At 43.5% G+C, this 144,179-nt stretch overlaps 1 protein-coding gene across 3 annotated transcripts; it reads right to left on the bottom strand.

The window, feature by feature from the left end:
* Nucleotides 1–33,995: 33,995 nt before the first annotated feature.
* On the bottom strand, nucleotides 33,996–102,073 carry DSEL (dermatan sulfate epimerase like). Of its 3 annotated transcripts, none has more exons than XM_073678967.1 (3): nucleotides 101,465–102,073; nucleotides 41,460–41,697; nucleotides 33,996–38,417 (listed from the first exon to the last, which is right to left on the bottom strand). In XM_073678967.1, exon 3 carries the CDS (start codon nucleotides 37,759–37,761, stop codon nucleotides 34,141–34,143), a length of 3,621 nt encoding a protein of 1,206 aa, XP_073535068.1. In that variant the 5' UTR covers nucleotides 37,762–38,417; nucleotides 41,460–41,697; nucleotides 101,465–102,073; the 3' UTR covers nucleotides 33,996–34,140. The 3 variants fall into 3 exon arrangements, with proteins under 3 accessions (XP_073535068.1, XP_073535069.1, XP_073535067.1); XM_073678968.1 differs by lacking the exon at nucleotides 101,465–102,073 and adding an exon at nucleotides 56,435–56,515; XM_073678966.1 differs by lacking the exon at nucleotides 41,460–41,697.
* Nucleotides 102,074–144,179: the final 42,106 nt, after the last annotated feature.

Below are 144,179 nucleotides of genomic sequence, written 5' to 3'. Positions count from 1 at the left end.
ACAATGCTGCAAACCTGGGTGCGGCCCTTCGCCGGGGCAATGTCACACACGTGCCTTGTATGGCTCACGTGTTGAACCTGGTTGTCCAGCAATTTTTAGCCCACTATCCCAGACTAGATGGCCTTCTGCAGAGGGCACGGTCGCTGTGTGCTCACTTCCGCCGTTCGCATCCCGCAGCTCAGCGACTTACATCTCTACAGAAGTCGTTGGGCCTGCCACTTCACCGGCTAAAATGCGATGTGCCTACCCGGTGGAATTCAACTCTGCACATGTTGCAGCGACTGTGGCAGCACCGACAAGCCCTGGTGCAATACGTTCTGACGTATAGCCTGGGCCAACGAGATTCAGAGGTGGGGCAAATCACGCTGGAGGAGTGGTCTCAGATCAGGGACCTATGCACCCTTCTGCACAGTTTTGAAATGGCGACGAAGATGTTTAGTGCTGACGATGCCATTATCAGCATGACTATTCCGGTGATTTACATGCTGGAGCACATGTTAAACAGAATTCGGAGTCAGGTGGTGGCACAAGAGGAGGTGGAGGAAGTAGAGGAGGAGGAGTTGTATGCGGAAGGGCTAACATCTGCAAGGTCCAGACGGTCGGCAGCACCAAGGCGGCAGGCATGTGAGGGTGGGGGAGATGGTTTAACCAGGGCGCATGGTAGCAGCCAAACTAGTGAGGAAGGTGCAGGAGCCCAGGAAGAAGTGGAGGACGAACTGATGGAAGACTCATCAGATGAGGGAGACCTTGATCACATTTCTGTTGTGCGAGGTTGGGGGGAGAGGACAGAGGAAGGAAGCATGATTGTTACCTCGCCACCAACACAACAGGGACTTGGTGCTCCTGGATGCGCAACACACATGAGTGCCTTCTTGCTGCACTACCTGCAACATGACCCTCGAATTGTGAGAATTAGAAATAATCCTGACTACTGGGTTGCCACACTGTTAGATCCCCGGTACAAAAGTAAATTTGCATAAATTATTCCTGCCATAGAAAGGGATGCACGCATGCAGGAGTATCAGCAGAGACTGTTGCAGAATCTTACATGTGCTTTTCCACAAAATACCAGTGGTGCACGTAGTGAATCTCACAGTTCCAACTTGCCAACCGTGGGACCGTCAAGTGTTCAGCACTCAAACCGTAACAGAACCACAGTATCTGCTGGTAACATCAATTTTGCGGAATCATTTCACCACTTTTTTAGCCCATCCTTTGCAAGGCCACAGGAGACAAGAAGTCTGACACATAGTCAACGCCTAGAGACGATGGTACAGGAGTATCTCCAAGTAAACATTGAAGCCACGACTGTGTCACTGGACCCTTGCTCTTTTTGGGCTTCCAATCTGGATAAATGGCCGGAGCTAGCCACTTACGCCTTGGAGATCTTGTCATGCCCCGCAGCCAGCGTTCTGTCTGAACGTGTGTTCAGCGCTGCTGGTGGTGTGCTGACAGATAAGCGCACGCGGCTCTCCACTGATAATGTAGACAGACTCACGTTCATAAAGATGAACAAATCATGGATCCGAAACGACTTTCTACCCCTGTGTCATCCTGGGGAGAGTAAAAGCTTGATGATTGGTTAAAATCACCCTACCAACCATTTTAAGCTTTCAAATTACTAATCATGTTTATCTGTATCTTGACTGGAAAATAATTTGGGCTTTGTAGCAGTGTGCAGCACTGATCCTATTAGGCCATCTATAATAAGCTTCACCAGATTTAAAATTAAAAATAATTTTTAGCTGCATCTAGCCCGGAAAATAATTTTGGGGCTCCGAGATGCGCAAGACACATAAGTGCCTTCTTGCTGCACTACCTGCAGCATGACCCTCATATTGTCAGAATTCGAAGTAATCATGACTACTGGGTTGCCACACTCTTAGATCCCCCAAACTTTTCGATCAACCTTTTCATTTTAATAAAGACCAAAAAAATGGTCATTTTTGAAATTATAAGCATTAGCAGGTTGTTAGAAACTGAAATCAAACAGTTTTCAACTCAAAACTTTATTCTAGGTGATGTTACATTTTCACATAGGACCCCTTGTTCGAAAGGAGCTTCTGAACTCTCTCGTCCATTGAATTTGTCAGGTTTTGGATGGTTTCTGCTTCAATTGTTTTGCATGAGGACAGAATACCCTCCCAGAGCTGTTGCTTAGATGTGAACTGCCTCCCGCCATCATAGACACTCCTTTTAATGATGCTCCAAAGGTTCTGAATGGGGTAGAGGTCAGGGGAGCATGGGGGTCACACCATAAGTTTGTCCCCTTTTATGCCCATATCAGCCAGAGATGCAGATGTTTTATGTGCAGCATGAGATGGTGCATTATCATGCAGAAAAATGATCTTGCTGTGAAATACACGGTTCTTCTTCTTGAACCATGGCAGGAAGTGCTGTTTGAGAAAATCCACATACATTATGGAGTTCATCTTTAGCGCCTTCAGGGATCCTAAAGGGGCCGACAATCTCTCTCCCCATGATTCCAGCCCAAAACATTACTCCACCTCCTCCTTGTTGGCGCTGTAGCCGTGTTTGCGTGGGGTGTCCATCAACCAGCCATCCTCCACTCCATTCATCTGGACCATCGAGCGCTGCACGGCACTCATCCGTGAACAAAACAGTTTTGAAATCAGTCTTCATGTAATGTTTGGCCCACTGGAGCCGTTTCTGCTTGTGTGAAGTGGATAGAGGAGGTCGACAGGATGGCGTATGCACAGCTGCAAACCTCTGAAGGACCCTGCATCTTGTTGTTCGGGGGACGTTGGAGGCACAAGCAGCTTCAAAAACTTGTCTGCTGCTATGACAAGGCTTTTTTGCCGCTGCTCTTTCAACCTGACGTAATTGCCTGTAGGAAAGAGTCCTCAATTTGCCCTTATCAGCACGCACACGTGTGTACTGTGAATCAGCTACATACTTCTTGATTGCCAAGACACTTCATCCTGATCATTGCACAATGTTGATTGTAGTCATGCCTTGACCTAAACACTCCACAATTTGTTGCTTCTCAGCAGCCGACACATCCTTTTTCTTTCCCATTTTGGCAGAAAATGTAGGCTGCTTAATAATGTGAGAGAGCCTTCTTAAGTAGTCTTGCCTTTCATTGGACACACCTGCCAAACTAATTAGCACAGGTGTCTGCAATTGCTTACAGTGATATAAAGAGCCCTGACACACATCACCATCAATGAGTTTAACTGACAAACAAACAAATTCTTCCCTTATCACTCCTAAACACTTTTTGCATAATAATTTGGAACGCGGTGTACATGTGCTTTTCCACAAAACACCAGTGGTTCACGTAGTGAATCTTACAGTTCTAACTTGCCAACCGTGGTCTGTATGGAATTGTTCAATAAAGGGCCCAAAATTAAGATAACATAGATGGGAGAGGTCTCTATGAATAGGAATTCCTAAGTATTTGATACCCTGTGAGGGCCAGGCAAAGGGAAAGTTGGACTGGATGGAATCCTATATGGATTTAGGGAGGGAGACATCGAGGGCCTCAGACTTCGCTGCATTGATTTTAAAATTTTACCATGTAACAAAGTGATCTATTTCAGCCATAACAGCAGGGATGGATATATGTGATTGAGTGATATATACTAGGACATCATCAGCAAATAGAGAGCACTTGTACTCGGTGCCTCCCACCTCAATCCACCTAATATTGGGGTTATGGCGAATTGATGAGAGCAGGTGCTCCGTCACTAGGATGTATAAGAGAGGGGACAGAGGACATCCCTGCCTTGTCCCATTGGTGATTGTGAAAGGTGATGAAAATGTTCTGACGCACCCCCTGGGCCTTGGGACACCCGGAGCCGGACCCTTTTTGGTGGATGCTGGTGGTTGTAGTCTTCGTGGCGGCGATCCGGTTCCGTGGCTCAGGGCGGTCAAACCAGTGGCGGAACTATTTATGTGGTTTTGATGTTTAAATGTCCGACTACGCCACCCGTGGATTGCGGTCAGAGTGAACCGCCGCTACAGGGCAGACCGCTAAGGCTGGTGTTGTGGGTGCAGCAGAGCGTAGCATAACTCCCCACGGGAGGAGTATAGCCTCAGGGCAGTGTATGCGGAGGATGGGGGTGATGGTGCAGGGCAGCAGCAGTAACGACACGGAGTCAGTGATGCAGTTCAGGGCCTTTACTCACAGTTCTTATTATCCAGACCACGTCTGCAGGTAATGGCTGCCCACGTCGTACTGTGCTCACCAGGTGAGGGGCTCAGACAACTCCCAGATAACTTTGGAGCGCTTCACAGGACCCCCTTTGTGTGTCCTTTGTCTGGCCTTTCTTACCAACACTTCTGTCCGGCTGCCTCGGGCCTCCTCTTGGTAAACTTGGCGCCAGTTTCCCTGACCCTATGTGGTGCCTTCCTAGCGGGTGGAGCAAGGGGCTGCGCCACATAAAATGTCAGAGCCTCCGGTTTCTAGCTGAGGGTCGTTTCCTGCCTCCACTAGTTCGGGGACCGGTCTCCCCCTTTGGCCTGACCCCTCCACGCAGGTGGATTCGGGCGTGCGGTGGCGACTCGCCCGTCCGCACCCCTGGGATCCCTTCATTCCTCGTTCCTGGAGCCTTCTCCGCTCCTCTTCCTTCCTTCTCCCTCTTGCAGGCCTGGGCCTCTGTTACTAGGCCCGCCTCCGGAGCAGAGCTCATGCAGAGCCCCTGCTCCCTGCCACTTCTGCTCAGACTTCTCTGCACTGAACTAAGATGGTGCCCACCTTTTATACTCCCTTCTCAATGCACCCAGGAACTGCTTCCTCCCTGCTCCTGCACTGCAGGGTTCCCCTTCCTCAGTGTTCCCTCCCCCCACTCCAGCCAGGGACAGGGACTGTCGTGCCCATCTCAGGGGCATATTGGTCGCCCTGCCCCACGGCAATGTGGTGTAATGCATGCAGGTGTCGGGTCCTGATCCACACTCCATCCTTATCTGAGAGTGAGATATCACACCTCTGGGTGAGGTGCAATACGTCTGTAGCAACCGAGCCCTCGGTGCTACAGTTCCATTTATCTTCAGCCTAGGTGACGTATTGTGATACAGGGCCGTGATTTTGGCTATAAAAGGGTCCCCTAGACCCCTACCCCAAGCTTTTTAAGAGAATCATATATGGCGTGCCAGGAGACTCTATGGAATGCTTTCTCAGCATCCAACGAGAGTATCTACTTACAAATTTTTAACTGCATCTAGCCCAGGAAATACTTTGTGCCTAGTAGCAGTGTCTGCTAGTCAGCGGATTATCCCGGCTGTTAAGCAAGCTACACCACCTGTAGTTTGGACACTTAATTTTTTCAAAGGAAATGCTTCGGGACCACGGGATACTTAGTGAAGAGCATCAGGAGGCACCCCAAGGCATAGGGGCTGGGACTGGCACTAGGATGCCTTGCGGTGGACAGCCGAGCTCGATCCTTATAAAAGCTTTTTAACTGCAGCAGCTTTAGTGGACGCTACTGGAGCTGGAATTACGCGGCTGCTGGCATGAGACTTGCCCTCCAATAGATCCTTGTAAATGGATTTAAAGTGTATTCATTCAAATTAGAGGGACAATTTAAATTAAAAAGCTTAGAGCTGCCTCCACCACAGGGGGGTTCTCTCGACCCACCAGCGGACAGGCACCAGTATTGGGAGAGGGGGGCTGGCCGTCAGGGTTCACCGCGGCTCTGGCACAAACCCGGCGACACGGAGGTGGCACGGGCAGGAGCGGACTGGCCGTCTCGGCTTCTCACTTTTTGGATTTTAGAAGGGCATGACATGCCTATATCTGTGTCTCCCCCTCCTTTTACTCCTCCACCTCTTTTCTTTTCGCATGACTATATGTACTTGTCACTTTTCCATGTGTTAGTTGTGTCTTCTGAGCAGTTTGTCAGCTTTTGGACACCTTTGAAGGTGTTTTCTATGTGTTTCTATGTGTTTTTGTTTGCCTGCCATTGGTTTTAACGGTGTTCGAAGGTGTTCGACGAACAGTTCGACGAACTGTTCGGCGAACACACGGGTGTTCGACGAACCGAACTCGAACACTACGGGGGTGGCTCAACACTAGTCTCTATGAATATGAATCTCTAAGTATTTGATACCCTGTGAGGGCCAGGCAAAGGGAAAGTTGGACTGGATGGAATCCTGTATGGATTTGGGGAGGGAAACATCGAGGGCCTCAGACTTCGCTGCTTTGATTTTAAAATTTGACCATGTAACAAAGTGATCTATTTCAGCCATAACAGCAGGGATGGATATATGTGATTGAGTGATATATACTAGGACATCATCAGCAAATGCAGAGCACTTGTACTTGGTGCCTCCCACCTCAATCCACCTAATATTGGGGTTATGGCGAATTGATGAGAGCAGGTGCTCCGTCACTAGGATGTATAAGAGAGGGGACAGAGGACATCCCTGCCTTGTCCCATTGGTGATTATGAAAGGTGATGAAAATGTTCTGATGCGCCCCCTGGGCCTTGGGACTCCCAGAGCCGGACCCTTTATGGTGGATGCTGGGGGTTGTAGTCTCCGTGGCGGCGACCTGGTTCCGTGGCTCAGGGCGGTCCAACCAGTGGCGGAACTATTTATGTGGTTTTGATGTTTAATTGTCCGACTACGCCACCCGTGGATTGCGGTCAGAGTGAACCGCCGCTGCACGGCAGACCGCTGAGGCTGGTGTTGTGGGTGCAGCAGAGCATAGTATAACTCCCCACGGGAGGAGTATAGCCTCAGGGCAGTGTATGCGGAGGATGGGGGTGATGGTGCAGGGCAGCAGCAGTAACGACACGGAGTAAGTGATGCAGTCCAGGGCCTTTACTCACAGTTCTTATTATCCAGACCACTTCTGCAGGTAACGGCTGCCCACGTCGTACTGTGCTCACCAGGTGAGGGGCTCGGCCAACTCCCAGATAACTTTGGAGCGCTTCACAGGACCCCTTTTGTGTGTCCTTTCTCTGGCCTTTCTTACCCCACCAGTGACCACGCTTCTGTCCGACTGCCTCGGGCCTCCTCTTGGTAAACTTGGCGCCAGTTTCCCTGACCCTATGTGGTGCCTTCCTAGCGGGTGTAGCGAGGGGCTGCGCCACATAAAATGTCACAGCCTCCGGTTTCTAGCTGAGGGTCGTTTCCTGCCTCCACTTGTTTCGGGGACCGGTCTCCCCCTTTGGCCTGACCTCTCCACGCAGGTGGATTCGGGCGTGCGGTGGTGACTCGCCCGTCCGCACCACTGGGATCCCTTCATTCCTCGTTCCTGGAGCCTTCTCCGCTCCTCTTCCTTCCTTCTCCCTCTTCCAGGCCTGGGCCTCTGTTACTAGGCCCGCCTCCGGAGCAGAGCTCATGCAGAGCCCCTGCTCCCTGTCACTTCTGCTCAGACTTCTCTGTACTGAACTAAGATGGTACCCACCTTTTATATTTCCTTCTCAATGCACCCAGGAACTGCTTCCTCCCTGCTCCTGCACTACAGGGTTCCCCTTCCTCGGTGTTCCCTCCCCCCACTCCAGCCAGGGACAGGGACTGTCGTGCCCATCTCAGGGGCATATTGGTCGCCCTGCCCCACGGCAATGTGGTGTAATGCGTGCAGGTGTCGGGGTCCTGATCAACACTCCATCCTTACCTGAGAGTGAGATATCACACCTCTGGGTGAGGTGCAATACCTCTGTAGCAACCGAGCCCTCGGGGTGCTACAGTTCCATTAATCTTCAGCCAAGCTGACATATTGTGATACAGGGCCATGATTTTGGCTATAAAAGGGTCCCCTAGACCCCTACCCCAAGCTTTTTAAGAGAATAATATATGGCGTGCCAGGAGACTCTATGGAATGCTTTCTCAGCATCCAACGAGAGTATCTAATTACAAATTTTTAACTGCATCTAGCCCAGGAAATACTTTGTGCCTAGTAGCAGTGTCTGCTAGTCAGCGGATTATCCCATCTGTTAAGCAAGCTACACCACCTGTAGTTTGGACACTTAATTTTTTCAAAGGAAATGCTTTGAGCCCCCGGGATACTCAGTGAAGAGCATCGGGAGGCACCCCAAGGCACAGGGGCTGGGACTGGCGGTAGGACGCCTTGCGGTGGACCGCCAAGTTCGATCCTTATAAAAGCTTTTTAACTGCAGCAGCTTTAGTGGACGCTACTGGAGCTGGAATTCCCACAGCTGCTGGCATCAGACTTGCCCTCCAATAGATCCTTGGAAAAGGATTTAAAGTGTACTCATTCAAATTAGAGAGACAATTTAATTGAAATTGCTTAGACCTGCCTCCACCGCTTGGGGGCTCGCTCGACCCACCAGCGGACAGGCACCAGTATTGGTAGAGTGGGGCTGGCCGTCAGGGTCCACCGCAGCTCTGGCACAAACCCGGCGACACGGAGGTCGCACGGGCAGAAACGGACTGGCAATGTCGGCTTCGCACTTTTTTGGTTTTAGAAGGGCATGACATGCCTATATCTGTGTCTCCCCCTCCTTTTACTCCTCCACCTCTTTTCTTTTCGCATGACTATATGTACTTGTCACTTTTCCATGTGTTAGTTGTGTCTTCTGAGCAGTTTGTCAGCTTTTGGACACCTTTGAAGTGTTTTCTATGTGTTTTCTATGTTTTGCTATGTGTTTTTGTTTGCCTGCCATTGGTTTTAACGGTGTTCGAAGGTGTTCGACGAACAGTTCGACGAACAGTTCCTCGAACAAAGGGGTGTTCGACGAACTGAACCGAACTCGAACACTAAGGGGGTGGCTCAACACAAATGGCGACTAGTGTTGAGCGCAAGTGCTCGCTACTTGAGTTTGCATCGGGTGCTCGGGTATGCACTGAGTATCTGATTTAAGAGCATGAAAATTCAAATTTTGACAAATTTCTGATTTTTTCTCAAGTAACGCAAGTCATATTGAATAAATTTTACCACTATCATGAAGTACAATATGTCACAAAAAAAGTCTCAGAATCAGTGCCATTCCAGAGTTATTACCTCATAAAGTGACACTGGTCACAATTATAAATATTGGCCTGGTCATTAACGTGCAAACAACCTTCGGGGGTAAAGGAATTAAGCAGGCTGCCGATCACCAGATGAACGAGTTCATTCATTGGGTGAAAAATCACTTGCGCAGGACTCAAACTGGTGAGAACTATGGCAGCCTATTGTGCCCTAGTGTCCTCAGACAGCCCTTTGGTCTTGGACATGGTGGAGAGGTTGGAGTATGATTGATTGAGTGTGTGAACAGTGTCTTTTATACAGGTAAAGAGTTCAAACAGGTGCAATTAATACTGGTAATGAGTGCAGAGTAGGAGGACTTCTTAAAGAAAAACTAGCAGGTCTGTGAGAGCCAGAACTATTGCTGGTTGGTAGGTCATCTAATAAATACTTATTTCATGCAATAAAATGAAAATTAATTATTTAAAAATCATACAATGTGATTTTCTGAAATTTTTTTAGATTCTGTGTCTCACAGTTGAAGTGTACTTTCGATAAAAATGACAGACCTCTCCATTAATTGTAGATGGGAAAATTTGCAAAATTGGCAGTGTATCAAAAACTTATTTTCCATACTGTATTAAGAGGATAAAAATTATGATGTGATTACTTCTTTAAGGTCCATTTGGCTCCAGTGCTCTGCTAAAATATGAGATTTCTGTTATTTTTTGTCACTGTTCTACTTAGTAAAAGAGTAACGTAGGTTGAATAAAGACCTAGGTCCATCAAGTTCAACCTTTCTTCCCCAATTGTACTCCCTACACTAACACTACATTAACTTACTAACTTATTGGGACTAGGCCTCACAAATGTATTATTACTATTTTTATTATTGCTGCACTATTACAATTAAAAATGAGCCAGCTTATATTTTTTTAATTAGTTTTATATTTTGGATTACTCTTGTGATTCTAATAATGATATTACTAAAATCCCTATGCCTAAATCTGTTGATCCAGAAAAAGGCAAAAACCACAGGACACATTCAGCCAATTTGCATCACAGGGAAAAATTCCTTCTTGACCCCAAGAAAAGACGATCAGTCCTAGAACCCTGGATCAAACCTAATTATGATACTAGTTATGTAAATACTATGACCGTATTAAATGTACTACAATAGATGTAAGATTTTGTCTAATTTACTGTAACCCACAATGTTACCTGTATCGAGGAAATCATCCAGCCCTTTTTTGAAATATGTTATAGTGTTTGCCATTACTGCCTCTTGTTGTAGGGCATTCCACACTCTGACTGCTTAGTATGGTCTCTGGAAGGAATAAGTCATGTGCTAGTCCTTTGTACTGACCACACATATATTTATACATGTACAGTACAGACCAAAAGTTTGGACACACCTTCTCATTTAAAGATTTTTCTGTATTTTCATGACTTTGAAAATTGTACATTCACACTGAAGGCATCAAAACTATGAATTAACACATGTGGAATTATATACTTAACAAAAAAGTGTGAAACAACTGAAAATATGTCGGATATTCTATGTTCTTCAAAGTAGCCACCTTTTGCTTTGATGACTGCTTTGCACACTCTTGGCATTCTCTTGATGAGCTTCAAGAGGTAGTCACCGGAAATGGTTTTCACTTCACAGGTGTGCCCTGTCAGGTTTAATAAGTGGGATTTCTTGGCTTATAAATGGGGTTGGGATCAGTTGTGTTGTGCAAAAGTCAGGTAGATACACAGCTGATAGTCCTACTGAATAGACTGTTAGAATTTGTATTATGGCAAGAAAAAAGCAGCTAAGTAAAGGAAAACGAGTGGCCATCATTACTTTAAGAAATGAAGGTCAGTCAGTCCGAAAAATTGGGCAAACTTTGAAAGTGTCCCTAAGTGCAGTTGCAAAAACCATCAAGCGCTACAAAGAAACTGGCTCACATGAGGAGGACCGCCCCAGGAAAGGAAGACCAAGAGTCACCTCTGTTTCCAATGATAAGTTTATCCGAGTCACCAGCCTCAGAAATTGCAGCTTAACAGTAGCTCAGATTAGAGACCAGGTCCATGCCACACAGAGTTCTAGCAGCAGACACATCTCTACAACAACTGTTAAGAGGAGACTTTGTGCAGCAGGCCTTCATGGTAAAATAGCTGCTAGGAAACCACTGCTAAGGACAGGCAACAAGCAGAAGAGACTTGTTTGGGCTAAAGAACGCAAGGAATGGACATTAGACCAGTGGAAATCTTTGCTTTGGTCTGATGAGTCCAAATTTGAGATTTTTGGTTCCAACCACCGTGTCTTTGTGCGACGCAGAAAAGGTGAACGGATGGACTCTACATGCCTGGTTCCCACCGTGAAGCATGGAGGAGGAGGTGTGATGGTGTGGGGGTGCTTTGCTGGTGACATTGTTGGGGATTTATTCAAAATTGAAGGCATACTGAACCAGCATGGCTACCACAGCATCTTGCAGCGGCATGCGATTCCATCCGGTTTGCGTTTAGTTGGACCATCATTTATTTTTCAACAGGACAATGACCCCAAACACACCTCCAGGCTATGTAAGGGCTATTTGACCAAGAAGGAGAGTGATGGGGTGCTACGCCAGATGACCTGGCCTCCACAGTCACCAGACCTGAACCCAATCAAAATGGTTTGGGGTGACCTGAACCGCAGAGTGAAGGCAAAAGGGCCAACAAGTGCTAAAGTCATTAAAGCAAAAGGTGGCTACTTTGAAGAACCTAGAATATAAGACATATTTTCAGTTGTTTCACACTTTTTTGTTAAGTATATAATTCCACATGTGTTAATTCATAGTTTTGATGCCTTCAGTGTGAATGTACAATTTTCATAGTCATGAAAATACGGAAAAATCTTTAAATGAGAAGGTGTGTCCAAACTTTTGGTCTGTACTGTATATGAGATCCCCTCTGAGGCGTCGTTTTTCTAAGCTAAACAAGCTCTACTTTTTCAACCTCTCATCATATGAGAAGCCTTCCATCCCTTGTAATAATCTATTTGCCGCCATTGAACTGACTCTAGCTTCTGAATATCCTTTTTAAAATGTGGAGCTGAAAACTGGATCCCATATCCTAAATGTGGCCTCCCAGATGTGGCTCTGCAGTGAGATCAGGAGAGCAGAGAGTGGCCATTATACGAGGGTCAGTAAATAAGTAATGCCTCCTATTTTTTTTCTCCTTTTAATTGGCAAGAAATTCAAATGCAATTACATAGGTTGAAAACCACAACATTAACGATTAATTTGTCACTTTTCAATATAATCTCCATCCATTTCCACAGTCTTGGTCCACCGTTTAACAAGGGCATGTATTCCAGCATGGTAAAAAGCATTCTTCGGACCCACCGTGCACAAACTTTTCTGTATCCCAGTTGTCCAATAATTTTCATCACACTGCCTTTACTGAGGCAGATAATGCCACACAATTCATCTGCAGTCACCCGGCGGTCACCACGAATGATGTCATCGACTCGCTGAATGTTGCTTGGAGTCACTGCGGTTACTGGCCTGCCACTCCGCATTTTGTCAGCCAACGGTGATGGCCCTTCAGCTGTGTTACAGCGACGAACCCATCGTCTAACAGTACTGACATCCACTGTTGCATCACCGTACACATTTTTCAGTCTCTCATGAATTTGAATGGGCGTTTCACCTTCTGCATGCAAGAATTCAATCACAGAACGTTGTCTAATACCAACATCGATGTCAGCTATTTTGCAAACGGATATAGTCCTGCCACCTGTTGGTGGAGGAAGTTGCAATTGCTGTGGATTGGAGAAGAAGGTTTGAGGAATTGTGCCAAATTCGAATATTTAACATAACTACCTTATTTAAGGAGAAAAAAAAAAGGAGGCATTACTTATTGACTGACCCTCGTATATCACACTGGTAACACCTCCTTTTTTTAAAGGGAATATGTCACCAAAGTTTTGTTACCTTATCTGAAAGCAGCATAATGTAGGAAAAAAGACTCTGATTCCAATGATGTATCCCTTAGTTTACAGGGTGCAGCAGTTGTGACACAATCATAGGTGTTAGCTGTAGCATCTAACAGAGCTCAGAAATCTAACTCCGCCCACATCAGGCTCTCTATGTACAATTTATAGGGACAGTGAGCTGCTTATCAGAGGAGGGACCATGGTTGGATGACTAAGCAGCTAGTCTGGGGAGTAATAATGACCTGGTGATAAAACCTTCATTGTAAATAATCAACAGCACACAGCCTAACAAATGACAAATCGCTAAATTCAGTATTTTAGCCCCTACCTCATGCTGTCCACAGATTAGCAAAATACTGCTTACATATTCCCTTTAAAATAGGCTCTGAAGGCAGATTCTCATGCAGATCTATGCCAGGTCATTATTGATTGTAAGCTAGCAAGCCGGGCCCTCACTCCTGTAACTGTTGCACTATGTTTTATTTTGCGATATCTTTATTGTTTGTACATGTCCCTGCTTAATTGTAAAGTGCTGAGGAATATGTTGGCGCTATATGAATAAAATTATTATTATTTATTATTAGCCTTTTAAAGCTCATTTACATATAAGAAAAACATGGATTTCTCTGAAATGAAACATCGAAATGCAGATATAAAGGTATCATTTTATTCAGCTTTGTATGACCTGCATGCCCATATAGAGGAGTGTTGATCCTACTGACAGATTTCCTTTAATGCAATATTTTTATCTATTTGGGGGTTAAGTAGAAGGAATCTGTGTGGCATCTGTATTTCCATATTTTAAGTGTGTGACATCCATACTTATGCATCAACATTTTAAAATGTACTACCCATGATTCAAAACAGTTTCCTCAGTTAATAATGTCAATGTATCCATAAAAATCGGATGCGATATGGATGTTTTATAGGGGATCTAATTTTTTTTTTGAACACCCCTAGACTTGAGTGGACGAGTCTCATCTGATACATGGAAGAGAATTATAAGTCAGTGTGAAAACAAATAATAACTGAACAGCCCTACTGAATTACATTGATCAGCGTGATGTCCGATTTTTACTCAATCAGCACAAGTCCGCATAAGACAGTCGTCTGAACAAGTCATATTAGTAGATTACTGTAAAGTCAAATTCATAAGCAACTCAATCTTTACAATGTTTTTTAAATAAAAGGGCTTACATCTGATATTTCTCCATCTGTAGTTTATTGCAAGCTGAACTTTTACATTATTGTGCTATTTTAACCAGCCCAGTGAATACATTAAAAAATTACAGTAATGTATTTTTTACTCACCCTATCTTAAATAAGTGGAATAAAAACTGTTCAAAAAGTCATATGCACCCAAAATGGTACAAAAAAAATCAATTCATGCAGAAAAACAAATCCTCAAAAATCTTTGCGGAAAAATAAAAAGTTAAGTGTTTCTCTCATGTTAGTTCCTTGAATAAAGTATCACACTTACGCTAATAATTGTGGTTTAGAAAGATGACAGTTTATTAAAAAATAAAACATTTAGTGCAACCTGTGACTAGAATTACTTAGAAATCAATTTAATTGATTTTAATGCATACAATGTTGACATTTTATATGGGTTGTATCCTATTTTACAGGTGTTGCATTTCATTTGGGGTCTCTTTGTTTAAGAGTATATCACATAGATAATGTTAGCATTCTTCAATTTGTTGAAGAACAGAAAACTTTTATGTGTTGTATTTCTGTAATTTCAAAAGACAACTTTTTTGTTCCACCAGGAGACTTTTACTTATTTTTACTTTTAAATAATAATGCATAGAAATACTTATGTATGTCAAAATACTATTGCGCCTCAGCAGGACCATATTATGCACTAGGCACCGGAGGTCTGTTGCCTAGGTGGCGGATTTTAGGGGGTGGCACCTGCAAGTCTAAAGTAAAAAAAAAGTCTTAAAACTTCGTCCCTCCCCTGCCCGATCAACAACTGTGTTGTGGGTGGGAGGGAGATCAGCGCATGGGGCAGATCTTGGAAGTGCCAGAACGCAAGCATCTACATTTGTAAACGCGGCTACGCAGACGCGAATACAAATGATACTCTGTGAAGCCACAATTACAAATGTAGATGCTTGTGCCCCGACACTTCTGGGATCAGCCCATTGCCTGAGGTCATCTCATCACGCTGCAGATGTAATCAGACGGCCGCAGAGGTTGGGAGAAAGCGGGAGCTGAAGCCGTAAAAAGGTAGGTGTTCGGTGAGCTGAAGAAATGGGAGCATTATAGACAGAGGGCCTTACTATGGAGACATCTCTCATAGGGGAGGTGATCTCCATAAAGAAATGGGTCATTTTAGCTAGGATTGGGGTGACTCTTTATGAAGAAAGGACAGTAAATAATGGGTTGAGGATCTGTATGGAGATGGGACTGTATAGGGGGACTATGTTGATATGGGGGTTATATAGAGGGACTCTGTGTGGAAATGGAGCAATATAGAGGATCTCTGTATGGAGAGGGGTCAGCATTGAGGGGGGCTTAATATAGATAAGGGGACTTTGTGGAGATGGATTGGTATAGGGGGCTCTTTATGGCAATGGGGCAATATAGGGGGGCTCTGTATAGTGATGGGGCAGCATAGGGGTCTCTGTATGGCAATGAGTTAGTATAGGGGGCTCTCTATGAAGATGGGGCAGAATTGGGGGTTCAATATGGAAATGGTCTAGTATAGGTGAGATCTGTATGGAGATTTGGCTGTATTGAGGGTTCTGTATGTAGATGTGAAAGCATAGGAGGGCTCTATATAGAGATGGGGCAGTGTTAGGGTCTCTATGTGGAGATGTGACAGTATAGAAGGGCTCTCTGTGGAGATGGGACAGAATAGGGGAACTCTACATGAAGAAAGGCCAGAATAGGGGGCTCTATATACTGTATATCCATATATGGATATATGGATATGGAGCAGTGTTGGTCTCTCTTTGTGGAGATGGGGCAGTATGAAAGGACTTGGTGCAGTATGGAGCAGTATACAGGGATTCTATATGGACATGAGTCTGTAAATGGAGAAGGACAGTATGGGGGGGCTGTCTATGAAAAAGGGGCAACATGGGAAGGACAGTGCTCGAGGGGGCTCATTATAAAGTGGTGACATGTTTTGAAGAGGGGCCTCAATATGAAGTGGGGGCATATTGGGGTTCAGCATGGGGATAACTATGTGGAGGTCATAGTTGATAAATGAGGAAGGTGTGGTGGATATAACTCATAAGGGAGAACAGTGTGGAAGTTGTATTTCACCAGGGCATACAGTATAGTGGTGGTCACAGTATAAAAGGGAGGTGGGAACATTTTATAGGAGAAGACAATGTGAATACTATGTAACATAAGAAAGATAAAGTAAGGGATAATTTTAGTGCAGAGAGCACAGTAAGGGACAATTATTTTTTTCTGGAGCACAGTGTAGAGATTATTTAGGGTGCAGCATGGGTGGTTAATTTTATTCAGTAGCATTATAATGACATTGATATTTTTAAGGCAATCATGTCAGGATGTGCTGCAGAAGACCATAGAAGAAGGAAGTCTGCCGAGGCGAGCTATCGCTATGAAAGTCATCATGGCATCAGGACCAGATGAAGAAGGAATGAAAAGAGCCTCAATCAGAGAAAATGTCACCTATAAGGTACCTGGATGTAAGGGTGCATTTACATTGGCCAATTTTTGCCTTTAAAAAAACGCTGATCTGCTATATGTAGCCGATCAGCAGTTGTCTAAAAGCTTGCTTAGACAGGCTTTGACCATACTTTCATGTGCGCAGAACGATCTGTAACTGGATCATCCTGTGCGCATGATAACAACATTGTTCTCAGCACGATATGTTTATTCATGGAAGAAGTGCTCCAAAGAATAATGATGTTTAAGAAAATATAAAAATCCTTTCACTGAACAAACAAATAATTTGCTTGTGCATTGAGTGATTGACAGCCTGTTTAGTGAGGCGGAGGTTCAGTTTCCAATTATCGGCCACAGTGTAAATGCACCTTAAAGAGTAACTCAAATTTTGTGAGATTTTTTATGCTTTAGGCACATTAATTCTGAGCAGATTGGTGGGGGACACAGTCCTTGCACCCCCACCAATCCCTCCACTGACCAGTTTGAAATATGCATTTTGGGAGACATAAGAGCACATAACACAGAGCGGATGCAGTAGAAAGTCATAGTCTTGTCTCCTGAGCTTTGCATTTTTAAAAGGTCTGTTGAGCAATCAATGAGGGACTCATATCTGCACCAATCTGCTCAAAATTAATGGGCCTAAAACAGAGATATCTCCCAAAAGTTACGTTTCTCTTGAATAATGTTTGATAATCTGCTGCCTGCGTCTAATCAGTATTGTGGTTCCTGTATGGTCCGCAGTCTGATAATGACTGGTAACAACTCCCAGTATCCCCTTACCATTGTTAAGGCAATACTGGGAGTTGGTTTCATGTGATACAATTGTATATACTGAGAACTGAACTGACATTGCAGTGGATTGCTGTACTAAGCTTTGTACTGTTGTGCACTGATGATAGTTTTGGTGCTAAATTAATGTACTGATTGTGTTCCTGGTATTGTAATCATGTACTGGCAGTAGTTCTAGTGATGTAGTCATGTACTGATGATGGTTCTGGTGATGTAGTCACGTCCTGACGGTGGTTCTGGTGATGTAGTCATGTATTGTTGGTGGTTCTAGTGATGTAGTCGTGCACTGACAGTGGTTCTAGTGATGTAGTCATGTACTGTTGGTGGTTCTGGTGATGTAGTCATGTAGATGTAGTAATCTTTAAAGCGGTTAACCACTACTTAAACATTGATGACCCATCCTTGAGATAAGCCATCAATGTCTGATCACCCGGGATCTGACACCTGATACCCTGACCAGTCAGCTGTTCTCGGTGCCGACGGCGGCACCAGGAGTCCAGAACTGCTCAGTTTCAGAGCTTCTCCATCTACTGATAGTGGCCATGGTCATGTAGTGGACAACCTCTTTAATTTATTAGACTTTATACTAGATCATTACAGGGTCAGTGTGTCTTGGACTCAAAATACAACTGTCTGAATGAGGCAGCAGATAAAGTTTTTGACTAAAGCCCCCATACATTGTAGACAGCTGTCTGATGTAGCCCAACTCTCCCTCATACAGGTGCATTCCTATGTTCTCTGTGTAAGAGCTTCTGCCAGACACCTCTGGTGGCGGACAGTCAAAGGCACCCATACACATACTTTAAAAGGAATCCATTGATTTTGGCTGGTTTGACCAATTTTAATCTGAGTGTGTATGGGTGTCTTATCTACTATGTAAAGTATATGTGCACATGATACCTTTAGACACCCATGAAGCCAATAAGTTATTCATGCAGAAGACTCTTCAGCATACCCTGGTGACTTTTGTCCCAATATGACTTATTCTGCTTCTTTTCTGTCATTACAGAGAAGAATCACCTGAAAAAAATGTTGTGTGCACATACCCTTACTCTGACTTACCAGTAGAGGGGGGTGATCTCTTAAAGTGCCTAGGGCAACATGTAAGGCACTGCCTCTCAGTAAGACACTGCCAGCAAGCGTTTATCAGAAATCAGATCTGGAAGCCTTGTTAGATAGGAACACAAGGTCGATGCCTGGAACCCAAAATAAATTTACTGACTTTGTTGCTTACACAATATAGCTGCAATAATCTCTATTGCTTGTGACATCTGAGGGTTTAACCCCTTCACAACCTTTAACGTATATTTATGTCAAAGGTCGTGTCCCTAATTTTGATGCTCCCATGCCTGTTAAATTTTGTTGCCAATCACTGACCGCTGGGGCCCTGCAGAAAAGTCCCATGCAAGTCATTATGAATCTGCTGAGAATGCCGGCTCGTGACCCGTCGTTCATTATAAATTGTGATTTTTACTATAGTTAGCAGAGCTGAAGCCCTGCTATGTATAGCACAGGCCATCCCATAATCCCAGCAGCGGGGTTCTAAGTGCCAATGCCAGGCAGGTTCAGAATGCTATTAGCCTGCAGAATAACCCCATGTCTGCAGGTTAATTGCGTTTTTTTATGTGACAGTTTAACTTTAAGCAGTTGGGATCAGAGTTATATCAAGTCACATCAATGTCTATATGGTGTTGGCTGGTAACCACAGCTATTTCCTGCAGATGATGATGCAGTCACTGCTCCTATCCCCATAGTTGATAGCAGGAAGGGTTTAAGGGACAAATGAATAACTGTAAAGAGGATTATGTTCAATAGAGTACGACGGAATGAGGCAATGTTGTATCGATATTTGACCTCACATTGTTTTTTTTTATCATTACAAGGGACAAATAAAAAGTCATATAAGTAATATATACCGCCTTTCAATTAACAGAATCAGGAAGCTCAGAGATAATAAGTTTCTGACAGCAGTTTACTCCCCTCTCTTCCTATTAAAAACACATGTATGCTGGGCAGAGACACTAATGCATGTGTATGGGTGGAAGGGTTAGAAAGAAGAGCTGTCAAAAGTTATTGCCACTTGGCCAACTTTAGACTTATACAGTTAGCTGTTGTCCAAGAATCTTGGGGAAGTATTGCTCACGTAATTGACAAGCTAAGACAGCAAGGACGTTGAACTTCTGGGGTAATGATTTCTGAGCTCAGAACAGCACTGCTTTAGGAAAAAAATGTATGAGTAAGTTAGTGAATGTGATTTAGAAACAATTTCCTCTGCCCGGAAACTCCTTTATCTATGAATATTTGAACTAAATATTTCCACATGATATACTGTAATCTACTGTATATCCAGCCCAAAAGATAACAGAAGTCAGCAAGTTTTCTACGGCATCTTTCAGTAAACCATGTAGATTGAAAAGTAACCAGATAAATGTATGCAGCTTAAAAATCAAAAAGTTTTAGTCCTATTTGACAAAATTTTGAAAAATTTGAATGTGTGATGGTTTGACGACAATAGCACTTTTTTGTGGACATATTTGCAAAATTGGTATTTTGATGTCACATAGGGATGTGATTTAGTAGCTTTTTTAAAGAGTTTTTTTTTTTTTTTAGGTTAAAGTGTAAACAACCTAAACAAAAATATATTTCAGACATTCGGATATGTACAGTGCTTCTCACCATTATTGGCACCCCTTCATTTTTTTCATGGACTGTACAATATCTTCAGAAATAAATGGAAATGTACCAAAGTTATATCCTCAGGATTTTTTAATTAGTGGTCCAAAGTAATACAACAATAAAACATTATTTTTCAACTTTCATGTCTCAATTTCAAAGAAAAAACAGAATAAACAGCATTTGCAGCAATAAAGGCATCCCTAATTAATACGTGGTTGCACACCCTTTGGCATTGTTGGCAGTCTCCAAAAGTTTCTTGTAGCCATCTATAAGCTTCTTGCACTTCTCACCTGTTATTTTCTCCCACTCTTTTTTTGCAGTTTGTTAAAGCTATTGAATGTTTACAGGGTTTTTTTTCCCAATGGCAGATTTCAGCTCATCCCAAAGATTTTCAATGGGATTCAGGTCAGGACTCATTGTTTGCCATTTTAAAAGTCCATTTTTTCCTTTTCAACCATTCCTGTGTACTTTTGGATATGTGCTTTGGGTCATTGTTTTGCGGGAGGACCCATGATCTTCGACTCAAACCAAGTTTTCTTACACTGGGTAAGACATTTTGCTCTAAAATCTCTTGATAATTCTCTGATTTCATGATATCAGTGATATGGTCAAGGCCTGCAGTACCAGACGCATCAAAGCAACTCTACAGCATTATGGATCCTCCACCATGCTTAACTGCTGGTAGGGTGTTATTTTCCTTATAAGCTTCATTGCGCCATCTACGCCCATAAAGCACTGCTTGGTAAAGTGTGTGTCGTATGGTACTTGTTGAAACCATGTCCCCAGACTGTTCCAGGTTGACCTTCAGGTCCTTGGATGTTTGATGTGGTGTTTTTCCACCATTTGCACCAACCTTTGAAGACATCTCTTGTCAATTTTCCCCTTTCCCCCACATCCAGGGAGGTTTTTGACGGTTCAATGCTTGGTAAACTTCTTAATAAGATTGTGAACTATTAAAACTGGGATACCAAGGTCTTTGGAGATGGCCTTATACCCTTTGGAAGTCTTGTGTTTGCTAATAATATCAGTTCTGATGTCCTCAGACAGCCCTTTTGTCTTCACCACTGTGACAAAAGAACATGGCCTACCATGTGGCTTTTTAAATTATTGTTTAGCATGTGCTCTTTCGTATTTAACACAAGTGCTCTATACAAAAAAAAAGTTTCACTTGATTCATTTTTTTTCAGGAGATATTACACATTTTATACTTAAACTTCATGGGTACCAATAACGATGAGCACGACTGTACTGTAAAGAATCTCAGATGAACAGACAAAAATTTTTATTGTTGCGCTCTCCGAGACCTGGCTGCTGTAAACTGAAGTAACTTCATTAAGGTTATCTCAGTTCACAGTGGCCAGTTCTCACATGGGCAGTGCCGCTGTGAACTGAGATAATCTTACTGAGGTCACCGCTCGCAGCGTGAGAAATTTCTCATGCTGCAAGCGTTGACGTCAGTAAGGTTACCTCAGTTAACAGGCGTTTGTTCTCACGAGGGTAGCGCGATTGCTGGACTGATAAGCGATCATCAGTCCAGCACTTGGCACACTCCGGTACTCATCAGTCTGACACTTGGGCTGCCCTTGTGAACTTACCGCTGAGAAATGAGATAACCATAAAGACATCGCCTCAGTGCACAGTCACGCAGAATGCAGCGAGACACCTGGCAATTACTCGATACACTGGATGTAGCAGAGTTGGTGATCATTGTGGGGCCTCATTATTATGGATTATCTGCAGACAGGATTACTTTGATTTTTTATTTTTATGTTAATAAATTGGAAAAAGAGGGGATTTGTTGGGGAGTGTTTTAATTAAAGGACTTTTTTCCGCTACAACCCTGCTACATCTGGTTGCTGTTATGCACACGCCCGGGCTAAGCGGCGTGTGCGTGTGATTGGTAGTGATTCCACTGGACCGTGCCGGAGAGTGAATGCCTGGAGGGGCGTGACTAAGTATTCACCCGATCCGACCAGGGTCGCACGACGGCATACGACGCCAGTGCACCAAGGAGGAACCGAGCAGAGGGACCAGGTGCTACTCCAGGACAGACCCCGGACACGGCTGTTGACCCACACAGGGGAATACAGGAACAGGCTGGTAGGCTGGCACACAGACTGGTGGGTATAGGCAGGCACGACTGGTATGCAGGCAGGCGGGTATGCAGGCAGGGGGGTAAAGGCAAGCACAGCTAGAGTGCAGACAGGGAGGCACTAGCAGGTAGGAACACAGGCGGGATAGGACCCAGTACACACCGGGACTCAGGGACAATACAGGCAGAGGGTTACAGGCAAGCACAGCTAGAGTGCCGACAAGGCTGAGCAGGGAGGACAGGGCTCTGTTCACACGGAACAGACAGGAAGGGAAAGACAGAGCCAGATACTCACACAGTACTTGCAGAGACAATAAGCAGGAGTTAGGTACGAGTTCAGACTCTGCAGAAAAAGGAAGGGAACGGACATAGAGGCAAAACAGGTAAAGGACAGGAGAGTGTTCAGACTGGAACTGAGTGTACGGAGGAGACCGACACTGCAGCGGGATACAGGAGCGGGTCTGGGAATACGGCCCCCAGAGAGGCGGAACGAACAGGCAAGGAGCGTGTTCAGACAGGACAGACCAGAAACAGGAGCGGGTCTAGGAAATCGGCCACTAGAAGGCGGAACGAACAGGCAAGGAGCGTGTTCAGACAGGACAGACAAGAGAACACAGAAAGGACTCAGTTCAGACACGGGAACTAATACCGCAAAGCAGGAGACATACAGGACTCAGTTCAGACACGGGAACTGATACAAAAAGCAGGAGACATACAGGACTCAGTTCAGACACGGGAACTGATACAAAAAGCAGGAGACATACAGGACTTAGTTCAGACACGGGAACTAATACCGCAAAGCAGGAGAAATACAGGACTAAGTTCAGACAGGCCTGGAAATACAACCTCCAGGAAAGGCAGACAAGGAAACAAAGACGGGACCTGGCACCTTCAGAGTGCAAGCACACACTGAAGGAAAACACTATGCTCAGGCAGGGATAGAAGGGAGCTGCTGAGCTATATACCAAGTGACAGACAGCAATAGGCTGAGGACGCACAAGGGGTGTGACCCACAGCAGGTACAAAAGGCAGGAAGTGATCGGGCGCCGCCCTTAAGCAGCAGAAACAGACACAAACAGACAGCATGGAGGGAAGCCAGAGAGACATTCTGGACAGGAGATCAAGTGCGCCCTCTTGCACAGTGGGAGATGGACCACCATGCAAGGACGCCGCCAGGTATGTTACAGTACCTCCCCCCTTACGCCCCCTCTTCTTCAGGCCTGCCAGAATCTTCCGCAGGGAATTCGAGGGCCAGTCGTTCACTGGGTTGGAGGGGGACAGAGACTTAAGGGTAATCTCTGCTTCGAGGTACATCTTGTCAAGCTCACAGGAAGAAATAGACGGGTTATCACGTACATAATGAGGAAAAGTCACTGTCTCTTTGTTATCTGGTGGTAACCCGGAGGATTCAGGAAACAACTGGAGGACCTCCGCCGGGTCAGAAGAGTGCAGAGGCTCAGAGAAAACAACTGCTTCAGAGTACACTAGGTCGGACTCACTGGAGGAAGCAGGCGAGGTATCGGGTACCGAGTATAGGAAAGTCTCTGTCCATTCACCACCAGGTGGCACCCCGAAGGGTTCTGGAGACAGCTGGCGGTCCTCCGCCTGGTCAGAGGGGTGTAGAGACTCACGGGTAACCTCTGCTTCAGAGTACACTAGGTCGGACTCACTGGACGAAGCAAGCGAGGTATCAGATCCAGGATATAGGAAAGTCTCTGTCCATTCACCACCAGGTGGCACCCCGAAGGATTCTGAACACAACTGGAGGTCCTCCGCCTGGTCGGAGGGGTGTAGAGACTCAGGAGTAACCTCTGCTTCGGAGTACACTAAGTTGGACTCACTGGACGAAGCGAGCGAGGTATCAGGTACAGAGTATAGGAAAGTCTCTGTCCTTTCGCTACCAGGTAGCACCCCGAAGGGTTCAGGAGACAACTGGAGATCCTCCGCCTGGTCGGAGGGGTGTAGAGACTCGGAGGTAACTACCACTTTGGGGTACCCATTGTCAGGCTCACAGGACGAAGCGGACAAAGTATTGAGTACCGGGTGTAGAGAAGTCTCTCTCCATTTGTCATCGAGTGGTATCCCGGAGGGTTCAGGAGGCAACAGGGGATCCTCCGCCAGGTAGTAGAGGTGCACAGACTCTGAGGTAACCACAGCTTTGGAGCATCCTTGGACATGCACACCGGTTAAAGAGAAAGAAGCATCTGATGCCGGGTGCAGGAAGTTCTCCTGTGTGGAGTCTGGATGGGCAGAAGTCTCTTCGGCCAGGAGAACTGGTGCACTACCCACGCACATTACCCATTGGGGTTTCTCCGGGATACAGGGAGATGAAGCTTCAGTAGGGACTTCAAGGTTGGGGTCAGGAGGTCTCAGGAAGGACAGACCCTGGCGTGACGGCTTGCCTCTAAGTCTAGCACGTCTGGGCTGCCTCTTGAGGTTGAGAGAAGTATTCCGGAAAGCGTAGTCACCCTGTGAGGATTCTGGGTGGGCAGTAGTCTCATTGGGCTGGAGGACTATTGCGCTACCCACACACATTACCCGTCGGGGCTGCTCCGGGATATTGGGAAGTGAAGCTTCAGCAGGGGCTTCAGAGTTAGGATCATCGAAGACCATTAGAAAGGCCACCAGGAAGGCCATTAGGTCCCGGAGGATCGGATCCTGTGTTTCATATAGGGGGTTGATCCATTCCAAGGCATCACCCGCCAGGTAAGACATCATAAAGGCCACTTTAGCCCAATCGGAAGGAAAATAAAGAGGGTAGGCCTTAAAGTGTAGCATGCATTGCTCCACAAATGCACGACACTGTCTTGGATCCCCATAGTAACGTGGCGGATCCGCAGGAACGAGAGCTGATAGATCCATCTGGACGGTGCGTAATTCGCCTGGAACTCAGCTAAGGGAAAAAAAATTTATTTATTTATTTTAATGCATGTATTCGCTGGAAAAACTTCTCAAAGAGCGAAGGCCGTGGGGCTCAACGGGAACCATGGCCTGAGCATGCTGTTATGCACACGCCCGGGCTAAGCGGCGTGTGCGTGTGATTGGTAGTGATTCCACTGGACCGTGCCGGAGAGTGAATGCCTGGAGGGGCGTGACTAAGTATTCACCCGATCCGACCAGGGTCGCATGACGGCATACGACGCCAGTGCACCAAGGAGGAACCGAGCAGAGGGACCAGGTGCTACTCCAGGACAGACCCCGGACACGGCTGTTGACCCACACAGGGGAATACAGGAACAGGCTGGTAGGCTGGCACACAGACTGGTGGGTATAGGCAGGCACGACTGGTATGCAGGCAGGCGGGTATGCAGGCAGGGGGGTAAAGGCAAGCACAGCTAGAGTGCAGACAGGGAGGCACTAGCAGGTAGGAACACAGGCGGGATAGGACCCAGTACACACCGGGACTCAGGAACAATACAGGCAGAGGGTTACAGGCAAGCACAGCTAGAGTGCCGACAAGGCTGAGCAGGGAGGACAGGGCTCTGTTCACACGGAACAGACAGGAAGGGAAAGACAGAGCCAGATACTCACACAGTACTTGCAGAGACAATAAGCAGGAGTTAGGTACGAGTTCAGACTCTGCAGAAAAAGGAAGGGAACGGACATAGAGGCAAAACAGGTAAAGGACAGGAGAGTGTTCAGACTGGAACTGAGTGTACGGAGGAGACCGACACTGCAGCGGGATACAGGAGCGGGTCTGGGAATACGGCCCCCAGAGAGGCGGAACGAACAGGCAAGGAGCGTGTTCAGACAGGACAGACCAGAAACAGGAGCGGGTCTAGGAAATCGGCCACTAGAAGGCGGAACGAACAGGCAAGGAGCGTGTTCAGACAGGACAGACAAGAGAACACAGAAAGGACTCAGTTCAGACACGGGAACTAATACCGCAAAGCAGGAGACATACAGGACTCAGTTCAGACACGGGAACTGATACAAAAAGCAGGAGACATACAGGACTCAGTTCAGACACGGGAACTGATACAAAAAGCAGGAGACATACAGGACTTAGTTCAGACACGGGAACTAATACCGCAAAGCAGGAGAAATACAGGACTAAGTTCAGACAGGCCTGGAAATACAACCTCCAGGAAAGGCAGACAAGGAAACAAAGACGGGACCTGGCACCTTCAGAGTGCAAGCACACACTGAAGGAAAACACTATGCTCAGGCAGGGATAGAAGGGAGCTGCTGAGCTATATACCAAGTGACAGACAGCAATAGGCTGAGGACGCACAAGGGGTGTGACCCACAGCAGGTACAAAAGGCAGGAAGTGATCGGGCGCCGCCCTTAAGCAGCAGAAACAGACACAAACAGACAGCATGGAGGGAAGCCAGAGAGACATTCTGGACAGGAGATCAAGTGCGCCCTCTTGCACAGTGGGAGATGGACCACCATGCAAGGACGCCGCCAGGTATGTTACAGTTGCATTGCTGAGCAATGACATCAGTAATGACACTGAGCCGACCGTGAGAACGCGGCTGCGTGTAACCGATTGTAACCTTAATGATGTCAGTGCCAGTCACACGCAGCCACATTCTGATGTTCAGTTCAGTGTGATCAGGCTGCCGGACTGAGCGGTAACATTACTGATGTCACCGCTCAGCAATGCAATCTGATGTAGTCGTCGTGTGACATCATAATTATGGATTATTGGCAGAAGGTAAGAATTACTCTGATTTTTTATTTTTATGTTTATAAATGGTAAAAAGAGGGGATTTGTTGGGGAATGTTTTGCTCAACCAAAGGACTTTTTTCTTTGTGTGTCTGTATTAATTTTCACAACAGGGTTAGTAATGGGGGTGTGTTATAGACATTTCTCCGCTACTACCCCTGGGCTTGATGTCAATCAACCCCAAAATATTACCCCACTTTCAAATGCACCAGGGCAAGCGAGAAGAGCCAGGTAAAGCATCAGAATTGGTGCAAGTGATGGATGCACCTTTTCTGAGGTGGCTGAGGGCTGCTATTTTTAGGCTGGGCATTTACTTTGTATTTTAGGCAAAACATACAGTACAGACCAAAAGTTTGGACACACCTTCTCATTTAAAGATTTTTCTGTATTTCCATGACTTTGAAAATTGTACATTCACACTGAAGGCATCAAAACTATGAATTAACACATGTGGAATTATATACTTAACAAAAAAGTGTGAAACAACTGAAAATATGTCTTATATTCTAAGTTCTTCAAAGTAGCCACCTTTTGCTTTGATGACTGCTTTGCACACTCTTGATGAGCTTCAAAAGGCAGTCACCGGAAATGGTTTTCACTTGACAGGTATGCCCTGTCAGGTTTAATAAGTGGGATTTCTTGCCTTTTAAATGGGGTTGGGACCATCAGTTGTGTTGTGCAGAAGTCAGGTGAATACACAGCTGATAGTCCTACTGAATAGACTGTTAAAATTTGTATTATGGCAAGAAAAAAGCAGCTAAGTAAAGAAAAACGAGTGGCCATCATTACTTTAAGAAATGAAGGTCAGTCAGTCCGAAAAATTGGGCAAACTTTGAAAGTGTCCCCAAGTGCAGTTGCAAAAACCATCCAGCGCTACAAAGAAACTGGCTCACATGAGGACCGCCCCAGGAAAGGAAGGACAAGAGTCACCTCTGCTTCTGAGGATAAGTTTATCCGAGTCACCAGCCTCAGAAATCGCAGGTTAACAGCAGCTCAGATTAGAGACCAGGTCAATGCCACACAGAGTTCTAGCAGCAGACACATCTCTACAACAACTGTTAAGAGGAGACTTTGTGCAGCAGGCCTTCATGGTAAAATAGCTGCTAGGAAACCACTGCTAAGGACAGGCAACAAGCAGAAGAGACTTGTTTGGGCTAAAGAACACAAGGAATGGACATTAAACCAGTGGAAACCTGTGCTTTTGTCTGATGATTCCAAATTTGAGATCTTTGGTTCCAACCACTGTGTCTTTGTGCGACGCAGAAAAGGTGAACGGATGGACTCTACATGCCTGGTTCCCACCGTGAAGCATGGAGGAGGAGGTGTGATGGTGTGGGGGTGCTTTGCTGGTGACACTGTTGGGGGTTTATTCAAAATTGAAGGCATACTGAACCAGCATGGCTACCACAGCAACTTGCAGAGGCATGCTATTCCATCCGGTTTGCGTTTAGTTGGACCATCATTTATTTTTCAACAGGACAATGACCCCAAACACACCTCCAGGCTGTGTAAGGGCTATTTGACCAAGGAGGAGAGTGATGGGGTGCTATGCCAGATGACCTGGCCTCCACAGTCACCAGACCTGAACCCAATCGAGATGGTTTGGGGTGAGCTGGACCGCAGAGTGAAGGAAAAAGGGCCAACAAGTGCTAAGCATCTCTAGGAACTCCTTCAAGATTGTTGGAAGACCATTTCCGGTGACTACCTCTTGAAGCTCATCAAGAGAATGCCAAGAGTGTGCAAAGCAGTCATCAAAGCAAAAGGTGGTTACTTTGAAGTACCTAGAATATAAGACATATTTTCAGTTGTTTCACACTTTTTTGTTAAGTATATAATTCCACATGTGTTAATTCATAGTTTTGATGCCTTCAGTGTGAATGTACAATTTTCATAGTCATGAAAATACAGAATAATCTTTAAATGAGAAGGTGTGTCCAAACTTTTGGTCTGTACTGTATATATATATATATATATATATATATATATATATATATATACTAGATGGTGGCCCGATTCTAACGCATCGGGTATTCTAGAATATGTATGCGGCCGACCGGGCGCGACTAATCAGCGAAGAGGTATTTAAATGGGTTGTGCACTACTTTAAATTAACCCCCCAATGTATCCCCCCGGGGCACCTAATGAATTTTGTAATTACGTCATGTTGTCAATACTGCTTGTGACAACATCGCTGACCACGCACAGCCAGCACGTAATTCCCCCGGCTGCAGCCGGCTCTTGCTTCCGCTTACATCACGTCTATTTGCGGCTGCAGCCAGGGGTCTCCTGTTCCACGTACCACGGTGAATGATGGGCTGTGGCCGACGGCAAGTGTAAAGGGAGGACCCGGGAGCGAGGCCGCCGGTCGGGGTACTTCTGCTGTGAGCAGCCGGGAGATGACCGGCTAGCACCGGTCATCTCCCGGCTGCGTCGCCGCTGATCTCCTGATGGTGGCCTGCGTGTTTCAAATCCAGCGCCAATCAGCAGAGCGGTGTTTAAATTTGGCGCCAATATCGCTGATTGGTCGCAGCCGGCAGCCGCGACCAATCGGCGAACCGTGTTAGTGAGGACCGGGGAGCGGCGCTGCCTGTGCGGGTACTTCGGCTGCATCGCCGCTGACCTCCATGCGGCTAGGGCCGCTGATCTCCCGACGGCAAGTGTGAAGGGAGGACCGGGGAGCGGCGCCGCCTAGGCCGCCGGTCGGGGTACTTCTGCTGCAAGCAGCCGGGAGACGACCGGCTAGCGCCGGTCATCTACCGGCTGCATTGCCGCTGACCTCCGTGCTGCATATGAGCCGCTAACTGCCACCATCTTGTTCTGAAATTCCGCATCGCTGATTGGCCACGGCCGGACCAATCAGCGACGCGGGATTTCCTGGATGGACAGACAGACGTGATAAGCCGATTATATAGTAGATTGTCATTTTTTAATTTTAAAAATTAAAAAAAGGAAAATGGGCCCATGCAAAAGTTTGAGCATCCTTGGAGATTTGTGTGTTCAGATAAATTTGACCAAGGTTTCAAACTTTAATTAGCCTGTTAGGGTTATAGCTTGTTCACTATCATTGTTAGGAAAAGCCATGGGATGCAAATTTGCCAGCTTTAAAAAACCCAGCTGCTCTGTCCATGGAGCATGAATGCTGACGTCATGCTGAATGACAGCCGGCTCCCGTGGTTAGTCAACAGAGCAGAGGAAGAGAAGCCACTGCTCTGTCAATGAGATATCAGCAGAAATCACTGAGTCCCCAGCAGGAGCCACAGACCACTCTGTGCAGACAGAGATTGGCACCGATCAAAACAGGCAGGTAATTAGCAACTAACTGCCTGTTAATTCTTAGGCTTGTAGTAAAAAAATAAAATAGTCCTGGATAACACCTTTAAGTTTGTAAATTATTTTTCATATTGTTTTGCTTTAAAATATTGCACTAGAAATGAATGTATTTTTGCAATAATAAATTTGCAACACAAATCCACAGAAATTCTTTAACATCTGAAAATATTTCCAAAGATAAAAATTTACAGTATGATAATTGTTATGCGGAAATCTTGATTTTCAACACAGATTTTATTTATTTCAATGCAGAAGGTTAAACCATCACTTAACCTGAAGCACAATGCAATACAAAAATGATCATGTAAAATGTGCAGATTTTGCTGCAAATTTGCCATTAATACACTGGAAAAATCCACTTTGGGAAATTACCACTATGTGTGACTTTACCCTATTACTCTCATGTGTCAGATTAGAAACATTGGAACCCAATATCCTGCCTTGGGTGGATAGTGGTCCCTTGACTATTTCACTCCACCTTTAATAGTCCTCTCATAAATAAATAAGGGGAAGCTCATCTAGTCAAACTGTGATTTTACTCATGCTGTTCACGGTAGAAAAAGAAATAAGAAAATCCATAAGGTAGTAGGTCAACTTTAAGATTTTCCTTACTCTTCTCTTGTGCACAAAACACCTGCTACTGTTAGCTGCTGACATTTCAGTATCCTGAAGAGCAGCCATGTGGCATTTGATATGACATTTTATATAGAGCTATAAGAAAGGTGAAAGAGAGGTATGCAAACATAAAACCGAAATGTCATAAGTATTATTTAATGGAATTCTAAATGACCATTTTAATCCATAGATATGAATAACAGCTTCAGACCTCTATCCAATAGAAAATTGAGACTGAATGATAATAAAGATTGCAACTTGACCGGGTTTTAATAGCTTTGCACACAACAATCACGTAGTCCAAAATACAAATTATTACTACTGATCTGAGCCGGCAAGAGAGCGCACTGTTATTGTGCACATCACTAGACTTGCCCAGCCCCTGAAACGAAGGCCACCAATGACACATCCTGTCAGCGAGGGGGTAGGGGCTGTAGCAGTAACTGCAGCCTTTGCCACCTGATGGCTCTTCATTTGAGTATCTCAGCATGCACTGGGATTCTAAAATGAAGTGTCATCAAAAATTAATTTGAAAAAGAAAAGAAAAGCAGTTAGATAGTGTAGTTAGGGAAGGAAAGGTAATTTTCAATTAAAATATGTTAGAAAATAGATTAGATTATAACATTAAATAGACAGGCATTTAGGATGGAAATTTGTATTTTTGGACCGCCCCTTTAATCTTGTAAGATACAGAAAATCTGCCAGTTAGGATGCAGGGATTTTTATTGGTTATTGCATACCATTGATAACTTTATCTTTATTTGCAAAGTATACTAGCGCTATCTTTTTTAAGGGCAAGCAATATAATTTAAAAGCACCATTTTCCTGTAAGTATAATCATAAAGAGTAAATGGAGTATCAGATTGTATACTTTAAAGGGGTTGCTCAGAAGCAAAGCCTGCAGTCCCTTTATGTTGAATCATGACGGTGTGTGATTCCCCTATATTCCCCATGCAAATGGGCAGCCACATGACCACATGCGACTTGCATCTTGTGCTTTTTTTTAATACTCTTCTATTGAGAGAAGCAGGATGAGACTAGTCGGCATGCCACCACAAGTCAGCAAATTGCATACATGTGATCATGTGACCACTACTTGCACAGGGAATACAGGGGAATCATTACAGTGTGCGCATCACACATTGTCATGATACGTCAGTCTACAGTCATATAAAGTTTAGTGACTGCAGAGTTTGCAGGTTAGGGTATGAGCACACAATGTCTTTTGGATGCCAGCGCAGCCGCTGAGTTTTTCCAGGTGAATCCACCTCAGATAAATGCCAACAGTTTTGCCGACATGCTCCACAACCAGCGGCCTTCACTCTAGGCGACTAAACATGGAGAGCAGGAGGTTTTCCTGGCAGAAGCTGACTGAAGAACAATCGTGCTTTTTACCACTTCAGGGTTTTGACATTGCTGTGCATTATGTTCATTTTATGGGACATTTTTGCAGCGCTTTTTCAGGCAGATTCTTGGCTTAATCCACCTAAATGAGACACAGTGTGCACATACCCTTAGACCAGACAATCACTTTTATAGGTCTCAGGATTCCTGTTTTAGTGATTGGTGTGGGCTCTCATATATTTGGTTCTTATAAATTTACTACTGTAAAAAGACCAATCAAAATCGCACCATAAAAGGCACATCAACTTTTATACTTTTAACAAATATTACTGTAAGGTTGACCGGTCAGCAGCTTTCTTAGACTGACATTTCTGAAAAATGTACATTTTTTACAATTTTGATACCAGGCTTCTGTTATGATACCCATAAGAACCTAAATAAAAAGGAAAGTTAGAAAAAGCATATTATTTTAACAATCCTTGTTTAATTTTGCAAATCCGCTTTATGTAATTTTAGTCTTCGACTGGCTAAAAGTATTTTTTTTTCTCACCCAGGAAACAAGTTAAACATACAAAAATACACAAAAAAAAGAATGTATGTGTATACAAAAATATCTTTGCTTGCTTACCCATACTTACTTGTCTACTTCTTCAGAATCTTATGTCTAGTTCAATCCAAACCCACTTTTCCCCCCTCCTATAGGGTGTGAATCAAAAGTATGCAAAAAAGGGAAATATACGGGTGGTAGGCCTACTGTGAAAACTGGGATGGAAGTGAGCTGTTTAGACCACTGAGAAAGCGTAGAAATCTGAAGCTGGAGCCCTTGGTGTGAACAATCAGATTTTTGTGTCTGCTGAGAAAAAGTGGGGCTAAACTGTGGTACCTGCCAATAGTACTGTATCCCTGATTATTGGGGAATGAAGTGACATGTGCTGGTTTCTAACTGTTGGAGCTTGCACTTATACATGTCTGAACTGATAGACCTAGTTCATAAGATAGTTATCCCCTAACTCTTTTGTTCATAAATGTAAAACTAGAACTACATAAATTCCAAAAAGTTCAATTAAATATAAACCTCTACATATTTACACGGAGCACTAGGAAAAAGGGAGAGATTAAAGGGAATATGTCAGCAGGTTTTTGTTATATAATTTCAGAGCAGCATGATGTAGGGGCACAGACCCTGATTCCAGTGATTTGTTGCATACTATGATGTGTGTTGCTGTTTTAATAAAATCATTTTTTTTATCAGCAGGAAATTAACTCTACAGGACTAGGTGTCTCATGCCTCCTAGTCAACTGAGTAACCTAACCCACACCACTGATCAGCTGTTGTCAATGCACAGTTTAAACAGAAAACTGACAATCAGTGGTGTGGGCGGGGTTATACAGGGATCAGCATTCTGAGCACTGATAGATCTGCTGCTGAGAAAACAGTGATTGTGCCAAAATTGCAGAATGCAGACTAGCAAATGACACATCACTGGAATCAAGGTATCAGCCCCTACATTAAGCTGCTCTCAGATTACATAGCAAAAACCTGGGGAAAGATTCCGTTTAAGTATAAAATAAACAATAATGCATACTCCACCAGTTCTGATGTTCATGTGTTCATTGTAGATGTTTTCATTGGCAAACAGTGGTCAACATGGCCTCTCTGACAGTTCAGCCTTTACTCAGCCCCATAATCAGTAAGCAATGATGTATTAGGCAATGTGAGCAATAAGACATTTGAGCTATAATGTCTAGACTTTGTTTCCTACATGCATCAACAAGCTTTTGAAGCCCACATCACTGTCTTGAGTCCTCACTCGCTCTTCCAGGAACACCCAACAAGATTTTGGAGAAGTTCTGACTTTAGCAAACAAATTAAAACCTAGAAAATGACAACTTAAAAAAAATCAATGTTTACAAAGTGATATTTTATAATACTTTGACTATGCAAATAGTTTCTTCAGAGCTTATTAAGGCAATATACAAGAATAAACAATATATTTCTTTATTTTGATTGGCGGTCATATGGAATATTAAGATACAGTATCTAGTGCAAATGATTGCTGACCTGCAGCATATAGGGCTATTATTCTCATAATCATAAGTCATAATAATGATAATATTTGGCTTAGTCTTAGTCTCTAAATTTTGCATATCCAAGTTTATCCATTTGTGCCCAGCATATGTCCTCAATCATTGCAATATCTTCTCTAGCCATATTTAACTTCCATATGTTTATATTTGTAGGTGAAATTTCTCCTTCATGGGGGAGATAAAATAAGTTTGTTAAGCTTGCAAACATTATTTGATTTAAATTTGCAGGAGAAAGAGGAATGCCAAAAAAACTATATATTTTCTGAGTAGTTTCTTCAGGGAAATTTACTATGTCCTCAAATTTAATCAAAAGGTAGCTTTTTGCTCGTAAATCATTATTTATTCTAATCGCTGCCGCAGTATTGGCAAACCATAGATGGGAAAGTTTTGTCAGAGCAAGTGATTTAGGATTAGTAAGCTCTTCTTTTAAGGAGTCAAATTCAGGAGCATAGCCGGCAATTGACCTACATTTTTCCTTTTCTTCATCTTTGTACATGGATGTCAAACGCTGGTCAACATTCTTCAAGGAGAACACACTTGGACTGCTTTTATACAACATTGAGTAAATCCAAGCACGAGGGTCTCGTACAATAAATAATGCCCTTAGCTGAGGTCCGATAAGTTTTTCGATGAATGGAAGCTTTAAAGTCCAGCTACCGCTGCTTAAGCCAAGCACTGGCTGGGCTTTGGGAAACAATGCTAGGTGTTTGCGAAGTTGTCTAACGTAGTCAGCATCTCTGTCATAATATCCTTTGTATCTAGTTCTTTGCTCAGAGAATGGGTCTCTTCTCTTATATCGTCTTTTTTTATCCCTGTTAATTGTTAAATGGTGAAATAGCCTAGGCTTTATGGGTTCTTGTAAATCAATATTCTGTAAATGAAGTTTTGTGTTCTGAAGCAATGATTGAAGCCAACCTTGAATAAGTTTAAAATGTCCATGAGCCACATCAGATATAGTCCATTCACATGGATCCACAAATGAATCAATTCTGTATTCTCCATCTGGAATTTCAATGTAAGCCATAGGAACCTTAATATACACAAAATCTGAACTGTTGAAAAAGAGTTGCCTTAAAATGTCGGCTCCCGAACCTGGTAGAGATGTAATTACTACAATAGGCAGGTCAGACTGAATGTCACTTTTCTTAATATCATCTGTATCTTCTCCCTCACTACTCCACTTTGAACAAACAGGTTGAGTACATGCTGTCCACACATCTAATAACTCAAAAACCCATAGTGTTATGATCAATACTAGAATCCAACGCATCAATTTACCAAAAGGAACATAGAATCTCCAATGAAATGCTAAAATTCCCAAGCTTGCACACAATATTAAACCTATAACCAAATTGACTTTGAGGCCAAAGTGAAATACATTAATACTAATTAATTTAGTTGCTTTCTTAATATGTTCAATGCTTAAGCCAAATCTTACTATTTTGTTCAGATCTTCTAACTTCGCGTATCCCCCAAACCCAAGAAAACTGAATCTGACCTCTAGATCATTATAGGCTGTTACTATAGACACTATATTTTCTGTATTATTAACTTTAACAGATATTTTAACACCATGGTTGTTATTGTCTAAAAATTTCAGATCTGACACATTAACATAAGGTCCATTAAATACATAAGCAATCCTGGATATTTTTTGGTTTAATGGAAAGGTAACATTTACAAATTGTGTCCAGCGCTTTTTGAATTCTGCTGTCTGCTCAGCTTCCTGAATCCTGCCTGAGGGACTATTACCATTTTGATCTATCCAGATCATTTTGTAATGTGCATCCCATATATCCATCATAGCACCATTAAATTTATTAAGAAACCTAAATGGAACATACTTAAAATCGATATCTAGATTATGAAAAAAGGCACTAACTAGAGAGAGTGGAGAATCTTCATACTTTTCAATATGATCGACTACAAGTAGTGTCTGCTGATTTATAAGCAGCAAACAACGGTATACACTTTTTAGCTTCATGGAAGACGAGTAGGCAGACACTGCTTCGCCACTTACAAACACTGTCTCCCCTTGCTGACTTGCTGAGATAACCTCACCAGCTGCATCTCCAGATTCATTTGTTGTCCATTTTAGCCACTGTGAGCATTCACCAAGTTGACCTTCCCATGGTTTATTGCACTGACTTGTAGGGGAAGGCGCAAAAACTAAAATATTATTTAAATGACTTAGTTTTGGTCCATACAGAGCCTCTGAAACAAAAACCTGTCCATTAGGAGCAAATGTGAAAGAATTTTGATCAGGATGTTCATGACCAGGATTGAAACTTCTCCACCCATCTATCCAGGAATATGGCTGAAAATGAACAATATCATAGACTGCTCGGCCACCAAGTTTTCCAGACTTGAATGAAAGAAATGTATTAGTTTGAGTATTGGGCAAACCAGCACCATACGTTACAACTCCCCAATTAGGAAAAATGTACATTTTTGGTGAGCCATAATCAACTGGGGGATGAGAGGTAAGTTCAGGATTATACCACAAATATTCCGTGTGAAGTGTGCTCCATCTCTGAGCTGTGGATGGTACCATTGGCCCATCTTTTGGTCTGTGTTTTCGGATTTGACTAGCCAACCAGTTCCCAGCTCCATTCTTCAAAATGAAAGTATCCAAAAACACCAATTGGCTTTCTGGTCCATAAAACCAATTGTAATTAGAATCTGCTATTCCGACAGTTCTCTGATAACCTGGCAACAAAGTAGAAAAGTAAAACCAGAAGTGCATTCTCAACCAGTTGTTGTCATAATGATTCATACCAAAATGGCGTTTTGCTAAAAAAACATATTGTGTAATTGATTTTGCTGTATAACTACCATAAGCAACTCCTTCATCAAGCGATCCATCAACAACGTGATTCAGGAGAAACATTGTTTTTTCCATCACATCAACGACAGTTTGTTTCCACAAATTAGCTTGTTTTAATTTGTGCTCTTCCACTACCAGTGCTCCTGTAAGCAGTGCAAGCATATTAGTGGTTTGGTGGTTGTGGAGGAATTGTTTTCCCCATGCACGTACTTTGGAACATTCATACAATTCATTACTAACAGTCTCAATTTTCTCCAAATACCTTTGTCTTCTATCACTGTCAAGAAACCGGTATAAAAAGTCAAAAGCTGTGGCGAAACCTGACAAAGAATGTGCAAGGGGCACCTCATCACCAGGTGCATTTTGAACCAGCCAGTCTTTGTAATTGACCATTCTGTCCATATATTCCACTGCAAAATTGAATGCAGTTTTATCATCTGGAAACAGCACACAGTATAAAGCCAATGGTGGCAAATTATTCCCATAAATCTCATTCCATTTAGCTGCAAAGTCAGCATGCTTTAGAGGAGGCAAGAAGTAAGATGGATTAGCCAGCATCTTGTTAGCTGCATTTCTAATCGCTCTAAATAGGTGTAGATGAGTGGTGTGGGACTTTTGTCTCAGTCCTGGAACATCTGCACCATCAAAATATAATCTTGGATGTGTAAGAATGTTTTTCTGCTTGAAACTAGCGGTAACCTGAAATAATCTATTGTACGGAGTGATATCTGCTTTCAGAGCCATCCAATCATCAGTAAAATTTCTGCAACAGACGGGTGACAGAAAAATAAGAATAATTGAGAAAATGGAGTGTCCTATAACATTTAAAGCCATGTTCCATTTGGCTATAAATCAATTACACAAGTCTTATTATTTTCTTCTGCTGTTTTAGATAACCTTTGGACTCTTTGGATATTTGCTTTTAAAGTAGATTAGTAAATTCATATCAGAGACGTTTTCACATTTAGGATATATTGATTACAAATTGCAATATCCATTTGATGGCTTTTCTTTGAGAGTAATGAGTATGTTTGCAAAACTGGAATACGATAAGACATATACATTATGCAAGTTATAGTTTTTAGACTGTCTGTGATTGCTATGGATACTTTGCTATACGCCTGAACAGTACAATGGTAACATACTGGGTCTTTGTGAAGTTTATACATATTTGCTCACTTAAATAACTATTGAGCACAACAGCCACTTTACTTGGTGTTTTATGAGTCATGTCTTGAGTGACTGCCAAAAAGCATATGTGAAAAGGGTTTTGTGCTATTAATTCATTTTCCTGTTTTCAGCAATTAAAAAGACTAACACGATGAAGAAAAGCTTTCATTTTGCCTTGTCATATTAGTCAAATATTGTTCTTCTTTGCTGTTTTTCTTTTGTTTCTTTTGCTGCAGAAGTAGAGATAATCTGGGAAATTCAACATCTGCCTTTTCAGTTATTTCAACTTCCTATCTTCAGCTGTGTAAGGCTTGAATACCCTAAGGAAAGAAACAAAATCTCATGAAATAATGCCAAAAATTTGCAAATGTGCATACTTTAAAAGAAAAATATTTTCACTTTAGTTCAATAGATTTCATAATTCATTAATGTCCATACAAAATATACATGTATGTCAATTTCTACTAAATCATTTATTTTTTACTTTTTGTAGAAAAAAAACATTCATTAAAGGGAATCTATCAGAAGTACCAGCCCTCCTAAGCTAACACAGTACAGCAGAGGTGAAGTTTGTTTCATTACAAATACATTTGCAGCAACAGTTTCATTAAAGAGCGTCAGCTTCCATCTCACAAGCAGTCAGTGTTGGGGAAGACAACTGCAAATATGCTTGTTGTGTTTGCAATGAGACAATGTTTAACTCTGCTCTACTGTGTTAGTTATATACCGGCACGGCTCTGCCGCAAAGTTGCCAGCACTAAGAGAGGACAAGTGCAATTGCAAATGTTTGCAATGAGCCAACCTTCACTTCTGCTGTGCTGTGTTAACTTTGCTGTACTAGATTAGTTCTGTTCTCATTGCAGAGTTGTGTATGATTATGAGAGCAGAGTGTCAGTTATTACTTGGTCCACACTGGTAACACCACTTTTATTTTAAACAATTTCAGGAGGCATATTTTCAGAGAGATCTGTATCTGGCCCATAGTCCTGTAACATCTCATGGATTTCTCTGGCATAAGATATCAGATTGCAGATATCAAGGTATCACTTTATTCAAATTTCTATCTATGCCCGTATAGCAGGGTTGATCCTACTGATACGACTCCCTTTAAAAGTAAGTTGAATGTCATAAACAGTTGTGAAATTTGATTTGGTAATATACAGTATCAAAACAAATAATTTGGTTGAGTAAAGAAAGAGACAGAAAGATAAGAAGGAATGAGAAAGCAGGAGGTAGGCTTCCGTATAGTAAAGTAATTTTGTGCGATTAGATTTCTTTTAATAACAATCTTGTTGTTTAGGAGGGATTTATATAATGGTTATACTGAAGTGATATGTGAATGAAAAGTGCAGGTACAAATATGGAAATGTGGGCAAACATTTTGACTATAAGATGTTACGGGAGCACTTTTAGTGGTCACCCGGCAGCTCTATAAAGGGCAACTATGGACATGCTTTGCATTGGCTTTGGCTACTTTGAACTATCAGGTGCTAGGGACGCTCTGGACTTCACCCTTTAACCCCTGTAAAGAGATGTTAACAGACAAAGGGACTGTGGGCTAAGTCCTCGGAGTAGCTGCTGGTTGGTGGAGAAGGATGTCAGTAAGAATGGTCAGGTAGCTGGGACAGAACCAGGAGGTATGGGTAGTAACAAAATCATCAGACAGGAAAGTGGTAAGAAAATGATCAGAGATCAGAATCAGGAATATCCAATGAAAACAAAGAAGCTAAGAGACACAAAAATTTACCAGAGCTAATCAAACTGTAACTAACAGTAGATTTCAGTATTTCAGTAGTTTAAATAGATTGCAGCTCTGCCTTAACTTCTGATCTCCAAGCCTAAATGGTACTATAAGTACTATAGTACAATGTAGAAGAATTATTTTCCCACGTTGCCCGCAACTTTTGCGGTGCCACCAGGAAACAGAAGCAGAGACAGGGAGGATAAGCACTGATATAGATGTCACACAAGGTACTGATCTTTTTAACTGAAATTTCAGAACTTTTCCAGGGTGCCCATGTTTTAAGGCATTTGAAATGTGCATGTGAAGCCCAAAGAGCTCATTTTTTAATATATGAAGGTGATTGCATTTATTGATCCACTTGGTCATCAGCTTGATACCAGTAAAGGGGAATTCAATATCTTGTAGCTGCAAGCATAAATATATAGCAGCTTGCGCATGCCTTAAGACAGCAAGATATCTATAATTAGGTCAACTAAATATATTTTAAGGGTTAAAGGAACTCACTTATGACATACTCAACAAAGTGTTCAGCGTATATCTGGCAACTGCTGGAGTACATTTCAACTAATCACTTGTGGTGCCTCAATCATCTAAATAGGTCATCAATTGATTTTTCTCAGGCAGGATGTTGAGTCAGGCCAGCTAATCAAAGGAGGAGCTGTGGATGCTCACAGATAGGAGGTGGCTTGTAAGGCTCTTATTCAGAAGCCAAGGATTACCTGGCCAATTAATCTGGGTCCTGCAAATTTATTTTATCATTTCTACCAGTGGACACTGGATCTTATTCAGGGCAATGTGTGAATAGAGAAAAATTTTGCCCAAAAATCTATTGATGAATTAAAGATTGCCTTCTAAATACCTTCCCAAACTGTCTAAACCTCATGTAAAATCACTGAACTTAGTGTTATTTATATATACACTCGTGTGTGTATCCTTATCTGAATTTCTGATCATGCTAATCATTTAAAATGTAATTTGAACTGAAGAAAACTATATTTCATACATTTAATATATTTTTATGTTATTATTATACAAAAGTAAATAGCACCTCATTTGCATTACATAATTGGTGAAAAACAGCATATATGTTTCTGTTTGAAACCATTTATTTTTTTCTAAATTACTGCTATCTTGTAAAGTCTTTCATTTGTATAAAATTAGCCAGGGGGTTGGTAATATCCATATACAGTACTGGGCCAAATGTCTTAAATTCTGCACTAAGTCTTTCATAAATAAAACAACCATAAAATGTTCTGCCAAACTTTGCTTGGCAAGATATATCATTACTCTCTAGATGCATGAATATTTCTCTTTTTTTATGAGTTTTAGTAATTACTTTACCAAATGATGGACTCGCACAAATTCATTATCTGATATATTTGGCTGTATAAAATCATGCCATAATAGTCCATGATTTGTTTCATGAACTATATTAATGAGAAAAATGCATGGTTTTAAATATTTAAAGGGCAAAAGCAAAATGCAATGCTATCAAAATTAAATCTAAATAATCATTTCTTCAGGATATTCTTTTGGCTAAAGATGCATTTGTAGAAGACTTAAAGGTATTGGCAAAACAAATACTGGACACATTAAAACGTCTTAGTTTAATACTTACAAGAAATCCTATTAAAGGGTTTGTCCAGTCTTCAGCTAAAGGTTTGCAGTAAGTATATGTGGCTGCAGCACTGCACACTGTCAGGATTGTCCAATGTCGCCAGTGAGAGTCACACTAGATGTGCTCTGCCTATCTCAGTTCACTTGTATTGAGCACATACTTGAAGTTACATGACCGCCTCCTCTTTCTGGTTGCATTATGACAGCTTGTGGTGCGAGCACTGTAAGGATTCAGAAGTCTGCAATCGCATAGAGCAGAAGACCAGACAACCACTTTAATGTGAGTTGAAAGCAAAGGAAATGCAAACATTTGCATTTTACATCAGAAATATTATACTCGTTTGTATTTTCATAAGTGGAGATGAGTAGAGTTAGCACTGCAAGAAACTTTATTTAAAGGGAATCTGTCAGCAGGATTTCACACACAAAACTATATGTGCATGTAGGACTTTCAAACGCAAGTTCACCAATACCTTTCCAAGGACAATCAGTTCTTCCCTTACTGAGAAATCAGCATTTTCATTGATATGCAAATGAGGCTGAAGTACTTTGGTAGATCCGAAGCCTCTGTAACTCCGGCTCTATTCCTCACCCAGTGCCACTTCGTCATGCTTGACTGATGGCTCCTTTGTCTGAAGTCACACACCACAGAGGTTATCAGTCCAGCAGAAGGAGGCAGAGCTGGGTGGGGAATAATTTGGATGGACATAGACTTTAGATTTACCATAGACCTTCAGCCTCCTATACATATCAATTCAACAGCTGATTTTTCAGTAACGGGCGAATGAACTGGCAATGTAATGGTATTGCTGGACTTGTTTTTGTATGAACACATACAAATAGCTTGGGGACTGAAATCCTGCTCACAAATTCCCTTTAAGTAGAAAAGATGTTACGCTAACTACACACATATACATTCTTGAACAAAAGTCATAAGCTATCAATATCCTAAATACAGTTGAAACCAGAAATTTACATACACTATATAAAAAGACACAGATGCATGTTTTTCTCAATATCTGACATGAAATCAGAATAAACTTTTCCCGTATTAGGTCAATTAGAATCGCCATAATTTTTAATATTTGGCAAATGCCAGAATAATGAGAGAGAGAGAATGTTTTAAGGCATTTTTATTACTTACTGCAAAGTCAAAAGTTTACATACACTTAAGGTACAGTCACACTAAGCGACGCTACAGCGATCCCGACAACGATACGACCTGGCAGGGATCATTGCTGCGTCGCTGTGTGGTCGCTGGTGAGATGTCAAATAGTCAGATCCTCCCAACGACGCAGCAATGATACGGCGATCCGTAGCGACCTGTATAACGATGCACGCCTATGTGTTTCAGTTCGGAGTCGCCAACAAGGTCGTTGGTAAGGTGTCAAACACACCGATGCATGCAATCCAGCGGGACCTCAATGATCAAAAAAAGGTCCAGGCCATTCCGACACAACCAGCGATCTCACAGCAGGTGCCTCGTCGCTGCTATGTGTCAAACGTAGCGAGATCGCTGCTGAGGTCGCTGTTGTGTCACAAAACTTGTGACTCAGCAGCGATCTCGCTAGCGATTTCGCTTAGTGTGACGAGGGCTTTAGAGTACTATGCCTTTAAACAATTCTGGACTGCCCATATGATGATGTCATGTGTTTGGAAGCGTTTTTTTGTCAACATCTGAGTTAATTAGATACACACTTGTGGATGTTTTTGAATGTACACCTGAAACACACTGCTTCTTTGTGTAGCATCATACGAAAGTCTAAAGATATCAGGAAGAGAATTGTGGACTTGCACAAGTCTGGCTCATCCTTGGGTAAAAATTTCAAGATACCTGAATGTTCCTCGTTCATCTTTGCAAACAATTATACGCAAGTATAAAAATGATGGAAATATCCAGTCAACATACCGCTCAGGAAGAAGACAGGTTCTGTGTCCCAGAGATGAACATGCTATGGTCCGACATGTACATATCAACCCAAGGACAAAAGCAAACGACCTTGTGAAGATGATGGCGGAAGCTGGTAAGATTGTGTCAATATCCACAGTGAAACGAGTACTGTATTAACATTGGCTGAAAGGTCACTCTGCCAGGAAGAAGCCATTACTCCAAAAGAAACATAAAGCCAAATTAATGTTTGCAAATGCACACTGGAATAAAGACCTTAATTTTTGGAGACATGTCCTGTGGTCTGATGAAACTAAAATTGAACTTTTTGGGTATAATGACCATCGTTACATTTGGAGGAAAAAGGGAGAAGCTTGGAAGCCTAAGAACACCATCCCAACTGTGAAACACAGGGGTGGCAGCATCATGTTGTGGGGTTGTTTTGCTGCAGGAGAGACTGATGCACTTCACAAAATAGATGGCATCATGAGAAAAGAAGATTATGTGGCAATACTGAAGCAACATCTCAAAACATCAGCCAGGAAGTTACAGCTTGGGCAGAAATGGGTCTTCCAAATGGAAAATGACCTGAAGCATACTGCCAAAATGGTACCAAAGTGGCTTAAGGATAACAAAGTCAATGTTTTGGAGTGGTCATCACAAAGCCCTGATCTCAATCCTGTTGAAAATTTATGGGCAATGCTGAAAAAGCAGGTGCGAGCAAGGAGACCTACAAACCTGGATCAGTTACACCAGTTTTGTCAGGAGGAATGGGCCCAACTCCGACCAACTATTGTGAGAAGCTTGTGGAAGGAGATCCCAAAAGTTTGACCAAAGTCATTCAGTTTAAGGGCAATGGTACCAAACACTAATGAATGCTGTCCCTTTTCCCACAGTAATATTCCACATTAACAGAACGTAATGTTAAATGACTAGTGAATAAAGTGACTGGTGATTAAAATATCAACTCAGTGTATGCACAAGAAATATGTTTTATAAATATATTAATCTAATCTACATTTAAAAAACATGCATAACCCAATTTATGACAGCCTGAAAAGGGTAGATTTCTTTCTTTTTCCAGGCTCAAAAAATAGGTCGTTATGTAAGTCATTATATTAATAAGATGGAGAAAATTAATTTCACTGTTTAAAGTAACTTTAATCAGAGGATTTAAAAATATAGATAACTTTTGGTAAAATATGGGGTGAAAATGTTTGTTATAATAGGGACAAACCACACATTTGGGCGCATATGCTCAAGAGCTATACGTCTGACTGTAGCCACAGTTAAAATGGATGCCAAGGCCATTGAGGCATATAGGGACCCATTGTAATAAAACATAGCATTTTGTGATGGCATTCTATATTGTGCTGTGCTTTCTTACACAGCTAAAAATGTATCTTTTCCCTGCAAGAATCATCCCCCTTTTCAATTCCTGACCTAGCGCTCCACTTTTCTACCATGCCTGGGTCTTTGCAGAAATGTAGAATTGAAGTTCTAATGATGGCTCATGCAAGGAAAATAGACTTCCTGTTTCTACATATAACTTAGAAGGATTCAACTGGTGTGTTTTTAATCATATGATGTCATAGACCTCATGGGAAAGAAGAATTAGCTGATGATTGCAATAAATTAAGATGAGTCAAAGAGGGATTATAGAAATGTTATAGAAATGTTAAAGTATACAACAGGAAAAGCTCCAGGCCTATACTTTGGACTTAGTATGCAGATATGCATTTAGTCTAATGTCTTTTTTTAATGGAACTGTCTGAGTTTTGTTCTATATGACCATTGTATTCCATGGTAGCTGGGTGCTGCTAAAGAAAAATATTCTGGTTTCCAAGCGGCTACAGCCAGGAAGAAGGGAGTAGAGGAGAGCAAAACTCATGAAGATGGAGAGATAAATCACTGGTGACTGGCAAATGCCCTAAACGCTAACTCAAGGAAAAATTCTGTAGTAAAAAGTAAAAATGTATTCTCTCCAAGTGAATATGCATGCTTTTATAACACCAGATAGAAAAGTTATACTACAATAACACTGAGAGGTGACAGTTCGTTGGCCAACCAAGGAGTACAGGCGAGAGATCCACAAATGAAATCCAGCAGAGGCAGGGGAACACTGTCAAAGTTCTGGGACAGTTTTCTCAGACCCTCCCATCGCACAGGCCCTGAGGCACAGGGTACTCTCATAAAGAGTGCAAAGTTTCGGAAGATGGTGAGGGAGTACGTTGCCGACCGTACCAACGTCCTCCGTGATTCCTCTGTGCCTTATAATTATTGGATATCCAAGCAGGACACGTGGCATGAACTGGCTCTCTATGCCTTGGAGGTCCTGGCCTGCCCTGCTGCTGTCATTTTGTCAGAGCGGGTTTTTAGTGCCGCCGGTGGAATTATTACCGATAGGCGCATTCGCCTGTCAACTGAAAATGCTGACAGGCTGACTTTTATAAAAATGAACAAAGGCTGGATTGGGACAGACTTCTCTATACCACCAAATGATAGCAGCATAACATAAACTCAAATACAGTGTCTTTTTTGGTAGAGGTCTAACTCTATTCCCATGCACCTCTGTCTTCACACCCAGACATGGGTATACGCTTCCTGATTTTGTCTATTTGCTCTTGTCCTCCTCCTTCTCCGCATCCTCATCCTGCACCACCATATCACCACCATATGTACCATATCAACATATCTACGTCTCTTGCAAAGGACATTGGAGTTCCTCCAAATTTTTGGCAGCCGTTACTTCACTTCATAGGCAAACAGTATGGGAGACCCACTTCCTAATAATGGGAACATTGTTTTTAGGAGGCTCTCTGACATCTACGACTCCTGCAAGGGGCATTGGAGTTCCTTCAAATTTTTGGCAGACGTTGCTTCACTGCGTAGGCAAACACTATGGGATACCCACTTCCAAATAATGGTAGCATTGATTTTAGGAGGCTCTCTGACCTCTACGTCTCTTGCAAGGGGCATAGGAGTGCCTCCAAATTTTTGTATAAACAGTTATACTACAATTACACTTGGAAAATATTTAAATATTTTCTAAGGCTCGGGCTCCGTATTAAATTTTGGTCATGCATTGGAGTAACGCTTGATATTACTGTGTCCACCACCCAACGTCGATATTTACCTTATTTTTCGGACTATAAGACGCATTTTTTTCCTCCAAAATTTTGGAGGAAAATAGGGGGTGCATCTTGTAGTCCGAATGTTGGGGGGTGTGTATATATATATGTGGGGTGTGGGGGGAGCGGTAGCGGTGGAGGAGTGGGGCATATGAGGCAGCAGCCGCCTTCTGCAGCCTACACTGTCCCCGCTGCTAAAGAAAATGAATATTCACTGCTCCCCATGCCCATAGGGCGTGGGGAGCACTGAATATTCATGCTCCTTAATAGCAGCACAGTGTAGCGCTGCGGCTACTGCTGCTGCCGGAATCGCCTGTGCCCGCTGTTAAAAGGCATGAATATTCAACCTCTCTCCACGCCCATGGGTGTGGGGAGGGAGCAAATAATCATGCCCTTTAATAAGCGGGCACACGAGATAGCCCGGCAGCAGCAGGAGCCACACTGCGGCTACACTGTGTGCCAGCTAGGAATGAGCATGAAGTCACTGCACACAGTCTCGGCATGGGGAGCAGTGACTTCCGGCAGCTGATCTCTCCTTGTGAGCCACGCGGCTCACATGTAGAGATCAGTGCAGGCAGACCAGACGCAGCGCTGGAGGAGAGAAGAAAGGTGAGTAGGAGTGTTTATTTTTTTTTATGTACAGCATGATGGGGATTAGGGGGACCATACATACTAGGATAAGGATGAGGGGGCCATACATACCGGGGTAAGGATGAGGGGGCCATACATGCCAGGGTAATGCAGATGGGGGGCATAAATAACAGGATAAAGATGAGGGGCCATGCATCCAAGGATAGGGATTAGGAGTGCCATGCATACCAGGATAGGGATTAGGGGTGCCATGCATACCAGGACAGGGATGAGGGGTGCCATGCATACCAGGACAGGGATGAGGGGTGCCATGCATACCAGGACAGGGATGAGGGGTGCCATGCATATCAGGATAGGGATGAGGGGTGTCATGCATACCAGGATGGGAATTGCTGTGCCATGCATACCAGGATAGGGATTAGGGGTGCCATGCATACCAGGACAGGGATGAGGGGTGCCATGCACACCAGGACAGGGATGAGGGGTGCCATGCATATCAGGATAGGGATGAGGGGTGCCATGCATACCAGGATGGGGATTGCTGTGCCATGCATACCAAGATAAGGATTAGGGGTGCCATGCATACCAGGATAGAGATTAGGGGTGTCATGCATACCAGGATAGGGGTGAGGGGTGCCATGCATACCAGGACAGGGATGAGGGGTGCCATGCATACCAGGACAGGGGTGAGGGGTTCCATGCATACCAGGACAGGGGTGAGGAGTGCCATGCATACCAGGACAGGGATGAGGGGTACCATGCATACCAGGATAAGGATGAGGGGTGCCATGCATACCAGGATGGAGGGATTCCATGCGTACCAGGATGGAGGGATGCCAGGCATACCAGGATGGGGATGGGGAACACGTATAAAAGGAAGGGGGGGCATATATACCAGGATGGGGGATATTGTCAGAATTGGGGGATATTACCCCTATACCAGTGTCAGCAGAAGACCCCCTCCCCCTTAAAAATGCATCATGAACACATTTTTTGCTTACATTTTTTTTTTTATTTTCCTCCTCTAAAACCTAGGTGTGTCTTATGGTCCGGTGCGTCTTATAGTCCGATAAATATGGTATATACAATACACAAATTTACACAAAGCTCAGTTATTGTTATTGTCTTTACCTTTTGATTTCAGTTGAAAAACATTTTTATATTTAAAAGCAAATATAGAGGAGGCACATACAGCTCCTTATGTATGATTTTAAAAAGAAACAGATGAGTTTATGTATGTATCTATCATTATTTATATCTCACCAAAATATCATGAAGATATACAGTATGCACACATTGTGACCATCTGTTCTCTAATGATTTTTTTCTATTGTGTTGCTCTGTAACTGTATAGAATCCGATAGGTGAAGAATAATTGTATATTCTGCCTTTTTAGAAATTACATGGCAAAGGAATTTAATGTATACAGTAAATGGAAAATGGATTCCATCTTGTACTTCAATTAAGAGCATGCTAATGAAAATCAAATTAACAACAACTGTTGTGATGACTAATGTGTGCACCAGGGAGAGCAAAAATGCTCAGTAAATTGTCTCACGATCACAGACCAGATCCATGGATGCTAAAAATCAACTGTTTTTGAAACGTTACTTAATGATTAAAAAATAATTACACACATATTCAGTTCTGAATTAGATATGCAAACTATCTGAAAAAATAAACATAACCTAGAATAAAAACATGGGAGGCAATTAAGCAAAGATTTTATTCCAGAAAATTGGCATGAAAGCTTTAAAAAGTAAAAAAAAAATTGCACAATGAGGAATTGCAAAAAAATTATGACTTTTGGTGTTTTCATTCCAGTTTCAATCTCTTTCTCATCCGTTCAGTCAAGTACAACTTTCAGTCATCCTATCGATCATCGTTCGCCAGGCAGTTCTATCCCATGTTGCTTCTTTCAGTTCATCAATGGTCATTTCCATCTGGGTGTGACCACATATGCCAGTCAAATTTATTAAAACTGCTGACTTTTGTATGCCAGAAATGCTGCTCCAGTCATTAACTGGAGTAGCATTTCTGGCGCAGTGCATGGAGGTGCCCGCCACTCAGAATAGGTGCCAAATTTATTAAGTATCGTGAGCCTTTTAACAAATTTGAAACATTCTAACCCTGCAAGACTGGCATAACGTGATTGTACACTATGCCAGTTTTGATGAATCGGCCCCATTATGCGTAGGCACTTTGTATTAAAAAAATAAATTGTAACACATGTAAAAATTCAAAAAATGCTGGTCGAGTTTATCGTTATTTTAATAAATTTGTTGGGGACATGATTTTGTAGCTCTTGCTAATATATAAGTATTACCAGTTCTCCTCCTGCACTTAGTAGTGCCCCCATACTCACAAACTTCACAGCTAAAATGTGACGCGCCCCATGGGGCCGTGGGGTACTCGGTGCCAGGCTGGTCGGTGCAGGCGATGTCACAGTGGCAGTGACCCGGTTCGTGGTCCCGGGCGGTCAAATAATTGGAAAAGTAAAAAGGGAATAAAGTTTTTGGAGATAATATTTGTGACGCCACCTGTGGTATGCGGCTATATGGGGCCGCCGCTGCGGTGCAGCTCCACTGGAGCTGATGGTGAAGCAGCAGAGTTGGTTCAGCTCTCCACAGGCAGAGCTAAGCTCCAGGGCAGTATATAGTGATTTTGTAGATATTGCAGGTGTAGTGCAAGACAGATGATGGCACAGCAATTATTCAAGGACACAGTGGGGTGCAGTCTTCAGGTTTTACTCACAGTTGTTAAGTTCTCCAGGTTACAGTTACCGGTTTGTAACCGCCCACGCAAGTGATCCAGTCAACTCTCAGATATTTTGGAAGCACTTGATCGGGACCCCCTTCTTGTGTACCTTCCCAGGTCGTCTCCTCTGCGCTGGCTTTCGCCCTCCTGCCCTGCGCCTCACAATCAGTGTCCCAAGCCAGTGGCCTCGGACCTTGTCGGGCGACTTACTCTCAGTCCCCTGGACCCTATGTGGCCATCTTTTCAGCAATGTCATTGTGGAGTGTGGCTACAGCACCTGAAATGCTGCAACCTCCGGTTTGCTAGCTGAGACCTAAAGTACTCCACTAGGCTGGGGCCAGTCCCCTACTGCGGCCTGATCCCTCCACATCAGCGTGACTTCGGGTGCACGGGTGGCATCCTGCTCTCGTCATGCCCCTCGGATCCCTTCTGTCTCTCTGGAGCCCTCCTCACTGCTCCTCTCTTCTTTTCTCACTTTCCTCCTCCTGGGCCTCTCTCACTAGGCCCCACTCCTCTGCTCTCCTGAGCCGAGCTCCTCCTGAGCTCCCAACTCCCAACTGACTGACTCTCTAGAATTTTCTACCCTTCTTTTTATACTCCTACCATCTGTGCTCCACTGAACTTCTTCCTCTACCCACCTCCTCCACTTAGTTCCACCCTCCTGAAAAGGGACAGAGACTGTGCTCTCTCTCAGGAGCAATCTCGCCCTTCCCTCAGGAAGGGAAGTGCTCCCTCCTTACCTGAGAGTGGGGTACGACACCTCTGGCTGAGATGCAGTACCTCTGTGGCAACTGGACCCGCAGGGGTGCCACACTATTCACATTCTCCAACTGAAAAACAGCTTTCTCATGTGCAGTGTTTTCCAGTTAAAGGGCCCTTATGGAAAAGTTTACTTTCTATGTTTTCATAAAACACAGCAGTATATGGTGGCACATCCAATCTAAAGCTTAAGTCCACCACTGCAACTATTCATTTTTTTTTGTTCTAATACATCTGCAATAAAAATGAGATGCTTTAACAAAGAGTCTTGATAAAAAAAATCTCCATTTTGTGTCTGCAGCTCCTTTAAAGGCCTTTGTTATTATAGACTGCCACCATGACGGCAGACTACAAACTAACCCTGTTGGGTCTGATCCTGCAGGCATATTCCATTCCATCTGTTCCCTGCTTCTTGACAACCATCCAAATATATCTTACCAAGAAGGAGGAGACAAATGGAAGTAGGAATCAGAATCTTCCAAACGGGAGCTGCTGCTATTCAATGAAGACATTTAGGCCTACATAGGGACTAAAGGCACAAAAGGAAAAATTATTTTTAAGACTAGTTACAAAGTTCCTTCATTTTGTAACATTAACCCCTTCGTAACCTTGGGATTTTCCTTTTTTGCATTTTTGTTTTTTGCTCCCCTTGTTCCCAGAGCCATAGCGTTTTTATTTTTTAGTCAATATGGCCGTGTGAGGGATTATTTTTTGTGGGATGAGTTGTACTTTTGAACAACATAACTGGTTTTACCATATCGTGCATGGGAAAACGGGAAAAAAATTCCAAGTGCGGTGAAATTGCAAAAAAAGTGCAATACCACAGATTTTTTTTTTTTTTTTTTTTTTTTTTTTTAATGCTAAAACTGACCTTCCATTATTATTCTCCAGGTAATTATGAGTTCATAGACACCAAATATATATAGGTTCTTTTTTATTTAAATGGTGAAATAAAATTCCAAAATTTGTTTAAAAAAAAAAATGGCGCCATTTTCCAAGACCTGTAGCATCTCCATTTTTTGGGATCTGGAGCTGGGTGAGGGCTTATTTTTTGTGCACTGAGCTGACGTTTTTATTGATATAATTTTGGGGTAGATCCGATATTTTGATCGCCCGTTATTGCATTTTATTGCAATGTTGCGGTGACCGAAAAACATAATTCTGGCATTTAGAAATTTTTTCTCGTTACGCCGTTTACCGATTGGATTAATTATTTTTTTATATTGATAGATTGGGCGATTCTGAAAGCAGTGATACCAAATATGTGTATGTGGGTTTTTTTTTTATTATTTTATTATGAATGGGGCGAAAGGGGAGTGATTTAAACTTTTATATTTTTTTAATATTTTTAAAAACATTTTTTTTTCACTTTTTGCATGCTTCTATAGTCTCCATAGGAGACTAGAAGCAGCACTTGTCTGCTACATAGAGGTGATGAGCAGATCACCTCTATGTAGCAGAAATGCTCCTGAGCTATGAGCGCCATCCACTAGGTGGCGCTCATAGCGATCAGCACATGACAACAACTGGGGTCTGCTGCAGACCCAGGGTTGTCATGCCCACCCATCAGTGTCCCGCGATCACGTGACGGGGTCACCGATGGGTGGGGTAAGTGACGCTCTTCCGGCGCGGTGATGTTAAATGCCGCTGTCAGAGATTGACAGCGGCATTTAACATGTTAACAGTCCCAGGTGGATCCCGATTCCACCCGCGGCTGTTGAGGGCACATGTCAGCTGTAATAATCAGCTGACATGTGCCCGGTTCAGTGTGGGCTCAGCGCCGGAGCCCGCACTGAACAGGGGGTGACAGCCTGGTGCGTACTAATACGCCCCAGGCTCTAAAGTGGTTAAACAGGGATATAATTATGCTTATACATTTAAAAAGAAAACTCCAAAGAAAGCTAATACATTATAATTTGAAATTGATCGTGAAGTGCACCACTTATCTTTTTGGTGTTTGCTGATTAACAAAAGCATATACTATCCCTTAAACTCTGTGCTAGGCAAAAAGTAGTAGGGTGGATTTATCAATGAATCTATGGAAATTTCAGGGTCACATATTCCATCTATATAGTCTTTCTGCCACGTTTTTCAGTAAAGATCATAAAAGGGATAATCTGGCTCCACTCACTTGAGTTTCATGCAGTGATCGGGACAGGTGATGTCACATCTACAAATATCTGTTGAGTAGGATAGGTGCCTGATGACTGCTGCTCTTGTACGCGAGCCGGCAGACATCCATAGATTTGACATCTGCAGCACCACTCACCACCAGATGCGGAAGTGCGTGGAGGCAGATTACCCTTTTTATTGACACTCACCATCACTTTTCTACTAAACTTTATTTAGTTGTTAGTGAACTTAACATGAGCTGCATATCAGCCAATTTAGTGTACCGAAAGACAGCCAATTCTGTGTGTTTGTGAAGGAGTGGGAAAAGGGTGTTCTGAGTTAAAGAAGCAAATAGCCTTTTCAGAGAAGAGGACTTCAACTATAGTGTCACCTATTGGATGTAGCAACCCTAAAAGTCAATATCAAACCCTTTAGTGAGCCTTGCTATATGACTTACGGTAAGAAGCCAAACCAGATACTCCATTTGCAAACACGTGTTTATGGATGTATGTGCCAAGGCTCAATAAAGGGTCAATATTTAGGATTGCTACCCTCAATAGCTGGCACCAGTTCCTGTCCTTTTCCGATCCGAACAACTATTTGCATGGTTAAATTCTTAGAGAAGGATTGAATGGACTATAAATCTCCTTATGCTGGCTTGGCACTTTCCAAAAGGAGAAACGTTCCCACTTACACCCAAAGAGAGAACACATTGGTCTTAATCACAATATAACAGAAATGCCCAAATTTATTTATCTAGCTTCTTTGGTACTGAACATGTGCCTACACAACTAAAATGGTGGAACAGAAAGAATATTTTAACAGTTTGATAAATATCACTCTGGTCACGTAGGCCCAGAGAATGGGGTGACCTTTACAAGAAAGGAAAAGTAAAAAAGGTATAATTACACTGTTTTAGTGCTTGCTGTTAAAAAAAAGTAGTGAAAAAGTCTGCATGTTCCAATGCATTATTACTTCAGTTATGGATTTTGTGAAGAATGTATTGCCTTTGTAAAAAGATTAGTGCAGCCCTCTCTGATAATGTTTCTCTAAAATACTACTGTCGAACGTTATAGCTAGAATTCAGTTAAATGGATAACTTGCAAAAAAAATGATCAGATTCAAAACATATACACTAAAATAATATGCACTAATATAGAATTTATGTGAACAAGTCCGTATATGGGTCATGCCATGTCAAGTGATCCAAATCGGAATATTTTTTTTACCCGATGTCTTCGGATTTTTTTTCTTTGTTTTTTTTTAAGTGCTACTCTAGTGAATTATAAAAAAAAGTTTTGCATTTTTATCTTCATTAGTTAATTTTTTATAGACTTCTAAAGTTTTGAAAAAGTTTGAATTTCAGGCTTGTATGATGTTACATTTTTTATCATATCTCAGGTTAGAAATAAGATAAAGAGATGGGAGAGGCACCACTTTGTTTAGAATGGTACAGGCATTAATTTTAATATGTCACAAGATTATGTTTGTTGCTATTTTGTTTTTGAGGCGTGAAATTCTAAATTTTGATGCACAATTTTGAAAATACAATATCTTATAAAATTTTCAAAAAAGGCATATGTGTTACTTGAGTTCTTGGTTACATTTGTACAATGATTCAAGTTGGGCTCCTCTTGGGATCATATTTTTAAGTGTGATTTGATTTTCTAAATACAGTCTCATCCTAATCATATGTTTAATACTAAAGTAATAAGTCTGCAGTCACTCTGTGTGACTGCAGACTTGTAAATCTCCCCCAGCACATGCACTATGCACTGCGGAGAATCGCCGGTTTCAGACCCGGGACCGGAGGGTAAGTATAAGTCATACATGCTCCAGTGGGCATGGCCTTCCTCTCCTTTCACTTGTATTGAGCGAGGCCACGCCATCTAGTTGGACTCATCCGTTGGCTGCCCGCATCATTAAACGGGGCGTGACCTCACTCAATACAAGTGTATGGAGCGAGGCGGCACCCACTGGCAGGGGGTATGTATAACTTATACATACCCTCCGTTACCGGGTCTGCAACTGGCGAATCCACGGAGTGCACAGTGCGTTTGCTGGGGGGATTCAAAAGTCTGCAGTCACCCAGAGAGACTGCAGACTTATCACTTTTGACCGTAAAACCCCTTTAAATATTTAAATATACGTGTATCAATTTATTATTATTACAACACTAGATTGTCCTTTTATAAGTTTTTAAACATAGCATAGTAGTTAAATCATTAAGCTTTAAAATAAAACAAAATGAACTAGTCTGAACAATTAATAGGAATTCTTTAAACTGAGCTTTTGTCATCAATTTGTCCCTTCTGGGCATGATTTTGTGTTTGATTCTGCCTGGGTAAAATATTAATAAAGATACTCTTGTGACATATCTGTTGAAAGCCTGTACTGTTCTGAGTTGAATGGTGTTTTCCCCATTTCACTATCTTGTTTCTTGCCTGAGCTATGAGGAGAAAAGTAAAGGCATGTAACACAGAAATTCACATTTTTTTCCCAACTTTGAAAATTAATTGAAAAACCCTAAAATTTATAGATTTTCTTTTCTTTACATTTTGCATTTTCTAACACATTGTTACAAAAGAACAAATTCTCAAAAGAATTACAATTATAGTGGTAATATTCAATGGTTCAGGAATGACCCATATGTTCCTGCTGGGATACTAAATCAAGGCTCATATAGCATGTAGTAAATACCAATTACTAAGGTTACATTCCCACAATAAGTAACTAGTGAGTTTCTGATGTTGCAGATATTCTGCAACGTTTTCTTTTCTTATATAGATTAGGCTACTCGTGTTATTTTTTTTCATAGTATTTTTAGTGCATTTTTTAACATGCATTTTTATCAGGTTTTTAACGCTGTGTTTTGGTCTCTTTTTGGTGTGTCATGCTTTAAATGAAGTTGATTTTTTTTTATACCTCCTGGTATTTGACTTTGACAAAACTTCATTGATACAGCCATGTATGGATTACATGCGTTTTTTTGTGGAAATGCATTAAATAGACTTATGCGTTTTGTAATTGTGGATTTTCCGCAACTAATGGAACTATATGGGGAAAATCTGCATGTAGTACACGCAAGAGAAACTGACATGTTGCGGACTTAAAACATGCACCGCAGGTCAGTTTATACTGCGTAAAAAAAAGCAAATATTGGGCATGAAATTTCTATAAATCACAACCACTTTGTTGGAACTGTGAGACGCTGCGTTTTTTATGCAGAGAAAATACACTGTCAAAAACTCACCAAAAACTCATTGTGGGAACAAAGCCTTGATGCTTATGATTTCTACGTTCAGACAAGTAAATTACATAACTGAGCCATGTAACATATGTCCTGTTTCACCCAATTTAAGACCTGAAAAGAAGAAAAACAAAGTGTACAAAAGAAAGAAAAAACAGGTAAAGCGGAGAAGAAAATGCCCTAGCTCCCTTTCTCCAAACAAAATATCAAAAATCTGAAGAAGATAAAAAAAAAATAAAACCAAAAAAGAGAATAATTTTGGAATAAAAAAAATATAAACACAATTAATAAAACAGTTCAGAAATTGGCCTTCTATTGAGAGAGCAAAACCATGAATTCTTTCTAATTTATGCTGCTTTCAATTTGGTTCTTGGTTTAAGGATCAGCTTAAGCAGTAAGTGGATTTGTGATACATTCACCTAACATAGTACTAATACTAAAAAAATTTAATCATATTCATTCAAGAAATGAAGAACATTAGCACTTACATTTAAGCACTTGAATCCAGTGCTCTTCATTCATGCGTCTGATGTCAGCTCAGTGTAGCATAGCCATAGACTGGTTTCCATCACGTATTAGCCTTTATGACTTCTAACACAATAGTCAAAGTCCGAAGTTAGGGCCTTCATAAAGCTCAGTATGAAATAGGAGAAAGGTTTACAATTCTAACCAGTTTACAATTCTAACCAATTCTTACCAGTAATGAATGTTTTAGCATATCCACTCCTAACTGGAAGACCAGTCAGAAAAGAAGTGGGTACTCATTAACATGTTCAGCATAGCAGAAACTGCTACAACACGTTTGTCTAGTTAAGTTTCTTTGCGAGGATAAGAATAAAAGAATATCAATACAAAATTTACCGTAGATTTATTTTTTTGTTTTTAAACTTAACAATTCAATCTCAGGTTAAGAATATGCCTATTAGATAGGACCTGTCACCAGATTTCAGAACACAAACTTCATACATACTTGAATAAATCATCTCTTAGACCTGGTGTACTTACATTGATAATCCATTTCAGGATGGTGATATAGAAGGGTTGATGTTTTTCCTCTCTGCTCTATATTTCTCTACATTTCTCTGCATTTTTCTGTTTGTTTTCTGTTTTATACTTTGTTTATTCTGTTGATTTCTGCAAAAACATGTTATGGGGAGAGATGAATACAGTCGTGATGACTTCGGTAGCAAAGGGGGGCTACGCGGGCTGCATTGAGTTGCGTTGCTTGTAAATGGTATAAGAGATAGTATTCTTTGTGTGAATAAACAGAAATTGATTTGCTCACTTCCAGCGTGCAGTCCTTTCTCTGAACGCTTGTTAAATTGGAGGGCCTAATCACTTAATTCGGTCTCACTGGTGATCCGGCATATTCTGACTTTGGGTTGTTGGAACAAAAACAGCTACAACAATGGTTACAAACACTTTTTAAAAATATTGCAACTTAATAATAGAAATTAATATTTTATTAAGGGATGTCATGTCAACAGCATAGGTTACGGAAGAAGAAGCAGGAAAGGGTAGCAGCTAGTGATGCATGCTCGCTACTGCTTGGTGCTCGTCCCGCATCTCACTGCTCCAGATGCTCGGCACTCGACGAGTATTTCCGGGGTTGCTCGGCAGGAGTTCGGGTCCCCTCCGTGCATGTTTGGCGCTCTTTAGAGTGCCAATCAACATGCAGGGATTGTCTGCCACACACTAATGCCACAGCCATGTTGGTTGTGGCATTACAGTGATTGGCTGGCCGCACAGCGTCATCAGGTCTCTATCAGACCTGGCGCCACCATGCTCATCAGAGTCTACTCGGCAATAAGGCAGTGTAGGGAGTGGTGCTGCTGAGCTAGGAGGTGGTTGTTTATTAGTTAGTGTAGGTATACCACAACATCTATATACACTGCTCAAAAAATAAAGGGAACACTCAAATAACACATCCTAGATCTGAATGAATGAAATATTCTCATTGAATACTTTGTTCTGTACAAAGTTGAATGTGCTGAAAACAAAATCACACAAAAATCATCAATGGAAATCAAATTTATTAACCAATGGAAGTCTGGATTTGGAGTCACTCCCAAAATTAAAGTGGAAAAACACACTACAGGCTGTTCCAACTTTGATGTAATGTCCTTAAAACAAGTCAAAATGAGGCTCAGTATTGTGTGTGGTCTCCACGTGCCTGTATGACCTCCCTACAATGCCTCGGCATGCTCCTGATGAGGGTGCAGATAGTCTCCTGTGGGATCTCCTCCCAGACCTGGACTAAAGCATCCGCCATCTCCTGGACAGTCTGTGGCGCAAGGTGGATGGAGCAAGATATGATGTCCCAGATGTGCTCAATCGGATTCAGGTCTGCGGAATGGGCAGGCCAGTCCATAGCTTCAATGCCTCCATCTTACAGTAACTGCTGACACATTCCAGCCACATGAGGTCTGGCATTGTCCTGCATTAGGAGGAACCCAGGGCCAACCGCACCAGCATATGGTCTCACAAGGGGTCTGAGGATCTCATCTCGGTACCGAATGGCAATCAGGCTACCTCTGGTGAGCACATGGAGTGCTGTGCGGCCCTCCAAAGAAATGCCACCCCACACCATTACTGACCCACTGCCAAACCGGTCATGCTGAAGGATGTTGTAGGCAGCAGATCGCTCTCTACGGCATCTCCAGACTCTGTCACGTCTGTCACATGTGCTCAGTGTGAACCGACTTTCATCTGTGAATAGCACAGGGCGCCAGTGGCGACTTTGCCAATCCTGGTGTTCTATGGCAAATGCAAAGCGTCCTGCATGGTGTTGGGCTGTGAGCACAACCCCAATCTGTGGACGTCGGGCCCTCATACCACCTTCATGGAGTCGGTTTCTAACCGTTTGTGCAGATACATGCACATTTATGGCCTGCTGGAGGTCATTTTGCAGGGCTCTGGCAGTGCTCCTCCTGTTCCTCCTTGCACAAAGGCGGAGGTAGCGGTCCTGCTGCTGGGTTTTTGCCCTCCTATGGCCCCCTCCATGTCTCCTGGTGTACTGGCCTGTCTCCTTGTAGTGCCTCCATCCTCTGGACACTACGCTGACAGACACAGCAAACCTTCTTGCCACAACTCGCATTGATGTGCCATCCTGGATGAGCTGCACTACCTGAGCACCTTCTGTGGGTTGTATAGTCCGTCTCATGCTAACACTAGTGTGAAAGCACAACCAACATTCAAAAGTGACCAAAACATCAGCCAGAAAGCATTGGTACTGAGATGTGGTCTGTGGTCCCCACGTGCAGAACCACTCCTTTATTGAGGGTGTCTTGATAATTGCCAATAATCTCCAACTATTGTCTATTCCATTTGCACAACAGCATGTGAAATTGATTGTCAATCAGTGTTGATTTCACAGAAGTTTGATTTACTTGGAGTTATAGTCTGTTGCTTAAGTGTTCCCTTTATTTTTTTGAGCAGTGTATATCCATCTGAACTAACAGTCCTTCCGAGGACTAATCCAGCTGCAGAGATATCAGTGCTAGGCAGGCAGGGTATATAGCAGACTGCAGTGCACATAGCAAGAGAATCCATTCAAGTTCTGTCTGCTGGTGCTTTTACAAATATTTGTAGAAATAGCCCCAGGTATCAGGGGCCAGGAATAATTTTTTTTATCTTAATCCTAATTATTTGCTTAAAAAGCAATCCAGAGAACACAGTTTATCTGTGCCATTTGCTTGTTGGCACTGCAGAATACAGCCAGGTCCTTTCTATATTACAACGCTAAAAATCCAGCTATTTAAAACTGTGGATTGTCCTTCACGTAAATCACATATAATTGCGCTGAAAATATTACCATTTCTGGCCTCCATTGAAATTTTGTTGCAATGTATCAGTGAACTTATTGACACGAGGTCGGCGCTGTTAAAAATAGTTACCTACAGGCAAGCTATTTAAAACCACAGATTGCATATAATTGTGTTAAAAGTTCTGCCATTTCTGGTCTCCATTTAAATTTTGTTTCAGTGTGTCAGTGAAGTTATTGACACCAGTAAGCTGTTAAAAATAGTTACCTACAGGCCAGCTATTTAAAACTGTGGTTTGTCTGTCACACGGATCACATATAAGTTCGCTCAAAATTCTGCCATTTCTGGCCTCCATTAAAATTTTGTTTCACTGTGTCAGTGAAGTTATTGACACCCGTTTGCTATTAAAAATAGTTACCCACAGGCCAGCTATTTAAAACTGTGTTTTGTCCGTCACACGGATCACATATAAATTCGCTCCAAATTCAGCCATCTGTAGTGAGCGTGGAAGATATTGTCCTCCATTTAAAATGGGCAAAGCACGTGGCAAGGGTCGGGGAACTGGATGTGATGGTGATGGGGCCGAGGCCGTGGACAAGCTGAAATTGTGCCACAACAAACACCCACATCTTCTCGCTCGACCTTCCTGTCCCAAATAATAGGGGACCGCAGAACACCACACAGAGCAGTGTAAAAAGATTATTGGTTGGATATTGCTTCCAGTCACTTAGCCACCACCACCACCACCCTGTCAAGTCTCAGTAGCCGTGAGTCTGGACTGCATATTCCTCACACTGATCCTCCTTCCTCCCACCATGCCGACTGCCCAGAGACAACTGATCCCACACTTGGACAGAAAGTCAGGAGGAGGACCAGGGTGCGGAAGCAGAAGACGAGCTGGTGGATGATATAGTAACTGAACAAACCTGGCAGGAGGACATGCAGAGCGAGGATAGCAGCACACAGGGGCGGGAAGGCAGAGCACCCCAACAGGCAGGAAGAATCAGTTTGATGGCCACAGACAGAAGGAGGGCAACCGTTCCCCGTAACACCAACACGATGGAAGCTGCCAGTACAACTGTTAGGTCTTCCCGAGTCTGTTTGTTTTTTAAAGACTCTGCCGATAACCCCAAAAAGGCCATTTGCACCACCTGCCAGGCCAGCATCAGCAGGGGTAGAAAAACTACCAGCCTGACCACCACCAGCATGATCAGGCACATCGCAGCAAAGCACCTGACTTTGTGGGCCAAACCCCAGGGTACAGGAACAGTGTTTGCGGGTGACACCACTGCTTCTTCCGTTGTTGTGCGTGGAAGCCAATCTCCTGTCCATAGAGCATGCGAAGATGCCTCCTGCCCTGCACCTGTCATTGCACAATCTCAACTAGCACCATCAGCAAGCATGTCCTTGTCCCAGTGCAGTGTTCAGTTGTCCATACCCCATTCCTTGGAATGCAAGTGCAAATACGCAGCCAACGCCCAACATGCCACACTACTAAATTCCCACATTTTGCGAATGCTTGCGCTCAAAATGTTGCTTTTTAGGCTCATGGAGACAGAAGTTTTCCACAAGCCGATGGCGGTGGCCCTCCCTCAGTACTCGGTCTCCAGCCGCCATTATTTCTCCCGGTGTGCCGTCCCAGCATTACACAAGCACGTGTCCCACAACATTAGCCGTGCCCTCAACAATGCAGTTACTGGTAAAGTTCACCTCACCACGGACACGTGGACAAGTGCTTGTGGGCAGGGATGGTACATCTCACTGACGGCACACTGGGTTAACATAGTGGAAGCCGGGACCCAGTCGAACTTAGGATGGAACACATCTTCCCGATGCCGAGGATTGCGGGCCCTAGGTCAATCAGGGTTGCCCCCACAGTCTACAGCTCCTGCACCTCATCCTTCACAGCCACGTCCCCCTCTTCAGCCTCCATCTCCGAAATGACCATATGAGTCACAAGCTGGAAGCACTGAAGCACTGCCTAAGCCAAGCGGCAACAGGCTGTGCTGCTGAAGCTAATATGCTTAGGTGACAAACAGCACAATGCTGAAGAGTTGTGGACAGATCTGAAAGAGCAGACAGGTCTGTGGCTGACACTGCTGAACCTGCAGCCAGGCATGGTCGTGTGTGACAATGGCCGGAACCTGGTGGCGGCTCTGAGGCGAGGCGAGCTCACACATGTACCATGCCTGGCTCATGTGCTTAACCTCATGGTTCAGCAGTTTCTCAAAACCTACCCGGAGCTGCCGGATCTGCTTGTCAAAGTATGCCCCCTGTGTGCCCATTTTAGAAAGTCAGCTACAGCTTCCGCCGCTCTTGCGTGCTTCAGCAGCGTTTGCAGCTTCCGGCTCACCGACTGGTGTGTGATGTCCCCACGCATTGGAACTCTACACTGCAGATGTTGGGAAGGATTTGAGAGCAGTTTTTGACTACCAGCATCAACAAGGCCATGGGTATTCAGTTCAGACTCCACACATAAGACCTCAGGAGTGGACATGAATGCCAGACATATGCACCATCCTCCAAAACTTTGAGGACTCCACCAAGATGGTAAGCGTTCTCAAAATTTTGGGTGACAGTCATTTTTGGATGGTGACACGTCTAGACCCACGCTACAAGGAGAACTTTATATCTCTTATTCCTTAGGCGGACAGGTCTACAAAAATGGGGCAGTACCAGAAGGTCCTTGTTGCGGTGACGCGCCCCCAGGGCAGTGGGGTACTCAGTGTCCAGGCCTATGGATGCTGGGGGGGAATATGTCACAGTGGCTGGCCCAGTCCGTGGACCAGGGAGGTCAACAAAAAGGGGATAGTTTATATGGGATTTGCAGTTTGATCGTGACGCCACCTGTGGTTTCTGGTAATTTGTACCAGCGCTGCTGCAGACCTCTGAAGCAGTTGATAGGGAGCTAGGATGGAATAGCTCCCCACAGGTGGAGCGAGCCTCAGGGTAGTGTAGAGTTTGATGGTGGGTGGTGATGCTGGGGCTTGTAGTACAGTCATGATGGGGCAGCAGGAGTAACTGACAGAGACAGGGGATTCGCTTCCATACCTTTACTGGTGCGGATGTCAGGCATGGTCCAGGGTACTCGGTAGGAAGGGTTCACTTCAGGACTTCTCCCCAGTGAGCGGGTATAGGGCCTCCTGGTCCGTGTTTCCCTCTCTCTAAGCTCCTGGCCAGCCTGAAACCTAGCTTATGTGTCGTGCTGTTCCTTCACCTGTCGCTTGGTAGTAGGACCTTCCGCTGGCAACCACTATCCCTGGGCGCCAGGGCCTTCGTGGTTCCTGGTCCTGTAATGGGTTTAGCTTCAGGTCAGCCAGGGACTTGTAGTCCTCCTGGTATGCCGGTGATCCCTACTGGGTATAAATGGACCCTGTAGGCACGGACCCGGTGTCCGGGTGTGTATACTCAGGGGTGAGCCTATGATGCTCCTCTGCCCCCTCAACTACTCTCTCCTCTCCTCTTTGCCTTCAGCCACACTCGGGGCCTTCAATACGGCAGCAGACGTGCTACGTCTTCGCTGCTCTCAGCGTCGGCACGCTCTCAGACTCTCTGATTCTGTCTGACTGACCAACTAAATCCACCCTTCATATATATATCCCTAACGGGCTCCCTCTGGTGGTATGAGGTGGAAGGGTGGAGGTGTTTGTATGTAATGAGGGCCTCTTGTGGAGAAGTCCGTCCATGCACCTTTTTGGGTCCTGTGGTACCTGTGGTAGCAGGGTGCCACAGCAGAACTATTAAAAAAATTCCCATCTGAAAATGCTGGCGGCAGAGGAAACAGTTCGTTGGACAACCAAGGAGTACAGGCAAGAGAGAGAGGCAGGAGAACACTGTCAAAGTTCTGGGAGAGTTTTCTCAGCTCCTCCCATCGTACAGGCCCTTAGGCACGGGGTACTCTCACAAGGAGTGCAAAGTTTGGGAAGATGCTGAGGGAGTACCTTGTCAACCGTACCATCGTCCTCTGTGATTCCTCTGTGCCTTATAATTATTGGGTATCCAAGCTGGACATGAGGAATGAACTGGCTCTCTACGCCTTGGAGGTCCTGGCCTGCCCTGCTGCTAGCGTTTTATAAGAGCGGGTTTTTAGTGCCACTGGTGGAATTATAACTGATAAGCGCATCGACTAGTCAACTGAAAATGCTGACAGGCTGACTCTTCTAAAAATGAACAAGAGCTGGATTGGGCCAAACTTCTCAAAACCACCGAATGATAGCACCGTAACATAAACTCAAATACAGTGCCTTTTTTTTGGGAGGTGTATTTCCATGCACCTTTTCACACCCACACATGGGTACACGCTTCCCGATTTTGGCTATTTGGTCTTGTCTTCCTCCTTCTCCTCACCCTCATCCTCCACCACCATATCATCAGAGTGACAATGGTCCGTGATGCAACACCCACATATTTTTTTTAAAGGGTGTTTATGATGCCCGTAAAAAAAAATTTTTATACAGTATGTTCATGTATACCCCCCAGGGGTAAATGTTTGTCAGCCAATACACTTAGTGCATGGGCATTACAAGTATAGGATGCTCCTTTCTAATCTGAACATTTTTTTATGAGGCCCTCCTCCACGTCCTTTCCAAGGGGCATTGGAGTGCCTCCTAATTTTTGGCAGCCCTTGCATTCACTGCATAGGCCAACACTATGGGAGAACCACTTACTAATAATGGGAACATTTTTTCATGAGGCCCTCTAACTCTCTTCCAAGGGGCATTGGAGTGCCTCCCAATTTTTGGCAGCCCTTGCATTCACTGCATAGGCCAACACTATGGGAGACCCACTTCCTAATAATGGGAACATTGTTTTCAGGAGGCCCTCCTCTAAGTCTCTTCAAAGGGGTATTGGGGTGCGTCCAAATTTTGGGCAGACCTGCCACTCACTGCATACGCATAGGAGACCCACTCTTTAGTAATGGGAACAATAAATCATAGCCTGCTGATGGCTCTCTAAGAATAGAGAGGGCCGACTGCTGGCCCTTTAAGAATAGTAAAGGCCGCCTGATGGCCCTATAAAAATAGGCTTCGTGATTTTCAGAGTCCCTCCTTCATAAATGATACAGGATGTGTCTGATTTTGTCCCACACAACACCTGGCCAGATAAGGTTGTAAAATGTTAAAATGACATTTCCTGGTGAATGCATTTGTCACGGTTGAAAGCAATGCAAAAGTACAAAAACCCATCAAAAATGCTGCTTGTGAACATAGCCCAAGATGTGGAGGAGTATTTTTGTTCTTGGTTATTTGTTTTGCCTTATATACAAGTCATTACCCTGGAAAGGATGTTCATTAATATATTTCCCCGGAAAATCCATTTTGGTTTCGTTTTTGTATGTTTTATTGTGAGTCCGAAAAAGTGGTGTAATACTCTGACAACATTGTTCACAGCAGTGACCTGGGAGTCAAAAATGCTTCCAGGGGTCTTCCCCATGCTGTTCCCATGTCATTTGAGCACTGTTCCCATCGATTTGAGCAATTTTTAGACCCACTGCAGACCGCCGGGGGAGCCGTCTGAAAAATGCTCGAGTATCTCATAGACTTACATTGGGCTCGTTACTCGGATCGAGCACCCGAGCATTCTAATTTGCTCGACCCGAGCATCGAGCACCCGAGCATTTTAGTGCTCGCCCATCACTAGTAGCAGCGAGTTGAGTTATCATTTTTGTTTCTTTATTAACCATTTGCCGGTCCTAAATGGCGCCAAAATGGTGTCTGAACATTCTTTTTTTTTGCAAATTGCAACTCTAATCACATTGAGTTTGAAATCTAATCTCTAATCTCTAGTCACCGTTGTAGTCAATACACTATGACCTGGGCAATGGCGTGGTGTAGCATCGGCGTCCCTGCCCTCTGCTAGGCAGGGACGCCGTCCCTCTCACCTCCGCGCTCCTCGCGTGGGTCCCTCCAGCGCTCCTGTCTCCTTTGGCGCAGCGGCGTCCCTGCCCCATGTCAGACAGGGACACCGTCTCTCCCGCCCCCCGGCTCCTGGCGCGGCTTCTCCCTGCGCTCCGTTCCCTGCTGTGGCCAGGGCGCGTTCCTCCTCCAGCAGAGTGCTTAGGACGCGTGCGCGCACTCCCCCCCCTCTTAAAGGGACAGCGCGCGTCTTCCTAAAGAGTCCCCGGCCAATGGCCAGAGGACTTTCCACATTTAAGGCACCTCCTCCAAAATGGAGGTGCCCGAGCAAAGTTGTTTGCACTGTGTCTTACTTGTGCTTCAGCCCTCAGGTTCCGCTGCTAGCTTGACTTCTCGTCCTGCCTGCCAGCCTGTTATTCGTCAGTTACCTGCCTGTTACCTGTCTCGCCTGTCAGATGCTCACCTGGGAGCGTCCACCAGTTACCTGCCTGTTACCTGTCTCGTCTGTCTGCCCGCTCACCTGGAAACGTCCACCAGTTACCTGCCTGATACCTGTCTCGTCTGTCAGACCGCTCACCTGGGAGCGTCCACCAGTTACCTGCCTGCTACCTGTCTCACCTGTCAGACCGCTCACCTGGGAGCGTCCACCAGTTACCTGCCGGTTACCTGTCTCGTCTGTCTGCCTGCTCACCTGGGAGCATCCACCAGTTACCTGCTTGCTACCTGCTGTGTTCGTCAGCCCGCTCACCTGGGAGCACCTGCTTGCTTTCTGCCAGCCTGCCTGGAGACCCTGCCATCACTTGCTGTGACCACCTTCCTGGTAAACCTATAGACTGCTACTTGCCCCGCTTTCTCGAACTGTGACCTCCTGTCAGCTACCAGAGACTTCCGCCTGCTTGCCGTGTCCATCCACCATACCGGTCAGTCCCAGCACTCTGACCCGTGGGAGCCACCTGCTCTCTTACAAGGTCGTCCCCAGAGTAGCACCTGGTCCTTCTGCCCGGATCCTCCCTGGTCACGGTGTCGTTAGCTGCCGTACGACCAGGGTCGGTTCGGGTGGATACTTAGTCACGCCCCTCTGGGTCCCTCCTTGCACCTCGGCACAGAGGTTCCACCACCCGGACCCGTAACACGTGGAACTGGCACTTGATCAAGGAAGGGTATTTTTGAAGTATTTTATGTACTTTATACACTTTGAGACCCACTTCCCTAAAGCTGGACATTGTTCTCTAGGAAGAACGGAGCTTGAAACCACTCGGCCCTTTGACTTATTGAGGTCTCTCTTCAAGAAACAGTCCCCTTATTAACTTCAAAACTAAGGGGGGAAATGAGTCAGGACAAAGGGACAAACGGATCTGACAGACTAATGTCATTAACAAGATAAGTTACCTCTTGGGTTCATGTTCTGTTTATGTAGGTAACCTGCCAGATTGACAGCACTCTGAGAGTCATTCATGCACAGGTGAACTTTAAATTACTATATTTGAAGATTTATTAAGTACGGTAGTTCATTTAAGGGTATACAAATTTGTGACTTCCTGAGTGTATCCTGGAGATTATGCCTGTATAATAGCACTGTATTAACTGCTATTTTTAGACAAGATAATTAGCTCACTGAAGGGTATACAATTTGATTATTATACACTCACTATTTTTTTAACTATGCCATATATTTGCGATGATTTCCAGAAGTATATATTCAGTAATTAAGCTTTGTATGTGTATGTTAATATTGTGTATTTGTGTTGTTCAGCATAGGGGACATTAGGGTTTTCAGGGACTGCCGACGTTTAGCGGGGCGCCATGTCGACTGTTTAGGGTGCCAACCTCCGCGGTCAGGTAGTTGAACAGCTCTATAGGTCCTATTAGGGACTGTTAGCTTTTGTATATTATTGTTCCTGATATTACAATTAACAAATCTACAGCCACCTTTTACAGCCTTGCCATATCAATTAAATTGTTTTTTTCTTTGGAGGAAAAGGCTCCAGGAATGTGACCACATCTTATAGCAACTCTATGACCCCATCTCAGAAGGCCCTATCTATATCTAAATCTATAAGTTTTGCAATTGATGATGCTTTAATTAAATTCATTTTGATCCGTGGTTGCCTTTCTGACCCGGTGAGCCGATTTATAAATGGTGAGTACTCGCTGCCAGAATAAAGCTGTCTCCTTTAAAATAGACCACAGGGCGGGTGCAGATAAGTTTGACCCACAAGGTATCCAGAATTTCAGAGATTGGAAGTTATTATGCTACTGAGTGTCCTGAGTGTCCTCAGGGGTATCTCTCTATATCCCTGTAACTGCTGTTTCTACAATTTTATTACGATAAACACTACTATAATGAATTGCACTTTGCTATAGAGCAGGAACAGTGTAAATCTTTGGCTTTATTGCAATCTGCAGACAAGGAATAATAAGTTCTTGTAAATCTTCTTGGTCAAAAGTACTGTAAAATAATTGAATGTAACCATGAGATCCATATTAAACTGATAAAACATTAGAAAAGTGTCTGTAAATCTTTATATTTTTGATGGGTTCCAGATGCCATGAATAGTGGCACGAAAGGTAATCTTCTTTTATGAACAGAACAATCAGCTGAGTGTACCTGACATGCTAAAGTACAATACCAGTCAGGTAAATTATGTCTAAAGCCATAATTACTTACCAAATGATATAAACTAATAAACTAATATTCCAAGGAATAACTCCAACCATGAAATATGTTGTGGCTACTTTATTAAATGGAACCTGTCATCAAGTTTTTCTATCACAAACTTTGCACATCTTTGTTAGGTCACTGTAATCCCGAATCAATGCATACCTTCAGTTTTGTAATCCTTTTTTGAATTCCAAAATATTTATATATTACATTTTTATGCTAATGAGCTGCAAATGCAGGGGGACTTGGCCCTGCACTTACATCTCTCAGTCTTTTTTCTAATTTTCTCCGACGACCACCATCCTTTGTTCCCTGACAGACAGGTCACCTTTATCTGAATGACCCGCCTCCCCCTAGTACTAGCTCACCTAGTACTTATAATCCAGCTTACACAGAACCAGGTGGATCCACACCAGAATATGCTCAAGAAAAATTGTTGTTCCAACGTCTTGTAAAATAATTCTTTCTTTATTTTTCAAACTTGCAAAAATTACAATGGTTGCATGGGTGCATAGACATGGCAGGGGAGCAAGAAGCGTTTCGAACGTTCACTTGCGTTCTTTATCTTTCTCTCCGTGTTTTTGCCAGTTTCCTCCCACACTCCAAAGACATACTGATAGAGAATGTAGATTGTGAGCTCCAACAGGGGACAATGATAATGTCTGTAAAGCGCTGTATAAGTGAGAAAAATAAATAAATAAAAACAAGAGTGACCTGTCAATGAGGGAGCAAAGGACAATGGCGTGTGGAAAAATTGTAAGAGGACTGAAAGCTGTAAGTGCAAGGCCAAGCAACCTACAATTGCAGCTCGTTAGCTCAAAAATGAAATTGGATCACAAAGGATTACAATAACGAGGTTAAGGATTGATTCTGGCAAGGACCTAACATGTGTTTGGTTTTATTGTAGTAAAACTGAGTGGTTTTCTTAAAAGAAAATAGTTTTGAAAATGACAATATTTTCCCATCAAACGAGTAGTCGGACCTGTCAAACCGATGAAAATAAATAGGATTCTTCAAGGATGTACAGTATCTCTGGCCTCCCTACCCCCGACCACCAACAATGATTGAAAACCGCTAATGTATATTCCTGTACATGCTTGCAGAAATCAATCTTTGGTGAAGAGGATCACAAGACACAAAAATCTAGCCTATGTATAACTATGAGTCTATTAATTTTTACATCAGAGTTATAAACCTAAGGGTAGTCATTATAAAAGTGATATCACATAAATCACATACATTCAAAACATGTATCAAAAGGACATAAGCATTCACATTGCAACTCTTCAATCCAGTGCTCTTGGTTCATGCGTCTAATGTCAGATCAGTGTAGCATAGCCATAAGCTGGTTACCCGTGTGAACCTCTATGACTTATAACATAGTAGTCAAGGTCAGAAGATTCTGTCTACATAACAGACTGGTATGAAAAATGTAGAACATTTGCTTTTCTAACGCATTTTTCAGTATTATCCACTTCCAACTTGAACAACCAGTCTGAAAAGAAGGTGATACTCATAAAACATGTTTGCTTTTGGAGCATACAAGAAAGAGCATCGCTATGTTTATCCAGTGTAGAAAGAATACCAATAGCAAGCATACAATGTTTTTTTTGTTTGTTTTTTGTACTTAACAAGGCAAAATAAAGTTAAATAAGTGTCTTTGTCAGTAAAGGATCTGTCTTGCGATATCACAGCACAAACTTTATATACACTGCTCAAAAAAATAAAGGGAACACTCAAATAACACATCCTAGATCTGAATGAACGAAATATTCTCATTGAATACTTTGTTCTGTACAAAGTTGAATGTGCTGACTACAAAATCACACAAAAATCATCAATGGAAATCTAATTTATTAACCAATGGAGGCCTGGATTTGGAGTCACCCCCAAAATTAAAGTGGAAAAACACACTACAGGCTAATCCAACTTTGATGTAATGTCCTTAAAACAAGTCAAAATGAGGCTCAGTATTGTGTGTGGCCTCCACGTGCCTGTATGACGTCCCTACAATGCCTGGGCATGCTCCTGATGAGGTTGCGGATGGTCTCCAGTGGGATCTCATCCCAGACCTGTACTAAAGCATCCGCCAACTCCTGGACAGTCTGTGATGCAACGTGAAGTTGGTGGATGGAGCGAGACATGATGTTCCAGATGTGCTCAATCGGATTCAGGTCTGGGGAATGGGCGGGCCAGTCCATAGCTTCAATGCCTTCATCTTGCAGGAACTGCTGACACACTCCAGCCACATGAGGTCTGGCATTGTCCTGCATTAGGAGGAACCCAGGGCCAAGCGCACCAGCATATGTCAGAAGGGGTCTGAGGATCTCATCTCGGTACCTAATGGCAGTCAGGCTACCTCTGGGGAGCACATGAAGGGCTGTGTGGCTCCCCAAAGATGTGCCACCCCACACCATTACTGACCCACTGCCAAACCGGTCATGCTGAAGGATGTTGCAGGCAGCAGATCGCTCTCCATGGCGTCTTCAGACTCTGTTACATCTGTCACATGTGCTCAGTATGAACCTGCTTTCATCTGTGAAGAGCACAGGGCGCCAGTGGTGACTTTGTCAATCCTGGTGTTCTGTGGCAAATGCCAAGCGTCCTGCACGGTGTTGGGCTGTGAGCACAACCCCCATCTGTGGACGTCGGGCCCTCATACCACCCTCATGGAGTCAGTTTCTAACCATTTGTGCAGACACATGCACATTTGTGGCCAGCTGGAGGTCATTTTGCAGGGCTCTGGCAGTGCTCCTCCTGTTCCTCCTTGCACAAAGGCGGAGGTAGCGGTCCTGCTGCTGGGTTGTTGCCCTCCTACGGCCCCCTCCATGTCTCCTGGTGTACTGGCCTGTCTCCTGGTAGCGCCTCCAACCAACTTTCACAAGTGACCAAAACATCAGCCAGAAAGCATTGGTACTGAGATGTGTTCTGTGGTCCCCACCTGCAGAACCACTCCTTTATTGAGTGTGTCTTGATAATTGCCAATAATTTCTATCTATTTTCTATTCCATTTGCACAACAGCATGTGAAATTGATTGTCAATCAGTGTTGATTTCACAGAAGTTTGATATACTTGGAGTTATATTCTGTTGTTTAAGTGTTCCCTTTATTTTTTTGAGCAGTGTATTATTAGTTAGTGTAGATCCCTTAGACCTGTTATTCTTACATTAAAATAATGGCTCTGTAATACTTTTTCAAAAATTTCCCTGTTATCATAATATTAAAGTTATCAAGCTGAAGGTTTTGAGAACTTGTGAGTAAAAATGTATACATATAAAGCCATTCTAATAAGAATTTTTAAAGCACCACTCCAGCGTTTTGCTTTATTACAGCATTGCTTCTAATCTAAGGTCCCTCCCCTCACTCTCTGGAGCACGCCGGAGGTCACAACTCAATACAAGCCTATGAAAGACTCGTTCTGGCCTCGTTCTGTCTCTCATAGACTTGCATTGAGAGCTTGTGATGTAACTTCTGACTTGCGGCCATTCAGAAGTTGCGGACACAAGATGGCGCCACGGGACTGGAGCGGTGCTGAAAAAAGGTGAAGTCGGCAGCAGGTGAGTAAAGAGTAGGGTCAAGAATCTTACATTAGAAGTGTGGCGCCCCTGAGGGTTCGGTCGCCACAGAGGTACTGTATCTCACCCAGAGGTGTGGTATCTCACTCTCAGGTAAGGAAAGAGTACAGCTCGGGACCCTAAGACCTGCATCCAACACATACCAGCAGTGGGGGCAGGGCGAGATTGGTCCTAAGGGAGAGCACAGTCCCTGGTCCCTAGCCAATGGGAGGAGCTATATAGTGGGTGTGAGTGGAGGAAGTAGCTTAGGGAAGCACATGAAGGAAAGTATAAATAGAGAAGCCATCTTGTTTAGAGAGCAGAGCAGTAGTGAGAGGGAACAATCTACAGTGAGAGGAGTTGGGAGCAGGGGCTCTGTAGGAGCTCTGCTCAGGCGGAGGGCCTGAGGAGAGGCCCAGGACTGAAGGAGAAGGAGAGAGGAGCAGGAAGGGCTCCAGGAACGAGGAAGGGACCCCAGGGGTACGGGCAGTGCTGGAGGCCACCAGTACGCCCAAATCTACCAGGAGGTGGAGGGGTCAGGCCACACAAAGGGGACCGATCCCTCAACTAGCAGGAGACTGTACGTCTCAACTATAAACCGGAGGCTGCAGTATTTCAAGTCCTGCAGCCAACAGTCCATATCAGTCTCACCAAGAAGGTAGCTATAGAGGACCCAGGGGACGGAACAGACGTCGCCCGACAAGGCCCGCGGGTACCGGATTGGGACACTTGGTATGAAGTGCAGGGAGACGGCCAGAGAGAAAACACAGAAGGGGGTCCCGCTAAGTACTCCGGAGATATCTGAGGGTGGACTGAACCCCTCCCTGAGTAAGCGCAGCACGACGAGGGAAGTTACACCGGTACCTGTAACTTGGACTGCAACAACCGTGAGTAAAGACTCTGAGGACTGCACCCCACTGTCTCTGTGATTATTATCTGCACCATCACCCCTGCACTACCACGCCCAGCATCACCTATAACATCTGCAACATCTCTACACTGCCCGGGAGCTAAGCTCTACCTGTGGAAAGCTGAACCAACCCGGCTGCACCAACATTAGCTCCAGAGGTTCAGCACAGCAGCGGCGGCTCCATATAGCCGCATACCACAGGTGGCGTCACAAACTATATATATATATATATATATATATATATATACAACTTTATTAATTCCCCTGTAAATAATTCCCCTTTTTGATTGACCGCCCTGGGTCATGGACCGGGTCACCGCCACTGTGACATCTCCCATAGCAACGACGGTCCCGGCACAGAGTACCCCATGGCCCAGGGGGCGCGTCATCTTTGGCGTCACGAACAGGATATGAACCCACTCGTTATCATCGGGTATTGTTCGCCTAGAGACTGTGTTTTATACTGAATGTGGCGCCCGCCCCAGAAGAACGGGCGCGATTATGTGCGAGCCAAAAGACAACAAGAAACCGCCTCCCATCGCGGGCCGGGCTCCAGGATGGCGCCAATAGCGAGGCCCACCCCGAGCAGCAGTGACCATGCATGTGGATGTGTCCATCAAGCTGGCTGGGCCGCCCCAAGGTGTGTCCGACGGCAAGTTGCCATGGAACCGCCCCCGAAAGGGAAGAGGAGAGAAGAAACCTGGGAGACAGGGTGGAGTCTCCAGGAGTCCAGACAGACCGCACCCGGAGGGCAAGACGGAGAGTCAGGAGCCAGCTCCAATCCGGGTTCTGCAACAAGCGGCAAGTCCTCTCACCTTGGAGGAGGCCATGGCAGAGCTATGCCTGGAGGATACCGAATTCCTCCTGCCTGAAATCCAGGAGCTGAGCCAGAGAATGGAGAAGGCCCAGCAGGACGCCATTGCCGGCTGGAAAAAAGAGCTGCTGGAGAAGCTGATGATCCGGCAGCAGCCAGCGCTGCACTCCACCAGCAGCGTCCCAGCCCCGGAGGAGCCTGAACGGAGCCAGGAGGCAGAGGACGGCACAAGCGCGGCCGCTGGAGCAGGTAAGGAGAGTCTCCCTGTCCCGGGTGCTGAGAGTGCTAGCCTGCTCCTGGGCTCCCTGGCGGAACCTCCGATTAGAGATGAGCGTTGTTCTACTCGAACTGTTCGCCAATCTCAAATTCGAGCTGTTTTGGGAGGTGTTCGAGCCGTTCGGCGAACACGAACAATTTGAGAAAAATTCGGCTGTTCGAGGTTATGTTCGATAACTGTTCGTGCACCAAAATCATAACTGGATTTATTCTCAGTAATGATGAAAATTAATGTTAATACGCAGTTTGAGTGTACAGCGGGGTGGGGGGAGGGGCAGGGGATGGATCTCTGCAGGAACAATGAAGATCTCCATTTTTTTTTCTCTTTCCCGCATTTACAGTGGGGAGGTGCAATCTGTCAGCCTATCAGCAGCGCACACACGGAGCGAAGTGCTTTTTTTCACACAAGCAAGGGCATGTGTCATTGGCAGTGTATGTCACATGTCCTTGCCCTATAAGACCAAGCCATTTTCCCCGTCGCCACCATTTTCTCACTGCTGCAGCTGCGTGTTAGACGGCACCGCTGTTGCTGTGTGCGCTATACCTTGTTAATTTCAAGCCAATTTTCGCACAAATATACAGATAGCTTGGGAGTAGGGAATAGTTGTGATTGCAGTCCTTTTAAGGACTAGGTTACAGCATTTCCTACGACTTTTATCAGGCAGGTCTGTGCTCTTAAATAGATAGGTTGTGGGAGTAAAGACTAATTGTAATTGGAGTCCTTTTAAGGACTAGGTTACATCAGTTCCTATCAGTTTTTGCCAGGCAGGTCTGTGCCAGTGCTGTGCAAGTTTTTTTCACAGCATTTGGCTGAATCTAGCAAAGCTAATCCTTTTTGGCCTATTGCAGAGTGTGTTAGTCAGTGGAGTAGCCTATCTGTGTTGCAAGATATACCACCTGTGTATAGAATACCAATTTTTTTACTGCACCTAGTGAAGTAAAATCTTTTGGGCATAGCATCATTCTATTAGTCCATCTATACTGACCTCCATCAGGTTGCAAACTGAATCGAATTTTTTTCTGCATCTAGCTCTGAAAAAATATTTGGCTTCTAGCTGTGTGTGGGTCTTGTTCTATTAATCCATCTATACTGACCTCCATCAGGTTGCAAACTGAATATAATTTTTTTCTGCATCTAGCTCTGAAAAAATATTTGGCCTTCTAGTAGTGTGTCGGACTTTCTCTATTAGTCCATCTATACTGACCTCCATCAGGTTGCAAATTAAAAATAATTTTTATCTGCATCTACAGTACCTCTGAAAAAATATTTGGGCTTCTAGCTGTGTGTGGGACTTGTTGTATTAGTCCATCTATACTGACCTCCATCAGGTTGCAAACTGAATATATTTTTTTCTGCATCTACCTCTGAAAAAATATTGGGCTTCTAGCTGTGTGTGGGACTTGTTGTATTAGTCCATCTATACTGACCTCCATCAGGTTGCAAACTGAATATATTTTTTTCTGCATCTACCTCTGAAAAAATATTGGGCTTCTAGCTGTGTGTGGGTCTTGTTCTATTAATCCATCTATACAGACCTCCATCAGGTTGCAAACTGAATATAATTTTTTTCTGCATCTAGCGCTGAAAAAATATTTGGCCTTCTAGCAGTGTGTGGGACTTGTTCTATTAGTCCACCTATACTGACCTCCATCAGGTTGCAAATTCAAAATAATTTTTTGTATGCATCTAGCTCTGAAAAAATATTTGGCCTTCTAGTAGTGTGTCGGACTTTCTCTATTAGTCCATCTATACTGACCTCCATCAGGTTGCAAATTAAAAATAATTTTTATCTGCATCTACAGTACCTCTGAAAAAATATTTGGGCTTCTAGCTGTGTGTGGGACTTGTTGTATAAGTCCATCTATACTGACCTCCATCAGGTTGCAAACTGAATATATTTTTTTCTGCATCTACCTCTGAAAAAATATTGGGCTTCTAGCTGTGTGTGTGTCTTGTTCTATTAATCCATCTATACTGACCTCCATCAGGTTGCAAACTGAATATAATTTTTTTCTGCATCTAGCTCTGAAAAAATATTTGGCCTTCTAGTAGTGTGTCGGACTTTCTCTATTAGTCCATCTATACTGACCTCCATCAGGTTGCAAATTAAAAATATTTTTTATCTGCATCTACAGTACCTCTGAAAAAATATTTGGGCTTCTAGCTGTGTGTGGGACTTGTTGTATTAGTCCATCTATACTGACCTCCATCAGGTTGCAAACTGAATATATTTTTTTCTGCATCTACCTCTGAAAAAATATTGGGCTTCTAGCTGTGTGTGGGACTTGTTGTATTAGTCCATCTATACTGACCTCCATCAGGTTGCAAACTGAATATATTTTTTTCTGCATCTACCTCTGAAAAAATATTGGGCTTCTAGCTGTGTGTGGGTCTTGTTCTATTAATCCATCTATACAGACCTCCATCAGGTTGCAAACTGAATATAATTTTTTTCTGCATCTAGCTCTGAAAAAATATTTGGCCTTCTAGTAGTGTGTGGGACTTTCTCTGTTAGTCCATCTATACTGACCTCCATCAGGTTGCAAACAGAATATATTTTTTTCTGCATCTACCTCTGAAAAAATATTGGGCTTCTAGCTGTGTGTGGGTCTTGTTCTATTAATCCATCTATACTGACCTCCATCAGGTTGCAAACTGAATATAATTTTTTTCTGCATCTAGCTCTGAAAAAATATTTGGCCTTCTAGTAGTGTGTCGGACTTTCTCTATTAGTCCATCTATACTGACCTCCATCAGGTTGCAAATTAAAAATAATTTTTATCTGCATCTACAGTACCTCTGAAAAAATATTTGGGCTTCTAGCTGTGTGTGGGACTTGTTGTATTAGTCCATCTATACTGACCTCCATCAGGTTGCAAACTGAATATATTTTTTTCTGCATCTACCTCTGAAAAAATATTGGTCTTCTAGCTGTGTGTGGGACTTGTTGTATTAGTCCATCTATACTGACCTCCATCAGGTTGCAAACTGAATATATTTTTTTCTGCATCTACCTCTGAAAAAATATTGGGCTTCTAGCTGTGTGTGGGTCTTGTTCTATTAATCCATCTATACAGACCTCCATCAGGTTGCAAACTGAATATAATTTTTTTCTGCATCTAGCTCTGAAAAAATATTTGGCCTTCTAGTAGTGTGTGGGACTTTCTCTGTTAGTCCATCTATACTGACCTCCATCAGGTTGCAAACAGAATATATTTTTTTCTGCATCTACCTCTGAAAAAATATTGGGCTTCTAGCTGTGTGTGGGTCTTGTTCTATTAATCCATCTATACTGACCTCCATCAGGTTGCAAACTGAATATAATTTTTTTCTGCATCTAGCTCTGAAAAAATATTTGGCCTTCTAGTAGTGTGTCGGACTTTCTCTATTAGTCCATCTATACTGACCTCCATCAGGTTGCAAATTAAAAATAATTTTTATCTGCATCTACAGTACCTCTGAAAAAATATTTGGGCTTCTAGCTGTGTGTGGGACTTGTTGTATTAGTCCATCTATACTGACCGCCATCAGGTTGCAAACTGAATATATTTTTTTCTGCATCTACCTCTGAAAAAATATTGGTCTTCTAGCTGTGTGTGGGACTTGTTGTATTAGTCCATCTATACTGACCTCCATCAGGTTGCAAACTGAATATATTTTTTTCTGCATCTACCTCTGAAAAAATATTGGGCTTCTAGCTGTGTGTGGGTCTTGTTCTATTAATCCATCTATACAGACCTCCATCAGGTTGCAAACTGAATATAATTTTTTTCTGCATCTAGTGCTGAAAAAATATTTGGCCTTCTAGCAGTGTGTGGGACTTGTTCTATTAGTCCACCTATACTGACCTCCATCAGGTTGCAAATTCAAAATAATTTTTTGTATGCATCTAGCTCTGAAAAAATATTTGGCCTTCTAGTAGTGTGTCGGACTTTCTCTATTAGTCCATCTATACTGACCTCCATCAGGTTGCAAATTAAAAATAATTTTTATCTGCATCTACAGTACCTCTGAAAAAATATTTGGGCTTCTAGCTGTGTGTGGGACTTGTTGTATAAGTCCATCTATACTGACCTCCATCAGGTTGCAAACTGAATATATTTTTTTCTGCATCTACCTCTGAAAAAATATTGGGCTTCTAGCTGTGTGTGTGTCTTGTTCTATTAATCCATCTATACTGACCTCCATCAGGTTGCAAACTGAATATAATTTTTTTCTGCATCTAGCTCTGAAAAAATATTTGGCCTTCTAGTAGTGTGTCGGACTTTCTCTATTAGTCCATCTATACTGACCTCCATCAGGTTGCAAATTAAAAATAATTTTTATCTGCATCTACAGTACCTCTGAAAAAATATTTGGGCTTCTAGCTGTGTGTGGGACTTGTTGTATTAGTCCATCTATACTGACCTCCATCAGGTTGCAAACTGAATATATTTTTTTCTGCATCTACCTCTGAAAAAATATTGGGCTTCTAGCTGTGTGTGGGACTTGTTGTATTAGTCCATCTATACTGACCTCCATCAGGTTGCAAACTGAATATATTTTTTTCTGCATCTACCTCTGAAAAAATATTGGGCTTCTAGCTGTGTGTGGGTCTTGTTCTATTAATCCATCTATACAGACCTCCATCAGGTTGCAAACTGAATATAATTTTTTTCTGCATCTAGCTCTGAAAAAATATTTGGCCTTCTAGTAGTGTGTGGGACTTTCTCTGTTAGTCCATCTATACTGACCTCCATCAGGTTGCAAACAGAATATATTTTTTTCTGCATCTACCTCTGAAAAAATATTGGGCTTCTAGCTGTGTGTGGGTCTTGTTCTATTAATCCATCTATACTGACCTCCATCAGGTTGCAAACTGAATATAATTTTTTTCTGCATCTAGCTCTGAAAAAATATTTGGCCTTCTAGTAGTGTGTCGGACTTTCTCTATTAGTCCATCTATACTGACCTCCATCAGGTTGCAAATTAAAAATAATTTTTATCTGCATCTACAGTACCTCTGAAAAAATATTTGGGCTTCTAGCTGTGTGTGGGACTTGTTGTATTAGTCCATCTATACTGACCTCCATCAGGTTGCAAACTGAATATATTTTTTTCTGCATCTACCTCTGAAAAAATATTGGTCTTCTAGCTGTGTGTGGGACTTGTTGTATTAGTCCATCTATACTGACCTCCATCAGGTTGCAAACTGAATATATTTTTTTCTGCATCTACCTCTGAAAAAATATTGGGCTTCTAGCTGTGTGTGGGTCTTGTTCTATTAATCCATCTATACAGACCTCCATCAGGTTGCAAACTGAATATAATTTTTTTCTGCATCTAGCGCTGAAAAAATATTTGGCCTTCTAGCAGTGTGTGGGACTTGTTCTATTAGTCCACCTATACTGACCTCCATCAGGTTGCAAATTCAAAATAATTTTTTGTATGCATCTAGCTCTGAAAAAATATTTTTCCTTCTAGTAGTGTGTCGGACTTTCTCTATTAGTCCATCTATACTGACCTCCATCAGGTTGCAAATTAAAAATAATTTTTATCTGCATCTACAGTACCTCTGAAAAAATATTTGGGCTTCTAGCTGTGTGTGGGACTTGTTGTATAAGTCCATCTATACTGACCTCCATCAGGTTGAAAACTGAATATATTTTTTTCTGCATCTACCTCTGAAAAAATATTGGGCTTCTAGCTGTGTGTGTGTCTTGTTCTATTAATCCATCTATACTGACCTCCATCAGGTTGCAAACTGAATATAATTTTTTTCTGCATCTAGCTCTGAAAAAATATTTGGCCTTCTAGTAGTGTGTCGGACTTTCTCTATTAGTCCATCTATACTGACCTCCATCAGGTTGCAAATTAAAAATAATTTTTATCTGCATCTACAGTACCTCTGAAAAAATATTTGGGCTTCTAGCTGTGTGTGGGACTTGTTGTATTAGTCCATCTATACTGACCTCCATCAGGTTGCAAACTGAATATATTTTTTTCTGCATCTACCTCTGAAAAAATATTGGGCTTCTAGCTGTGTGTGGGACTTGTTGTATTAGTCCATCTATACTGACCTCCATCAGGTTGCAAACTGAATATATTTTTTTCTGCATCTACCTCTGAAAAAATATTGGGCTTCTAGCTGTGTGTGGGTCTTGTTCTATTAATCCATCTATACAGACCTCCATCAGGTTGCAAACTGAATATAATTTTTTTCTGCATCTAGCTCTGAAAAAATATTTGGCCTTCTAGTAGTGTGTGGGACTTTCTCTGTTAGTCCATCTATACTGACCTCCATCAGGTTGCAAACAGAATATATTTTTTTCTGCATCTACCTCTGAAAAAATATTGGGCTTCTAGCTGTGTGTGGGTCTTGTTCTATTAATCCATCTATACTGACCTCCATCAGGTTGCAAACTGAATATAATTTTTTTCTGCATCTAGCTCTGAAAAAATATTTGGCCTTCTAGTAGTGTGTCGGACTTTCTCTATTAGTCCATCTATACTGACCTCCATCAGGTTGCAAATTAAAAATAATTTTTATCTGCATCTACAGTACCTCTGAAAAAATATTTGGGCTTCTAGCTGTGTGTGGGACTTGTTGTATTAGTCCATCTATACTGACCTCCATCAGGTTGCAAACTGAATATATTTTTTCCTGCATCTACCTCTGAAAAAATATTGGGCTTCTAGCTGTGTGTGGGACTTGTTGTATTAGTCCATCTATACTGACCTCCATCAGGTTGCAAACTGAATATATTTTTTTCTGCATCTACCTCTGAAAAAATATTGGGCTTCTAGCTGTGTGTGGGTCTTGTTCTATTAATCCATCTATACAGACCTCCATCAGGTTGCAAACTGAATATAATGTTTTTCTGCATCTAGCTCTGAAAAAATATTTGGCCTTCTAGCAGTGTGTGGGACTTGTTCTATTAGTCCACCTATACTGACCTCCATCAGGTTGCAAATTCAAAATAATTTTTTGTATGCATCTAGCTCTGAAAAAATATTTGGCCTTCTAGCAGTGTGTGGGACTTTCTCTGTTAGTCCATCTATACTGACCTCCATCAGGTTGCAAACTGAATCTAATTTATTTCTGCATCTAGCTCTGAAAAAATATTTGGCCTTCTAGCAGTGTGTCGGACTTTCTCTATTAGTCCATCTATACTGACCTCCATCAGGTTGCAAATTAAAAATAATTTTTATCTGCATCTACAGTACCTCTGAAAAAATATTTGGGCTTCTAGCTGTGTGTGGGACTTGTTGTATTAGTCCATCTATACTGACCTCCATCAGGTTGCAAACTGAATATATTTTTTTCTGCATCTACCTCTGAAAAAATATTGGGCTTCTAGCTGTGTGTGGGACTTGTTCTATTAATCCATCTATACAGACCTCCATCAGGTTGCAAACTGAATATATTTTTTTCTGCATCTACCTCTGAAAAAATATTGGGCTTCTAGCTGTGTGTGGGACTTGTTGTATTAGTCCATCTATACTGACCTCCATCAGGTTGCAAACTGAATACATTTTTTTCTGCATCTACCTCTGAAAAAATATTGGGCTTCTAGCTGTGTGTGGGACTTGTTGTATTAGTCCATCTATACTGACCTCCATCAGGTTGCAAATTGAATATAATTTTTTTCTGCATCTAACCCAGCCAATAGTTTTGGCCTAATACCACAGTTTGGCCACTCAGCTCTGCTCGGTTACCATCCATTGTTTTTTTGTGCAAACAACTCCAGAGTTGTGAATTAGTTAACCACCAAAATGAGTGGAAAAAGGCCTTCTCCTGGTGGAAAGGGGAATAGGCGTGTTGGGAAGGGGAAAAAAGGTTGTGTCCGTGGGGTAGGTGTTAAAGCAACAGTAACATCTGCAGAAGAAAGACCATCTTCCAGCCAAACTAAAATGTCTACTTCTTTTAGCGGACAATGTGATAAGATCCCTTTCTTACGGCCACGCCAATCGCTACAAATTCCAGATGAGGCACAAAAACAGCAGGTGCTTCAACGGATATCAAGTGCTCCTTTAAGTGGGCTCTCCTCCACATCAACTTCAACATCACAAATACTCCAGTCCTCAAAGGTGTCACCCAAATCGCACTTGCTTCCTCACAGCTCCCAAATCTCCAGCTGCCCGTCTGAGTATGAGGTAGAACAGATGGTTGAGTCTGCAGAGCTGTTTACTCATACTATAGCCTGGGAATCAGAGGTCGACTCCAGCGCTTCTGTGAATCCAGACGAGGAAATGATCTGCACTGATGCCCAGAATCTTTATGAGTCGGATCCAGGACCAGACGCAGAAGGTTCTGACCATAATGTAGACCCTCATTCCCAAACTGTAACTCCTGTTGGTGGAGACAATGAGGAAGACGATGATAAGACTCAAATACCTGATTGGAGCGACAACTTTAGTTTTTTGTCAGGGCAGGAACAGGTTGGCTCTGAGGACGACGGGTGTGATAACACACAGGGTGATGATGATGAGGTTGGAGATCCCACTTACTGTCAACCCACAGTCAGCCAAGAGATGAGGTCAGCAGAGGAGGTGGAGGAAGATGCTAGTGACGACGAGGTCAGGTTGCGCCTTCCTGGACAGAGACGTAGTACTGGAAGCACGTCAACAACTGCATCCTCAAACACAACTCTGCCTCTCACCACAAGTCGTGGTGGCTCTTCAGGTCGCATGGGTGCTAAGCCTTGCATAGCCTGGGCATTTTTTCAGATCGATAAAGATGACCCAACTCTTGTTATCTGTAACATTTGTCAGCAAAAGCTAAGTAGAGGCCAAAAAATACATAGTTTGAGTACTTCATGCATGAACCGGCACATGGACATGAAGCATAAGTTGCAGTGGGAAGCTCAGTGTGCTACAATGCGGCCTAGCCGGCCGGGCCAACCACCGTCTGCCATATCTTGTGCATCCGCGGCCTCTTCATCCTCTGTGACTGGGGGGACAGCAGTCACACCTGTTTTGGGGCGCAGACCTGCCACCTCTTTACCCGCAACAGCCAGCGTGATTGGCAGGTCATCATTTTCTTTGGAGGTGGTAACACCAGCTGGTGTTGAGCGCTGTCCGACATCGATAGCACCACCTTTGGATCAAGGCAACCTAACATGTCCGCCTGCATCTTCCTCACAGACCGGCAGTTTGCCGGGGACACCCTTATCAACCCCGTCTAAGCACAATAGCCAGCCCTCGGTCCCTCAGATGTGGACAAGTAAAAGACCATTTCCTCCTAGCCATGAGAAAGCTAAGAGGTTGAATTTCACCATCTGCAAGCTCTTGGCTACAGAAATGCTGCCTTTCCGCCTGGTGGACACAGAGGATTTTCGAGACCTTATGTCCGTCGCAGTGCCCCAGTACCAGATGCCCAGTCGGCACTACTTCTCAAAGAAAGGTGTGCCTGCGCTCCACCAGCATGTCGCACACAACATCACCGCTTCTTTGAGAAACTCTGTGTGTGACTGGGTGCATTTCACCACAGACACTTGGACGAGTAGGCATGGACAGGGGCGTTACATGTCGCTGACTGGGCACTGGGTAACTATGGTGACAGCAGGACAAGGGGCTGCTGTCCAAGTCTTGCCGTCCCCACGAGTTGTGCGTCAATCCTCTTTATGTCAAAGTTCCTCCACTGCTTCTGCCTCCTCAACCTCCTCTTGGTCTTCCACCTGCACCCAAAGCCTGTCTGGTCATGCCACAAGCTTTCTAACTGCGCAGAAGGGATCCTGCACACCTCCTTACTATGCTGGCAGTAGGGCTCAACGTCATCAGGCGGTTTTTACTTTGAAATGTCTGGGAAATGTGAGTCACACAGCTGAGGAGTTGTGGTCAGCTCTGGAGAACCAATTTCATGAATGGCTGTCTCCACTGGACCTGAAACCAGGGAAGGCCGTGTGCGACAATGCTGCAAACCTGGGTGCGGCCCTTCGCCGGGGCAATGTCACACACGTGCCTTGTATGGCTCACGTGTTGAACCTGGTTGTCCAGCAATTTTTAGCCCACTATCCCAGACTAGATGGCCTTCTGCAGAGGGCACGGTCGCTGTGTGCTCACTTCCGCCGTTCGCATCCCGCAGCTCAGCGACTTACATCTCTACAGAAGTCGTTGGGCCTGCCACTTCACCGGCTAAAATGCGATGTGCCTACCCGGTGGAATTCAACTCTGCACATGTTGCAGCGACTGTGGCAGCACCGACAAGCCCTGGTGCAATACGTTCTGACGTATAGCCTGGGCCAACGAGATCCAGAGGTGGGGCAAATCACGCTGGAGGAGTGGTCTCAGATCAGGGACCTATGCACCCTTCTGCACAGTTTTGAAATGGCGACGAAGATGTTTAGTGCTGATGATGCCATTATCAGCATGACTATTTCAGTGATTTACATGCTGGAGCACATGTTAAACAGAATTCGGAGTCAGGTGGTGGCACAAGAGGAGGTGGAGGAAGTAGAGGAGGAGGAGTTGTATGCGGAAGGGCTAACATCTGCAAGGTCGAGACGGTCGGCAGCACCAAGGCGGCAGGCATGTGAGGGTGGGGGAGATGGTTTTACCAGGGCGCATGGTAGCAGCCAAACTAGTGAGGAAGGTGCAGGAGCCCAGGAAGAAGTGGAGGACGAACTAATGGAAGACTCATCAGATGAGGGAGACCTTGATCACATTTCTGTTGTGCGAGGTTGGGGGGAGAGGACAGAGGAAGGAAGCATGATTGTTACCTCGCCACCAACACAACAGGGACTTGGTGCTCCTGGATGCGCAACACACATGAGTGCCTTCTTGCTGCACTACCTGCAACATAACCCTCGAATTGTGAGAATTAGAAATAATCCTGACTACTGGGTTGCCACACTGTTAGATACCCGGTACAAAAGTAAATTTGCCGAAATTATTCCTGCCGTAGAAAGGGATGCACGCATGCAGGAGTATCAGCAGAGACTGTTGCAGAATCTTACATGTGCTTTTCCACAAAACACCAGTGGTGCACGTAGTGAATCTCACAGTTCCAACTTGCCAACCGTGGGACCGTCAAGTGTTCAGCACTCAAACCGTAACAGAACCACAGTATCTGCTGGTAACATCAATTTTTCGGAATCATTTCACCACTTTTTTAGCCCATCCTTTGCAAGGCCACAGGAGACAAGAAGTCTGACACATAGTCAACGCCTAGAGACGATGGTACAGGAGCATCTCCAAGTAAACATTGAAGCCACGACTGTGTCACTGGACCCTTGCTCTTTTTGGGCTTCCAATCTGGATAAATGGCCGGAGCTAGCCACTTACGCCTTGGAGATCTTGTCATGCCCCGCAGCCAGCGTTCTGTCTGAACGTGTGTTCAGCGCTGCTGGTGGTGTGCTGACAGATAAGCTCACGCGGCTCTCCACTGATAATGTAGACAGACTCACGTTCATAAAGATGAACAAATCATGGATCCGAAACGACTTTTCTACCCCTGTGTCATCCTGGGGAGAGTAAAAGCTTGATGATTGGTTAAAATCACCCTACCAACCGTTTTAAGCTTTCAAATTACTAATCATGTTTATCTGTATCTTGACTGGAAAATAATTTGGGCTTTGTAGCAGTGTGCAGCACTGATCCTATTAGGCCATCTATAATAAGCTCCACCAGATTTAAAATTAAAAATAATTTTTAGCTGCATCTAGCCCGGAAAATAATTTTGGGGCTCCGAGATGCGCAAGACACATAAGTGCCTTCTTGCTGCACTACCTGCAGCATGACCCTCATATTGTCAGAATTCGAAGTAATCATGACTACTGGGTTGCCACACTCTTAGATCCCCCAAACTTTTCGATCAACCTTTTCATTTTAATAAAGACCAAAAAAATTGTCATTTTTGAAATTATAAGCATTAGCAGGTTGTTAGAAACTGAAATCAAACAGTTTTCAACTCAAAACTTTATTCTAGGTGATGTTACATTTTCACATAGGACCCCTTGTTGGAAAGGAGCTTCTGAACTCTCTCGTCCATTGAATTTGTCAGGTTTGGATGGTTTCTGCTTCAATTGTTTTGCATGAGGACAGAATACCCTCCCAGAGCTGTTGCTTAGATGTGAACTGCCTCCCGCCATCATAGACACTCCTTTTAATGATGCTCCAAAGGTTCTGAATGGGGTAGAGGTCAGGGGAGCATGGGGGTCACACCATAAGTTTGTCCCCTTTTATGCCCATATCAGCCAGAGATGCAGATGTTTTATGTGCAGCATGAGATGGTGCATTATCATGCAGAAAAATGATCTTGCTGTGAAATACACGGTTCTTCTTCTTGAACCATGGCAGGAAGTGCTGTTTGAGAAAATCCACATACATTATGGAGTTCATCTTTAGCGCCTTCAGGGATCCTAAAGGGGCCGACAATCTCTCTCCCCATGATTCCAGCCCAAAACATTACTCCACCTCCTCCTTGTTGGCGCTGTAGCCGTATTTGCGTGGGGTGTCCATCAACCAGCCATCCTCCACTCCATCCATCTGGACCATCGAGCGCTGCACGGCACTCATCCGTGAACAAAACAGTTTTGAAATCAGTCTTCATGTAATGTTTGGCCCACTGGAGCCGTTTCTGCTTGTGTGAAGTGGATAGAGGAGGTCGACAGGATGGCGCATGCACAGCTGCAAACCTCTGAAGGACCCTGCATCTTGTTGTTCGGGGGACGTTGGAGGCACAAGCAGCTTCAAAAACTTGTCTGCTGCTATGACAAGGCTTTTTTGCCGCTGCTCTTTCAACCTGACGTAATTGCCTGTAGGAAAGAGTCCTCAATTTGCCCTTATCAGCACGCACACGTGTGTACTGTGAATCAGCTACATACTTCTTGATTGCCAAGACACTTCATCCTGATCATCGCACAATGTTGATTGTAGTCATGCCTTGACCTAAACACTCCACAATTTGTTGCTTCTCAGCAGCCGACACATCCTTTTTCTTTCCCATTTTGGCAGAAAATGTAGGCTGCTTAATAATGTGAGAGAGCCTTCTTAAGTAGTCTTGCCTTTCATTGGACACACCTGCCAAACTAATTAGCACAGGTGTCTGCAATTGCTTACAGTGATATAAAGAGCCCTGACACACATCACCATCAATGAGTTTAACTGACAAACAAACAAATTCTTCCCTTATCACTCCTAAACACTTTTTGCATAATAATTTGGAACACAGTGTACATGTGCTTTTCCACAAAACACCAGTGGTTCACGTAGTGAATCTTACAGTTCTAACTTGCCAACCGTGGTCTGTATGGAATTGTTCAATAAAGGGCCCAAAATTAAGATAACATAGATGGGAGAGGTCTCTATGAATAGGAATTCCTAAGTATTTGATACCCTGTGAGGGCCAGGCAAAGGGAAAGTTGGACTGGATGGAATCCTATATGGATTTGGGGAGGGAGACATCGAGGGCCTCAGACTTCGCTGCATTGATTTTAAAATTTTACCATGTAACAAAGTGATCTATTTCAGCCATAACAGCAGGGATGGATATATGTGATTGAGTGATATATACTAGGACATCATCAGCAAATAGAGAGCACTTGTACTCGGTGCCTCCCACCTCAATCCACCTAATATTGGGGTTATGGCGAATTGATGAGAGCAGGTGCTCCGTCACTAGGATGTATAAGAGAGGGGACAGAGGACATCCCTGCCTTGTCCCATTGGTGATTGTGAAAGGTGATGAAAATGTTCTGACGCACCCCCTGGGCCTTGGGACACCCGGAGCCGGACCCTTTTTGGTGGATGCTGGTGGTTGTAGTCTTCGTGGCGGCGACCCGGTTCCGTGGCTCAGGGCGGTCAAACCAGTGGCGGAACTATTTATGTGGTTTTGATGTTTAAATGTCCGACTACGCCACCCGTGGATTGCGGTCAGAGTGAACCGCCGCTACAGGGCAGACCGCTGAGGCTGGTGTTGTGGGTGCAGCAGAGCGTAGCATAACTCCCCACGGGAGGAGTATAGCCTCAGGGCAGTGTATGCGGAGGATGGGGGTGATGGTGCAGGGCAGCAGCAGTAACGACACGGAGTCAGTGATGCAGTCCAGGGCCTTTACTCACAGTTCTTATTATCCAGACCACGTCTGCAGGTAACGGCTGCCCACGTCGTACTGTGCTCACCAGGTGAGGGGCTCAGACAACTCCCAGATAACTTTGGAGCACTTCACAGGACCCCCTTTGTGTGTCCTTTGTCTGGCCTTTCTTACCAACACTTCTGTCCGGCTGCCTCGGGCCTCCTCTTGGTAAACTTGGCGCCAGTTTCCCTGACCCTATGTGGTGCCTTCCTAGCGGGTGTAGCGAGGGGCTGCGCCACATAAAATGTCAGAGCCTCCGGTTTCTAGCTGAGGGTCGTTTCCTGCCTCCACTAGTTCGGGGACCGGTCTCCCCCTTTGTCCTGACCCCTCCACGCAGTTGGATTCGGGCGTGCGGTGGCGACTCGCCCGTCCGCACCCCTGGGATCCCTTCATTCCTCGTTCCTGGAGCCTTCTCCGCTCCTCTTCCTTCCTTCTCCCTCTTCCAGGCCTGGGCCTCTGTTACTAGGCCCGCCTCCGGAGCAGAGCTCATGCAGAGCCCCTGCTCCCTGCCACTTCTGCTCAGACTTCTCTGCACTGAACTAAGATGGTGCCCACCTTTTATACTCCCTTCTCAATGCACCCAGGAACTGCTTCCTCCCTGCTCCTGCACTACAGGGTTCCCCTTCCTCAGTGTTCCCTCCCCCCACTCCAGCCAGGGACAGGGACTGTCGTGCCCATCTCAGGGGCATATTGGTCGCCCTGCCCCACGGCAATGTGGTGTAATGCATGCAGTTGTCGGGTCCTGATCCACACTCCATCCTTACCTGAGAGTGAGATATCACACCTCTGGGTGAGGTGCAATACGTCTGTAGCAACCGAGCCCTCAGGGTGCTACAGTTCCATTTATCTTCAGCCTAGGTGACGTATTGCGATACAGGGCCGTGATTTTGGCTATAAAAGGGTCCCCTAGACCCCTACCCCAAGCTTTTTAAGAGAATCAAATATGGCGTGCCAGGAGACCGTATGGAATGCTTTCTCAGCATCCAACGAGAGTATCTAATTACAAATTTTTAACTGCATCTAGCCCAGGAAATACTTTGTGCCTAGTAGCAGTGTCTGCTAGTCAGCGGATTATCCCGGCTGTTAAGCAAGCTACACCACCTGTAGTTTAGACACTTAATTTTTTCAAAGGAAATGCTTCGGGACCATGGGATACTTAGTGAAGAGCATCAGGAGGCACCCCAAGGCATAGAGGCTGGGACTGGCAGTAGGATGCCTTGCGGTGGACAGCCGAGCTCGATCCTTATAAAAGCTTTTTAACTGCAGCAGCTTTAGTGGACGCTACTGGAGCTGGAATTACTGCGGCTGCTGGCATGAGACTTGCCCTCCAATAGATCCTTGTAAATGGATTTAAAGTGTATTCATTCAAATTAGAGAGACAATTTAAATTAAAAAGCTTAGAGCTGCCTCCACCACAGGGGGGCTCGCTCGACCCACCAGCGGACAGGCACCAGTAATGGGAGAGGGTGGCTGGCCGTCAGGGTTCACCGCGGCTCTGGCACAAACCCGGCGACACGGAGGTGGCACGGGCAGGAGCGGACTGAACGTGTCGGCTTCTCACTTTTTGGATTTTAGAGGGGCATGACATGCCTATATTTGTGTCTCCCTCTCCTTTTACTCCTCCACCTCTTTTCTTTTCGCATGACTATATGTACTTGTCACTTTTCCATGTGTTAGTTGTGTCTTCTGAGCAGTTTGTCAGCTTTTGGACACCTTTGAAGGTGTTTTCTATGTGTTTCTATGTGTTTTTGTTTGCCTGCCATTGGTTTTAACGGTGTTCGAAGGTGTTCGACGAACAGTTCGACGAACAGTTCGGCGAACACACGGGTGTTCGACGAACCGAACCGAACTCGAACACTACGGGGGTGGCTCAACACTACCTCCGATCCCAGGCTCCTGCTCCACCGACCTACTCCTGGGCTCCCTGGCGGAACCTCCAATCCCGGGCGCCTGCTCTGCCAATCTGCTCCCCGGTCACCAAGGCGGAATCTCCCGTCCCGAGCATCAGCTTCACTGACCAGCTCCTAGACCCCCTGGCGGAACTCCGATCCCGGGCGCTTGCTCCGCCGACATGCTCCTGGGCCCCCTACCGGAGCCACCTGCCCCCGCACCCGAGTAGGTCTACGGAAACACTGCCTATGACTGGTCCGCCCGATATGAGGACCAGCAAGGACCCCCTCTAATGCCTGCACCTGCACCCCAGGTTGCCTGCCCAGAAGGAGAGGAGTTCCGGTGGGACAACGGGGAGGGGGACCTCATGGGGTTCCCGTGGGAGATGCAGGCCCAAGCCCTCTGGAGGGAAAAGCACTGCAGGAGGGAGCTCCTACAGTTGGAGAAGGAGCGTCATGACCAGCAGGTGTTGTGGGAAAAGATGGAGGTCCGGATCATGGCGGCCAAAACCCAGGCCCGCCAAGCAAGAGCTGCCACCCCTAGTTCCCGTCTGGAGGGGATAGTGGTCAAGTTCGATCTGGACGCCGGGTGGGGCTTTGTGAGGGAGCCGCACACCGATCGAGATGTATTCGTTAACCGGCGGGTTGTGGAACCCCACCTCCAACAGGGGCATCCCGGCCGAGACCTTTACCCCGGTGACCACGTCACATTTACCCGTCATAAGGGTGAGAGCGGCTGGTATGACCTCCAGGTATATCGAGTGGCGAAAAGGAGAGGCATGCCCCTGCAATGCGAGGCTGAAGACCCGGCTGGGTCAGCCTGCAGGAACCAGGAGTTCCCCCGGAGGGAGCACCACTGTTAGACTGTTTGAGCTAAAGAAACTGTCTGTAGTCACCTGGAAGGGTACACCCCTCCCAGTTTAAAAAGTTAAATTGTGTGCATTTAAAGTTTTCTAGTTACCCGTTTAAAATGACTATCAGGTTATGGACAGTGAATAGCCTAAGAACTTTCATTTGTAAATAGTTGCACTTCTTAAAGTGCCCCTTATTGGTTTTATATATATACAAAGCTGACCTCAGAACAAAAACCCGTTCGGCGTGGCCGAAGACGTGGTCCAACGCCTGGATCATCTATGCCCTGCAGCCACGCCCAGGGCCTACGTTGAGGGTTTTTGGGCGGGTCCCTCATGTTACACTTTGCACCTTGTTAAAGAGAATGGACACCCGGTTGCAGATCGTGCTGTAACCTGTTGAAAAATGTTTTATGAGAAAAATGTTTTATGAGAAAAATGTTTTATAAGTGTAAAGAAAGATGTTCCTTGAAAAGTCTTATAATGTTTTGATAAAAACGTAACCAGTAACGTTCAAGAAAAAGTGCCTCCCATAAAGGGAAGAAATGTTATGTTTATGATCTTATATGTGATGCATCTAAAAATTGCATGTCTGTAAATTACCCTGTTTTTACTCTGTTCCAGCCCACACACGTGCTGTGTTTTATCAGGGGGGTATGTGGCGCCCCTGAGAGTTCGGTCGCCACAGAGGTACTGTATCTCACCCAGAGGTGTGGTATCTCACTCTCAGGTAAGGAAGGAGTACAGCTCGGGACCCTAACACCTGCATCCAACACATACCAGCAGTGGGGGCAGGGCGAGATTGCTCCTAAAAGAGAGCACAGTCCCTGGTCCCTAGCTGATAGGAGGAGCTATGTAGTGGGTGTGGGTGGAGGAAGTAGCTTAGGGAAGCACATGAAGGAAAGTATAAATAGAGAAGCTATCTTGTTTAGAGAGCAGAGCAGTAGTGAGAGGGAATAATCTACAGTGAGAGGAGTTGGGAGCAGGGGCTCTGTAGGAGCTCTGCTCAGGCGGAGGGCCTGAGGAGAGGCCCAGGACTGAAGGAGAAGGAGAGAGTAGCAGGAAGTGCTCCAGGAATGAGGAAGGGACCCCAGGGGTACGGGCAGTGCTGGAGGCCACCCGTACACCCAAATCTACCAGGTGGTGGAGGGGTCAGGCCACACAAAGGGGATCGTTCCCTCAACTAGCAGGAGACTGTATGTCTCAACTAGAAACCGGAGGCTGCAGTATTTCAAGTCCTGCAGCCAACAGTCCATATCAGTCTAACCGAGAAGGTAGCTATAGAGGACCCAGGGGACGGAACAGACGTCACCCGACGAGGCCCGCGTGCACCGGATTGGGACACTTGGTATGAGGTGCAGGGAGACGGCCAGAGAGAGAACACACAGAAGGGGGTCCCGCTAAGTACTCCGGAGATATCTGAGGGTGGACTGAACCCATCCCTGAGTAAGCGCAGCACGACGAGGGAAGTTACACCGGTACCTGTAGCTTGGACTGCAACAACTGTGAGTAAAGACCCTGAGGACTGCACCCCACTGTCTCTGTGATTATTATCTGCGCCATCACCCCTGCACTACAACGCCCAGCATCACCTATAACATCTACAACATCTCTACACTGCCCTGGAGCTAAGCTCTACCTGTGGAGAGCTGAACCAACCCGGCTGCACCAACATCAGCTCCAGAGGTTCTGCACAGCAGCGGCGGCTCCATATAGCCGCATACCACAGGTGGCGTCACAAACTATATATACAGTATATATAAAACTTTATTAATTCCCTTGTAAATAATTCCCCTTTTTGATTGACCGCCCTGGGTCACGGACCGGGTCACCGCTACTATGACATCTCCCATAGCAATGACCGGCCCGGCACCGAGCACCCCACGGCCCAGGGGGGCCACTCGAGCGCTGAAAAAAAAACAACAAATTATGGAGTGGTGCTTTAAAGCAAGTACATGAGCCTCATCAGGGCTAAGATATCTATTATATAACATATTCTTGTATTGTGAAATGTAGTGGCATATCCTTTAAGATTCTATGCTAAGTGAAAATTTACTATTGCAATTTTAAATAATTTAAAACTAAACTGATGACAAATAAATGTAATTTATACTAAATATTTTATGTTGTATTAGTAATTGGATGACACCTAAAGTCTAAAATGTTTGATTTAAAATATCAATCAGATCCAGTTTGGTAGAGGCCTCTGGTTTGGGCCATATATTTAGTATATTTTGTTGAAGAATTATGCCCTATCACAAAAAGAGCAAATTGCCTTTCTAGTTTATAATAGCGTTTCTCTAAGGCCTCCTTCACACGTTTGTATAAAGTATGTATGTGAAAAACCTGTAGCGGTGTCATCAGTGTTTCCCATCAGTGTGTCATCCTTGTGTCCGTTTTTACCATCAGTGTATGTGTTTTTCTGGTATGGATAAAGAAAGAAATTATAAAGCTTCTCCTATACTTTGCAATGTTAAACATGGACAGAACAAGAACAATACACTGATGCCTTCCGCTGTACATGTTTTTCACGGACCCATAGACTTGTATTGGCCCTCGTCATCCATGCTGCTGGAAAAAAAAGGACATGTCTCTGTGTGTTTTACACGGACACACTGTTCGCGTATAAACATCGACAGAGTTTATAATGGGTACGTGTGGTATTCGTCAAAAGAATGGATATCACATGTATTGGAAACACAGACGTGTGAAAGAGGTCTTAGGAGGATTTTAGAATAAGAGGTTGAGCGATCCTTTGCAATAACCATAAAATACACAGTGCCTGCACTCCGCAGTGGCTCTGAAGGATGACAAGCTGGATGGCAGCGTTCTGCTACCATCCAGCCTGCCATCTCAATGCCATCCCAGCGTGGGAGAATTCTCCTGCTCAAGCGGTGATGTCATTTGCCGGCACCGCATGAGCAGGAGAATCCTCCCACGCTGTCAGTGACGTGCATGAGGTGAGCTGAATTCATTGGACATGAACTCGGCTCATCTGGATGCAGTCACAGCGAGACACTGAGGAGCTTCTCAGTGTCTGCAGCATGGCAAGCTGGATGGAAGGTCTGCTGCGATCCAGCCTGTCATGTCAATGTAGCAGAGCTGAAGCTGTCCTGGGAACCATGGAAAGGTAAGGATGAGGTTGGTTTATTATTTTACTTTTATTGCAGAAGACATTGGCTTCAGCTGGAATGGGCGATACAGTAAGTAGAGTTTAATTTAGAACATTAAAGGAATGTGTGTTTATTTCAATTAAAGGACTTTATTCTGGGTGTTGGTGTTTTTTTTAACTTTGACTATGGGGTTAGTAATGGGGGTGTCTTATAGACGCCTCTCCATTACTAACCTGGGCTTGATGTCAGCTGGCATTATAAGCTGACATCAACCCCAGCCCTATTACCCCACTGCCACCGCTGCAGGGCAGTGGGAAGAGCGAGGCTAAGTGCCATAAATGGCACATCCTATGGATGCACCATTTCTGGGGTGGCTGAGGGCTGGTGTTTCTAGCCTGGGAGGGGGCCAATATTCATGGCACCCTTCCTGGGCTATTAATATCAGCCCCCAGCTGTCTGCCTAGCCTTTGCTAGCTATTAAAATTGGGGGACCCCACGTCATTTTTTTGGGGGTCCCCCATTTTAATAGCTAGTAAAGGCTAGGTATTCAGCTGGGGGCTGATATTAGTAGCCTGGGAAGCTCTGTGGGTATTACCCCCTTCCCAGGCTTCAAACATCAGCCCCAGCCGTCTGCTTAACCTCCGCTAGAGATTAAAATTACAGGGGATCCCACGCCAATTTTTTTTTTAATAAATCTTTTATTTTAACACTAAATGACAAGTACAGTAACCAACACTGTCACTGTACTTATTATATATGTGACTGACATGTTTCTATCTATCTAATCTATGTGTGATGCTCTATTCTTTCTGTTCTACATTGTCGGGTCTGTTCTAAATTGTCGGGTACCGGTGTATGCCGCTGATGAATTACCGGCTGGCTTTTTTAAAGAGACGGGTGCATGAAAATCGGAGGGCAGTAGTGTGTTCCAATTGCCCTGCTATGTTTTTCATGCACCCTCCTATATACCCTGCCTGCCTGTCTCTCTATATATTCTGCCTGCCTGACGTTTAATTGAGCACTGTTCCCATCGATTTGGGCAATTTTTGAACTTCTGCAGACCATCGGGGGGACTGCCAGAAAAATGCTCGAGTTTCCCATAGACTTACATTGGGCTCGTTGCTCGGGTCGAGCACCCGAGTATTCCAATGTGCTCGACCCGAGCTTCGAGCACCCGAGCATTTTAGTGCTCGCTCATGACTAAAGTTAACCTGTCAACACGATTTTGTAAAGTAAGGTAAAGACATTGCAGTAATGGCACTGTAATGCTGGTTAAATTGATACCTTTGGTGAGGAAATCCGCTTTGTGGTTCTTCTTTAAAGGGAATGTGTCACCCCCCTGGGTGATATCAGACCTCTACTATGGGCATACAGGGTAAAGAAAAGTAAATCTATGGAAAACACTTTATAAAACCAGATTTCTCTGCAATCAGACCTCTACTATGGGCCATACAGGTAAGTAGAGATTTACCTTTCTATCGCCTGTATGCCCATAGTAGAGGTCTGATATCGCCCAGGGGGGGTGACACATTCCCTTTAATCACCATTTGAAGTTTTCTGCTAATTAGATGCTGGTGCACAGGAGCCGGACTGTACATGAGGTCTTCTCCTCCCTGTTTGTGAGGACCAACATCTAATTAGTTACTGCAGTGACTTTGTATTACAAAATCGTGCTCACAGGTTCACTTTAAAAAACTTCTTATTAGGTCTCTGTTGGCATGCTCTCTGCGATAAACACCCCATTATCTATCTGTGTAACTATCTGTCTAGCAAAACATATGTTGAAGCAGCACTCAGACAGTAAATTGAGTCTCAAATCCCAGGACTCTGATACAATGTCTTTCCAGTAGTAACAGAAAAATAAAAGCACTACAAGATTGAAAATTGAAAAATGAGGGTAATTTACACACCCTATCTATCTATCTATCTATCTATCTACAGTGGGTAAAAAAAGTCTACACACCCCTGTTAAAATGCCTGGTCTTTGTCATGTAACAAATAATCAAACCAAGAAGAACCATTTCAGAATTTTTTCCACCTTTAATGTCACCTATAATCTGTACAATTCAATTGAAAAATAAACTGAAGTCTTTACAGGTGGAAAAAGAAAAATAAAGAACTAAAATAATGTGGTTGTATAAATATGCACACTCTTAAACTAATACTTTGTTGAAAGACCCTTTGAATTTATCACAACATTCAGACTTTTTGTATCAGCATGGAACATGTAGAATTGGCAATATTTATTTACTCTTCCTTGCAGTAGTGCTCAAAATCAGTCACAATGTGAGGGTATCTACTGTGCACAGCGCCCTCTTAAAGGGAACCTGTCATGTGAAAAACGCGGTTAACCTGCAGATATGGAATTAATCTGCAGGTTAATAATGTTCTGAACCTGCCCGGATTCCGCACTAAGACCCCCACTGCCAAGAGGAAATTAACTTTATTCCTCACAGTAGCGTTTGTGTTTCAGTAACTGGGGTGCCACCTGCATGGGATTAGTGGATTAGTTACCACTCTGTGTATAGAGAGCAGCAACAGTAACCGCACCCCCTGCTCTGACTGACAGCAGCTGAGCTTTAGGGCTAGCTGTCAGTCAGTGCCAGGGATGCGGTTACTGCTGGCGCTCTCTATACACAGAGTGGTGACTAATCCCGAGCCGGTGACACCCCCATGACTGAACCCGATGCTACCATAAAGTTCATTTCATCCCGGCAGCGGCGGTCTAAGTGCAAGTGCAGGGCTCGCTATGAACCTGCAGATTAACTCTATATCTGCAGGTTAATAGCGTTTTTTTCACATGATATATTCCCTTTAAAAGGGTTTTCCCACTAGCAAAGTACATTTTAATAACTAGATCTTAGAATAAAAATAAGTTCCACAATTTGATGTGTTAAAAAAATGTTCTTGTCCCGAGATAATCTTATAAATGTGCCCATGTGTAATGGATGTGTCCGACCGTGGAGGAACATAGTCAGATATACTACAACTCCTGAACAAAGGAGGAAGCAAAAGACTATATAGATATTACAGCAGGGGATTTGCAGCGAATTCTTTCTGTGACCTAAAACAAGTTTTTAAACAGTCAGTGAAATAATTTTTCTTACAGAAACCATCAGCTGTGATCCCCTGCTGTAATGTCTGTATACCCTCCTTTGCGTCCCCCCCCCATATCCAGGAGATGTGGCATGATCAGACCATGTTCCTGCACTGTCAGACAAGGCCATTACACAGTACACAGCAGGGGCACATTTATAAGATTATCTCAGCACCGGAACATTTTTTTTACACATCCTATTGTGAAGTTTATTTTTATTCCAAGATCTATTGATTAAAGTGACCTTTGTTTGTGAAACAAACCTTTGTTTTAAGGTTACCCACAGATATACAATTGGACTTTAGGTCTGAGCTCTGGCTGGGTCATTCCAAAGCTTTGATTTTATTGTGGCAAAGCAATTCCTTTGTTAATCTGGAGGTATGGTTAAGGTAATTTATCATGCTGAAAGGTGTGAAATTCATCTTAATCTGCCTTCTAGTAGTAGAGGCGTGAAGGTTTTGATGCAAAATTGGCTGATATTTGCAACTGTTCATAATTCCCTCCACTTTGACTACAGTGACTCAGTTCCAGCTGCCGAAAAACAGCCCCAAAGCATAATTCTGCCTCCACCATGCTTTACTATGGGCATGGTGCTCTTTTGATGATGCACAGTATTTACTTTGTGCCAATCATACCTTTGGAATTATGGCCAAAAAGTTCAAATTTGGTCTCATCAGACCATAACACGCTTTCCCCACATGCTTTTGTCAAACTACATGTATTATGCAACCATATTATTTTAGTTTTGTTATTTTTATTTTCCTCCTCAAAATTATTTCACTTTGTTTCTCAATGGATTTGTAGAAAATATGGGTTACAGTAAAGGTGAAAGAAGTTCTGAAACTACTGCTCTTGGTATAATTTTTATACATGACAAAAATATGGAATTTTATCAGTGTAGACATTTAAAATCCACTCTATCTATCTATCTATTTATCTATCTATCTATCTATTATCAATTTATCTATCTATTTATTTTATCGATTTAAGAGTCTCATCTTCCTGGTACAAATCATTGTCGTATTTGAGCCCTTTTTCAAGCAAGATTCAAACAAGGAATAAGTTCAATAAATTTCCCTTATTCAAAAGTAAATAAGTTATATTGTAACTATGATATCCAAATTAAACTAATGTTAAAAGCATTATATATCAGTAATTTTTTTTGGGGGGGGGTATAACACCTGCTCAGTTGGAGTATAATGCCAGCAGGCTAACCTACACTTATTGCTATTGTTTCCTCACAATGGGTAAATTGTTTAGAAATTGATAGCATGGATGAAAAGAGAATCTGTGAAGAATGTGTTCCGACCCATTAAAGTGCTGCTTATTGTAATAACAGAGCAGACTACTTATTAGACCAAACCACAAAAATATATTGAGCTGATTAGAAATGAGCTCAGAAGAAAACATTCTGTGGACCCAGATGCAAGTCTTTATTCCTGACCCTGGAGCATCTCCCCATTTCTTTCTGTCCACCCCTCCCCCCACTCCTCCACCAGACACGAATGATTGAAAGATGCTAATGTATATTCCTGTACACACTGACAGCCATCAGTCATTGCTGAAAGAAGCAGGATGAGACGGCGTGATGACAAGACACAAAAATACCGCTTGATCATAACTATGAGTCTACCGAGCCCTTGATTCAGAGATATAATCCAAAAGCCATTTTGTGACAACAGATATATTAGTTGAACTAGACATGATAATACGCTTATAATATACAGGTAAAAACGTAACTGAGAATTATAACAAAACAAAATGTATTCATATTTATAATTCTGTATTTTTATAGTAAAACCCAATGAAACTGATCCCCTAAAGTTTATCCCTGCCAAGTCTGCTGAACTGAACGAGCCAGCAGGAAGTTTACATTTTTATAATTCTTGCTTATACATCTTGTATCCAAAGAATATTACGGATAAACACAAGGACGACATTACTGAAGAGACTAAGGCACAGTCTATATAATAACAGTAGGCATCCGTACATTAAAGGGGCTCTGGCATCTTGAAATCAGAATTTAATCTAACCACATGATTAAATGGGGGACTGATCCCCCATAAAAGTGTACCTTTGGTTTAATAAACATTGACTTTGATGTACATAAAAAGAAGTTTGTGTGGTACGCAGCTGGGGGTCTTCAGTGCACCCTCTGAATGGCCAGAGATGCTCAGTGCACCGTTTTACCCCTCAATGACCATGCCCAGCCACCTTCCCTTACTTATGTAGACCGCACTCACTTGTCCAGAGCGATCGTTGCCTGAAAAGAAAGCTCCAATGTACAGCAGTGAGTGCAACACTTTGAGAAACTATGGTTAGTTGAGATAGTGTTTTGGGGGCGACTGACTCAGTTGAATGATAAAGGAGTCATGCTGAATACCATTTAACCAGTCAGCAAATAAGGCTCTTCGATGCTGTCTTTGTGAGGGGTGCACATACTTACCACCATGTTCACTATTGTGAATTTTATTCTCCTACTTTTGCATACCTAATGATTTTGGTGTTTATCTGTCCTCTGTTGATGTTGGCAAAAGTTGGCTAAACTTAATAAAAAAATCTAATGGATACCACTGTTGTATGTATAGGCGTGCAAGATCCTTTTTCTGTTGTTATTTGCATGGTTAATACATTTCATGGATAGCGTGAGATACATCCTCCATTTATCATTATTCAACTGGGTATTTTTCTGATACGCACATTGAAGTAATGGCCATATACCCAACTAATGCTGCTATGGCTGCCCCAATCATCAGTTTGGGTTGGGGCTCGCCTCATACCAACTCATCCTTGGCCATTCCAGTATCTTACAGTGCTTGCAATCTTAAGGCCATGTGCACACATTCAGTATTTGGTCAGTATTTTACCTCAGTATCTGTAAACCAACCAGGAGGGGGTGATAAATACAGAAGAGGTGACATGTTTCACTTGTGGTGACGTGTTTCTATTATAATTTTCCTCTGACTGTTCCACTCCTGATTTTGCCTTACAAATACTGAGGTAAAATACTGATCGAATACTGAACATGTCAACATGGCCTAATTCTGTTTGTCTTCCATACTCCACTGCCTGCATAATCTTAGAAGTTTACATGGTAACATTCTTGTACTGAAATACTATGAAGACTTTATTTTCTTATTTATTGGACTGTGTGACTGTCTATACTGAACTGTGTACTTGAAAAAAAAGAATTCTTCATTTATTCCCCATTATTAGCCTATTTTGGGGACCTCCACCAATTACTTACATTTTTTAGCTGATTTTGAACTGTGTACTCGAGCTATGTACCTAAAGAGCTATCGTCCATTCGAACACCTGTCTATTTGGTAAATCGATTGTTGTTTTTTTTCCCATTTGTGTGCTGGTTGGATTTTTTCTGTCAGGGATCACATCAGATTGTTTGCCGGGGCATACATATAAATCATAAGGCCCCATATCAAAACTCCAAATCGGGTCACTGCACTGCAAAATAATAGCAACCTAATTGCCACATTGCCCTTTGTAATGCTCCTTAGTATCTCCATCCACTACAATACTCCTTTCATGGCATCCACATAGTATGATACCCCCAGACACACTATTATACCCCAACTATACAGAGCAATGAGCTAACAGTTACCTGCTCCACCAGTGCATTTAACTGTATTTGTGTCCTGCTGATGCAGATACCATTGAAATTGTGACTCCGGACAGGTAGCAGGGTCATTCAGCACCAGGTGCCCCCAGGTCACAGGTCCATAGCGGCCATGTGCTCTGCTGCCATTGGGGTATGCCACTTGTGTGTTTTGGCTAGCTGTTATAACCCACTTTGACTAGTTTCAGGTTTTAAATTACTATTTTGCATGTTTATGTCAAGTATGTTGTTTCCCTTTGCATGGAATAATTAAGGTAATATTAACCTGACTCCCAAGTCCACAATTTCGAGCCAAATACAGAAAGAAAAATTGTATATATGATGATTATATACAACCACGATACATGCTTCCCTCCATGTCCCACCTTCCAAACTGAAGACCGCCATAGTGAATTCACTAAGCACCCACCACATATCAGGCATGTCGGGACCCAGATGTTTTCCCTACATATGACATGTCATTGCATAGTGTTGTAGGCATAACCGGTAGAAGTTCTGGAAAATGGAGATAAGTGCACCCCAAATATTGTTAGATTTCACTTTTTAGCCATTAAGCAGTTTTTTATAACCCTAAAAAATACCTATCATTCAAACGTCACCATACCACGCACTGCATACTTTTTAGGCTTTGCTCACACGCAGCAGATTTGCTACGAGTTGCAACTAAGAATTAGTTCCCTTCTTCTGAAAGGAATCACATAGATTTCTCAAAGCTCCTTTCAAATGAACAGGACAGTCACAGAAATGTCGGCAACAAACATGCCTTATGTGAATATCCCCTTCCAGACGTCTGCCTTATACTGGAAACATTCTGTACACTCTGTAACCTCTGTAATTGATTATGTATTGTATTACTCGGCGGAAACTTTTAGCAATCTCGGCAAATAACCGCTTCGATTTTTATTACTGACAAACAAACATAATATAACCAAAAATGCCCTTATCACTAGGTGCAGTCTGTAATTATTTTATAGCACAAAATCTAACTCAATTCTTGAGATGAATCAGCCTGGAGAAGAAGTAATAGATGAAGAATATACTCACCACACCAAGGCAGAGTAGAGGCATGGGGAAGATCGCATCTGCTTCATTACTGATGATGTGATGGATATAGGGCAATAATAATGTTAAGATGTAATATAATATTTTGCATCCTCTTCTGTAAGCAAAACACAGAGCCAGCAATGAAACTTCAGCTCTGGATTGTCATCATCTAGGTCTATGCTGCCTAGTTAATGTATGATAGCCGCAAGCAATGCAAGAATAATAATCTATAGTCAAAAGTCTGGGGAGGAAGTAAGAATGGGATTTCCAGTGTGGAGGGAGAAGCTTTCTTGTAGGACTGCTGCAGAAGACTGTGTGCATTCCTTCCCAGCCCAGCTAAGATGATCCTGCCATCCCTGTGCAGCAGGAGTCAGCTCTGAGACGTCAGCACAGGCGATCAGCATTCACCAGGGGGCACAGACACATAACAGGGCGTCCGAATCCAAGAAAAGGGAATAAATAGATGATTCTGGAGTGCAGCAAAGGGTGAAAGCTTCAATGTGATGGGGATGTAGGTGGAGCGCAGCAGACAGCTCACTTACTGCCTGATGTCCCCTGGATCCTAGTGCAGAGCTTTATAGGAAAGGGAAAAACAAGGCAGAGGTTTTATGCAGGCACCAGGCGTGAAGAAGGCAGGTGATTACGATAGAGCTGCATCTAATCATTCTGCTGGAGTTATCGGATTGTTTAGTCATTATAAAGGGGCAGATATTTCAACACCGACCTTGTAAAAAAAAAAAAAAAGTAAATGTGAATATTATTAATACACAAAAAAGCTCAATAAAGAAATCTGAGCAATGGCTGGGAGTAAAGGGCTTTTTATTGTGACATTTTAGACTAGGTGCACCTAGCCCACAGAACGCATCAGGAGCTTTTACTGGCGTGTACTGTAACGTCGCCCACTGGCGGACACAGAAGAGGACCCCTGTGCAAGAACAATATGCGGGCCCTTGACAGTTTGATAGCTCATCATAGTGCAAAATTTCATCTGCTTTTAAGGTGGAAGTGGGCCGAAGAAGTAACTTACTTCTTGGACCCTCTGGTTGTACTAATAATATGTCCTCCCATGTCGTCGCCATAAGAGACCATTCACCAGACGGAGGCTAAAAGTATGTTTTTCGGTTATAACTATATTTGTCCCCAAAGCCGTTGGCTTCCATTAGTAGAGGCGTGCCGGAGTGACTACAATCACCGCTCTGAAATGCATCAGTGCAAAGATGACTGTATGTCAAATTGTCGGGGTGTGCTTATAGCCGCCTCTCGTAATGCTATGAGCAGTGACTGTAGCTGTGCCGGTAAGCTTCTATGACTGAAAGCCAGTGGCTATGGGAGGAAAAAAGTTCATCTTCACCCAGTAGCTATGCTTTCACTAAGGCGGCCAGGCATCTTTCTAACACTACCTGCAAATTAACCCTATATCCGCAGGTAAATAGTGTTATCCAACATGACTGGTTCCCTTTAACTGTAGGAAAGTGCAGCATATTGTGCCTTCCTATAAAGAGAGCCACTGCAAAGAAACGTATTCCATGCAGCGTACATTTTTTTTTACAATGGGTTCTTATAGTGGACAAAAACCTTGGAATTCATCCTGACTGTGCAAAGTGTTGGGCACACAACTCCTGAGCATATATGCCCGACAGTGGGCACAGATGTAGTATGAACCAAGCCTTATTCTGTTGTTAAACAAGGAAAACTATATACTGCAGTGAGGAAGACAGAAAGTATAACAAGAACCCACAAGTGCCATGGACTCAAAAAGAGCCAGCATTCAGTAGATACCTGAACTTTACTCTCAGTGCAGTACCTGATTTTGATAAACCTTTAACACATTTGGATATGTTCACACATTAATTTCTGATGGTTTTTAAATCAAGACCTTTGTTAATCCTCCTTGAGAACATCTTAATGGATTTTTTATGCACGCTCTAGAAAATTCAGCAGCACATGGTTTTAATAATTTTAGAGTCTTCAGCATGCTTATTCATCCACACTGATAAAAGCTGCATTCCACATACTGACTTTACTGTAGTGAGCAACATATATATATATATATATATATATATATATATATATATATATATATATATACAGCGAGTGAATTAAGAAATGACCACATCACCAATTTTAATTTTCTAAGTAAATATATTTCTAAAGGTGCTATTGACATGAAATTCTCACCAGATGTCGGTAACAACCCATTCAATCCACACAGGCAAAGAAATCAAACCATAGATGTCCATAAGTGAAGTTTTGTGTAATAATGAGAAATGACACAGAGAAAAAGTATTGAATACGTTTATTATATATTATTATATACTTCGTACAAAAGCATTTATTGGTGATGACAGGTTCAAGACGCCTCCTGTATGGAGAAACTAGTCACATGCATAGCTCAGGTGTGATTTTGGCCCATTCTTTCACACAAAGATTCTTCAAATCCTGAAGGTTCTATGGGCTCCTTTTATGAACTCTGAGCTTTAGTTGCTTCCATACATTTTCTATTGGATTCAGGTCAGGTGATTGGCTGGGCCATTCTAGCAGCTTTATCTTCTTTCTCTGAAACCAATTGAGAGATTTGGCTGTGTGTTTGGGATCATTGTGTTGCCGAAATGTCCACCCTCGATTCATCTTCATCATCCTGGTAGATGGCAGTAGATTTTTATCAGGAATGTCTTGGTACATTTGTCCATTCATCCTTCCTTCAATCCAGTAGTGTAGCTACTGAATAACCCCAAGTTTGATAACCCGGTTGTGAAGACCTGGGGTCTTCTGTGGGCGTAATACCACTCAGAAAACACAGGGTGAGGGTAAAACAGTGTGGAAATACTTTATTGAACTACAAAGCGGACAATAAACACACTGAACAGTCCCAGCAAAATGCCCAAGATGGTAAAACATTACACAGTCCTCACCCTTCTGCTGGCCCGCCTGGGATAGAACAGCTGCGACTTTGGTACTTTCAGGGCCAACTATCTCAACCAGTGACCCCCCACTTCTGGCGGGCCACCACAGAGAGAAGGTAGAGGCAAGCTTAGGAAGCTAGCAGTCCATCAAGGTACTAGGCCAGGAGACCCAAGGGTCCCACCCTGGCCTCTCTGAGAGTTTCCATGGAGTCAGATGACTGGCTGGTCCTACCTGGCAACCCCAAACAACATATCCATGGGGCCAGGTGACTTCATCGTCCCAACCTGGTCTCCCAAAATGTATCCATGAGCTCTCTGATGGTCAATGGAGCAGATACATATCTTTCCAGCCAGGGCCATATAACCTTAGGCCGGAATCATGTAGAATCCAAATCTGTATCTCTTTGGTTAAAGCCATGCTTCGAAGCTGATGGTCTAAGAGAGTCTGTGAGTCTTTTGCTTCTCCTTGATTCTCTTTGCAGCAGGATAGAAAAAACATTTTTATAATTACATATGTGGCAAAGGTCATCAGTCATAGGTTGGGGGGGAAAGAGCAGCACTCAGGCCTCATTGTTTGAACATTTAATGAATTTGCATAGTTTGTCCTTCTGTCTCGAGTCAACAAGCTACAGGGTCCACACAAAGGTAGCAAATATTCATTGTTCCACGCTGAGTCATTGTCCTTCTTGACCAGCCACAGAAATACACATACATTCACAAGTCAGCATAACCGCAATAGTGTATTTCTCTTGGCTTAACAAATCTAATCGTCTGGCTGATTAAGATTATAGGCTGTATCATCACACCTGTCTTAGTATTGCAGTCCACCCATTCCCTTAATAACCTTGGTTGCTCTTCTCTGCCCCCGATCAAGTTCAGCTATGCCCTTCTTATACATTGGAACCCAAAATCATACAAAATATTCAAGGTGTGGCCGCACTTCTAACTTGTGTAGAGATAAAACTATATTCTTGTTATGACCATCCATTCCTCTTTTAATATATATATGATTTTATTTACTTTGGCAGTAGCTGCCTGACACTAGTATTTTTCAGTGACAGTTTTAACCAGTGTGTGACCATCTAATATGTATAATTGTCTTATCCCGTCTGTCTTTCTGTCTTTCTGTCTGTCTGTCTGTCCTTCTGTCCAGGAAATCCCGCGTCGCTGATTGGTCCGGCCGCGGCCAATCAGCGACGCGAGATTTCACAAAAAGATGGAGGCCGTTAGCGGCTCATCTGCCGCACGGAGGATAGCGGCGATGCAGCCGGGAGATGACCAGCTCCAGCTAGGGCCGCTGATCTCCCGACGGCAAGTGTGAAGGGAGGACTGGGGAGCGGCGCCGCCGGTCGGGATACTTCTGCTGCAAGCAGCTGCTCATCTCCCGACTTCTCGCAGCGAAAGTACCCACACAGGCCGCGCCGCTCCTGGGCCCACACTAACATGACGCCAGCGGCCGCGACCAATCAGCGATATTGGCGCCAACTTTAAACACCGCTCTGCACAAAGGTCAGCGGCGATGCAGCTGAAGTACCCCGACCGGCAGCGCCGCTGACCTCCATGCGGCTACCGTCCGGAGATCAGCGGCTAGAGCCACTGATCGCCCGACGGCAAGTGTGAAGGGAGGACTGGGGAGCGGCGCCACCGGTCGGGATACTTCTGCTGCAAGCAGCTGCTCATCTCCCGGCTTCTCGCAGCGAAAGTACCCACACAGGCAGCGCCGCTCCTAGGCCCACACTAATATGACGCCGGCGGTCGCGACCAATCAGCGATATTGGCGCCAACTTTAAATACCGCTCTGCACAGAGGTCAGCGGCGATGCAGCTGAAGTACCCCATGCGGCTACCGTCGGGAGATCAGTGGCTAGAGCCACTGATCTCCCAACGGCAAGTGTGAAGGGAGGACCGGGGAGCGATATTGGCGCCAAATTTAAACACCGCTGTGCTGATTGGTTGCGACCACCGGCCGCGACCAATCAGCGATATTGGCACCAAATTTAAACACCGCTGTGCTGATTGGTTGCGACCACCGGCCGCGACCAATCAGCGATATTGGCGCCAAATTTAAACACCGCTTTGCACAGAGGTCAGCGGCGATGCAGACGGGAGCTGACCGGCGCTCGGCGTCGCTGACCTCCATGCGGCTACCGTCGGGAGATCAGCGGCTAGAGCCGCTGATCTCCCGACGGCAAGTGTGAAGGGAGGACCAGGGAGCTGCGCCGCCGGTCGGGATACTTCTGCTGCGAGCAGCCGGTCTTGTCCCGGCTGCTCGCAGCGGAAGTACCCGCACAGGCAGCGCCGCTCCCCGGTCCTCACTAATACGATATTGGCACCAAATTTAAACACCGCTGTGCTGATTGGTTGCGACCGCCGGCCGCGACCAATCAGCGATATTGGCGACAAATTTAAACACCGCTTTGCACAGAGGTCAGCGGCGATGCAGAAGGGAGCTGACCGGCGCTCGGCGTCGCTGACCTCCATGCGGCTACCGTCGGGAGATCAGCGGCTAGGGCCGCTGATCTCCCGACGGCAAGTGTGAAGGGAGGACCGGGGAGCAGAGCGGAAGTACCCGCACAGTCAGCGCCGCTCCCCGGTCCTCACTAATACGATATTGGCGCCAAATTTAAACACCGCTTTGCTGATGGGTCGGGGTTGCCGCCCGCGACCAATCAGCAATTTTGGCGCCAAATTTAAACACCGCTCTGCTCATTTGCGCCAGGTGTACCGCATACATATTCTAGAATACCCGATGCGTTTGAATCGGGCTACCATCTAGTTTAGTACATAATTATACATTTTATTTCCCCACCTGTCACGTGAAAAGAGTCTTTAATCTGCAGGTATGGGGTTACTCTCCAGGTTAATAGTATTCTGAACCTGCCTGGCACTGGCACTTAGATCCCCGCAGCTGGGAGGAAATTAACTTTATTTCCCCCCGGCAGCTTGTGGCATTCAGACATAGGGTTGTCACCAGTATTCCCAGCACTGACTGACAGCCTGCCCTAATGCTGAGCTGCTGTCAGTCAGTGGGCGCAGTTACTATCACTGCTCTCTATACAAAGAGCGGTGACTGAAACTGTGCTGGCGCCATCCCTGTGACTAAAACCGGGGGAAAATTAAGTAGTCCTTGTGGCAGCATGGGTCTCAGTGCAGGCGCTGGGCAGGTTCAGAACACCGTTAACCTGCAGATAAACACCATACCTGCAGATTAATGGCATTATTTTCACATGACAGGTTCCCTTTAAGAAAACATCTTACATACCAAAATATAATAATAAGGAAGTCAATTATTGTTTCTCCTTACCATGAGGTCATTTTTACTATTATTATTCTCCGTTATTTTTTTCATCATTTAACAGTGTATCATATCTTAGGAAAAAACAGGGAATAATAGACAACGATCATATTTAAGCTCTGAATTTCATTTTTCTTTTCTAACAAAAGAGTAGTGAAACAGAATGTATAGTTTCATGGTATAGTGTGATTCTCTACTATAGGAGCAGTTATGCTATCTTATATAAGTTGCTATAATGGTCGATTCATTAAAAAAGCACAGGGAGGGCCTGGAAGTCTTTCTTGAACAATATAATATTATAGGCTATGGGTGCTAGATTTTGGAAATGGGATGTTGATCGTGGAAACTAGTTTAATTGCCAGATAAGGATTTTTTCACTTGCATAAGATAATAAACATCTGCCTTATAGGGATTTTGCCTTGCTCTGGATCAACACGCTAGGTTATACTGTAGTTTGAATTCACTGTACTTGCGTCTTCTTTCAAGCTTTAAACTATGAACTAGGAATGAAGGTATTTTAAATTGAATTTTTTACAGCTCATTGGTTAGGTTATCGGCCACCTCTGCAGTCTATCAGAGGTGGTCAGTTTCCTAGACAAGGAGTGCAGCATTTGTATGCTTATTGCCATATAAAGTGGTGTGAAAAAGTGTTTGCCCCTTTCCTGATTTCTTATTCTTTTGCATTATTTATCACACTTAAATGTTTCAGATCACAAAAACAAATTTAAATACAGTTCTGCTCACCATTATTCATTTTTTTTCATGGACTGTACAATATCTTCAGAAATAAATGGTAATGTACCAAAGTTATATTCTCAGGTTTTTTTAATTAGTGGTCCAAAGTAATACAACAATAAAAGATTGTTTTTCAACTTCCATGTTGCAATTTTAAAGAAAAAACAGAATAAACAGCATGTGCAGCAATAAAGGCACCCCTAATTAATACTTGGTTGCACACCCGTAAACATTGCTGACAGCCTCCAAATGTTTCTTGCAGCCATCTATAAGCTTTTTTCACTTCTCATCTGGAATTTTCTCCCACTCTTCCTTTGTAGTTTGTTCAAACTCTTGAATGTTTGCAGGGTTCATTTTCCAAATGGCATTTTCAGTTGGATTGTGGTCAGGACTCACTGCTGGCTATTTTAAAACAGTCCATTTTTTCTTTTTCAACTATTCCTATGTAGTTTTGGATGTGTGCTTTGGGTCATTGTCTTGCTGGAGGACCCATGATCTTCGACTCAAACCAAGTTTTCTTTCACTGGGTAGGACATTTTATTCTAAAATCTTTTGATAATTCTCTGATTTCATGATTCCTGTGATACAGTCAAGGCCTCCAGTACTAAACGCAGCAAAGCAACCCCACAGCATTATGGATCCTCCACCATGCTTAACTGTTGGTAAGGTGTTATTTTCCTTATAAGCTTCATTGCGCCGCCTGTAAACAAATTGTTGCTTTGCATTGACAAAAAGCTCTATTTTAGTTTCATCTGTCCACAGAACATTTTCCCAGAAGGATTGTGGTTTGTCAAGGTACTCTTTAGCAAAGATCAGTCATTATTTTGTATATCTTTTCTTCAGAATTGGTTTCTTCCTTGGCCTTCTTCAATAAAGCTCTGCTTGGTTTATTGTGCGGTGTATAGTACATGTTGAAACCATGTCCCCAGACTGTTCCAGGTTGGCCTTCTGGTCTTTGGATGTTTGACGTGGTGTTTTTTCCACCATTCGCACCAACCTTCGAAGACATCTCTTGTCAATTTTCCTCTTTCCCCCAAGTCCAGGGAGGTTCTTGACGGTTCCATGCTTGGCAAACTTCTTAATAACATTGCGCACTGTTGAAACTTGGATACCAAGGTCTTTGGCGATGGCCTTATACCTTTAGGAGGTCTTGTGTTTGCTAAAAATAGCAGTTCTGATCTCCTCAGACAGCTCCTTTGTCTTCACCATTGTGACAAAGGAACAGGGCCTACCATGTGGCTTTTTAAAACACTGAAGTCGTCATTCATTAGCTAATTCATGTCACATGGGCACTGACAATTAATCACAGGAGAATCTCTTTTGTGATTTACCACAGGTGAGTCAACATGTGTTTCCATACTAAATTAATGTAAAGGGTGCCAATACCAGTGTCACAGCAAGCTTTTCTATTTTTCCCTCCCATTGTTTTTTGCTTAAAATTATTGTTTATCATTTGCTCTTTTGTATTTAACACAAATGCTCTATACAAAAAAACTGTTTCACTTGATTATTTTTTTTCAGGAGATATTCCACATTATATACTTAAACTTCATGGGTGCCAATAACGATGGGCAGGACTGTATAAGACGAAGATAACAAAACTAAACAAAAAATTCAGTTTTAAATGAAAATCTTTATTATTAAGGGTAAAAGAAATCCAATCCCATAGGGCCCTGTTTTAAAAAGTGATTGGCCCCCCCCACCTCAGGACCTGTCTGACAAATTGAAGTAAACCAAAAGATCCTCAAAAGCTAGACATCATGCTGCGATCCAAAGAAATTCAGGAACAAGTCGACACTCACTGCAGCAAAACAAACATACTTTTCATTTTCATATCCTCCCTGTCTCACAACCCTAAACAGATATTTAACACTTTCAATTGTCTCCTCTATCCCCATCGCCTCCTCCCTCCCCTCTCATCTCAGCCAAAGACTTTGTCTCATTCTTCAAACATTATTTTTGTCTGATTGACACCATCAGACAAAGCTTTTGCCTAAAGTCTCCACAGCTCCTCCTCATATCTACTCAATCCCCCTCCTCCAAGACCAACTTCTCCACCATTACGGAAGATCAACTTTCCTCTTTAGTCTCAAAGTCACACGTCATCACCTGTGAACTTGACCTAATCCTGTCCCACCTCATCCCTAACCTTACCACAGTCTTCATCCCAACCCTAACCCACCTTTTCAACCTGGCACTACAAACTGGTGTCCCCTCATGCTTCAAACAATTCTTCATCACACCCATACTCAAAAAGCCCTCCTTTGACCCATCTTCTCTGACTAGCTATTGCCCCATATCACTTCTCCTCTATTCCTCAAAACTACTGGAATAACACATCCATTTTGAACTGTCCTTCCACATCTCCTCCTGCTCCGTCTTTGACCGCTTACAATCTGGCTTCCGACCACGCCATTCTACTGAAACTGCCCTACTAACCACCAAATCCCAGCGACATTACTCTGTCCTCCTCCTACTGGACCTGTCTTCTGCCTTCGACACAGTGGACCATTCCCTCTTACTACAGACTCATCTCTCGGCATCACAGACTTTTCCCTATCTTGGATCTCCTCATACCTAACAGACCAGGAATTCAGTGTCTCCCACTCACACACCACCTCCTCATCTCACCCCCTATCTGTCGGTGTCACTCAAGGGTCAGCCCTAGGGCCCCTGCTCTTCTCCATTTACACCTTCGGCCTGGAACAGCTCATAGAAACTCACAGCTTTCAGTATCACCTCTATGCTGATGACACACAGATCTACCTCTCTGGACCTGATATCACCTCCTTACTAACCAGAATCCCACAATTTCTGTCTGCTATTTCATCTTCTCTGCTAGATTTCTAAAACTTATTATGGCTAAAACTGAATTCATCATCTTTCCCCCATCTCACTCAACCCCCCCATATGTCCTATCCATCAAAGTCAATGGCTGTCCACTCTCACCAGTCCCGCAAGCTCGCTGCCTCGGTGTAACCCTAGACTCTAATCTTTCCTTCAAACTACATATCCAAGCCCTTTCCACATCCTGCCGACTCCAACTCAAAAATATCTCCCAGATCCGCACATTCCTTAACCACAAATCTGCGAAAACACTAGTGAATGCCATCATCATCTCCCACCTCGACTACTGCAACCTCCTGCTCTGTGGCTTCCCTTCTAACACTCTCGCACCACTCCAATCTATCATAAACTCTGCTACCCGACTAATCCACATCTTTGTCCCACTATTCCCCGGTCTATCCTCTCTGTCAATCCCTTCACTGGCTCCCCATTGCCCAGAGACTCCAGTTCAAAACCCTAACCTCCTTTTCCCACAATCGCATGCAAGATTTCTCCCGTGCATCCCCCCTACTCTGGAACGCTCTACCCCAACACATCAGACTCTTGCCTACTATGGAAACCTTCAAAAGGAACCTGAAGACCTACCTCTTCCAACAAGCCTACATCCTGCAGTAACCCTCGCTCCACCATACCGCAGCACGACCAGCTATACCCTTGCCTACTGTGTCCTCACCCATCCCTTGTACATTGTGAGCCCTTGTGGGCAGGGTCCTCTCCCCTCCTGTACCAGTCGCCATCGCGTTTTTGTTGAAGATTATTGTAATTATTTCTTCTATGTATACACCCTTTTTCACATGTAAAACGCCATGGAATAAAGGGCGCTATAATAATAATAATAAATAATAATAATAACAAATGAGAAACAAAGTAATTGAGATTTATCGGTCTAGAAAAGGTTATAAAGCCATTTCTAAAGCTTTGGGACTTCAGTGAACCACAGTGAGAGCCATTATCCACAAATGGCGAAAACATGGAACAGTGTTGAACCTTCCCAGGAGTGGCTGGCAGACCAAAATTATCCCAAGACCGCAGTGACAACTCATATACGAGGTCACAAAAGACCCCACAACAACATTCATAGAACTGCAGGCCTCACTTGCCTCAGTTATGGTGAGTGTTCATGATTCCACCATAAGAAAGAGACTGAGCAAAAATGGCATGCATGGCAGAGTTCGAAGACGAAAACCACTACTGAGTAAAAACAACATGAAGGCACGTCTCAGTTTTCCCAGAAAACATCTTGATGATCACCATGACTTTTGGGAGAATACTCTGTGGACTGATGAGACAAAAGTTGAACTTTTTGGAAGATGTATGTCCCATTATATCTGGCGTAGAAGTAACACAGCATTTCTGAAAAGGAACATCATACCAACAGTAAAATATGGTGGTGGTAGTGTGATTGTCTGGGGCTGTTTTGCTGCTTCATGACCTGGAAGACTTGCTGTGGTAAATGGAATCATGAATTCTGCTGTCTACCAAAAAATCCTGAAGGAGAATAATGTCCGGCCATCTGTTCATGACCTCAATCAGAAGCACACTTGGGTTATGTAGCAGGACAATGATCCAAAACACCAGCAAGTCCACCTCTGAATATATTAATAAAAACAAAATTAAGACTTTGAAGTGGCCTAGACATGTAGCTTACCACGGGCCTGGGTGGTCTGGAGTTGGGACCCGGTCCTATTTGTCTACCCTTTTATATGCATTGCTTCAACTTTGATATACAGTAAGGTTTTTAATATAGGCAGTATAGGTACCGTCCCAATTTAGGGTCACCTTGCCGCTGGTGGGACGGCTTGTATACTTTTTTTGATCAAAAATAGTTCACTAAGTACCCTATATTTATTGTGCAACTTTGCTTTACATTTATATATAATGATGGTAGGGTATGAGATATATTTTTGTCTTTTGTCTTTTGTAGGTTTTGTTTCTTAATCCCATTGAGAAGCTGTGGCATGACCTTAAAAAGGTGGTTCATGCTTGGAAACCCTCCGGTGTGGCTGAATTACAACAACTTTGCAAAGTGGGTTGAGCGGGCCTAAATTCCTCCAGAGTGTTGTAAAAGACTCATTGTCAGTTATCATAAATGCTCGATTGCAGTTATTGCTGCTAATAGTGGTCAATCAGTTATTAGGTTTAGGGGGCAATCACTTTTTCACACAGGGCCCTGTAGGTTTGGATTTCTTTTTCCCTTAATAATAAAGACCTTCATTTAAAAAATGTAAAAACAGCATTTTGTGATTACTTATGTTATCTTTCACTAATATTTAATTTTGTTTTGTGATCTGAAACATTTAAGTGTGACAAGCACACAAAAGAATACAAAATCAAGAAGGAGGCAAACACTTTTTCTAACCACTGTATATGTATATATATATGCAAATGTTCTCTTCAGAGAGGAAGATAACTAGAACTCTAGTGCCATCTATTGGAAGTAGCACTAAAAGTCAATATTGATCCTTTAACGAGCCTTGTGACATGACTTAGGATAAAAGCCAAGACCGAAACACAGTGTCTTTAAATTGAATTTCTGGTTTTGGCTTTTATCCAAAGTCATGTGACAAGGCTCATTAAAGGGTCAATATTGACTTTTAGGATTGCTACTTCCAATAAGTGGCACTAGAGTTCTAGTTCTCTTCCTCTCTGAAGAGACAATTTGCATATTTCCCAGAGGAGTATTGCAGCTCGAAAAGTCTCATCACCTTGACGTGCTTAACATGTCGCTCTCCACAAGTAGAAACATTACTTCTTAGATATATACTTTAAATATATATATATATATACATGTATATATATATATATATATATATATACAGTTATATGAAAAAGTTTGGGCACCCCTATTAATCTTAAGCTTAATGTTTTATAAAAAATTGTGTTTTTGCAACAGCTATTTCAGTTTGATATATGTAATAACTGTTGGACACAGTAATCTTTCTGCCTTGAAATGAGGTTTATTGTACTAACAGAAAATGTGCAATCTGCATTCAAACAAAATTTGACAGGTGCATAAGTATGGGCACCCTTATCATTTTCTTGTTTTAAATACTCCTACCTACTTTTTACTGACTTACTAAAGCACTTTTTTTGGTTTTGTAACCTCATTGTGCTTTGAACTTCATAGCCAGGTGTATGCAATCATGAGAAAAGCTACTTAAAGTGGCCACTTGCAAGTTGTTCTCCTGTTTGAATCTCCTCTGAAGAGTGGCATCATGGGCTCCTCAAAACAACTGTCAAATGATCTGAAAACAAAGATTATTCAACATAGTTGTTCAGATGAAGGATACAAAAAGCTGTCTCAGGGATTTAACCTGTCAGTTTCCACTCTGAGGAACATAGTAAGGAAATGGAAGAACACAGGGACAGTTCTTGTTAAGGCCAGAAGTGGCAGGCCAAGAAAAACATCAGAAAGGCAGAGAAGAAGAATGGTGAGATCAGTCAAGGACAATCCTCAGACCACCTCCAGAGAGCTGCAGCATCAACTTGCTGCAGATGGTGTCACTGTGCATCGGTCAACTATACAACGCACTTTGCACAAGGAGAAGCTGTATGGGAGAGTGATGCGAAAGAACCCGTTTCTGCAAGCACGCCACAAACAGAGTCGGCTGAGGTTTGCAAAAGCACATTTGGAGAAGCCAATTTCTTTTTGGAAGAAGGTCCTGTGGACTGACGAAACCAAGATTGAGTTGTTTGGTCATACAAAAAGGCGTTATACATGGCGGCAAAAAAACACAGCATTCCAAGAAAAACACTTGCTACCCACAGTAAAATTTGGTGGAGGTTCCATCATGCTTTGGGGCTGTGTGGCCAATTTCGGCACCGGGAATCTTGTTAAAGTTGAGGGACGCATGGATTCCACTCAGTATCAGCAGATTCTTGACAATAATGTTCAAGAATCAGTGACAAAGTTGAAGTTACGCAGGGGATGGATCTTTCAGCAAGACAATGATCCAAAACACCGCTCCAAATCTACTCAGGCATTCATGCAGAGGAACAATTACAATGTTCTGGAATGGCCATCCCAGTCCCCAGACCTGAATATCATTGAACATCTGTGGGATCATTTGAAGAAGGCTGTCCATGCTCAGCGACCATCAAACTTAACTGAACTGGAATTGTTTTGTAAAGAGGAATGGTCAAAAATACCTTCATCCAGGATCCAGGAAATCATTAAAAGCTACATGAAGCGACTAGAGGCTGTTATTTTTGCAAAAGGAGGATCTACTAAATATTAATGTCACTTTTCTGGTGAGGTGCCCATACTTATGCACCTGTCAAATTTTGTTTGAATGCAGATTGCACATTTTCTGTTAGTACAATAAACCTCATTTCAAGGCAGAAACATTACTGTGTCCAACAGTTATTACATATATCAAACTAAAATAGCTGTTGCGAAAACACCAATTTTTATAAAACATTAAGCTTAAGATTAATAGGGGTGCCCAAACTTTTTCATATAACTGTATATATATATATATATATACAGTATATGTACATATATATTGATTATGTATTCATCAATTGTATACATGTAAAAACAAGAAGGGAGACCAGACAAAAACTGTTAGTACAGTAAGGAACAAAGTATCATTTTTGCAATAAATATTAGTGTTGGACGGCCGCATGCTGTGATACTGTTGCATCATCTGTGAATGAAATGAAGAGGTAACAGGTTTGACCAGAGAAAATGACTATAGAAGCCTCTATCCAAGGTTGATTTCCCCAATGACAACTTCCAATATTTTATAGACAATTGCTTAATTAAATGACTGTACCTTCCATTTCTGGAATTGTCTCACTCCACTAATACAGAAAATAACACAATGCAGCTGAGAAATATAAATAAAGTGCAATATAATATAAACTGCTGGAAGAAATCAATACACCACGGGAGTTCTGTTGACAACGTGTAAATGAATATCATCAGGTTACTGCTCTGCCTGCTGTTGTCACTGAAATTAGACACATCAGAAACTGTCTGGAGAAAAATGATCAGGGCACAACATGTAATACCAAGTATCCCCATGCTGTATCTAGGTTTTAGATGTTTAGATGCAGAGAATATTTGGAAATCTTACTGTTACACTATAAATTTAAGAAATGTGTCAGTGTATTCATATCTCTACAGGGGTTTACATTTTAAACTTTGACTGCAGTGGCACATTTATTACAATGGCAGATGCTTTTGCCAGCTAAACTGGGTGTGTTGGCAGCAATAAGGGTTTATTTATGGAGTATTACTAACTACCTTTTTTTTCGATTAGGACAGCTGCTGCAAGAAAAATTTCTTCATCCATAATTGTCCACTTACACAGGTAGATTATTGTTCCATTTAGTGTAGGTGCCAAGAGAAGTTGCCATTCCCAATTTGCAACTATTTCTTAAAAAAGTGCCACAGTGCAGTCAGATGTGGTTGGGCTAAAGTTTTAGTTATTGCTGTGCCATGTGTTGCCAGATTTAGTGCACACCTTCCTGTTCCCTGCTTACTTTAATTTAGTTTTATGCACGTTTGTTTCTCTGTCATTTCTAAGATTATTTTACATTCTTGTTTTTTTCAGCAAAATACATTCATCATCATTGAAATTGCAACACCAAGAAGGAAAAGTCATGGAGTAATGGAAATCACAGGATTTTCAAGACATCTCCATTTATTCAGTATTAAGTGCAAGTGCCACATGCAGAAATACACGCACTTGCACATTTTGGCATGATAACAATGAGGTTATTAATGGTAGTATGAGGACTGCTCTACCGTGCTGAATGCACTTTGGCAAATCATCAAGATCCTCTGCTGGCAGCTCCCTTCGCAATTGCCAACTAATGACGTCCCAAATGTGCTAAATGGGAGACAAGTCTGAAGATGCTGCATGATACCTCTGTGAGCTGCTCACAGTAACATGATCTGGTGTTGTCATGTTGAAAAATGGCTCCTGGAGGGAACATATTGCATGTCATTTCAGTAGTATATTGTCAATATGACATATTATTGCAGCTTAAATTTGAAGAAAAATTAGATGAGGGACCACAGGAGCATTGTCAGTAGAGTGATGGAAGATTAAACAAGTGAGTGGTGTCTGTTTTGCTTTTCTTTAATATATTCTGCAGTCAGACCGAGACCTGATCTTCAAACATTTGACATTAGCCCGAATGGCTAAAATGCCATTGTGTTTTACCCATAGACTGTAAACTAGTCAAGTGCCTACCCTTTTAAAACAGCTGTCACATGAACTAAAAAATGAATAGTTCAATAGCGTCTTTAAACTACCATGAAGCCTAGTCTACTTTGCTTGATCTGTCAATGTAGTGGATTTTCTGCATCAAAAAAAATCAGCAGAAAAATGTAGCACAAAACCACAGCATTTATCCCATGGCCTAATGTGGTAGATAAGATGGGTTTTCTAAACTGGATATCCCCAATCAATGTATTTTTCATCAATGTAATTAAGGCCATATCAGATTAGTTTGCAGTTTCATGCACTGTTGTTATAAATTTTATTGATAAACATACAGATATAGTTACTGTATCTGACTTTACCTTATATATTCATGGGCTCAATATGCAATATATATTTTTAATAAAGAAATAGCAGAACATAGCACACAGCAACACATTTACCATTCTATACATTTTTTACACTTTATGACAGAGTTCATTGTCATCATATTCTTTCTACCCATCACATGAATAGTTCATAGGAAACTTGCTATCACTGTCCCTTTTCTTGTCTGTCCAACACATTCTAAATACTCTGTTCCTGGAATAGGAAAGTGAGTAATAATACTCAAACCAAACTGGTAAATCTAGATGGCAAATTCATGTATAATGCAAAATTAAAGAAAAATCATTTGCTGTATTTGTCTTTTTTCTGTGCATCATAGCTTGACACCAATTTAAAAACTTGAGTCTGCCACCAACTTCCTTATTTGTCACAACTTGTGCAGGAACCAACTAGAGGGACGGTCCTTTTAGACTTAATATTAACTAACAGGCCAGACAGAATAACTGAGGTGCAGGTCCGGGGGCACCTGGGAAATAGTGACCACAACATTATACAATTCCACATGTGCTTCAGTAGGGTGCCCAGCAAGGGAGTCACAAAAACACTGAACTTCAGGAGGGCAAAGTTTGATCAGCTAAGAGATGCCCTTCACCTTATAGACTGGGATAGTATCTTTAGTAATAGGAGCACGGATAGAAAATGGGAAATTTTCAAAACAGTCCTACATAGTCACTGTAGAAGGTACATACCTTATGGGAATAAAAGGGCTAGGAATAGGAGGAAGCCAATGTGGCTAAATAAGGAAGTCAAGAGGGCAATGAAAAACAAAAAAAGGGCTTTCGGTAAACTTAAACAAGAAGGCAGCGAGGAAGCGCTAATATCTTATAGGGAAAAAAACTAAATCTGTAAGAAACAAATAAGAATAGCAAAAGAGGAGACAGAGAGACTAATTGCCAAGGAAAGTAAAACGAATCTCAAACTGTTCTTTAACTATATAAACAGTAAAAGGATTAAAACTGATGGAGTTGGCCCATTGAAAAATAACCTGGGTAAAATCATAGAGGGCGATGAGGGTAAAGCAAACCTACTCAATAGCTTCTTCTCCACTGTTTTCACAAAAGAAAACAATTTATCGGAGGAAATGCAGAGTGATAAAGTAAACCCTCCGCTAAATATCACCCACCTAACCCAGGAGGAAGTTCAGAAACGCCTAAATAATATCAAAATAGACAAGTCACCAGGCCCAGATGACATACACCCCCGGGTACTAAAAGAATTAAGCAATGTGATAGACAGGCCGCTGTATCTTATATTCAAGCACTCTTTATGGACAGGGACTGTCCCACTAGACTGGCGCCAAGCAAATGTGGTACCAATATTCAAAAAGGGGTCTAAAAGTGACCCTGGGAAGCTTAACGTCTGTTGTGGGTAAATTGTTTGAAGGATTTCTTAGAGATGCTATTGTAGAATATCTTAATGATAATAACTGTCTAACTCCATATCAACATGGATTCATGAGGGATCGCTCCTGCCAAACAAACCTGATCGCCTTCTACGAGGAGGTGAGCTCACAGCTGGACCGGGGAGAGTCAGTGGATGTTGTATACCTTGACTTCTCCAAAGCGTTTGATACCGTGCCACACAAAAGGTTGGTATATAAAATGAGAATGCTTGGTCTGGGGGATAATGTGTGCAAGTGGGTAAATAGCTGGCTGAGTGATAGAAAGCAGAGGGTGGTTATCAATGGAGTAAGCTCAGGGTGTGTCAGGGTTACTAGCGGGGTGCCTCAAGGGTCTGTCTTGGGCCCTATATTATTTAATATATTTATTAATGATCTAGTGGAAGGGATGAATAGTAAAAAAGCAATATTTATAGATGATACTAAACTTTGTAAAGTAGTTAATACAGATGAGGATAGGGCACAGCTACAGGAGGATTTAGATAAATTGGGGAGTTGGGCCAAAAAATGGCAAATGGGGTGCAATGCCTATAAATGTAAGGTCATGCACATGGGAAAGAAAAACAGCAGTCACCCATACATATTAAATGGGAAACCGTTGGGGAAATCTGACATGGAGAAGGACCTGGGCGTCTTGGTTAATAGCAAATTAAATTGGAGTGCCCAGTGTCAGGCAGCAGCTGCGAAGGCAAATAGAGTCATGGCATGCATCAGAAGAGGAATAGGGATATATGATGAGAACATTGTTCTTCCTCTGTATAAAGCGCTGGTAAGGCCGCACTTAGAATATTGTGCACAGTTCTGGGCTCCGGTGCTCAGGAAAGACATATTGGAGCTAGAGAGGATACAAAGGAGGGCGACTAAGTTAATAAAGGGAATGGAGGGACTAGAATACCCAGAGAGGTTGTCAAAATTAGGCCTATTTACATTGGAAAAGAGAAGGCTTAGGGGAGACCTCATAAACATGTATAAATACATCAGGGGGCAGTACAGAGATCTCTCCCATGACCTGTTTATACCAAGGATGGTGACAAAGACGAGGGGGCACACTATGCGTCTGGAGGAAAGGAGGTTCCTGCACCAGCATAGAAGGGGATTCTTTACGGTCAGAGCCGTGAGACTCTGGAACTCTTTGGGAGAGGAAGTGGTGATGTCCAACTCACTTAAAGAGTTCAAGAGAGGCCTGGACGCCTTTCTTGAGAACAATAAAATTACATCTTATGCTTAGTTAATTAATCCAGGGATTTAATCTGACTGCCAGATTGGTGTCGGGAAGTGAATTTTTCCTCAATGATGTAAATTGGCCTATACCGCATGGTTTTTTGTTGCCTTCCCCTGGATCAACGCTGCGGAATAGCTGCAGTGCACAAGAAATAGGCTGAACTGGATGGACGCTTGTCTTTTTTCGGCCATATAAACTATGTAACTATGTAACTATGTAATGTCTGTAACATGATATGCATACCTACAACTGCTTCTCCTTGTGAAGACCACCAAGCTGGTAGATGGATACAAATAAACTAAGCAATGATCCTTGGGAAAATTACCTTTCTTCAATGTCTGTGTCATGGGACAAGTCTCAGAAGAGAAACAATAGGTGGGTCGTCTGTGCTGCTGATGGTGATCCAAAAGAATGGACCGCAATACAAAGTAGATTTGATACGGTTTTATTATCATCTCATTTCAAAGTCTTCAGACTTCTTCAACAAATTTTTACATGTCGTTTAATCTTGATGAAGAAGTCTGAAGACTTTGAAACCCATTAATAATTAAACCGAATTGTCTACTTTGTATCCTGGACTACTGTTTTGAATCTCCATTAGCAGACGACCCACCTATTGTTTCTCTTTTGGTATTTCAACATTTTTTTAACTCTTGGGACTGTAGCAGCTGACAAATTTAAGCTTGATCCTTGTTGTGTGATACACAGCTTTACCAGGTGAGCAATTCTCTGCACCTTATTGTCCTTTATCTTTGGATAAGACCCTATGGAGCTTTTGGTCCTCAGCTTTTTCCTACGTGTGGCAAGTCTCGTCATAAGGTCGACATTGCCTATTAGGGTGGCCACCTCAAATAGATGGCACTAGAGGGACATACTTTTTTCTTCTTTGAAGAGAGAAAGCTTGCATACTATTTTTTTAGGGATCATTGCATGGCGTATAAATCTCCTCCAAAAAGGCCATAGATTGGCTAATACGAATGCTCGGCTATGATTGTGAATAGCTCTATTGGAATAAAGTTTCACTGTACTAATGACTGACTATTAGAATACTGGGCTGTACATTATTTGAATGACTAAGCATTAAATTACATAGAATGACTAAGTATTATGTGGTTACTTTTATTACCTGTATATGGTGCCTTCATTGTTTCTTGGCTATAAAACGGTAAAAAAAATTAAAAGTAGCAATGTTGTTAAATTTGATATATTTTACATTTAAGGTTGCAAAGTATTTACTAGCCACTTATACTGGCTACAAATAATAATAATAACAACAACAACAATAATAATAATTGGACAAATAATAATAATAAATTGGGTAAATAATAATAATTGAAGTGACTGAGGCGCATACAATGAAAAAAAAACATTACTTGGTCTCTTATTGAGTGAATTTTCCTTTGTATCTGTAGCAAAGTAATTGACATATTTCCTTCTACAACAAGACTGACATAAAATAACCTCTTTAAAGCACACAAGGACTATAGCTGTAAATTGATCAAGATGTCTATAAAACTATTTTTAATATTGTTGTGAACTGGGTTGTATGTTGACTTTTGTATGTAGTTTTTATACTGATAGCTCTCTATTATCATTATTTGCTCCAAAAGTATTGTAGCATTTTTGTATTAAGAATTATTCTTATTGTAACCAATTATTTATGTAACAAAACTATTCTTTATGAAACTGTGAAAGTTACATAGATTCTTCTCACAATTTAGATGGCTCAACATGATGCACAAATATCTCATTATGCAAGTATTACTTCTTAATGACTTATTTGTACTGTTTATCAGGTTTATTCCCCACCTATTTTCTCCTATTTTTTCCCTGTTTACCCCCCTCCATTAACCTCCCCTCTTCCCTCGCATCCCTCCTAATATTAAAAATGTTGTAAAATCTCAATAAAAGTAATTTATTGAAAATGATGCACAAATAAAGTTCTATTAGTAGGTACAATTACATCAACCAAACAGGCCCCAAAGAGGCAAAGAGACTGAAGATATTGCCCTTTCTGATTCTATGGAGCCTTGGCATGTCACAAGACTTTGGGGGTTGTTTACCCACTAATAGATTTTTATTAGTGTCTTCATACTGATTTCCTAATTTTGAAAAGTCCATTGTAGTGAATTATACCCTTGAAATTCTTCTGTATCAGTACAATTCTGACAGATAATGTTTAAAATCTAACAACCAGATACAAAACAATAGAAAAACATTTCCACTCTTCAAACCACTTTAAATGCATCCTATGGGAACTCTTTCTTTCTGCCGGATTCTCTGACAAAAGAAGAGATGCAAAAAGGATTTATTTTATCTTTTACAGTTTTGTGCTAGACTATGGCAGTTTAAGACAGATTAGAAGATTTCCATTCACTTCTCAGATATTTCAGATTAAATAAGGATCATGTATATAATTCTCTTGAAAATCAACATATCCTCCCACAGACAATAGATTTCCTACACCGTCAGCTAACATTATCTACCATTATTATAGCTAAACTATAGTTTTTCATAGATGTTTTCTCTTTCCAAGTAATGGGTGACAAGACAGCTGAAGCAAGGCAAAAATATAATTATCAAATTTGTTTAAAAAGTGGTTTGCTATGACAGTACCACTTTAAAAGGGATTCTATAATAGAATATGCTGTAGTAATGCTTGTATATTGAGAAATATGGCTCCAGGTTTGAGTTTATCTACTTGCTTACTTTGAAATCACATTTTTTATGTTGTATCTATAAAATGTATATAATAATAATAATAATAATAATAATAATAATAATTAGAATACTAGCTCTCTATTCAGGGCTCTTGTGAGTGATAAACATTTTAAAAATATTCAATATAAAAATGTCAAAGTTACATAGACTCTTCTCACTGCCTCATAGGAATATACAGTGGTGGCCAAAAGTATTGGCACCCCTGCAATTCTGTCAGATAATACTCAGTTTCTTCCTGAAAATGATTGCAATCACAAATTCTTTGGTATTATTATCTTCATTTAATTTGTCTTCAATGAAAAAACACAAAAAGAATTGTCCTAAAGCCAGGCTGGAGTTTGCCAAAACTTACCTGAGAAAGCACTGGAGACTTCTAAGGTGGCCAGCAATGAGTCCAGACCTGAATCCCATAGAACACCTGTGGAGAGATCTCAAAATGGCAGTTTGGAGAAGGCACCCTTCAAATATCTGGGACCTGGAGCAGTTTGCCAAAGAAGAATGGTCTACAATTCCAGCAGAGCATTGTAAGAAACTCATTGATGGTTACCGGAAGCGGTTGTTCGCAGTTATTTTGGCTAAAGGTTGTGCAACCAAGTATTAGGCTGAGGGTGCCAATACTTTTGTCTGGCCCATTTTTGGATTTTTGTGTGAAATGATCAACGATTTAATTTTTGCTTCATTCTCTTTTGTGTTTTTTCCTTGCAAGCAAATTAAATGAAGATAATAATACCAAAGAACTTATGATTGCAATCATTTTCAGGAAGAAACTGAGTATTATCTGACAGAATTGCAGGGGTGCCAATACTTTTGGCCACCACTGTATATGAGGCAGTTAGCTCAGAGCTCAGGTCAGGTGAACCGATGGTCAGGCCATGTAAAGCAGTCACAGCACAGTCCATGTCTCACAAATGTGTCAATTTGGCCTTAATATCTACTATTTAATTTTTGGGCCAAAATTATTTATGTCATAATGACAAGAAAAGGATGTTGATTGGTGAAAGGTCTTCTTCCATGATAAGCCCCATAGTAACTGTACAACCTTCTTATATGGTAGATGCACCACGGAATTTAGTTGAGTTATTATTTATAAACATTTGAGAATCTGAAAAAAACATGCAAAATGTTCTGGCGCTGCCAGTGGATGAAGGAATATCCAAAGTAAGGTAGATGAAGAGTTTTTATTGTATTACGTGTTTTGGAGTTCTGCTGATGAATTCATGTGGTGATGGTTATTTTGGTGTAGTATTCATGTGCTGTTGGTGGTTCTGGTGTGATATTCATGTGCTGATGGTGTTTCTGGTGATGATGGTTCTGATGCTGTATTCTTGTACTGATGGTGGTTCTGGTGGTGTATTCTTTCATTGGAGACAATGATTTGTTCTATATAGTGCAATAATGAGGTATTGCAGTGGATAGTATAAGCAATCAGACAATCACAAGATCAAGTACCCTAAGGGGATTAATTCATAATGAATAAATACTAAAAAAAGCAAAACCCAAACAACAATGACAGAATTGCATTTGTTCACTTCATGTTTCAATTGCACTAAAGCAGCAGAAAAACTAAAAGCATTTATGTATCTAACTTTCCTGTCAGCATTTAATTTGGATCACGGACACTCCAATTTCTTTACGAATATCCTTTTGAAGAACAGTGGGAATATTATCGTTATATATATAAGCATTTGAAATATTAACCAGTTTTACAAAGATGTAATATGGCTTAAATAATTTTTTTTAAATATGACTGCAACGTGAACCTTATCTGTGCTACTGAATCTTAGAAACAAATTGACTCTTTGATAATGTAAGTTCAACCAAGACACTTGTACAGACACTGGTTTTAGAAATGGAGGTTGTTTATAATTATTATGAATGTACAAAGGCACCTATCATGAAATTACAAACTATGTCATGGAAAAATCAGCTGAACAGTGACATCCTGACACCTTTAGTTAAAAAAAATATATTATTTTATTTACCCATATTGTTATTTCTCAGTCCATGTCAGAGTCTTTTTCAGACTTGGAAAAAAGTAATTTTTTTCACTGAAAAATGCAGTGTAACAGTGTTTATAGTAATCATCATTAAAAGGCTAATATCAGCTGGTGAAAGAGCAAATAACCTCTGTGCTACAGCATTGGATAGAGATTGAATAAAAACGTACCACCTAATACAAATGAGCGATAAGATGAACAGGGTCCTTAACTTCTGAATAATCAGTCCAGTAGAAAAAGTGTAACATAGCAGCCGGCATCCTCATACATGTCACATTTCAGATGACAGAGTAGGTAAATCCAATTGACAATGGACGTTTACCGATAAGAACGTAACACAGTATAGATCCACTAGACTGAATGAACAGTAAAGGTGCTTAGAAAAAAAATGCAAGGAGCAATCGTCTTCATCGCAGATACAGAGTGTGCCACCCCACTCAGAGTTTCGCCCTACAATGACGGCTTTTAATTTTTTAAATATTTTTAAAAATGTTATTTCATTTTTTTTTTTACTTTGGACAGCATGGTGGCTCAGTGGTTAGCACTACAGCATTGCAGGTCTGGGGTCCTGGGTTCAAATCCCACCAAGGACAACATCTGCAAGGAGTTTGTACGTTCTCCCTGTGTTTGCGTGGGTTTCCTCCGGGATCTTTGGTTTCCTCCCACACTCCAAAGACATACTGCTAGGGAATCTAGATTGTGAGCCCCAATGGGGGCAGTGCCAATATTGTTTGTGAAGCGCTGTGGAATTAATGGAGCTATATAAGTGAGTAAAATAAATAAATAAATACTTTATTTTTTAGTCCCCACAAGGGAATTTAACCTGTGATCATCCGATCGCTTATACTGCAGGCCCCATAGTGTTGGCTTGGATAAGTGAGGTGTCTGTCCTTGTGGGGTGCATTTATATAGTGCTGGCAGCCCACCTGGTCTAATAGTATGGGCGTCACTAATAGGCTATAAGTCAGTTACTGTGCTCTACAGCTGTGTGACTGGCGCCATATACAAGCCTTGTCCATGTACTTTTCTAATACTAGGCAATCACCCTCTCCATGAATGGTCGGTGTATGATTGGTTGTTTCATCAGTATTTTGTACCTGTCCTGTATCCGCCTTTATTATGGGGCTGCTGCATCCTGTAGTGCATTAATACCGTTACCTGGTGTTGGTAAATATGTATGCTTTTTTGTGATGTTTTTTGAATTTTTGGTGATTTGCTTTGAATTTTAGTGTAGGGGCTCAGAAGATAATAAGGACCCTTGACGTGGGTTGCGAGCATGTGTATTTTGGCCAAGATATTGACAAATACCTCATTTATTTAATACATTATTTTCATATTTTTGTTGTACATATTTTCATCTTTTGCAGGGTGCAGCCAGACCCTTTAGCATTGGCTTTGGAAATTGGGGTATCTGTCTTTGAGGTGTGCACTTATATAGTGCTGGGCAACTCACCTGATCCAACAGTACAGGCATCACTAATAGACTGTACGTTTTTAGGTCTAGCACAGGATAAAGATAATTCTTGTCGATGATTACACCTAATAGGAATCTGTCAGCAGGGTATTGTTACCTCATCTGAGAGCAACATAATGCAGGGAAAGAGACCCTGATTCCAGCAATGTATCACTTAGTTTACTGGGTGCAGCAGTTGTGATACAATCAGAATGTTTAGATGTATCATGTAGTGGAGCTCAGAAAGCTAATCCTGCCCATACCATGGATTAGCAGCTTTCTGTGTACATTGTATCGCGCCCCCTGGGCCTGTGCTGTGCAGGGGATACCCGGAGCCGGATCGCTGGGGGTTGTAGTCCTCCGTGGCTGTGACCCGGTCCGTGCCCAGGGCAGTCAAACCAGTGGCAGTCTGAGTGTGATAACAAATGTCCGACTACGCCACCGGTGGATTGCGGTCAGTGGGGACCGCCGCTGCGCTGCAGACCGCTGAGGCTGATGTTGTATGCGCAGCCAAGTATGGGATAACTCCCCATGGGAGAAGTATTGCCTCAGGGCAGCTAGTGTGGATGATGGGAGTGATGGTGTGAGCGTCCCAGTACTGATGGTGCTGGTGCGGCGATGAAACACAGAGACGTGTGGTGCAGTTCAGGGTCTTTACTGATGGAATAACGCAGACCCTCCGGGGAGTACTGGTTAGCAGTAGGGGCCTGGTCAGTCTGTAAGCAAGTAGGATCTCCCCTGGCCAGGTGGAGTTGTAGGCCTCCCCGACAATCTGCACTCTTTCCTGGCTACCTTGCTCTATGCGGGTAGAAGTAGCCCACATCCCTGAGTATACCGTGTGGTGCTCACCCGTATGGCCGGTGACTTGGGGCCTTCCGTTAGCCTCCGCTTCACGATGGTGGTGCTGGTCCCTTGCTTGTGACCGTGCCTCCGGGCTTCTATGGCCAGATGACATGGAATCCCCTGCCGGTTGGATGCTGCTGCTGGACCTGGATGTCCCCACAGCCTCGGACTCCGTGTCCGGGTTTAGTGTCTTCAGCCAAGGCGAGCTTTCTAGCTTCCAGCCTCTGGCACTCGCTCCTGCTCCTACCGAGCTCCTAGTTCTTGCTTTCCCTCTCCAGGCTCTGACTCCCAGACTCTGACTGCGTCTCTGTCTGGGACTTCACTTCCTAATCCCGCCCCAGACCCAGTTTATAAGGGCAGATTCCTCCCCTCCCAGGTCTGGGCGGGCAGTGTTGCATGCTTAGGGCTCCTGACCAGAGAAACCTCCCACTTGCTCTCAGACATAATATTTCTATTACTGTGGCAACCAGACCCCTGGGGTGCCCCATTCCCCCCTAGTAAATTTTAGTACTCCGGGACTAAACACATTTTTAAAGAAACATAAATGCAGGGTATAACAATAATACAATAACATATTTACAAGAAGCTTTAGTTCTTTAAAGGTCACGGCGTGTCCGCAACCAGGTGTCCATATCACCCAAGGTGAAGTTTGTGAAACAAGAGGGCGTCCATGTCACCCAAGGCGAAGCTTTAAGCGAAGTAGGGGACCTGTCCAAAGCAAACCCCTTGCGTTGGCCTTGGGCGTGGCTGCAAGGCTGAAGCTAGCTACTTTGGGCCGCAAGGAGGCCACGCCAGACAGGTTTTCTTTTCCGCGGCCGTCTTCGCAAGAGGCACCAAGGTGCAACTATCTACAAGAATTGTTCCGGTTATCCAGTGTCCATAACCTGCTAGTCCATAGAAATCTGCAGGCTAACTGAGAGACATAATTAATAACAGGCAACAAACATAAACCATAAACAGTTAAACAGATAAATTCACAGTGCATTAGTTTAGATTTTCCAGCGAGCGGGCATCTGACCTCTAGTGACTCTAGTGGACATGCGGAGCTCACTAACTGGTCCTGCACTACAGGGTGTAGGAGGTGTTATGGGTAAGCTGGGCAGCTGTCTGCGTACTCTTTGGCTCACTAGGGGCATGGCAGGCTCACTACTAGCAGAGGGTTGATCCTCCTGCGCTGCTGGTGTGGACTCTTCTGCCTCCTGGGCCGGCTGCTCTTCCAGCTCTACCTGGTCTTCTGTAGGCACTTGAGGGTCTGGCTGGAGAAAGGTGAGGACGGGCACCACGATAGCGTTGTTTACTTGTGTCCAGGACCGGGGAAAGTCTCGGAGTACGGTGCTGATCATTTCCTCCTTTTCCTCTACGGGTTGAGGGTCTTCCTGATCTTCATCCGTGCTTTGCAACTTCTCGGGGCACTTTTTCAGGTGGTCTCTGGAGACAGTGGCTGTGGTCTCTCCTCCATCCTTGCTGATGACGTACACCTTTGGATTATTGTGGCTTGAGGGCAGTACGGTGTACGGGTCCTTTTCCCACTGGTCGTCCAACTTATGGAGCCGCCTTTTTCTTTTCAAGACCTGCTCTCCAGGTACCAGAGGAACAGCGGGAGCATGTTGGTTATAAGTCCTCTCCTGCCTTTCTCTTGATTGACAGAGACTTCGCTCGACGCTCTCCTGTACTTTCCGGTACTGCTGCTGCCGTTCTGTATCCCAGTCTGCCTCTGGTGAGGTGTCAATGGGTATCAGGACTCCCATATCCAGGTCAACAGGCAGCTTACCAGGTCTTGCTCGCATTAGGTAAGCCGGGGTACAGTTGGTGGAACCTACCGGGATGTGGTTATACAGGTCCACCAGATCGGGCAGTTTCTCAGGCCACAGACTGCGTTCTTCCAGGGGCAATGTTTTTAGCAGATCTATCACCACCTGGTTCATCTTCTCGCAGAGTCCATTGGTTTGGGGGTGATAGGGCATTGTTCTTATCTTCTTGCAGCCATACAGGTTGCAGAACTCCTGGAAGACCTCCTCTTCGAAGGCTGGTCCTTGGTCCATCAGCACTTGGTCCGGGTACCCGTCTGGGCGGCAGAAGTGCAGCTGGAAGGCTCTTGCTGCTGTCTGAGCCGTCAGGTCTTTGACAGGGACCACCACCAGGAACCGGGAGTAGTGATCCACGATGGTTAGGGCGTAGACATACCCGCTTCTGCTTGGAGCCAGTTTAACATGGTCCAGAGCGACCAGTTCCAGCGGCTGCCTGGTGATGATGGGCTGCAGGGGAGTCCTCTGGCTGGCACGGTCCCTTCTTCTTAGATTGCACGGGCCACAGTCTCTACACCACCTCTCAATGGCTCCTCTCATGCCTATCCAGTAGAACCGTTCACGCAGCAGGAACTTCAGCTTCTTCCATCCGAAGTGCCCTGCCCCATTGTGGTAGGCCTCCAGCACCATAGCTGCATCCCGTCTTGGTACCACAACCTGCCAGATCAGTTCATGTGTCCGGGAATTGACCATTCTGCGGCATAACTTCTCCTTGTAGAGGAACAGTCTGCTCTTCTCCGTCCACAGTTGCTTGGTCTCTTCCGGAGCGTCTGGGTCCAGGCGAGCGTCAGCCTGGGTCAGCATCTCCTTCACCAGACTGACTGCGGGGTCACTGTCTTGCGTCTCCACCCAGTTGAGGGGGGAAAGGGGTTGAACGTAGCGGATCGCTGGCCCCTCACACAGTGGGAATACTGAGTAATCCCATGACGGTGAAACGCAGGGTGTTCGATCTCTTTCAATTCTTCTGGATCCTCCCCTTCGTCCGGTAGGTTTGGCATCCTAGACAGGGCGTCCGCGTTGGTATTGGAGCGTCCTGCCCAGTATTTGATCGTGAACTCATAATTGGACAGGCGGGCCATCCATCTCTGCTCCAGGGCACCCAGTCTTGCAGTGTCCAGGTGTGTCAACGGGTTGTTGTCCATGTACACGGTGAACCTGGAAGAGGCAAGGTAATGCTTGAAACGTTTGGTTACTGCCCACACCACTGCCAGGAACTCTAGCTTGAACGAGCTGTAATTCTCAGGGTTTCTTTCCGTGGGTCGCAGTTTTCGGCTGGCGTAAGCAATTACCCGTTCTCTCCCCTGCTGGATCTGGGACAGTACGGCCCCCAGCCCGATGTTGCTTGCGTCCGTGTGGAGGATAAAGGGCTGGCTGTAATCAGGGTACGCCTGGATTTCATCCCCCGTGAGGGCCATCTTCAGCTTCCAGCTTTTCCCATTTGAAGGGTGGCTTCTGGTTTTTGGCCTTCCTGGACTGGCCTATTAGGAGGTCCTGCATAGGAGCTGCCTTCTTGGTAAAACCGGGAATGAATCTTCGGTAGTAGCCTACCAACCCGAGGAACTGCCGCACTTCCTTTATGCTGGATGGTCTTGGCCAGTCCTTAATCACGGTGATCTTGTTAGGGTCGGGGGCTATTCCGTCAGCACTCACCATGTGTCCCAGGTACTGTACCTTTGGCTTCAGTAGATGACACTTTGAGGGTTTTACCTTTAGGCCATAGTTTGCCAGGGCTTCAAACACTTCTGCCCGGTGTTCCAGATGGTCCTCATAGGTCTTGGAATAGACGATGACGTCGTCCAGGTATAGTAGGACCGTCTCGAAGTTCCGGTGTCCCAGACAGCATTCCATCAACCGTTGGAAGGTTCCTGGTGCGTTGCAGAGCCCGAACGGCATACAGTTAAATTCGCTGAGTCCCATCGGGGTGGTGAATGCGGTCTTCTCCCGGTCCGCCTCTGCTACAGGAACCTGCCAGTACCCGCTAGTGAGATCCAAAGTAGAGAAGAAGTTAGCAGATTTTAATGCAGCTAAGGACTCTTCTATCCTTCGTAACGGGTACGCATCTTTGTGTGTGATACGGTTGACCTTCCTGTAGTCTACACACATTCTCATGGTGTTGTCTTTCTTTTTCACTAAGACTAGTGGAGCTGCCCAGGGGCTATAGCTGTCCCTAATTACCCCAGCCTCCTTCATGTCTTTTAACATCCCCTTGGCGTGTTGATAGTGTGCAGGGGGTACGGGTCGGTATCTCTCCTTTATGGGAGGATGGTCTCCCGTGGGGATGTGATGTTCTACCCCCTTTACTCGCCCGAAGTCCAGCGGGTGTTTACTAAACACTCTCTCGTACTCTTGGACCACCCGATAGACTCCCTGTTTTTGGTGTGAGGGAGTGGAGTCAGTACCCAAATGCAGTTGCTGACACCAGTCCTCCATTGGTTTCTTAGAGCCGTTAACTTCCTCTGGTTGAGATGGAGGCAAGGGTTCCACGGCCTGTACAGAGTTCTGGTTGATGATGAACAATTTGGCTAGCGTGGCATACCGGGACAGGTATACTTCTCTCTCCCCGATATTTATGATGCGGACGGGCACCCTCCCATGGCGTACATCGACCACCCCCCATGCTGTCAAAATGGTGGGCCTACTGTCTGAGTAGACAGGTTCTACCATTGCTTGGTAGTCTCTACCTCTTAGACCAATAGCTGCCCGGCACCAAATCATCATCTCACTTTTTGGGGGCATGGCAATAGGGAACGGGTCACACATTCTCACGCTACCTATCTCACCACCAGATAATTCCACTTGTTGCCGTTTCATCAGTGCCCGGATCTCTTTTTGGAGGACACGCTGCTGGCTGGAACTGGCGTTCTTGGCAACCTGTTGCAAAATAAGAATCACCTCTGCAAGACAGTTTTCGATTACGTTAGTACCTAGGGTTATTTTTGGGTGACTCTCGCGACGGTCAATGTCCACAATGATCAGTCCTTGTGCCGGCAGTTCAACCTTACCGACCTTGATAGTCACCTCTTTAAATCCTATCTGTGGCACGGGCTGACCATTGCTGGCGATAATGCTCAGGTCGTCATCTGGGTAGCGGGCTATGTCCGAGTCATTCCAGTACGGCTTGAAGAGCACGTACGGGATGGTAGTCACCTGTGACCCAGTGTCTAGTAGGGCACTCATAGGAATGGGTCGTCCGTCCTCGTTGTATCTGTCGCTGGGTCTTCCTCTGGCCGGTGGGGTCCTCCTCAGTCGGCACCACGGGACGTCCTCCGGTCCGGATGCCAGCTGGATCTTTTCTGGAGAAGAGACCTGTAAAGACTGCACAGTTCTGGTTAGCGCGGCAACGCTCTTAGTCAGCTCTTGGAACTGATGGTGCAGGTCTGTAGCCGGGTTACTGTTCAAAGCCTGCGCATCAGCTCCCACAGGCCCTGCAGACAAGGGCGCCGCTTCCTGGTGATAAGTGATAGCAGGGCGCCTGTGGGTCACAGCGCCACCTGGTGCCGGTTCTCGGAGCACCCGGATGGCTCTGTCCTTGAACTGTGCAAAGTCCAGGTCAGGGTCCTGTAAGGCCATTGCCCGCAACTGGGTTGGGTGAGCATTGCACAGTAAACCCTCAATAAATTGTTCGGTCAACAGCTTGTCTTCATTTCCCACGCTGTCAGGGTCTGCCTGCTTAATGGCTCTCAGGGCCTCTTGTAGGTTTAGAGCATAGTCTCTTATACTTTCATGTGCCCGCTGTTTGCACCCGTAAAATCTGAGCTTTATTTCGGCTGAGGTTCGGGTATTAAATGTGTCTTTCAGCCGGGCTAGTATTTCTCTGACAGTCCTCTTCTTCCCAGGTGACCAGGACTTTACCTCCCTTTCGGCTGCCCCGATTAACTGGGCCACCAGGATGCTCACTTTTTGCTCTTCCGTGAGGGGGTATACCTGGAAGAGGCTATCCAGCCTTTCCCTAAAGTCACTTAGGGTATGTGACTCCCCTGAGTACTGGGGTAGCCAGGTTGCCCCCGGGATATAGGGCATGGTGAATGGCATGACCGTTGCAGCGGTTGCACTGGCGGCCGGTGTGGCGGTGGAGCTCACCTCGGTATCCGACATCCTTCTACCCCCTAGTGGACCGTGGCCTACCTTGCGATGCTCTTCTTCCGTAGGCCGCGGCTCCGCAGTCAATCGTCGGGGTAGAGGACCTGGCGTCGTGCTCCGATGACGTCAGCGTCGCTCTTCTTCCCTTCCAGGACCTTGCGCAGCGTCAGTGCGTGGGGCGGAGCTTCAGATCTCGCGCGCATTCGGTGTCCACGCCCCTCTTCTTCCCGTGCGGCGTCCTGTAGATGGCGTCCGATGGCGGGAAGCAGCTGCGGATGGCGGGAAGATGGCATAAGACGGCGGGAAACGACCCAAGATGGCGTCTGATGGCGGGAAACGGCTCCGGACGGCGGGAAACTTCGCCACAGGTAAGTATAAAAGTCGTTTTCAGGCACGCAGTACCCGGTGGTTGCGGGCACGAAATCCTGCCGACTACGCCAAAGTTGACGCGCCCCCTGGACCTGTGCTGTGCAGGGGATACCCGGAGCCAGATCGCTGGGGGTTGTAGTCCTCCATGGCTGTGACCCGGTCCGTGCCCAGGGCAGTCAAACCAGTGGCAGTCTGAGTGTGATAACAAATGTCCGACTACGCCACCCGTGGATTGCGGTCCGTGGGGACCGCCGCTGCGCTGCAGACCACTGAGGCTGATGTTGTATGCGCAGCCAAGTATGGGATAACTCCCCACGGGAGAAGTATTGCCTCAGGGCAGCTAGTGTGGATGATGGGAGTGATGGTGTGAGCGTCCCAGTACTGATGGTGCTGGTGCGGCGATGAAACACAGAGACGTGTGGTGCAGTTCAGGGTCTTTACTGATGGAATAACGCAGACCCTCCGGGGAGTACTGGTTAGCAGTAGGGGCCTGGTCAGTCTGTAAGCAAGTAGGATCTCCCCTGGCCAGGTGGAGTTGTAGGCCTCCCCGACTATCTGCACTCTTTCCTGGCTACCTTGCTCTATCCGGGTAGAAGTAGCCCACGTCCCTGAGTATACCGTGTGGTGCTCACCCGTATGGCCGGTGACTTGGGGCCTTCCGTTAGCCTCCGCTTCACGATGGTGGTGCTGGTCCCTTGCTTGTGACCGTGCCTCCGGGCTTCTATGGCCAGAGGACATGGAATCCCCTGCCGGTTGGATGCTGCTGCTGGACCTGGATGTCCCCACAGCCTCGGACTCCGTGTCCGGGTTTAGTGTCTTCAGCCAAGGCGAGCTTTCTAGCTTCCAGCCTCTGGCACTCGCTCCTGCTCCTACCGAGCTCCTAGTTCTTGCTTTCCCTCTCCAGGCTCTGACTCCCAGACTCTGACTGCGTCTCTGTCTGGGACTTCACTTCCTAATCCCGCCCCAGACCCAGTTTATAAGGGCTGATTCCTCCCCTCCCAGTTCTGGGCGGGCAGTGTTGCATGCTTAGGGCTCCTGACCAGAGAAACCTCCCACTTGCTCTCAGACATAATATTTCTATTACTGTGGCAACCAGACCCCTGGGGTGCCACATTTGTATATTGACAGTAAGCTGCTAATCAGTGGTGGGGATGTGGTTGGACCAGGATACATGTGGGCCGCTAATGAGGCAGTGATAATCTCCTGCTGCTAAAACACTAATTGTATTAAAACAACAGCACACAGGTGAATAAGTGACACATGACTGAAATCTGTGTTTTAATCCCTACCTCATGTTGTCCTCCTATTACATAGCAACAATCCTGCTGACAGATTTCCTTTAATTTACATCAGATGGGACAACCAAGTTTATTATGCACAAAAATCACAGTTCATACACATGGCCGTGTTATGGTTCTGTTTTGTATAGAGGTGCATAGAGCTATGATTATACCTTCATAAAAGACCATGATGCATTGCTCAACATTACATTCCATATATAAAGAGGTATTCTCTGAAAACTGGGCTAAAAAGTTTTGATAAGCAGCAAAATGTTTGCAGAACGTGAGGCAGAGCAAATATTCTGCAGTTTTAGTGCATTCACACCATTTTTGATTAGCTTTGATAAAGTGGGTGGGTGGGGGCATGACTGGGTATGGTAATGAGAGGTGGCATTCCTAACATAACAAATCTTACTCTAGTCCCTGACCAGAGTAAGAATTGTGGCGAGGCACACATGGAGATGCATGCCACTCCACCTATTTCATAAAGAGGAGTGCGCCTCATGATGAATCAGGTGTCTAGCTCTCCGCACCGCCCCCTCATCAAGACCAGTGTTTTTTGGGGGGCTAAAATGTTTAGCTCTTCACAAAGCGAATGATCAAACAGAACACCACAAGTACTACAGTCACATCCACTTCCCCCAATTCAATCCCTTTGTAATTTACCAAATCGACCAAATAAAATATTGTCATCGTTCAAAAAAAATCCATCAGGCAAATGTAAAGCTTCGGAGGAACATTTTAGACTTATGGTAAATGGAGATATATACAGGACTTCTTATAATTTCTTGTATTTGTAAGTTACATTCAACAATAGATACATATCTGGGTTAGTTATGGAGCATCTCTTACCTGACTCTTTAAGTACTGATTTATTGTAGAGCATTGGAAAAATGTGAGAATGAAAACAAAAAGCAAGGAATGTCATATTTTATATTATCTGCTGTAGAGAGAAGCTTTCTGTCAAATATCCCAAGACTTATAGTTAGAATTCCGTTACCATTCTTTTATTACAATAGACAATCAATCAGTAGTGTTATTTAAGTATTCATTTTGTTCACCCTGCTGTGCAAATAAATAAGTTAGGCTATAATCTAGAACTGCGTGGCAGATGGTTATGCTAATGAGAGGCGATAACTGCCTTATCTTATTGCATGATGTCTTATAAAGCATTTTTGAGATTTTTAAGTTTAAATGTGTTGAAAATGTAATATTTATTGGGCTCCTTACAATGAAACATACAAGTTTAAAGCTGGATTGTTGAGGCCATGTTCTCATATGCAAAAGTGCTGCTTATTTTTTGAAGCATTTCTACCTTTTTATGTGGTTTTGGTGCAGACTTGAAGCAGCATTTTTTTTCAGCATCCATACACAAGCTTATAAGGAAAAAAAATGTAGCAAAAAAAAACAGGGTCTTTAATCATGAGATTTCATAAATTTACAATGGCTTTGCTTGATTTGTTGAGCTATGTTCCCACAAAACGTATTTCCACACACAAAACTCAGCACACCGCAAAAGAAATTTACAGTATATGGGAACATGACCTCAACAATACAAAAATATACAATATTAGATTTCTTGACCTGATGAGGCTGATGGACAAACTTTGAAAATCCATATCAGAATATCTGTATAATCCTTTTTAAAAGTTTTCCAGGATGATATTAAAAAGCTCTTCCCATTTCAGCATTTCATGGCGAGGTGGGAATAACCGCATCAAAATAGCAGGGTTAAGGCTCCAGATATTGCCAAATGTGGCTGCACCATGTTGTTCCCTAACTAACAGGTAATCTCTGCATGTGTTGAGGCTGTCTTACAGCTGTAAATCAGGCAGACGCAGGGACTCGAACATACTGTACGAGCTCGCCGAAGATACTCGGCAAGCACCAGAGCATGCTCGGTTAAACGAGCATGCTCGTTCATCACTAGTGCCAATATCTATGGCATTACTTATGCCAATCAATAATGCTGCTTCGACCATAGGTAACTAAACCCCTCTGTACCAATGAATGTATTGTTTTTAACTATGATTTTTTAATCTGATGAGTATTTTAGTAATGTAATTTTAATTATTTATCATTTCTATCCCATCGGAGGTGGGATGGTGTGAGGAATTTTTATTTTTTTTATTTATTTTACTCACTTACATAGCGCTATTAATTCCACAGAGCTTTACAGACATTATCGGCACTGTCCCCATTGGGGCTCACAATCTACATTCCCTATCAGTATGTCTTTGGCGTGTGGGAGGGAACCGGAGAACCTGGGAGAAACCCATGCAAATATGGGGAGAACATACAATCTCCTTGCAGATGTTGTCTCTGGTGGGATTTGAACCCAGGACCCCAGTGCTGCAAAGCTGCAGTGCTAACCACTGAGCCACCGTGTTGCCAGGAATCTGAAGTAGTGTATAACTCGGACGAGTGCTATCCTATGTTTCAGCAGATAGCACTCGCTGCAATGTTACTCTATGGAGCTGTGCTGACTAGCGTTTATTTTTCATGCAGAGTCGGCATGAGAAAAAAAACGCTGTGTGTTGAATTTGGCAGCGTAAATTGGATGGCGCGCACCCAAACAAGTCTATGGGTACGTGCAAAACATCAGACTGCACTCAGATGTCATCCCAGTCCGATATACACCGACTCACACGATGGAGAAGATGGAGAAATTAAGTTCTCCATCTTCTCTGCACCTGTGATCCAATTCTCGCATGTGAAAGAATCGGATCACAGTAAGTTGACGCTCGGCTCACGCCCGCAGCGGAGATGGAGTCGAGGGTGATTTGCATATAGCATCCGATTCTCTCGCATGAGCGAGCCCTCATATGTATTTTGTCTAATAAAGAATATAACTGAGGAATAATTCCAGTGCTTTATTATATATCTTTTTTGTACTCAAGAAAGCAAGCAAAGACAGAGGTGGCGCAGGGAACCTTACTACAGAGCTGGACTCAAAGCAGATTTTCTCACATTCACAACAATCAAAAAGGATTATATGGCAATTCTAATTTGGATTTTCAAAGTGAAAACAACAGCCTCAGCAGGTCAAAGAGATCTACTTAACACTATGTCGTTTGTATCAGGAAATCTAAAAAATAATAAATTGAATATATCTGATATTATTCCAAAATTAATTAATTTAAATCTTATATTGAGAACTTAATTTTTGGTATGTATATATAAGCACAGGTTGACACAGACAAAATAGGGCCCCTGTGCAATAACAGTATATGGGGGCCCTTTGAAGACAAATAGCTCATGATAATGCACAATTCCACCTGCTTTGGAGATTGATGTAGCCTCCTCACCATTTGGGCTCCTGTGTGGCTGCGCAGATTGCACTAATTGTATGCCCACTAGTGATGAGCGAATATGTTCTGTTAACCCTTTCAGTGAGCATGCTCGGTTGCTCGCTGAGTATCTTCAGCGTGCTCGGGTGTTATGTTTCAGTCACTTCGTGCGCATGATTTGCTACTGTTTGACAGCTTTAATACATGTGAGGAATGCCTAAGTAACAGGAATTCCTCACATGTATTCAAGCTGTGAAACAGTCGCAAATCAGGCGCACGGAGTGACTGAAACATGACACCCGAGCACGCTGAAGATACTCGGAAAACACCTGAGCATGCACTTACAGATGACCTGGCCTCCAAAGTCATTAGACTGGCTTGGGGTGAGCTGGACCGCAGAGTGAAGGCAAAAGGGCCAACAAGTGCTAAGTATCTCTGGGAACTCCTTCAAGATTGTTGGAAGACCATTTCCGATGACTACCTCAAAGCAGTCATCAAAGCAAAAGGTGGCTACTTTGAAGAACCCAGAATATAAGACATATTTTCAGTTGTTTCACACTTTTTTGTTAAGTATATAATTCCACATGTGTTAATTCATAGTTTTGATGCCTTCAGTGTGAATGGACAATTTTCAAAGTCATGAAAATACAGAAAAATCTTTAAATGAGAAGGTGTGTCCAAACTTTTGGTCTGTACTGTAAATCTCAAGTAACGAGCATGCTCGCTCATCACTAATGTCCACCCCTGTTCACAAGGCTCCTAAGGTGTAGCATAATAAGTATAGTGATGATCACTATCTCTCAGATAATCTTCTTACGGAGACTCGAGCACCACACGATACTCGTCACTGTATCGAGCAGTGCTGAGCACGCTCGCCTATCACTAATAATAAAGTATCCAGAAGTATCAATAGGTCCCTATTACCCCATTTTTCTTGTTGACAGCAACATTTAAGCATACTTATACTACGGAACTGTTTAGCTTCTGTACTTTTTGAAGAGAAGTGATCATATGATTCACTATTAGGCCACTTTCATATAGAATATATTGGTCGGGAATTTGCAAAAACTAGGATTGGGTCCAAAAGAGAGACAAAGTGCATATTTTTCTAATATAGTTTTTCTGTTTACATTCAACTTCTGGTTTTGGCTTCTTAATTCTTATGCAAAATAATGACCAAAATACAGTTATGTGAAAATGTCCTTAATATTAATGACATAGGCTACTCTAGTAAGTAGGAAAATGAATAAAGGCAGGAAAATCCCTAAAAATAATTGGCATAGTAAAAACATAACAGAAAAGCATAAGGAAAAGAAGCATTAAATAATTCAAACAAACAAAGCATGGAGCTTGATAGAGTTAAGAATCAAAACAGGATAAAATACCAATAATGTCCTGGTATTCTAAATGAAAATAAAAATGTAAATGTCACAAAGGTGACACAGATTCCCAGAATTTTTCCTCAGAATCTGGTTCATTCTTTGATCTGATTCCCACACCCTCCATGCACTTAGCAGTAATTTGTCTCTGTAGATATACGGATACTGGCTGGTAAGCGGTTCATGTAGCTTAAAAGATGGTCTCTCAAACACTGTTTATCTTTTGTGTTCCCCCTTTTTCCTTTGATGTTATAAGATTTCGAACATGGCTCTCACTTCTTTATGTGAATTGTATAGTGTGTTACTTTGTAATGTCTACCATTATTTTTAGTACATGTATCCTTTGAATTATAAAAATTGCTGCAGAATATATTAGCGATATAGAAATAAAAAATATTATTATTATTATTATTTGTTGACTCACTGGGAGACCCCCTTTTGATCATGGATTAGTCACCATTGACCTTGACAACCAAAAGGTTTAACAGCTAGGACTATAGGTTCCTCCCATGTTTTCTGTTAAGCTGAATTCACAGCAGAAATGTTGCAGATATTGCTATTTGTGGAGTCACTTGGGAACTAAGCCGGAGCAGAAGCTAAGTTGTCATTAGACAGTTGTGCACCTGCTCCAGGAATAAATAAATCCGAGTTTAGAATAGTATGCAAAGATAACATAGACCCAGGTAGAACATATATAGCACAATAATAGAATAAACATCATACAATTGTTATTCTTGCAAAGAGAGAAAGATGTAAACTGAAAGACCTGTAAAGAGTAATAACCTTAGAGGACAGCTGATGGCATTGTGCTAAGTATAAAGTTTGGAGGAGGAGAGATAATACTATGGTGTGGGTTTCAGGGCTTGGCTTAAGCCCCTTAGTTAAAATGAAGGGACATCTTAAAGGGAATCTTTCAGTAGGATCAACCCTCCTAAGGCGGGCATGCAGGTCATAGAAAGCTAAATAAAATGATCTGCATGAGAATCTGCTCTAAAAACTTATGTTACACAAAGAGGGAGTTACCAGTGTGAGATATGTAATGACCGCTCTCTGCTCTTCTGATTTGCACTGATTATACCTGACACATCTGCAGGTTCCTCTCAGCTTCAACTTTTATCTCACAGGCAGACAGGGCTGCAATATTGTTACAATACAGCAGCTGTGACAGCTGCAACAAATGTGTTGGTAGGAAGAGGAAGTTCTACTGTTCTGTGTTAGTTACATGTCTCAAACTAGTAACTCCCGCTTTCGTTTAAAATCTTTGAAGGCAGATTCTGTGTCCTGTCTATAGTCTTAAAAAGCTAATTTTCTGTACATTTTAATAAAAACTTGGATTTCTCTGAAGCAAGAAATCGGATCACAGATATCAAGATATTTTATTCAGCTTCCTATGACCTATATGCCTATTTCGATGGCTTAGGAGGGTTGAAGCTATTGACAAGTCCCTTTAATGCTTCTGTATGCTAAGATATTTTGGACAATTGTAGCTTCCAACTTTGTGGGAACAGTTTGGTAAGGCTCTTTTTTGTTCCAGCATGTGCCCCAGTAATGTGGAAAAACTGGTCTAGCTTGCACCGATTCCTGATCTCAACCCCATCTAACATTTTTAGGATGAACAAGAATGGAGATTACAAACCTGGCCCTCTCATTCAACATCAGTGTCTGACCTCACAAATTCTCTTTTGGATGAATTTACAAAACTTCCCACAGACTCACTCCAAAATCTTGTAGAAAGCCATCACAAAATAGTGGAAGCTGTTATAGCTGTAAAGGGGAGATGTACTCCATAGTAATGCCCATGGATTTAGAGAGAAATGTAATAAAAGCTATTGTAGGGTAAATGTTTACGTGTATTAACTATTGATGAGCTCATAAATTCCACCAAGTTGCTGATTTTTTATAACTCGCTTATGCGCAGATTGAGCAGTGCAGTCACCATTGACCATGACAATCAAAGGCCATGAAAAAATCCTATCCTTATATTCACTTCTCCGGCCCCTTTGCATCACCCGTCTGGTAATCACCACATCCTCAGATCATCTCCAATTGAGCAGAAATTCTCAGTCCTCTCACCTAGGCCAGGACTTCCATCTTTAATGAGGGACTGGAAGGGTTCTGTGCAAGCGCATGAAAGGTCACAGCATCATGGCATCACCGCGCATAACATGGCCCTATGCGCTCAAGTGCAGAACCCTCCCGGGCTCCGTCAAAGCCGGATGTCCAGAGCCAATATGAGAGGCAAGGGCATTTCAGCTGAGCAGTGGCAATCGGAAGATGTGGTATTGACAGAACAGGTGATGGTGAGGATTGGAGGGGCCAGAGCGCTAAACGATGAATATAACAACTTTTAGATTTCCAAATTAGAGATGAGCAAGTAAATTCAAATGGAATTTAATTCTACTAGAAATTTACTAATTCTGCATTTACCAAACTGCAGAGTTTTGTTATTCAACTGGAGTAGTTCATGACGAAGGGGTGAAACTGTAGCAGGAGAATCAAATGTTATCTGGAGTTCATCTAGGCAGGAAAACCCCTTATCACAGCATTGCACATTCATGAGACTATGTGGAGAGACTTGGCACATACTGCTCTACTGTTACAATACTGTGATAATGTGGGGCCAGGAGCAATCCGACTCCATAGTACACCACTGATAGTCATACTACACAGCAATACAAATATATTGTAATGTATTATAAAAGTAAAGAATTGCATGTTCAAGTCTACTATTGTCTGTAGCGCTGCAACCAATAACTGAGTTCAGCAGCTCTACCAGAATTAACGACACAAGCTGCTCAGAGCTGTTGAGATCAATTATTGGCTGCAGTGTTGTCGACATAATGTCAACATTAACGACAATAACACATACCGGAAGCAGTTGCAAAGACATGGCTAAACCAAGGGAGGGTGCATAAAGCACAGTTTGTTTTTTAAAAAAACACCTACAGCAGGGGCATAGGTTTTTCTGACAGTGGAAAGCCTCTTTAAATAGTTGCGGCTTGTTTTAGAATCTGCTGTGAGCTGCTGTTTTCTGTTATCTTTGTTTAATGTAATTTGTCTGATAATCCAGTCAAAGGAGGTTGAAGACGAACCCAGGTTGTAAATAGAGACACCACCGTAGGGGTCAAAAGCCTTGAATGCAGAAGATATGGTCTTAGCTCTGATGATGATTACTAAATTCTGTCAGAAGTTTCATTAGCATCCAATAAGGTAAAAAGAGATACCACCGCAGGAGTCAAGGGCCTTCAATGTGGATTGTACCCTCTCAGCTCTGATGTTTATTAAATTCAATCAGAGGTCTTGAAGACAATCTAGAAGGTTAATAAAGACATCACCATAGAGGCCAAGGGCATTCAATGTAAATGATACCTTCTCAGCTCTGATGTCTACTTAGTAAAGTAAACTAATCACTGGTATGCTGATTCCAAAGTGCCATTGGGATATCAACATCTCAAAAATCTATCTCTCAATTTAATGGCCTCCTTCTCAAAAAAGATGAACAATTATGTCTAAGTCTTAAATATTGTCCATTCGGAATTCCACGTTTTAAGGGAGGAGGATGATGACTATTATATTGAAGGAGGCTATTGGTGGCCGTACATTTACGAAAGAGATTCATGACCAGATGTCCTGTGGAGTCAATTTGTATATTCAAATCCAAAAATGACATTTTATGTTTATGAATGGCGGATGTAAGTCTCAGACCAATGTTATTATTGTTTAATACTGAGACAAAGTATTCAAACGACTCAATGGTTCCAGTCCACAAAATGAGGACGTCGTCTATGAACCTTATCCATAATGACACATTAGATGTCCATTCCTCATTTGCATCACTAAAAGCCAGGGTTTCCTCCCACCAGCCCAGGAATAAATTAGCATACGTGGGGGCACAAGGGCTCCCCATCACTGTACCCCTGAGCTGGTGGAAGTACCGCCCATCAAATAAAAAAGAATTATGCTCCAATATGAATCTTAAAAGGTCCATCACTAGGATATTATGTCTTCTGACGTGCAACCCTCTCATTTTCAAAAAATGTTCAATCGCTCCACAGCCCGCCCCATGTGGAATCGAGCTGTAGAGCGCCTCTACTTTGAGACTCGCCAAATATAAGTCCTTCTCAACCTGCAAGTCCTCCAATCTTCTAAGGACATCCATTGTGTCTCGGACATAGGAAGGCAATGCCAACACAAAGGGCCTAAGGATGATATCTACATAGGTACTTATGCCCTGGGTCAAACTTCCTATGCCCGAGACAATCGGACTTCCCCTTAATGGGTTGCACCCCTTATGAACTTTGAGAAGTCCATAAAAAGTTGCAGTTTGGGGGTGTCTCGGTTTTAAATAAGACATCTCATTTTTATCAATCTATCCTCCAATGCTTTTACTAATATATCCTCGAGTTCAACTTCATATTTGGTAGTGGGATTGGTTTTAAGTATCTCATAACACTCACGATCAGATAAGAGATCAAGACACATCCGTTTATATCGAAGTCTATCAAGGACCACAATATTTCCTCCATTGTCAGAGG

The sequence above is a fragment of the Phyllobates terribilis genome, unplaced genomic scaffold (genome assembly GCF_046119375.1).
Source record: "Phyllobates terribilis strain yellow unplaced genomic scaffold, ASM4611937v1 Scaffold_4__5_contigs__length_816908805, whole genome shotgun sequence".
Taxonomy (NCBI): Eukaryota; Metazoa; Chordata; class Amphibia; order Anura; family Dendrobatidae; genus Phyllobates; species Phyllobates terribilis.
Note: the sequence above shows the minus strand (reverse complement) of the source record. Positions and strands in the feature narration are given on the sequence as shown.

What these genes read in the sequence shown, in the direction of transcription:
- DSEL (XM_073678967.1), bottom strand. Translation starts at nt 37,761, where the DNA reads ATGGCTTTAAATGTTATAGGACACTCCATTTTCTCAATTATTCTTATT.